At 37.0% G+C, this 144179-nt stretch overlaps 1 protein-coding gene across 8 annotated transcripts; it reads right to left on the reverse strand.

The window, feature by feature from the left end:
* Window positions 1-1365: 1365 nt before the first annotated feature.
* LOC138439237 (platelet glycoprotein 4) lies at window positions 1366-98994 on the reverse strand. Of its 8 annotated transcripts, XM_069587765.1 has the most exons (17): window positions 54009-55366; window positions 48201-48296; window positions 45996-46447; window positions 37358-37447; window positions 35735-35942; window positions 26267-26427; window positions 21433-21580; window positions 20416-20595; window positions 19063-19154; window positions 15721-15767; window positions 11926-11995; window positions 10682-10869; window positions 9534-9652; window positions 7687-7760; window positions 6750-6804; window positions 5736-5900; window positions 1366-2295 (listed from the first exon to the last, which is right to left on the reverse strand). In XM_069587765.1, exons 5-16 carry the CDS (start codon window positions 35852-35854, stop codon window positions 5736-5738), a joined length of 1419 nt encoding a protein of 472 aa, XP_069443866.1. In that variant the 5' UTR covers window positions 35855-35942; window positions 37358-37447; window positions 45996-46447; window positions 48201-48296; window positions 54009-55366; the 3' UTR covers window positions 1366-2295. The 8 variants fall into 8 exon arrangements, with proteins under 8 accessions (XP_069443866.1, XP_069443873.1, XP_069443870.1 ...); XM_069587772.1 differs by lacking the exons at window positions 45996-46447; window positions 48201-48296; window positions 54009-55366 and adding exons at window positions 78134-78220; window positions 98760-98959; XM_069587769.1 differs by lacking the exons at window positions 45996-46447; window positions 48201-48296; window positions 54009-55366 and adding exons at window positions 61853-62024; window positions 63418-63486.
* Window positions 98995-144179: the final 45185 nt, after the last annotated feature.

Below are 144179 nucleotides of genomic sequence, written 5' to 3' on the forward strand. Positions count from 1 at the left end.
TCAACCCTATTTCGTTTAAAACTTAAAGAAGTACCCTTTATATTCTTCCTAAATCAACGTGCCCACAGGTATCCTAATGTCGTGAAAGCAGACTCAGTATTAGAAGACAGATGGCTAGGATCTCACATGTTGTTTTGCCAAAAGTTTTACTTTCCTTTAGATTTGATGAATTCGTTAACAAAAGAAACCACTCCTTGCTCACAAATAAACAGTTTCAATTTTTATGGATAATTATTTGAGTTAATTTCAATGTACAGTCATTAAAAAAAAAGAAATACAAGCAATGAAGTAGTCACAGCTTATACATCACCAGATTGGGCCTATCTATATCCAGACTTGAGCAGCACTGAGAAGTCCCTTCTCAATCTGGAGCCCCAACAGGGAAAGGGTCCTAAAAGTACATCCACCCCATGGGCGAGACTTCAGATTGAAGTTTTGGGGTCTCCCATTTATAATGCCAGGCTGCTGCACACAAACTGATAGCATCATCAGTTTGCTTGCAAAATTGCAGTTTTGGTTTTTAACTTTTACAATGCTGTTTGTTTCACCTTGTGACTCATCAATATTTCTTAGAACCCCTAGGGGGCTCGTAAGGCCTTCAGGGGTTTAGTAGATTCCAAGATCCACTCTCTTTCTCTTATAAAATACTGTCTGACTGGCAGGGCTTACAGGCACGCATGGAATTCATTGTCCATTCAGTGTCCGGGCAGGTCAGGAACCTGCTCTCCTGCTCCTGAAGCATGAACTACATTTTGTTCATTTTAATTTCTCTAACACATCCCCATATTTTAGGAGGATACTTTTTCTATTCCCAGGAAATGAAAGGATATTGCATCAGTATGTTTTGAATATCTTCAAGATTTTTCCAAAGATCCTTCCAAACTGGTGTTATCTCGGTTTGCAGTTTTTGGTATTTATTTACCCTGGCAACTGACATGACAAGATTATTCCCGATTTTAGTGTCTAAACAAACCAGTTACTAATAATTTATCCTATAAAACACAAGGCAGAATGTGGTCCATTGTCCCCTTCTATGGGGAGCCTTTTTAGGAGGACTCGTGGTCTCTACCATAAGTGAACTTCAGCTTAAGATAGCAGGACTACCTAGCAATACATCTTCTGGTAAAAAGGAAAGGTCTTTCATAATCTAGAATTTAAGTTCTGCACCTTTAAAGCATGACCAACTATCTTTTTATTTCCTTATCCCCCAACTGGCTCAAAAATTGGTTAAGGAAAAAGTTGTAAAGATCGAATTTAGAAATAGTATTTCAAAAGGACATATTAGATTCATACAGAAACAAAAATTCAGATAGAAAACTAGAGTAAATGTTTTGTGACACATCAGGAACTAGACAAAGTACAAGATTTTAAGGAACGTCTTTTAATGTTCAAAACCAGTCTTTCTGGTGACAATGAAAGCAAGAAATTTTACAACAAATAACTATGAATGCACGTTCTACAGCTAGTAATCTTCCACACAATAATTTCTGTATTATCATTTACATCTCTCAGTACTAGCACAGAATTCTGGAGGTGCCAAGCATAAGTTGTATGCAACTGAGTAGAAAGATGAAAATTTGCTCAGATTTCCAGAAGAGCTGTAGAACATGGAAGATAGCAATGTTCTCAAACACATCCAAATGCATAACCATTGACAAAAATACAAGCACATATTGTTATAAATACCATGGTTATAATGCCTTGCTGATGCTGTACAAAGGATTCCATAGAGGAAAAAACTTGAGAGATGTATAATAAATGGTTCATAGGCCAGTCATTTAGTTTATGTTTTCAAATATCTTTCAAAATATTTGCTCTTCAGAGGCAATGTCCTGATAGTACTGGGTCTGTGTTTTGCAGGGACACTGATGAGGGTAGTGATGTTTTCCTTTTGATGGGGAAGGCTAGTTCAGGGTCCAGGATTTGTGTAGAATGACCATCTCACTGCTGAATTTAGCATTGGGAATAAATCGGTGAATCAGTACCAAGTGAAAATAAGTGGGTCACGCTCAAGCCACATCTGTAGAAACTGAAGTCCATTCCATTGTGAATATGTTGAATTTTTTTAAGTGCTGGTTTTTTGTTCGAAGTGTGGATTTTAATGATGTCTTAATAATCCTTTTGAAATGTGCTGCTGCTTATGGGTGGCGGGTGGGAGGGAGTGTCACCAGTTCTTGAACTGTAAGATAAGGTGTGTTTTGCAAAAATAAAGCATGAAAATCTTGACTTTTGCAAGGTGATAATAAGAAAGATCCTGACATAGCTGGTGCATAAATGTAGAGACTCTTTTGCTCCCTGGAAAGAAGAAAGGTAAGGTACATATCAGAAATTCATGGAAAAATAGTTAAGACTCAAATTTTATATATTAAAGATGTTATATTTTCTAGAAATCAGCCCAATTTCTCCAGCTCTAGAGAAAATTTCTCTGATGTACTTCACGGATAAGGCAGTTATTTTCCCATTCCCGGGTTCATGGAAGGCTCCTTCCCAGCTCTCAAGAGCTGCACGCAGTCAAATAAGGAGGGTCACTCATTAAATTTGCTCTGCATGAGCATTTCCACTCCTTGCTGTCCCTTCAGACCATCCTCCATTTAGTGGTGTATGTCCTGCTACTTTTGAAAAGACTGTTGGCTCATTCTTTCTGTGATCTATTGAATAAATCCACACCTTCACTCTCCCGTCTTTACTTTATTTCCTCTGCACAGCGTCTCCTTATTTTTCAGTTGTTTATAAATCTTCCCAAAGGCATAATTACAGTATTCGACATGAGGCCTGTTTAAGGAAATCTACATCTGTGATTCTTCTAAATCGAGTAAATCAAGTAATCAACCTAGAAAATTTTTCTTCTCTATTTGTAAAGAAAAAAGACATACTGTTGTATAAAGAGCAGTTACTTTCCTTATAACAGTCAGAAGTTTAAGCCAAACCAATGTACTTGCTGATAAAGACACTCTGGAAAGTTTTCAGTCTTTCACTTACAGCTGCATAGCTCTGCTGAATCGCTCAGCTGTGTCCCACTCATTGTGACCACATAGACTCTAGCCCTCCAGGCTCCTCTATCCATGGGGATTCTCCAGGCAAGAATACTGAAGTGGACTGCCATGTCCTCATCCAGGGGACCTTCCTGACCCAGGAATCAAACCAGGGTCTCCTGCATTGCAGGCGGATTCTTTACCTGCTGAGCTACCAGGGAAGCCCAAGCTACATAGAGACCCAACATGTCGGATATTCAGGGCTCATTAAGCATTGATGAAATAGGTTATATAATTTTAATAGAGAATAATACCCAAAAATTTATAACTACTATAGTTCATTTTGAAAAGCTTATTTTCCCACTAGAAAAAGTTTTTGTTTTAACGTGGCTTTTCAATAGGTGATATTTTGGTCTGTTATATAAATGGTCATATGAATTACTGTGTTTAAACATAACTGGTTACTGGATTGATGACAGGTTTTAAAGGTGATGCCATATTTCCTTTATTATAACATGAATGTATTAGCATTTTGAATATATTGTGTCCAAGTAGACTGTAGGCAGAACTGTTCAGTCTCCTTTTAAGGAAATATATATAGGCAGAAAGCATCAAAACAAAAGATCGAGTTGCCTTCCTCAGTCTGTTTTCAATCTCACGAACACACACACACAAATTGGTCCAAAAAGGCCAATTTGTTTTTTAAATCTTCAATTTAACTGATTCACACTTTGAAAATAGACAGTTTTATACTGTTAAAATTTAGTTTTCTGTAATGTCTTCAAAAAACAGAATGGATGCTGATAGATCCATGGCTACTGGAAAATCATAAATTTTTATTAGGGATTAGCTGTGAAATTCATGTAAAATAGCATGATTTGAGCACATTAAGGTCAATAATTGCCAGTGGCAGCTCCAGAATTTCTATGCAGGACATTTTACTGTCAGCAGTCTGATTGAAAGTGGAATAAGAAGACTTGTTTTAAAATTGTGAATTGTTTTCTTCAGAGCAATTTGCTGCTGTCGTTGTTCACTTGATAAATTATGTCCAACTCTTTGCAATCCTATGAACTGGAGCATGCCAGGCTACCCAGTGTTTCACTATCTCCCTGAGTTTGCTCAAACTCATGTCTATTGAATCAGTGATGCCATCCAGCCATCTCATCCTCTATCACCCTCTTTTCTTCATTCCCTCAGTCTTTTCCAGTGAGTCAGCTCTTCACATCAGGTGGCCCAAAGTATAGGAGCTTCAGCATCAGTCCTTGCTTTAATTTAGATTTCATATATACATATATATATATATATTTTCTTCTTCTTCTTCTTCTTCTTCTTCTTCTTCTTCTTCTTCTTCTTCTGGTTTTCCCTGGTGGCTTAGATGGTAAAGAATCTGCCTGCAATGCAGGAGACCCGGGTTCCATCCCTGGGCCAGGAAGGTCCTTTGGAGTAGGGAATGGCAGCCCATTCCAGTATTCTTGCCTGGAGAATTCCATAGACAGAGGAGCCTGGTGAGCTACAGTTTATGAGGTAGAAAATAGTAGGAAGCTACCAATTGATTTTCACTTCATTTTTTTTCTTTCATATCCCAGGGAAGGAACGGCAGATAGAACCTATGAGTTAGTGGAGAATTCACTCCCCTCAGGCCATACCAATGCCACCTATGATTATTAAAGAAAGGCTTCCATTTAGAGTAAATAGGGTCTGGCATACACTCTTTTATGTACAAGGGGACACGGGTACTAATATTTAAAACACAGAGGCCTGAACCACCTCTTCAGTTTTGCTAAAACTCATCCGTCCATATTTATCTGATTTTTCCTTTACACTCTAATTATTTGGTTTTAGTGAGTTCAACATTATCTTTATTCTATTTTTCTTGTACTCATTTAATTCTAGCTCCTGAATTATAATCATTCATCAGGGCTTTCACATGGAACATCTAGGGTACATGTCATGATTTTGGACAGCATGTCCATATGCAGCAGCTCTGTTTTTATATTAATACACTTAAGTGAGTGAAGTCTCTCAGTCGTGTCTGACTCTTTGTGATCCCGTGGACTGTAGCCTACCAGGCTCCTCCTTCCACGGGATTCTCCAGGCAAGAATACTAGAGTGGGTTGCCATTTCTTTCTCCAGGGGATCTTCCCTACCCAGGGATCGAACCTCGGTCTCCCACATTCCAGGCAGATGCTTTAACCTCTGAGCCACCAGGGAAGCCCATTTAATACACTATTTGCATTTAAAAATAGCATATTTTTATCTGATTTTATCTCTACCATTTATTGACTCTTTAATTCTCATTATTTTATAGCTTATCTAATTTTAGTTTTTATTTTCTTTTCCTTTATAAATTTGTCTCCCCAAATAGCTGCCATTTTCAGTTTCACATGTTTCCTAGTCAGATAAATTATTTGTGATTTTAAAAATAACTATCTAGAAATAATTAAGAAATAAAAATTGAGTACATGTATAGCTTTTGTGCAGCATTCTAACTTTTTGAAGGTGACACCTTCACAGCTTAGCCTATTTCCTCCCAGAATAAAGATGAAATATAGTGATCTGTTTAATACTGATAAGCCTAAGCACCCATTCAGTCTTCATTTTAACTTATATTAAGTGTCTCAAAGTTTCAAGGATGTATTAAAAATGATAGCTGACTAGACATGTTCATTAATATTTGAAGCCTAGTTTATAACTGTTTTGATAAAATGAAAACAGGTAATATTTAATGTTACTGAAGTCACATATGGTTTCTTATATACTTACTTAATTTACTCTCTTTGATCTGCATGCACAATATGAAATCATAAAAGCAATAAACATCACCACACCAACACTGAGCAATACCATTTCCACCAGGCCAAGGAGGTTTATTTTCCCCGTCACTTGCTTTCTGAACATTTCCGCCTTCTCATCACCAATGGTACCAGTCTGTAATCAAGTTAATAAATAGTGTTATTTGAATAGATTTGAGAGCAGAATACTCAAAACTCTCCACTTATGTGTATCACTTTATCAAAACAGCACACAGATGTCAGTCATCTTTATCTGCAAGACAAGCCTGTTGGAATTCTCTTTGCATGTCAAAGAAGACAGTAAATGCCCAGGTAGAATATTTAGAGAGAAAAAGATAATATTCCTCCCTTTAAACATGTTATCTAGTGCTATTGTATATACTGATTTCATTGATCAGTATAGCAGTCTTACTGGAGTCTTTCAGTAAGACTCCAGTTTCCCAAAGGTTGCTTCTTAGTGACAGAGGGAAATGGCAAAGCTCAACTGTTTCTATCCTCTAAAGGCTTATGCACTGCATTTCCTAATTCTGTGGTTTGTCGGTTCCATGATTTATATTAAAAATATCTTGTCAGGCACTAGACAGACTGCCTACATCTACTCTAATTTGCCCATTATAAGCTTGGGTGGTTTTATTAGCACTACAAGGCTCATATTGAGTTATTTGGAATTTAATATTTTCATGACTCTTTCCTAACACATGCACTATGACAAGAAAAATTATCTAATAAATGCACTATGAAGTATTTTTATTTTCATAAAAGTTAGACTTAAGTCTAACATAATCCTGATACTTCTGTATGACTTGCTTTAAAAAATAATTAATTATATAATTAATAATATATAAATTCACCCATAGATACAATGGAAAGACAAGTTCAAATACTGTGTGTGTGTATATATATTTTTAATTTTCAAACATCAAAAACTTTTTCTGTATATTAAGAAGCTTACTGTTTTTAGTGACTAATAGATAAAAATACTAACCTCATTAAGCCAAAGAATAGGGACAATATAGTTGTGCTTCAGATTCTTTAATGCACTGTAATAAACATTGAAAATAAGTATGAAAATATATACTAATATGCTATACACATATGACAGATATTAGTAATTACTAGTGAAAATAAATGTTCAGAAATTAGTTGCTTTTACAACCTGGGTAAGTCACTTGCTTTGTTTTCCCTGTAATGAAGCATTTAAATTTTAATATTGCTGTTTCTCAGATATCTTTTCTACATAGACATCTGTTTAATACAGATTTCTTAAAACATTTATTTATTTTTGGCTGCACTGGGTCTTCGTTGCCGTACATGGGCCTTCTCTAGTTGCGGCAAGCAGCGGCTACTCTAGTTGCTGGGCATGGGCTTCTCATTGGAGAGGCTTCTCTTGTTGTGGAGCAGGGGCTCCAGGAGCGCAGGCTTCAGTAGCTGCTGCACTTGGGCTCAGTAGTTGCGACTCGAGAGCTCCAGAGCACAGGCTCAGTTGTGGTGCCCGGGGTTAGTTTCCCAGAGGCATGTGGGATCTTCCCGTACCAGGTATCAAACCAGTGTCCCGTGCAGTGAAAGGTGGACTCACAGGTTTTTTCATTAGAATTTTTCTATGTATGTATTTTCCCTTTCAACAAATTATACCCAGGAAACTAAAATATGAATGCTGAAACTATTGTCATAAAAATATTTGGACAGTTAGCAAAGAGAGAAATTACCAGAAATACTCATTCCAAAATATGGGTAAGTACCATTTCACTACACATTAGATGTAATTCTAAATTGCAAATGACAGTTATAAGTATTTAATAATTATTTAATGACATTAAGCCAAACAGAAGTTGAAATTTTATTTCCATCTCCTTTGATAGATATACCTGGCATCTTACAAGAAAATTTGAAAAATCGAAATGAAACTTGTTTAAGAAACTCACTCAATTTTTCTTGCTGGCTTGACCAGTATGTTGATCTGCAGCCGTTTTGCAAATCGTAAAGTAAATCCAGTTATCTAAAAAGAGAACAAACTAATAACCAACTTATTTGAAAAACATTCTTTTATAATATCCAGACCTTATTTTTGTTATGTAGAGCCTAAAAGGTGAAAGTGTACTACTTGAACCTGTTAAATTTGTTATTTATTATTTGGACTTAATCAGACATATTAAATATTACACATGTATCTTTCCATAATTATATTTCATCAGTATATGCATGTGTGTATGCAGATATATCGTTGCCCAACCTAATGTCAAGGTTTAGTTAGATTTGTGACATATACTTGAATTGATTTTGGGGAATTAGTAACGACATCAACAGTAGTGAAATCTAAAACTCATTTGACAAAATATATCCTGGAATTTAAATATGTACTCAGTCAGAATCCATGCATCATCAGTATAATTATAATGTTACTTCTGTCATCATTTAAACTAAAATATGACTACTAAAGTCCTGATATTTCATTTATCTGTTGAAAAGGGGAATATTAATATAAATGAAAAATTGAAACTGTTAAACTATAGTGACTTAATAGATTTTTCTTGACACTAAGAAATATATTTGATCTTACCTCAAATGTATGTATACCCATAAAAAATTTTAATCCCTCATAATCTACAGGGTCCCTTCATATAAGCAATATTTGCAGTTAAGTATAAAGTACATTTGAAAGAGTAACATGTAAAATCATTTTAATCCAAATAGAATGATTTTCATTATTCCTGACCTTTGCTGAAAAACTAAAATTGTCTTGACATTTCATAAGCAACAACAGGAAGAAATCACTGTAATTTTCCTCGAAGTAAAAATAAGTAATTTATTACAAATGTAGTACAATAAATGTGACTAAATGTGATTGATAGAAAGGAGATAATTTAATTTTTTCTTCATTTTTAACATCACTCATTATTAGAGAAATGCAAATCAAAACCACAATGAGGTACCACTTCACACCAGTCAGAATGTCTGCGATCCAAAAATCTGCAAGCAATAAATGCTGGAGAGGGTGTGGAGAAAAGGGAACCCTCCTACACTGTTAGTGGGAATGCAAACTAGTACAGCCACTATGGAGAACAGTGTGGAGATTCCTTAAAAAATTGCAAATAGAACTACCTTATGACCCAGCGATCCCACTGCTGGGCATACACACCAAGGAAACCAGAATGGAAAGAGACACATGTACCCCAATGTTCATCGCAGCACTGTTTATAATAGCCAGGACATGGAAACAACCTAGATGTCCATCAGCAGATGAATGGATAAGAAAGCTGTGGTACATATACACAATGGAGTATTACTCAGCCGTTAAAAAGAATTCATTTGAATCAGTTCTGATGAGATGGATGAAACTGGAGCCGATTATACAGAGTGAAGTAAGCCAGAAAGAAAAACACCAATACAGTATACTAACACATATATATGGAATTTAGGAAGATGGCAATGACAACCCTGTACGCAAGACAGGAAAAAAGACACAGATGTGTATAACGGACTTTTGGACTCAGAGGGAGAGGGAGAGGGTGGGATGATTTGGGAGAATGGCATTCTAACATGTATACTATCATGTAAGAATTGAATCGCCAGTCTATGTCTGACGCAGGATACAGCATGCTTGGGGCTGGTGCATGGGGATGACCCAGAGAGATGTTATGGGGAGGGAGGTGGGCGGGGGGGTCATGTTTGGGAACGCATGTAAGAATTAAAGATTTTAAAATTTAAAAAATAAAAAACTAAAACAAAACAAAACAAAAATCTGATCAATAAAGTATAAGTATTTGCTTACAGGTTCAACATCTAGGTACGTGCTATGTTCTTCTTCATTTGGACTTAAGCCTTCAATAGGTTCTGCAAGTTCAGGACTTCCATGTAGAAAATGAGGAAGTGAAATGTAAACAGGTTTTCCTGAAAGCAAGTTTTAAGAGACAGTTAGGGTAAATCATTTTCCTCATTTCATACACCACTTAGGAAAGATTTCCTTGAAAACAAAGCTTTTTAATTTAAAAAAAGAAACACAAATTTGGCTTTGAAATCTTATCAGGGGATGAGAGTGAGGGAAAATTATTGTATCTGATCACTTTTGAACAAAAATAAAATGTAAACTTCTACGTCATCCTACTGACTATTTAGTTAATGTCTGTTGTTCATCCCTTAGGTGTTTATTTTCACCTTAGGTGTTTTCAGTATGTAAAGCTTAGCTACTGGACACAAAGTTACAACCATATGCCTTCATGTTTCAGGCTGTAAAATGTCTTTGGACCGAGAATTCATTTAAAGAGGCTTTTCTTTCTTTGTTCTCACCCACTCTAACATGAAGAAGGTAAGCAAAATAAGATAGACTCCAGATGCCATGTTTGAATCAATTTTTGTTTCAGAGACATCCTAAAATATACTTATTTACAGATTCTAGGGTAGAAGAAGAAAAATGTCAGATGGACAAGTTGGGATGCTCAAAGTAGTCTGCAAACTATTTTCATTTTACCCTACATCTAAAAGGAGCACAGCCATTCTACACAGCAAAAGAAATGGTCAGAAATGAAAATGTTACCTGTGGGTGGGAGAAAATACTTCCAAAACACATATCCCAAAAGTGATTAACATCCAAAATATACAAGAATTTATACAACTCAAAAAAATAATAAACCAATTTGAAAATGAGCAAAAGACCTAAAGAGAAATTTTCCTAGTAGCACAGGAAGTATCAATAAGCATGATTATACCTAATAAAAACTAAGTTTTGCAACATGAAAACAACTGAGACCTTGAGAGCAAGACAAACATCAAAACAAAAATATCCTACCATCACTCTTACTTTCTGCCCTTATTGCTTTCCCACTTTATATTTCTGGTGGAAAGGAATCCTGGGTGAAGTTTACATTTTAAAGGATAATGCAAATTATGCCAAGGATTGTGACACTGAGAACTTGTACTCACCTTCTTTGCATTTGCTAATGTCTAGCACACCATATAAGGTACAATTTTTTGAGATGATTTTTTCTGTGCAGAAACAGTGGTTGTCTGGATTTTGAAGTGGAGATGCAAAAGCCAAGGATGGAAGAACAAATCTGTACACAGGGATTCCTTTCAGATTCATTTCAGCTCCGAACACAGCATAGATAGACCTGAACACAGATAAGAAGGAGCTTCATTCTGGGAACCTGAACTTTGTTGTGGAGATTTGTTTTCTCTTATATTTAAATTTATACTATTGCTGCCTTAAATTAGAAAAATTAGATATAATCTTATTAGAATCCTTACCTTTTAGGAAAAAAAAACTTGCAAAATTTTAAGACACACTAGACCTTAATACTTGAGTATGAGCTATTCTTATCTTTGTTTTCAAACGCTTCTGAGAATAATTTTTGCTTGTGAATTACTGTGGAGTATTTACAATTAAGGCATTCCTCACAGTTAGTTTCCTTTATAGATTAAATATTTTCTAGTCCCCAGATGACTATTTGAAGAAATGCTGTTCTTTTCAATTATACAGATAAGGAAAAAGATTCAGAGATATTATGCTTGCTTTCCCAAACAGTGTTAAGAAACCAGGTGAGCGTTCAAGGATACAGGTGTAGGCGCCAACACTTGTGTGATACCTACTGGGCCCCCGTCAATTTGAAAAGATGCTGTATTGTCAGTGGGGCACATGAACATAGTTTTGTGATTGTGGTATCCTCTTCTTTACAAAGACTGGGCATGCTTTTCTAGACTTGACTGTTATCACTCTTACTGCTAATTTAGTAAAAGAATGAAAAAAGTAGTTCTTTCTTAAAAATAACAAAAAGAAACTGATTTGCATTATACACAACATCCTTCTACATCAAATGTTAAAGACTCATAAATACATTGTGTGTGTGTGTGTGTGTGTGTGTGTGTGTGTGTATTGGTGGCTCAGTTGTGTCCAACTCTTTGCAACCCCATGGACTGTAGCCCACCATGGTCCTCTGTCCATGGTATTCTCTAGGCAAGAATACTGGAGTGGTTTGCCATTACCTTCTCCAGGGCATAAATACATCATGAATTTCACATTGTATTTATTCTTAATCAGGAAAAAGCCCCTAAAAGTATTTTATTTTTCTCAAATAACATGATTAATAAGCATGAGTTTCTTGGTCTGTGTTTTATCACTTAGAGAAAGAATTCTGACTTGGAGAAATACATCATTGTCTTTCTCTTACCTGCAAATATCAGAGGAGAAAAATTGCAATGTCCTTGTCTTCTCAACAAAAGGTGGAAATGAGGCTGCATCTGTTTAAAAACCAAATCAGTGGCAAGGGATTAGATGGAAAGAGTGTGTCTTAGACAAATCTAGAAATCTTGATTCCAGCATGCTTAAGAGAAATGTAATGCAAAATGTATATATAAAATTAAAATTCTCCAGTAACTACATTTTAAAGATGAGAAAAAAAAATGTATCAAGTATATGTTGTTTAACCCCATATATCAAAAATACCATCATTTTAACATATAAAAATTAACAAAAATCTGAAAATACAGTGTTTATAATTACAGTATTTCAGTTTGTACTAGCTGCATTTCAAGCGCTGCTGAATTGTGACATGTGGCTAGCAGCTGTCATATCTAATAAGTCCGTATACTATATGTAGTCATTGGCTTTCTGTTTCATATTAAATTTTCCCACTCCATAAAAGTTTTTTAAAATGTCAAAATCACGTTGTTAAAACTGCGATTTTATGTTTTTAAATCTTCCATCTATCAGTAGAGTAGCAATTTTTTAATCTTGAGATTTCTTTATAACTCATTTTTGTAAATGTTATTCGTACTTTTAATAGTGATCCATTCACCTATCCTTATGGCTGATCAATATTTTTCAAATTGCTAAACAATATCACACAAATGGTTGGAAAGTATACACATCAAACTAAAAAGGGCATTTTTTGAGCTTAGCAAATCTTTACTATGGTTGTGCTCCATAGTACACACTGGATGTAAGAAAAAATAGCTAGATAATTCCTCCATTTGCTCCACAAATGAATATCACCAAACATGAGCCACCACTGAACATGTTTGTTCAAAACAGTAAGACCTATCCTTCAGTTCTGAATACCACACTCTTTTTCTGGTAACTGCTCTGACCTTGTGATTTTATTACATTTCACATACATTCTTGTGATAGGTGAAATATAACAGAGGATCTCCGTGAACCTGATAGAGACATTGAGAGAATGGGATAGTGAAGATTAAATTCCCCAAATAGGTCCCCGAATGGGCCTTGCCGACAACTGGTGTCCCAACACCTTAGCCATCAAAGGAAAAGAGTACATTGACAGTCTTTAAAAACCATCAGAAATATCATCGAAGATTATGTCGGAATGACACCGGTGACTACCAAGGGCCATGACTGTAACATAGCTGGTGCCAGCAGGGCTCCCTTTTTAAAATAAATTCAAATAAATATTTTCATTCTATGTCTTTAAACTTAATGAAGATGGTAGAGGAAGTACTTCTAAATCATGATTTAAAAATCACCTTGGATCCATTTACATTTCATTAGTCTCTTTTTCTCGGAGAAGGCAGTGGCACCCCACTCCAGTACTCTTGCCTGGAAAATCCCATGGACAGAGGAGCCTGGTAGGCTGCAGTCCATGGGGTCGCTAAGAGTCGGACACAACTGAGCGACTTCACTTTCACTTTTCACTTTCATGCATTGGAGAAGGAAATGGCAACCCACTCCAGTGTTCTAGCCTGGAGAATCCCAGGGACGGGGGAGCCTGGTGGGCTGCTGTCTATGGGGTCACACAGAGTTGGACACGACTGAAGCGACTTAGCAGCAGCAGCAGCAGCAGCAATAGCAGTCTCTTTTTTTAGTACTATGACCAAGAGAATCTCCCATCAGAGTCCCTAGTCTATCCAATCAACCTTTGCTCCTAGTTTGTTTTACTGTGATTTTCTTCTTAGATGCTTTGAATTTCATGCCTGATTCTATGTATCTGTTACTGTCATTAATGGATCCTCTTATTACTGTTTTAAAACTGCTCTATTTTTTGTTTTAGACTAAGATTTAAATGTATTTTAAGCCCATAAACAATAGTTTACTATTTAGGAGAAGCACAGTATATTTCTATTTTAAGGACTGAAGCGTATGCTTATGAAATTAAAGTTAGTGGTATTTGGACAGTTGACTATTTGCAGAAATGAACTACTTGGAAAGGATTTCTTCACCCATCACCATGACTCAAAGTGTTGCAAAGCAAATTCAGCGGTGGTTTTACTGTTTGTGTGTGTGTTTTTTTTTAACACAGAGTAAACAAAATTAAACCTGTGAAACTCAGCAATACCTTTGTGAAAATGAACGTTCTCTATGTTTCCTTATTTTCTTTTACGCACTTTATGTATAACATTTTTTTCTTCATTGTGTTACATTCTTCTAAAGTGTTGCCTTATCAACTTTACACACATAATATTCTGCTTCTGCTTCTTAGTAGCTGAAAGATCACCTTTGATTTTAAATATTTTATTCCTATTACTTTTAAAAATTTTAATACTTAAACTAATAGGCATATGTGTACTTTGCTTTTCTTTAAGGAGAATAATAAACTGGATCTATCACTCTCTGAATCTGAAGTCCTAGTACCTTCTTTCTTCCCAGCTCTAATTCACAATGTTATTTTTGCATATACTTCTCATGGTTAGTACAGATGCAACTGTGTTTTATTGTTGTTATTTTCTTTCTCATTTTAATAATTTCATTCAAAATCTGTGCTCAGCCTTGAACTTCTCTGATTCTGCCTCATATTGAAACCTCCACTTGAACACAAGGTTTACTTTTGTATTTATCTTGATTTTTTAATTCTTTTAAGTTTTAAACCATTCAGTTCAGTTTTGTCCGACTCTTTGTGATCCCATGGACTGCAGCATGCCAGACTTCCCTGTCCATCACCAACTCCCAGAGCTTGCTCAAACTTGTGTCCATCGAGTTGGTGATGCCATCCAACCATCTCATCCTCAGCTGTCCGCTTCTCCTCCTCCCTTCAAACTTTCCCAGCATCAGGATTTTTTCTAAGGAGGCAATTCTTTGCATCAGGTGGTCAAAGTATTGGAGTTTCATCTTCAGCATCAGTCCTTCCAATGAATATTCGGGACTGATTTCCTTTAGGATTGACTGGTTTGATCTCCTTGCAGTCCATGGGACCCTCAAAAAGAGTCTACTCTGACACCACAGTTCAAAATTATCAGTTTTGCGCTCAGCTTTCTTTATGGTCCAACTCTCACACTCATACATGACTAATGGAAAAACCATAGGTTTGACTAGATGGACCTTTGTCAGCAAAGTCATGTCTCTGCTTTTTAATATGCTGTCTCGGTTGGTCACAGCTTATATAGTATTCCCAAAACATGCAAACAGTGACCACTACTTATATTCTACCCCCTTACTTCTGTGGCCAGGAAGGGAGTTCACTTGAGTAAAGCTTTTATGAAGCAAACATTCCCCAAGGAATGTAGTAAAGGCTTATCTTCAATGGTTAATCTTCAGAAATACCATCACATTAGACTTATATTTAATAAGCCTATATATAAGTATAGTGGAGAGGGTGGTGGCACTCCACTCCGGTGCTCTTGCCTGGAGAATCCCATGGATGGAGGAGCCTGGTGGGCTGCAGTCCCTGGGGTCTCTAAGAGTTGGACACGACTGAGCGACTTCACTTTCACTTTTCACTTTCATGCATCGGAGAAGGAAATGGCAACCCACTGCAGTGTTCTTGCCTGGAGAATCCCAGGGATGGGGGAGCCTGGTGGGCTGCCATCTATGGGGTCGCACAGAGTCGGACGCGATTGAAGCGACTTAGCAGCAGCAGCAGCATAAGTATAGAGACTCTGAATTATGTTGTAGGGATACAAAGATAAGTAAATGCATATCCTCAGCCTCCAGAACATTGTAGATATGATGGAGGATTTGTGGGAGAAAGAAGGTGGTTTCACTGTGATATTACCGCAAAACAGATTGTCCTTACCTGTACCATTAATCAGGTCACAATAACTTGACCAATAGGAGAGATTCCTTAGGAATTAAAAAAAGAAAAATAAAATGATCAGTCTCATTTCAGGAGCACCTTCTCACATTACATTGTCTATTATGAGTCAGTATTTCTGCAGAAATAATAATTGATTAGAGTAGATGTGACAGGTGCTAAGTATAAGAAATGTTCTAAGTCATTTGGTTTATGTATTGTTTGAAGCTGGCATCTTGTTGAGATAAAGGAAGTGCTTGATAACACTAAGTAGCTGGATTATAAAATAAAAGCTGCCAAAATTTGGTAGTTAGGAACAACTTGGAAAAGATAAAATTCTGCAAAAAGAAAATTGAAAAACACATATCAGACATTTAGGATGTCTACTTCAAGAAAGGTTTTTTTGTTGTTGTTCCAATGGGAGAAGTGGAGTATTTCATATTATGTTGAAGTGTCCAGCTGAGTAGGAGGAAGATACTAAATGGTTAACTGATATAAACTCATTATGAGAGAAAAGAGTAGAATGTGGAAGAGGAAAGAGATGTTTGATTAATAGAGATTTAGAAACATGTAGAAAATCAATATACACTTTTCCTCTCAACTCTTGCATGAGCTGGCATTAAAGTAGGATGAAGTTTATTAATTTATATTCTGGTATCTACATAAAATGTATATGTGTGTGTATATTTATATATGGAAATAATGAAAACAACAGTAGTGATAGTTTCTCTGTATACTCAACCACTTTTTGGTGATGGAAAAATGGGTTTGTTAGTCTAACATACCATCCAGTAAGATGTCAAGGCAAGCTATTACTTCTTTTTTAAACAGAACAAGCTGTCAGTCATGCTCAGACAGTTAAGTTAACCTTATCATAATCTTAAATGAAATTCTTACTCCAATTTGAAACATTTAGTAACTCCTCAAAAACTCTGGTAATATTGAAATGGAAGAAATTATCACTTTTCTCAATATACAGAGATATGATTTCCCTACAATGAACATTTAGAAGTGTTTGTTTTCCTCCATTAGAATTTTCAAAACAATAAAGGACTATGAACTCTGTAGATGAAAAGTCTACGTGAGCGAGTATTTTACTGTTTTAGGCAATTTTTAGGGACAAACTCAGTGTGAAGTAATGGTTACTTAATCATAAAAATATTTCATCTCTTTTGATTTTGATCACTTTATTCTTTGTCAGGAACTACTGATCTTAAAACTCTAATTTCAAGTTTGAGGAGAAAAGTTTCCCCCCACCTGATATTTATTGGGCTTCTTTGTATTTTAGATATATGACAGATTAGGTGTACTGCACATAAACAGGCAGGAACTTCAGAGAAGTAGGAAATCATGGGTATGTGAACATATCTCACTCTACTGCTACTTCATAGAAGGTGTACACTTTATTTTCAGGCTTAATATGTCATTTTTGGAACAGGAAATAATAATTCCATTTTTTGCATTGATAATGGTTTAAAAAGCTGAATTATTAATATGGAAAATTATTTCAGGAAAATTTTTAAGGGACAAGACATGAAAATGTTCACATGGATTCATTGAACATTCATCTTTATAGGTTCATTTAATTGCCGGGAGCCACCCATGGGAGATCCCACCCATGACAAGGTCATGTGGAAGAGAACTGTTAAGCAAGGCTTCAGGACTCAACAGGCTCCCTAAGCTTTCTCGAGCATCTACCCCAAAACTACAATCTGTCTGTTTTAATATTTCATGACTTTCACCAACTCCTCTGACATTAACAGGGGGCTATCCCTGACCACCTTTCTCTAGAGAAAATCAACTTAGGGCTATAGCTAATAAGTCTCTTGGACATGATAGGAATATTTCAAATCAAACCCCCTCTGTTAGCATTCTAGCTTGCTTGACAGGTATATCCAGACTCTTGCAGCTATACATATGATTATTTACAGCCTCCCAACAGTGAGAGGCACAGAAAGCCTAAAACATAGAGCCTTTTAAAGAGTTAAAAGTTACTAGAGTAGTGCTGGTGTAGGATTTCATTATTGGGCCAATACTTGTTGCTAAGTTCCCATATCTCTTATCCATTGTGCACCTGGGGGTGCATTAGTTAACATAGTTGGAAAGTAAGAAAAACAAGTGTAGCCTTGAAATTAACCACATCAGACATTTGAGCTAATTGGTTCTTTCTTGTAACTCACTGCACTTTGCTCCATGAGAAATGTAACTTGTTTAATACTTTCTGAGGCTGACATAGATTAGAAATATAAAGAAAAAACATTTCAAGGGAAAATAAGTTTTCTGGTTGAGCAGCCTTTATCAAAAGAGGGTCATAAAATGTCCACAGGCCTCCAAGGCCAGAAGATAATGTACACAATATTGTTTATGGGAAAGGTTTGCAGAAAAAATCCTGGTTTCGATAAAGACAAAACAGATGTAATGTTTGGGCTGACTCTGTATGACTTTGCATCTTTCATTTCCCTCTATGTATAAGACAAGGTATAAAAGTACCTTTTAAAAATAAAGCTATTGGGCCTCGCTCACTGAAGCAGCTTGGTCTCCCCACGTCAATCATTCTCTCCCTCTCCCTCCCTCTCTTTTTCAGGCTGATCCCTTGGAGCATAGAGGCTCCCTGCATTCATTTATCTGCTCGGGTTTCTAAGACCTGAACGGGAAGACGTTCTGCGTCTTCACTCCCTCAGGAGACCAGGAGGGCACCTGTAGCCTCAGTGAACAGGACAAACTTCTTGTCTGGGAGTTTTATTGGCTTTCTATGTAAACCTAGGAATATCAGCCTCTTTCTCTCCTCTATTTTCTTATCTTCAACATTCTTTCCTTATCTCTCTCTAAATCAATCACTGACGCCATTTTTCCTTCAGGTTCCCCTGGATCCTGCGGGGGGGTGGGGGTGGTGGACCCCAGCATTTAATCATCTCCCTGGAATGAATGATGTTTTTTGACATGCTCAATTAAAAAAGAAACAGTAAGATGTCTGTATTTCTACGTGCTAGATGATGAGTTGATATATTGATTTTCCTCATTTTCATTTGCATTTATGTCATTGTTGTGTGTATGATAATACCAGTTATACAGCAGAGATAGAAGTAGTCCCTTTAGATTTCTTTATGTAAGAGAACTTTTTCATAAAGGTGAACCCTCCAGTGGGGCTGATACTCAGCAAAAATGCACTAGTGTGACCAGTCATCACAACTGAAGGATTAATGCTTGGTAGACCTAGGGAGTTTTTAGGGCTGAGCTATAAACAGCTCTGTCCCACAGGTTGTGCCTGTGCCTTACCCGCCGGTAAATAAGTTTCTTGCCTGCCTTAGAGTATCCTAGTGACACACACTTTGCCTGGATACTTACTTTCTGCCTTTGTATGTGTCAATTATGGCGACTTTGCTTATGTCGTCCTTTCCATTGAAAACTTTGTAAATTCCATCCGCAGTATTATTGTACTGAAGAGATGCAAGAAAAAATTACTTTTACAACAAACCATAATTTCCAAGTTATTAAATATGTAATTATCTCACATTTTCAGTGGTTGTTCATAATTATTTTATATGATTTTAAATATACATGCAATCATTTCAAAATTATTGGTCTTTAATATTTTAAAAAGACAGAATACAAAAGGTTACTAAAAATGAGTGCTAGATGCCAAGACAAAGTAAGGTAACAAATGCCAAAGCTGTCATGATCAAATTCTAGCACTCTTTGTTTTATTCAATCCAGAAAGGCCATTTTGATCACTACTCCTGGTATATTGAAGTGAGGGGAGAGTGAACAAAACCTATGAGAAAAATGACCAATTTCTAGACATTGTCTCAATGTTATGATCTCTAAGTAGTTACTAAGATGAAGTGTACAAAATTAAAAACAGAATTAGCCAAGGAAAGAAATAAGAATATGTGAATGAAATAATAGTAACTGAATTTATCTCTCTTAAGGCTTTCTGTATTCATATTTGATTGATATATGAACTTGCAACCCTAAAAACCACCTAAAGTAAAATAACAAAGAACTGCAAAATAAAATTAATATCTCATATAGTGCCAAATGGAATCACAGCAAAATTTTCCATGCAATAGTCACCTTGTCCTATTTGTAATTCAGAACATTCTGCCATAACTAAGTACATCACCACATTCACTTTTTATCTCCAAACTGCCATTTCATGAGTTTGTAGATAGAAGTTCTTATCAGCTCTGAGCACTGCACTCACTCACAGAAGTTCTTACCAACTAATCTGAGAGAATACAACATGCTGATGTATCAATCTTATGTACAATGTAAGGTGACTTTTAAATTTACACTGAAACAATTTTTTAAGAATGATATGATGAATACAATTAACAAAAATAAAATACAGCTTAAACTTGTTTTTTCAGACAGGAAACAAAACCAAAAACAGTATTCAAACTCTTAGCACCTTATAACCTAATTTTAGACAATTGCATCTTTATCTAGGAGTGGACACTTGATTAAATGGCCACTTCTTAATCTTAAACTTAATTGTTAAATTCAGATAAGTAAATTTTCCCAACTAGGAAAGCTAAATCCATGTGAGGTAGAGATTTTTAAAAACTTAGGGTATGTATTCCGAGATCCAAAATAGGGTTTAACACAATGAATGATAAACTTATGAATTGCCAGTGTGATTGATTATATATATCCAGTTAAAGTCTAACAGTATCAAGATTTATAATTGTTACTCACAGGATAAAACACACCAACTGTAGTGGTAACAGGATATGGAACCAAATTCAAGAATGGATCCGTATAGCCCCACAATAGTTCTTTCAAAGTTCTGTTTTGAAACATGGAAGATTTGGACTTTTTGATAAGTGAATTGAGTATTCCTTGAATAAATGAATTTGGATAGAGATGTGGTACAGCCTGCAAAAAAAAAAAAATCATGCTTTAAGACACCAAGTGCAATATAACAACAAATAAATGTAAATACAAGAATTAAACCGAATAAAACAATTTCCAGCTATTTTTAAAACGACTGCCGAATCTAGCCAGGACTAAAAGTATATTATTTCATCTCTTAATGATTACATTTCTCTGTGGTGTGTGGGCCACAGGAAGAAGAGTTTCAAGTTGAGTCCTACTTTTTGACAAATTTTGCTTATATTTTTCATGAGTGATTTATTTTGGCTGTGCTGAGTCTTCACTGCTGGGCACACTTCTCTCTAGTTGCCTTGAGCAGGGCCAGTCTCTGATTGTGGTGCGTGGGCTTCTCGTGGTGGTGGCTTCTCTTGGTGCAGAGCATGGGCTCTGGGGTGTGCAGACTTCAGTAGCTGAGGCATCTGGGCTCAGTAGTGGCAGCTCCGCAGCTCTAGAACACATACATGCTCAATAGTTGTGGTGCACAGGCTTAGCTGCTCTGAGGCATGTGGGATCTTCCTGGACCAGGGATTGAACTCATGTCTCCTGCATTATCAGGTGGATTCTTTATCAGGCGGATTCTTTATCACTGAGCCACGAGGGAAGCCCCATAAATCCTTTTTAAAATGATACACTCTAAATGGTCTTCTAATCAGTCTTCAGTTGATCATTCTATGATCTTGTCATCTTTCCAAATGATCGTAATTCAAAATAATAGCGTAAGAAAGCATTTTTATAAAAATGAAAAAAAAAGATATCTAATTGTAGTTTTAATTGTGAGGTTATTTACAGTTGGATTTTAGAAGATTTCAAAACCAGTAATTTTGCGGTTTGTCTACTCACTGCTACAGCCAGGTTGAGAATGGTGAACATGTCATCCTCAGTTCCAACTGATAGCGAGGGTTCAAAGATGGCGCCATTGGGCTGCAGGAAAGAGACCGTGTGGGTCTCAGGGTCCTGGGTTATATTTTCCTTGGCTAGATAACGAACTCTGAAAAACAGGAGGAACTAAAACTCAAAACCATTGTTTCAAATGAATGTCATTCATTCATGCAACAAATAATTTTAAGTACATAGACTGTGTCAGATATTATGCTAAACAAGTAGACCAAAAGGATAAGCAAGCTGATGCTGAGTCTGTAGCAAATTAGAGAAGGAAGGTCTTAGATGTACATACCAGAGGAGAAGGAATACATGTTATTAAGGAGGTTATACAGATTCTGTGAGAAGACAGAATAGGTACAAACTCAGGCTTAGAATGGTTATGGTGGGGATAATGGACAGGATACAATTTCATATAAGTGGTTTGAGTGGCAGATAAAAATTTAATTTGGTAAAATATGTTAGAACATATAGGATAAGTAAGATCATGGTATACTCTTAGAAATAACACGTTTCAGTGTGGTTGGTTTACAGTGTCTGAGTAAGGGGAGTGCTAGAAAACAAAGCCACTGAAATGAGCAAGATTTCAAAGACTAAAGGGTTGCATTCTACATTCAGATGTTCACCTTTCGTCTTGAGGGTGAGGGGGAAATACAGAAGCTGAAGCAGGGGAATATTATGAGCCCATTTTCTTATATTAGAAGGACTGTTCAAAGTAGATAGCCTTTCCATCACTGGCTTGGCTATAATTTTCATTATTTTAATGAAAGTTAAAGATAACTAACAATATATTTCCACATAACAGATCAATTCCTCTCCAACCCTACCCCATGTATGGAATAGTTACTAGTTCTGAGCTCCTGGCTCTAATCTGTAGGCAGAGTACCAACTACTTTTTAGGAATGTAGTGAAGGGTAATATCATGGGAAAAAAATATTTTATACATACAAGATATTTACTGAGATGGAAAAAGGTGTACATTATTCACTGCTGTATCATATATCCGGATGTCTCTATCATATGAGCTTCTAATAGTTATGTGTTGTTATCTAAGATAAAGATTGAAACAACATGGGACTGAAATGGAAAAAACAAAACCAACCAGAAAAACCTGACCTGATTTCAATCAAGTATAATAAAAATGTAGGTTCCTATGCCATAGGTATTATGAGTATTTTGAATCCCCAAGCAGTGTCTGGTACATGGGTAAGTTCTTGGTAAATAGTTTTGAATGAAGAAGTTATTTTTTATATTCTTTAAAAAGAGAATTCACAAAAATATGGAAATATATATTATTTCTAATACAATTTCATTAAGCTTTTTATTGTTTATTCTCCTTGGAATGCTGTAGACATACAAAGAATATAAATATCTGAGACATCATCCTGGAGAATCTATTACTAGTCAGTTACTCTTTTATATCAGATAATTATATGTTAAAATTATATTACATATTCATATTTAAATTAAAATACTTTAATTTTCAGGAACATTTATATTTATATACTTGAAATAATAGCAATATAAATAAGTGAAAGTAACTGACAGTCACTCATTGGTGTCTGACTCTCGCGCATTGCAGGTGGCTTCTTACCAGCTGAGCCATAATTGTGACTCAAATTGTAGTTTACTTAGTTGTACTTACATTATACCAGCAGATGGCACTCACTAACAGAAAAAAAATCCTTCAAACTGAGGTCTGTGTTTAGAATATACTTTTAAGGTCTGTGTTTAGAATATACTTTTAAAAAGATTATAAGTACTCAAGTTTTTGTTTAAAAATTAGAATGTATACATGTTTTACAGAGTATTGGTTAATAAGGTCAAAGGGAGGTAATTGCTTCATATTTTGTTTTCCATGTACTCTTGCCAAAGCGAAGTAATTAAAAAATTTGGTAGCTCAGAGGTTAAAGCGTCTGCCTGCAATGAGGGAGACCTGGGTTCGATCCCTGGGTTGGGAAGATTCCCCTGGAGAAGGAAATGGCAACCCACTCCAGTATTCTTGCCTGGAGAATCCCACGGAGGAGCCTGGTGGGCTACAGTCCACGGGGTTGCAGAGAGTCGGACACGACTGAGCGACTTGACTTTCATGTTCGATCTGAGGATATTCTGAAGGAGTTACCAGGTCTTCATAGAGATGGAATACATAATTAACATCTCAATCCAGGAAGTTTCATGTTTTGACTCATGTCACACCCTGTCAAAGTTTCATCAAGCTCACTTCAGCAGCTAAAAGGCAAATAAACCTGTGTGGTTCTGTTGAGGAGGGACCTCCTCTTCCACTTCCAATTTCAACTGAATTCAGGGTGTAATTGATAGGAAGTAAATTCACCTCAACACATGGAAGACTCTCAAACTATTAACTTTTTCTGAAAGGTAACCATTGTTTTTCCCATTATTTAAGATATCTAGGTAGACAGTAAGGATTCCTTTGTCAACATCATAAAACATCATGAGATTCCTTTAGAATTGTTATATAAATTCGAGTTTGTTTACATACTTTAGCTGAAAATCCAACTTCTCCAACCCTCACCTCATTACTTCTCCAAGTAAACAAATTATATCTAATCCACTCCATTTTTATCCCTTAGAGAATGAAGGTTTTAGCCTCCAAGAATAAGATATATATCTTATCACCTATCAGAGCAGGACTGGGACAGGATTCTATATTGTTTGTTTTTTACATTCCACAATGAACAGCCTTAAAAGTAAAAATATACCCACCCCCCCAAGCAAGCAAGCAAAAAAATTAAGCAAAACCTGTGATGAGACAGATCTTAAATACCACCTCTTTTCTCTTATCACATGCATTCAGTTCTCTCAGGGTATGATTTTTAATCAGTTATGGTTTGGTGTCTTAGTCACGAAGTCATGTCTGGCTCTTGAGACCTCATGGACTGTAGCCCACCAGGCTCCTCTGTCCATGGGGTTTCCCAGGCAAGAATACTAGATTGGGTTGCCATTAGGGGATCTTCCCAACTCAGGAATCGAACCCAGGTCTCCTGCACTGCAGGCGGACTCTGGCACTGCAGGCGGATTCTTTAACAATTGAGCTATGACAGAAGTTTAGTCAGTTATACTTAGATTATATTAGGTCATACGTGAGTTCTAGATTTTCAGAGTACACGTTTTTTGGAATAAGATATTCAGATATCTTATTATATCTGGCTTTTGATAGTGATATAAGAAGTATAAGACTCTGAAAAAAAATTTTTTTTAATATTTCTGAAAGTAAGATTATTTTCTGTAACAATGAAAACCAAGACTTCTATGACCGAGTTGTGAATAGTCATAGACATATGTCTGAAGACAGGAAATGGGGATAATTACTAGGATGGAATAGTACCATGGTGTTCTACAGCTTATATATTATGTTACAGCAGCAGGCATCACCCTCCCAGCTACTGTTACTTCATTATCTTTGAGCATGAGGTGCTGACATAGAAATAAATTAATGCATGGAGAGGAAAGAAATTACATGATTATAGACTACACAAAACAAGTACGAAAGTAAAACTATGAATTAGAAATCTTTACAAACATGAAGTTTTGTGATAATACTTGATTATTGTCTATAACTAGTTGTAATTATCCTTGAAAAATCATATTTATATAACAAATGATACAACAGGACTTAATTCTGTTCCCATATGGGGTCTATAAATGTCCTAATACCTAGCTAAGGTTAGTGTTTTTAGCACTTCAATCTATAAATTTGACAGGGGGAAAATGTACACCAATAACTAGGAGTTATCAGTTTCCAGGATTTTGTCATCGTGGACAAACTATTTCACCTGGTGTCAGTCTGATTTTTAAATTTACAAAATGAAAAGTTCTGGCTAATTATTTCTCCCTACATCTGATGGATCTTAGATTCCATACAAAATGTTTTAAACTGTTACGGCATGTAGATAAAGGTATTTTTTATTCAGTCTTTGTACTGGAGAAAATATAAGAATGAAGCTACTGCATAAATACACTCTTAAGACCTGGAAAACAGTTTGAATAGAAATCCTAAGCAGGTATTTTACTTACATAGAAGTTAATGCTGTGGTTAGCAAAACTGACTATGTATTGCAATCACCCAGAGTATTTGTAAAACTCATTAGAGTGAGTGAAAGTCGCTCAGTCGTGTCCGACTCTCTGCGACCCTGTAGACTATACAGTCCATGGAATTCTCCAGGCCAGAATACTGGAGTGGGTAGCCTTTCCCTTCTCCAGGGGATCTTCCCAACCCAGGGATCGAACCCAGGTCTTGCGCATTGCAGGCGGAGTCTTTACCAGCTGAGCTATAAAACTCATTACCAGGCTCAAACCAAGGGTCTCTGATTCACTTGGTCTAGGGGTGGGGCCTGAGAATTTGCATTTCTGCCTTAGTTCCCAGGTGATGCTGATGTTGCTGGTCCAGGAGCCATACTTTGAGAACTACTCATGTACCTACACTTTTCAACTTTAAGATTTTAAAATACTCATTTTTAAAAATTTTGATATATTTTTTCTATTTAGATGTGTATTTCAGAGCTTTTGAAACATATATGCCACAAGTGTAAAACACATGTGACTTGTTAAATGTAGGGTAGTTAACTGATGCTGGCAAATTCATAATAAACCTGTTCTTTAATAATAATTAAATCCTTAGATTAGGATTTTATGTAGGCAGAAACAAAATATTTCCATATATATTTATGGTAAGAAAATAATAAGTACATTTCAATACAGTGACATTTGTCAAGTGGAAGCTTTTTCAGAAATACCTGTGTTCAAGGAAAGAGTGCCACGTATTTTGGGGACTCACCTGTAAGTGTAAGGACCTCTTTGCTTAACTTTAATTTTGCTGCTATTAACTGCCACTTCGTCTGGATTCTGCACATCAAATATCCAAAACTGTCTGTAAACATCTGTGCCTGTTTTAACCCAATTTTTAAAAGCAATTGTGCCATCTTCAAGGACAACTTCCTATGAAAAAGAAAATGTTTGGGTTATATTTTGTAGCCAATACGGGCAGCTGTTGGGAGTTGAAACTTTTTCGTTAGTCAGTGAAAGATCAAGCTCAAGTATCCTGCTCATGAAAACCTTTGCAACCTGCCACATGCTTGCAACAGAAATGTTTTCAACACATTATGGTAGCAATCTCTTTCAGTCAGCCTTTTACAAGGAAAATCAGTGTATAATATTGCAAACATGTCTGGTGATTGTAAGGACAACCATTGGCAAGCTTTAGAGTGACCCTGTTTCAATATTGCAACAATTTGTAACAATTTATTAAGCAAGATTAATTAAAGCATTTCAAAAAGTTCTTATCAGGTTGAATATTAATTTCTAATGTACCCTCAATGAGTCAGACTGAAGAGGCAAAACGGAAAAATAGAAAAATCTAGTGGAATTAGAAGTTTTCTCATTTTCTTCAGAATTTGGATACTTCAGGTGAAAATCGGTTAACATTTGTTAAGAAAAACACAGCTTTGATTTCTCCCATTCAAAACCCTGATCAATGAGGCTTTCCTCTCAGTACATTTGCAGAAACCTATTAGTACCTGTTTCCAAGATTACAGTAGTCTAATTCATTATTATTAGGTTAATACTTTAAAAATAAAAGAAGAAATACAGAAGTTTTTTTTTTTCTTTTTTTGTGAAATCAGAAAATCCAACATTAGAAGTATCTACTAGTTTAGGTATTATTAGTATGGATACATAAGTATCTATTAATAGTTTAGGAGCTGAGACAGAATAGAGAGTCACCAAACCCTTTGAGGTCAATTTTATTATCTGTAAAGTGAGGGAGTTATCATAGATGCTCTCCCAGGTTCCTTCCAAGGCTTTTACTCTCTGAACAAGAAGACTATGGAGGTAATGGAGACAAAGGTGACTTTGTGGCAGGCAATGTTTCCAATTAACTACCTTGGAAGGAATACATACTCAGGTGGAAAGCTCCAGTTTACCCTTTTACTGCTAGAGGAAGAGGAAGGAAAGCATTTCACAGAAAATAAGCCTGAAAAAAACCCACAAGAACAATCTCACCTGTTTGTTTAGTTCAACAGGAAGCATCAATTCATAGAATGATGGATCAGAAAAGGACAGTGAACATTTACTAGGAGAGCATGCTGACACTCTGAGAAACCAGGTATCTGGCCCAAGGGTCACTGAGCCAAATGCCTAGTGGCAGAATCACAATGAAGATCCTAATCTCTGACCCTTATGCTAGTCCTCTTTCACACCGTGTTACTATTTTTTGTTCCTGTCACCTCTGCACTTAGTTGGTAGAAGTCAAAGTGAATCAGCAGTCTTCAGGATACTTGACTTATTGCTTAATGGAAAGAAAAAGAATTCCTTAGAGGAGAACAGGGCATCAGCTAAAATGCCATTACAAAATCCTGTGCTGTCACAATCCTTTTACACTGGGTACATCGCAACTGTTAACGCAGTGTGAGACGTTAGTACTTTTAACAAGCAATTGTCCTTGAAGATTGTTTTATTACTCCTAAAAAGTCTTAATTCCATAGCAAACCCAAATCAAGACAAAATTATGTATAGATAAGTATTATGGCTATTCTAAATGTAAAGGTGTTTACTGTAAATGATGAGGGTTTTGAAGCTGAAGTCTACACGGAAGCTGCAAACTATTTTCATTTACCCATTTCAAGAGACATGAGAGGAGAACACACATGAACATATACACATGAACATTATTACTTTTACACGATAGACTCTTAAGGACTAGTATAATATCAATTGTTTATCATTACCTCTCCAGACACAGATTTCAATAATGTACTTGGTGGGACGGAAATCTCCCTGAGTCTAACACTTGTGCATTTTATATTAAAAAACATTGTAACTATATTGTGTCTTTCTTCTAAGGACCATGAGTTACTTTGTTTTACTTGTCAATCTGGAGATAACTTTTTTAAAATCAGGAAGTTGAAACACAAAGAATGGAAATGAGTGCACTGAACTTCTAGCTTTAGAGTTAGGGTCATCTAACACCATCCATTTTTTTTTTTTTTTTTTTTAGTAGTAGAAGTGGGTCCTAGAAAAACAGATGTCTGATTCAATGTGGCACAATAATTTGGTAGTAGATAATGGTGAATCCGGCATTTCACACCAATCTTGTTTGGTTTTTATAAAACCACAATTTGTACAGAGACAGAGAAAAATATTGAATCAGTCAGAATAGGAATGAATTTCTTCTGATCCTAAGACTACCTAGGTACTAGAAATTTGTATAGACCTCTTTGACTATCAAGACTAAATATATCATAAGGTCCTCTTAAAAAGGAGCTTAAGTTCTTTGTGACTTTAAAAGGCCATGAATTTTAAATTGACTTTGGACTGTCTGACCTATTTTGTGGACCTTTCAGTAAATTTGAAATACAAAGATGAAATTATATGTACAAAAAAAAAAAGTAATATAATTGAAGATCTCTCCCTTGGCTGATACATACATCAGTATCTATCCCTGACTTTAAGCATTCAGACTGTTTAGCCCTGGATTTCAGCTTGATGACTCTAGTGTGGCATGGTCTTCAGCTGAGTTGAAAGCCATTTACTTTGAAAGTTCTGTTTTGCTACATTAATTTGAAGGCAGATATCTGGGACTGTAATACCCTCTATCTAGTCCTGTGGTCACTTGATTATTGCTGTTATGGGAAAGTAATATTCATCCACATGATGGGCAACTTTAGTCTAAATATGTTCCTGTGAATGAACTATAAAGAATACATTCGCAGAAAATAATATTGTCCCATTTCTCAAGGTTCTTACAGAGTACTGAAAGATGGAATCATATAAAGCAGATTTTAATCTATGAGTAGATTTCCTTACCCTACTACCAACCCAAGTATATTGGCTTCTTTACTCAAAGCCTAGAGTGAAAAGTGAAAGTGTTAATCGCTCAGTCATGTCTGACTCTTTGTGACTGGATGGATTGTAGCCCATCAGGATCTTTTGTCTATGGAATTCTCCAGGGAAGAATATAAGAGTGGGTTGCCATTCCCTTCTCCAGGGGATCTTCCTGATCTAGGGGTCAGGATCCTGATCAGGGTCTGATCAGGGGGTCTTCCTGATCCTGGGTCTCATGTATTACAGGCAGATTCTTTACTGTTTGAACCTCCTGGGAAGCCTAGAGTGAAGTGGTTAACAATGAAATAGATGCTATGAGTTTGATTCCCAGTTTGATCATATGCTAACCATTTAAACTTGGGCAGGCTATTTGATTTCCTGTACCTCAGCTTCCTTATTTGTAAAATAGGGATAATAATAATATTGGAAATAATATGAGGTCGAATGATATGAAATTCATATTTCTGAAAGTCAATATAGGTGGAATATGGTATAATTATATTAATTATTTCATTCATAGCATTCCTGTCTGAACCAGTCATGTGGCAATAGCTCATGTAAAATCCTGTGACACTTCTGCTGTTTAATCATTTCTATATTTATTCTCCATCCAGTGAAATCAAAACTTTCCTAAACAGCAGAAACATACTGAAAGAGTCTTTTTCTTCTTCACTCACTACCACAATTTGTTCTGTTTAGAACCAGTTACAAGCAGTCTTCCTATGATCAAAACATTTTCTCCTATGTGTATACATGCTGAGAGAAAGAGAAAGAGAGGATTAGAATATCAGTGCCAGTTGTGCTAACAGTCAAAAAGTGATTTTTGTCTCAGGTTATTAACAAGTCATCACTTAAACATCAGAATAACAGGTGGTGAAATTGATTAGATGTAATATGTTTCTGAAACTCAGGAAATCAGCCTCCAAGTGTTTACATAAGAACCTAAAATGGGAGAGTTTTTCTTTGGCATGAAAAGTATACTATGTTGATATTAAATTGGGCTGGAGGAAGAAAATTACGCTGACCTGCTGTTTCTTAAAACATTTTAAAGTGATTTTATTATTGGAGTTAATATGCAAATACATGTTTAATCCATGTTTTACTACTATTTAAATTTAGAGTTTATTTTAGATTATTTCATGTTCTCATAATTATTATTAAATTAAAGCAAGTTCTACTATCTTTAATAACCTATATACCTCTGGCACTTTTTTGAGCTTTTAGATACTATAATAAGGTAAAAATTATTTTGTCATATCTAGAAATAGTCTAAGCATATACCATGAAATTAATATATATGTGTATAAAATTTACTATCAAATATTGAAATTATAGTCATTTTAATAAGTCAAAATAATCATCATTTATGTTTATTTTATCTGAAAGCATTTTTTGGCTACGAGAAGATCATTCTTTTCAAGGATAGGGAAAGGAAATGGTGTAATTGAATGATGGTATGATTGAACATTAGTCTTTTAATTGAAAAAGATATCTTGATTTTCTGTCTTGATGTTCCATGGTTAATATCATAGGTGAATTCAAATTATTTAAAATTGCTTATTATATAATATTCAGCAATATTAATCAAGTGATATTTTATAGTGTCAGGTGATAAATTATCCTTTGTGAGTGGTGCCAGAACTTTGACCTTTTTCTGAAGTCCTTTAATAATTTCTGCTTTCCACATTCATGGCAGCTCATGCCATTGACTTTTAGTCTATCTAGCAAAATTGCACAAATCTGCAGGTCCCACTCAATTCTACTAGGAATCATGATCTGAAACACTGGTATAAAAGCATTCAGCTATAATGCATAAAACCCTACATAATGCATAATTATCTATAATGCATAAAAACCCTACAAAATTTCCTTTGGAAATAGTGAATAAAGAAATATAATGGTAAAATGTATTGACTGTTTTACGCCATTTCAGATATTGGTATCAGGTGTCATCTTTGAGAACCAGAAAATATCAGAGTCCCAACTCTAGAGAACATGATGAGATGGTTTTCTTATCTTTTTTAAATTAAGCACTTTATTTTTTAATGGTGCTTATATATAGGTAATAACTTTGCCAATTTGCTGTTAGTCCATTAAATAATGCAAGTTACATGCAATGAGTTTTAATTGTAGAGAAAAACTGTCTGGTAGTACAACATATATATATATATATATATATATATATATATATGTTTGTAAAATAGCAGTATTAACCTAAGTGCCCTTGAGGCAGGGGCGAGACACTTAGCTCTCTGTGCTTACACATAGTTCAAAGATTTGACATCTACACGTATGCCAAACAGATACATATGCTAATCTTATATTTAAAATAATTTTGTAAACTAAATTTAAAAGAAACAGTTTTATTTGAATGAAGAAAAAGTCACAACAGCTTTACATAATTAAAACAAGCAAGGTCAACACCGCTATATGAAAATCTGAGCGCAAAAGCAAGCTGTCTTAACTATACAACACAGCTCCTGACCATTGAAGGGCTTCTGATGATGTCTTGAAAAGTGAAAGTGAAGTTGTTTAGTTGTGTCCAACTCTTTGTGACCCATGGACTGTAACTTATCAAGTTCCTCTGACCATGGGATTTTCCAGGCAAGAGTACTGGAGTGGGTTGCCATTTCCTTCTCCAGGGGATCTTCCTGACCCAGGGATTGAACCCAGGTCTCCTGCATTGCAGGCAGATGCTTTACCATCTAAGCCACGTAATCTTAGCCAAAAGGCTGAGAAGTGATGTCTTAGAGATGATGTCTTAGTCTGTGAATATTGAGCTGGGTTACAGTATGACCCAAAGATTGCAGGTAACCCTCATTTCAAAAATAAGAAGGGAAAACACTCTATTTCTTTATTTTATCCCACTTTATTACTTGGCACTACTGAAAATATAATTTTAAAGTTATTAGTGACTGTGTTCTAACTACTATTTCCTTAATTTTCATCTGCCTGAGATAATTTTACTTTTTCCTTAAAAACTGACTTCATAATAACTTCTAAAAAAAATTACAGTCTATTGTTTTCATTGCTTCATATAAAATATTTTTTCTGTTGTCTTCCTACTTACCTCTGAATGCATAAATCCCGTAGTAATTTCTCTGCTCTTTCGTCTCTATATTCAAACTCTCCTTAAACATATCTATTGTTTAGTTTTATCTGTATTTTCTATACTAATGAACAAATCTCTGAACCTTCCCTTTGAAATATACACGGATGTTCTTTTCAAATCACTTATAAAACCTCTGTGCTTTATTCTTCTAAGGTATGCATATTTCTATCAAGAACACAACTGGACATCTTGTAGTTTGAAACTTTTACTCCTCTCTCCCCCTATTTATTTAGTTCCTCTGTCCATTGCATTCCATCACCCATCGGTCCTACATACTCCATCACACTAGACCAGAGAACCTTTTGTTATATGCAAACTGTGCAAAAATCTGTTTAAAAGTGAGTGTTAAATTCTCCTTGAAAGTGGTCATGTCCTACATAACATTTCCTGTTTTTGGTCTCCTCACTTTCCAACACTTTCTATTGTAGAATTAGAGAGTGCAAAATGTATAAATCATCTCATCTCTGCCTTAAGATTGCCTAGGTTTAGAAACTAACTCATATTCCTTTTGGCTGGGTAAGTTGTCAGGTTGATTTAAGGTCTTGTGATGGTAGTATCTTCTCATTGATATTTGTGAAGATTAAATGAATTAGTATATATGAAGCTCTTAGTAGGACTAAAAAATGCTTTATTTATTTAGTATATAGTTAGTATGTGTGGCATATAACTTACTAGTATATAGTATTGCCATTTCTTTTTTCAGTATATTTGATACCAGTCTCTAAATGCAGATTTTGTTATATCTAACAACTACAGGTAAATATATACTACTATTGCCTGTCATGTCACTACTTAAATAGTCTTCTGCCTGATGCTCAAAAGTTTCCTAAATTTTACCCCATGTTATTATCTTTCCAATAATCTTTGCTGTTATTTCTTTGTTTTGACACATTAAAAAAATATTTTTCCTTCTATCGTCACAATATTTAGTTGCATTTCCACAACTCTTTTCTATGGCATTAAGCAGTCCCTTGACACTTTTATTGGAACTCTCTTTGGGCGATCAAAATTTTATACTTCAAAATCCAACTCAAGTCTCACCTTCTTCCTGAAGTTATTGAATACTCTATGAAAGTTCTCTTTCTAAATAGTGTATGCTTTAGAATTCAATTACAGAGTTTCACAAGTCTCTAGCTTTTTTTACAATATGCTTTTTCCCAGTTAAAATTTATATTTCTTGAGATAAATATTGATTATCTCTTAGCCTCTATACAAATTTTTGATGTCTCAAAACTCTTATTTCCTCAAAATTAGCCATATGAACTTAGAGATACATATTAAAAATTAAAATAGATGTTAGTGCCTCTCATGACACAGAGACTCTGTATGTATAATATTGTTGAATAATAAGAAACAATAGATGATCACTGTTTGCTACTGATTATCAAGTATGAATAAAAAAATTATTAGTATAAGAATCTTAGTCTAAGATGCTGTACATTGGAAGATTATTGTGGCTTTTCTCAAGATTAAAAAAAAAAGTTATAGTCTGTGTGTCAAAATTTATCCTGTTCTCACTCCACAGATACAGAAGGGAAGTGAGTTTCTAGAGCAGAAAGAATACAGGACAATAGCAGTTCTCTCTAACACGTTAGACACTCCATACCTCACCATCTCCTGTCTGTCTCTATTGAGCTATATTAAAATAATATCAAGAAAACCGGGAATTCCAAGGAAGGAGATGGTATTTAATGTATAATATTTCCAGTTAAATTCATGAAGTTAAAATTTTTGCTGTCAGTTAGCAAGAGAAAAGATAGAAATGCCTGTGTGGTTATTAAGCAAATATAGCATACAAGTGTAAAAACTGTACCAAAAATGTCCTATTTCTTAATCTGTTGTGCTAAGACAATAGCTATAATAGTACAGTCAGAAAAATTCTTAAATTTACAGCCTAAGCATTTAGCTGAACAAAAACGAACCGAAAAAGCTTTGGAAAATAGTAACTTCTTGTCCTGGGTAACTAGATTTGAAATTAAATCTTCATATTAAGTCAGGCAATGCTTTAGTGAAAAATAATTGTAATTATTTAAACTCCTAGTAAGAGCAGGATGTCAAACATGGGTGAATGGATGAGACAGATAAAGGTCTTGACAGGAACAGAAACCCCAGTATGAGTTGGTAGTCTAGCCCATTGTATGATTCAGTTCTTGTTGATCTCCTCCGTACATTGTGCTTACTGACATCTAGACCACTGGCATCTGAACCAGGATGACAGCTGAGGCCAGCACTCAGATAAGTTTATTTGGCCAGCATTATATTTTAAAAATAAACATACATGCCTCTCAGTAGGCCACACACTTTTAACTTCACAGTAGTCATTGTCTTGTTTATATATTGTTCTTGGTAGCTTTTTTTAAGGCTTGTCTCCAAACCCTGAAGTTATTTGAATTTGCTATCCCTGGTTTAGGGCTCCAGTAGACCTACATCTCCTTACCCTAGTCTTCCTTTTCTTTATCAATTAAAGTTGGTGCGTATAAAGCTGAATTAGAAGGAACTAGGATGAGAGACAGATTCTAGTTTGTTGTACAAAGCCTATGTATTAAGTCACTTTATTTTTAGTTAATCTACAGTGAACTTGTTTGTATACATATATATATATACACATGCACACACACATATATATATACACACATATACATACATATATATACTGGGATATGTTCTGCATAACATTTCTGAAAGTATTTTGTAAAAATCCCTTATCTACCTTCATCAGTAGGAAATGTTTATAAGAATCATATTATTAACATTACACACATATAGAACAGTTTACCAAACAAAAATAAATTTTACCAGTTTTACCAAATATTCCTAAATCAATATTAAACACAGTATTAAGTTATATATAATTTTACTTTAATCAACTGTAACCAAAGTGCAACTACTTTTATAAATAGTACTCATTTATAGTACTATTTATAGTACTATTTATAGTATTTATAGTATTTATAGTATTTATAGTATAAATAGTACTCACAAAATAACACTCATTTCTCATTCAAAAGCATATGAAAAGCACATCAGCATACTCTTTGGACATAATTAAAGGGAATTATTTCTACTTATGTGCATACCTATAATAGTTTTTATCAGAAATTAAAATATTTAGACTTAAGATGACAGTACATTCATATGGAGTATACATCATACTTTGATTGTTTCTCTATCATGTAGAGTTTCAGTTGTTCAAAATCACCTTTGTGTTAAATTGCTGGTTATAATGAAATATAAAACAGAAACCCTAAGCCAAACACAAATCAAGGTAGACTGAATCAGGATGAAAAGAAATATTCTTGATACAACTTGTACCTTTTTAATTGTCTTCTCAATGAGCATGTCTCCAACTGGCATTAGAATCCCTCCAAACACAGCCAGGACTGCACCAATGACAGCACCAGCGATGAGCCCACAGTTTCTATTGCAACCCATTTTTCTTGTTCAAGGAAAAACTGAGGTTCAGCACCTGCTTCTTTCAAACTCCCAGGTCTGATGAAGGTGGTTGCCAAGAGGTCTGGTTCTTTCGTTAGAAGGAGATCATAAAACAGAAGCATAAATATCAGTACAAAAAGATCAAAGTACAAGGAAAACACGCAACTGAAACAAATCATTTTGCCAGGTATAAACAGATGTTTTTTGTTTTTTTTTTTTAAGAAAACTTTCTAGGTCTTGTATTTTCTTTTTAATTTGACTACCTACCAGTGGTAGAAACAATAAATATCATCACATAGAGCAATTCCTCAAAATCCTCCTCTTTTTTTTTTTCTGTGGATAATTAACATACTGAAATCTTATCTATGGAGAATATGCATATGTACTCTTGCCCTCTGCCTACCTGTCAGCCTGGGACACTTATGGACATTTTTGCCCTCTATCTGGCTTTTCCACCTGAACACAGCCATTTATACAGTACTACCTGGGGAACAACAGACTGGTTCCAAATAGGAAAAGGAGTACATCAAGGCTGTATATTGTCACCCTGCTTATTTAACTTATATGCAGAGTACATCGTGAGAAACACTGGGCTGAAAGAAGTACAAGCTAGAATCAAGATTGCCAGGAGAAACATCAGTAACCTCAGATATGCAGATAACACCACCCTTATGGCAGAAAGTGAAGAACTAAAAAGCCTCTTGATGAAAGTGAAAGAGGAGAGTGAAAAAGTTGGCTTAAAGCTCAATATTCGGAAAACTAAGATCATGGCATTTGGTCCCATCACTTCATGGCAAATAGATTGAGAAACAGTGGAAACAGTGACTGACTTTATATTTTGGACTTCAAAACCACTGCAGATGGTGATTGCAGTCATGAAATTAAAAGACACTTACTCCTTGGAAGGAAAGTTATGACCAACCTAGATAGCATATTCAAAAGCAGAGACATTACTTTGTTAACAAAGGTCCATCTAGTCAAGGCTATGGTTTTTCCAGTGGTTATGTATGGATGTGAGAGTTGGACTATAGAGAAAGCTGAGCACTGAAGAATTGATGCTTTTGAACTATGGTGTTGGAGAAGACTCTTTAGAGTCCCTTGGACTGCCGGGAGATCCAACCAGTCTATCCGAAAGGAGATCAGTCCTAGGTGTTCATTGGAAGGACTAATTCTGAAGCTGAAACTCCAATACTTTGGCCACCTGATGTGGAAGAGCTGGCTCATTTGAAAAGACCCTAATGCTGGGAAAGATTGAGGGCAGGAGAAGGGGACGACAGAGGATGAGATGGTTGGATGGCATCACTGATTCAATGGATGCGAGTTTGGGTAGACTCCGGGAGTTGATGATGGACAGGGAGGCCTGGCGTACTGTGGTTCATGGAGTCACAGAGTCGGATGCGACTGAACTGAACTGAACCTGGTGTTATGCAAACTGAATGTGGGTTGACTGGAGTCTATTCCATCTAAATTCTAAACAAGAACGATAACAAATGTCTTCTTTACCTTTTTCACAATTAGAAAGATACAGTTTTTACAGGAAATGATCTGATGAGTCTTAGAAGGAGTCAGTTCTTCTAATCACTGGTAGCCTATCTGTTAAAACAAAAAACATGAGTAAATTAGGGAAATACATTGTCAGAAAATTAACACTACACTACTCTCTAATATCACCAAAATTATAATCACTGCTAAAAGAAATTTCCATTCTCATGGATATTGAGTTCATGCTTGAATTCTTTCTTATCAACTGTGTTGAAATATTTTACATAATATTTTCACTTCTTTTTAATAACTGATTTTTATATCATCTAAAGGTAAACAGAACTTGAAGAAAATATGTAAGGTAGAGTATATCTAGATTCTGTAATAGGTATTGCTTTCTTACTAGCCTCAAATACATAAATTTTAACATATTCAAGAGCAATAGTGTTCCTTTCGTTGTAGGGAGCTGATTCATAGGGCTTCCCTGGTGACTCAGTGGTAAAGAATCTGGCTGCCAATACAGGAGATGTGGGTTGAATCCCTGGGTTGGGACGATCCCCTGGAGAAGCAAGTGGAAATCCACTCCGGTATTTTTGCCTGGGAAATCCCATGGACAGAGGAGCCTGGTGGGCTACAGTTCATGAGGTTGCAAAAGAATCAGACACACTTAGAGACTAAACAACAACAATAAACTGATTCTTAAAAATTCTGTTAAAATCAACTCGATTGTGTCAATATGTATTTCACTTAGTCTTATCTTTGGAAAAAAATTCCTAGCATAATAAGCAGATCCTATGGTAACAAGACTTTATTATTCAAATACCTAAAACATACTATTTAAGCAGTTTTGATTGCAGTAGGAAATCTGTACTAGAGTTGACCTGACATTGATAAACAGAATGTGCTTTGTAGCTTGTAAACAAATACTCCCTAATTCAGAATACCCTTGCCAAGGAAGACAAAAATTGCAACAGATTGGAGGGACACACAATATTTTTGTCAGTCTTGTAAGGATAATAGTAAAAATCATACTTCGTTATGGTTTCAGATTTTTCCCTCCATAGCTTGGTTGTGGTTACAGTACCATTCTGATGGTTTTATTAGTATTTCTTTCCACTTGAGTAAGCATTTAATTTTTTAAAATTATTAATTGCATAGCTAAGAAAATGTTAAGAATAATGTTATTAAAAGAAAGGAATAAGACTTTCCCTCAAAATGGAAAAAGGCAAATCTTACAAACTTTTTTCATTCTTCAGGATTTCCATTCTCTTATACCAAATACCTAGGATGATCCACTGTAAATCAGGATGAACAAACTGATTCACACTGAGGTCCTGGTGGCTAAGAAGTTTGAATAGTCATTAATGTCACATGTTTTTTTCCCAATGTAAACAAAACACACAAGCCTAAACAAGTGGTTTATTTTTCCCGTGGAATTTTATGTCTCTGAGCAAGTTGAGTTGTTGTTGTTTAGTTGCTAAGTCATTAGCAACTCTTAGCAACCCATGGGCTGCAGCACGCCAGGCTCCACTGTCCTCCACTATCTCCTGGAGTTTGCTCAAATTCATATCCATTGAGTCCATGATGCTATCGAACTATCTCATCCTCTGCTACCCCTTTCTCCTGTTGCCTTCAGTCTTTCCCAGCATCAGGGTCTTTTCTAATTAGTCGGCTCTTCACATCAGGTGGCCAAAGTACTGGAGCTTCAACCGGTCCTTCCAATGAATATTCAGGGTTGATTTCCTTTGGGATTGACTGGTTTGATCTCCTTGTAGTCCAAGAGACTCTCAAAAGTCTTCTCCAGCCCCCTAGTTTGAAAGCATCAATTTGTTGGCATTCGGCCTTCTTTATGGTTCAACTGTCACATCTGTACATGACTGCTATAAAAACCATAGCTTTGGCTATACAGACCTTTGTAGGAAAGTGATGTCTTTGCTTTTCAGTACACTAAGTTTGGCATAGCTTTCCTTCCTTTATTAATTGCTTGGGGGTAGAACTCACCTGCCAGTGCAGGAGATGTAAGAGACACAGGTTAGTTTCCTGGGTCAGGAAGATCCCCTAGAAAAGGGAATGGCCACCCACTCCATTCTAGACTGGAGAATTCCATGGACAGAGGAGCCTGGCGGGCTACAGTCCATAGGGTCACATTGGTCATGACTGAAATGATTTAACACAGAGGATGAGGAATAACATGCTCCCTCCTATGGCTTTGGCTAGGATTGTCATAATACAGTGGAATAAATTATTTAAACTTGATAATAATGACTAGATATTCTCAAGTAGAATCTCTCTTCTACTTGTGAATAGCATTCGAGTGTGCTGTACTGTATGTAAGTGACCATATTCAGGGGAGCTTATTAAGTACTATTTTACTGGATGCCCATCTTATAGACCATTCCCCAGTTCTCATCTGTAAGTTATATTTGAGGTAGACATCAAAATGCAGGGTTCCAAACTGCTGTAATTAAGGGTGGGAGACTTGAGATGAAACCAAAGTGCGATTGGCCACTTTCTTGCCAGATGACCATGGGCAAGCTATTTAATTGCTCTGTTCCTCAATTTCTTCATGTATAAAGTAAGATTATAAGATGAGACCCCCATTTTTTTCATTTAAGCAGCTAGACTGATTCTTCACTCAAATCCTTACATGGAAGACCAAGCCAAGTAACTTAGATTACAGCATTTGTGGGACCACCAAGACCCTGATTCCTAACTAGGTCTCCTGTGTCCCACCTAGCACTATCTTGTCCCATATTTAGGATGCTTGAGGAGCATCTCTGTAGAACCTGTGGATTGCAATTTATTAAAAAATTGGATAGGAAACCCCAAGGGTCAGATTCTAGTTTTGTTTATATAACATCGGCAATACAACTCAAATCATCTCTTTTGGAAAGATATGGTCTACATAAATGCCACAAAATTATTCAATATTAATGTCCTTTGCAGTTCTGTCAGATGGAATATAAAATGATGTTAAAATTATAAATCTTTTATTTCTGAAATGGATATAGGTGTGTATTATTTGTCTGTTCCCAGATTCTGTGCCTTCACCTAGTTGAGAATCTGTCTGACCTTTCCCAGAATCATTATCCTTTATTTAAGCAGTCCCATGGACTATAGTGAAGAGTCCCAAGGGGCAAAAAGTCCCCAAAAATCTGCTGGATGAACCACTGTGTTCTTTAGCACCTTCCTCTCTAAACATGAAAGTGCATTATTATACCATCCAAGGACCCTGCGCCCAGAGATGTCAAGTTATTGGCAGACCTGGGTACTGCCTAGACTCTGTCTGTTTTGAACTTAAAACTGAAGTGAGATAGTGCACACAGCCCAGTGCTGTTGAGTCAAGTTCATCAGAAAACATAAGTGTCAATGATTTATTCTGCTAAATTGCATGCTTAGACAGTTACTAATATAACACTGGTCTGGATGATGTCTAAGCAAAATAGTAGTGTGACTCGCATTCTTGCATACATAAACTGATATTTTTGACAGAAAGAGATCGACTTTATGAACTTTTTGCCCAGCTTATTTTGTTATCTTGATGCAAGTTTTTTTTTTTTCTCTAAAAATAGGCAAGATATTTTATATAAATGTAATCCTTCTTTATCAATGGCTTTGCTTTCCATGGTTTCACTTATCCACAGTCAAAAGTGGTCAACTGAAGCTAACTGAATCTGTAGAAAGTAAAATCTTGGATGAAGGGGAATTACTTGGGGTTTGGTGCTATCTCTAGGCTCAGGCACCCACTGAGGGTCTTGGGTTTATCATGCTTCTGTGCCTTGTTACCATAAGTGTTGTTATTATAATCATACTTCAAGCTTATGCTTCATACTACAAAATTACAAATACAGGCTGACCCTTGAACACAGAGGGGTTATGGACAATGCAGGCAGTGGAAAATCCACATATAACTACACCATCAGCTTACCTGTGGTATCCAACCAACTGCATATATGGGATCAGGTTGTACTGTAGTATTTATTGAAAAGATACTCCATAGTGCACTGACAAAGTTCAAACCTGTTGTGTCCAAGGGTCAGCTGTAATTTGTGCTTCCCCAGGGGGCGCAGTAGTAAAGAATCTGCCTGCCAATGCAGGAGGTATGGATTTAATCCCAGGGTCATGAAGATTCCATGGAGAAGGAAATGGCAACCTACTCCAATATTCTTGCCTGGAAAAATCCCATTGGACAGAGGAGCCTAGCGGGCTACAGTAAGTACATGGGGTTGTTGCAAAGAGTCAGACAGGACTTAGCGACCGAACATACATGCCACCGTAGTTTTATTCACCTGAAGCAAAGGAGGAACCAACAAATTAAATAGGACATGCACTGAATACATGAGAAAAGTTCAGGTTACTCAGCATGCTGTACTCAACAACAGCTGTATAAAGTGTAGTTTGTCTCCACTATTCTCTCAAATGTAGCTATTTAGAGCAGATAAGATTTGCATTTTGCACACTTGGTTTTCTTAGTCATACAGATTCTTTCCTAATAAATTTTTTTTTTGCTAATTTTAGGTTAAATTTTATTCTTTACCCTTATTTCTTTATTAGAAATAATTTACTGCTTGCTTCAGTCCAATTCAGTTCAGTTACTCAGTCATGTCCGACTCTTTGTGACCCCATGAACCGCAGCATGCCAGGCCTCCCTGCCCATCACCAACTCCTGGAGTTCACCCAAACCCATGTCCATCAAGTCAGTGATGCCATCCAGCCATCTCATCCTCTGTCATCCCCTTCTCCTCCTGCCCCCATTCCCTCCCAGCATCAGAGTCTTTTCCAATGAGTCAACTCTTCGCATGAGATGGCCAAAGTATTAGAGTTTCAGCTTTAGCATCAGACTTTCCAATGAACACCCAGGACTGATCTCCTTTAGAATGGACTGGTTGGATCTCCTTGCAGTCCAAGGGACTCTCAAGAGTCTTCTCCAACACCACAGTCCAAAAGCATCAATTCTTTGGTGCTCAGCTTTCTTCACAGTCCAACTCTCACATCCATACATGACCACTGGAAAAACCATAGCCTTGACTAGGTGGACCTTTATTGGCAAAGTAATGTCTCTGCTTTTGAATATGCTATCTAGGTTGGTCATAACTTTCCTTCCAAGGAGTAAGCTGCTTGCTTAAAGTACTTCAATTTAGAAAACAAAAAATTCACATATAATCAGGAAAGAAAACCTATTTTTGAGACTTAAAAGAAAAAAGACAAGAAAATAAAGACATTGTAAGATCCCACTATTCCCATACCTTTCTTGACTGTGTCCTGTCAGTTCACAGATTGTAAATCCTACTCTTTTTGTGGAGTTTGTGAATGTAACTACATGTGGGCTGTTTATTTTCTTGCTGTCAAGTCAACAGTGTGTTTCTAGATGAACTTATGAGTGTTATGCCTTTCCATTTGTGTTGGAAACCTGGTGGTCGGAACTGAGACCGAGCTTTAAGAAGTGTGCCCATAAGTAGGTCAGAATAATAGAGACACTTCCCAGAGAATTTGTGATTATCTTCATGTGTGTATAGAGCTGTGTTTCCTTGGAAACTCCACCCAGAAAAAGGCATGGCCAAGAGGTATGGTTTCCTGGGATATGAACTATGAAACTTTAAAACAGTTTCATATTACATCCTTGGGCTATGAATGAATGCAGGACCTGGATGACATTTTCTGACTCATGAGTGAATATCCCAAATTTCCTATTCTATCCAGAAGCCTTCCTTCTGCTTGTCTTCAGAATAGGAAACCAGATCACATCTCTGTTTTCTACTGGACACACAAGTAATTCTTTTAATACACGGCTTTTCCTCACTAAATACAGTATTTGCCCACAAAACCCAGGTTTGGAGTTTGGGGGCGATTAATTCAACGACAGGTTGAATATGAAAATTAGCTTTCCAAACTAACTTCCTTTTCACACTCTTACCTTACATGATATCTAGGTGGGTTTTCAAAGCCATGATTCCCTAGACATGAGTAAGATGCAGATTCATATCAAGCTGGTTAAATCAGTTATTTAAATCTGGTTGTGTTACATCAAGTGAATACATAAGGTCACTAGATTAGTACTTATTTTACATGCAACCCCAACATTTGAAGGTAGTTAAAAGAATATCTATTCTGATCAAAGTGGGCAGCAACTGTGGCCCTTTCCCCTTCTAGTCACATCTCATTTGGGCTCTGAGTCATCCCCGCAGAACCCTAGGGCTCTGCGGTAAATGTTTAAATTAGATTCAGAAATCCTCATCATCTTCTCTTATTGAAGTTACCATAATCTTTTTTAATGTATATGGGCATTTCCATCCTATCAGAATATATGGAGGTAAATATATATAATAGAAAATGTATAGATATCATAATATAACACACTTCACTAAATTATGCCTTTCAAATATAACAACTTTTATTTTTGTGGTAATCTTAAAATAATTAAAACAATAATTACATTGACTTCATTATCACATTAAATGTTCTTCTAGAAACACACCAATCTTTTGGAGTAGGTTTTAGAGTACTTGATTATAGCGATTACTATAGATTTGAAATGATTCTCTCAGAGTCTTATCAGTTTAAATAGAATTATCTAGAACCATTCTTGATTTTTGAATCCTGATAGAAACACTATTGTTTCTTTTTCCCCAACCCAACTCTTCCTATGAATGGGAAGATACTATAAGATTTTCAATAGTTATTATTCTGGGCTTTGAATTCAAGTAATTTAGGTTTGCTTTGCAGGCTAACATAGTTTCTCTGTGGCTCAGTTTTCTCTCAAATGGGTATATATACATCATTCAGTTCAGTTCAGTTGCTCAGTCATGTCTGACTCTTTGCGACCCCATGAATCACAGCATGCCAGGCCTCCCTGTCCATCACCAGCTCCCAGAGTTCACTCAGACTCACGTGCATCGAGTCCGTGATGCCATCCAGCCGTCTCATCCTCTGTTGTCCCCTTCTCCTCCTGCCCCCAATCCCTCCCAGCATCAGAGTCTTATATATGGTTATAAATGTCAAGTAAAATTCAGTGAGAAGGAATAAAATTTCCTATCATAGCACCTGTTATTTTATTTGCAATATTATGAAATATATTGAACTGTAACAACAGTAAAATATTATTGTGAATTGGCCAAGTATTTTCTAAAATTCTAGTAAATGTGTCTTTTTCATAAATAATAAATGATCATTTCTAAAACTCTTAGATTACAATAAAATCTGATGAGATGGCTTATTCTTAGGTATACAGGGGTTTAGAATATTATGCAAATGAAAAATCAACTCCTAGGTTAGAATAATTTCTCAAAACTTTCAACCATGATTTTGGCCACTGAATTTAAAAAATGCCTTGTAATTAAATCAGAAAATAGTTACAGAATCAGTTCTTTCAGGAAGAAAGAATCCACAAGATTTTTTGCCTATAGGGTAGCAACTGTAACTCCCAAGATAAATTCCAAAATTTTCAGTGCATTCTGTCCAGTACCTCTCTAAGTATAGTTTTATTCCTCTCAGTTTAACTTCTATCTGATGTTTGTGTATTAAATTTATTGTTCTGTTCTTGTAATGATTCTGGTAAATGAAACAAATTTCTGTGTATTTTTTTTCTCTCATGAAATCCAGTGGACCACTGGACTCTTCTATATAACAAAATTTTTGAAAAATATTATTTTGGTTATTTTTTGATTGAATATTAAGAGCACTTTGTTTTTAACTAATTTAAAACTACACACTAAAGAACTGAAGTACATGCAAAGATTTTAGAAACATTTTTCAATATGTTACTTGACAATTCTAGAAACTGTTTGAAATTTACTGTAGTGAATTTATGCCATTTACAGTTATGTATGAGTTCACTTACTATAATTAATTTATAGCTTTTAATTTCTCCAGAAGGATTTGTCATTTATTAGTATTGTCATTCAAGAAAATAATTTGCTATTTGTATTGTTTCCTAAAATCACAAAAACTTCAATTTTTAAAAAATTCTATTACCAAGTTTTATATAATTTATACAGTTATATAAATCAAAATGATTTGGAATTAATTTACCATTCCCAGCAGCAAGTAAAATTCAATGAGAATGAATTTTTTTTAAATGCTGAAGAGGAATATATCCAAAATATACACTGCTGTTCATGTAGACAAAGTCAGGTTCACCAAAAAATTGTGACATTAAAAAATAGAAGATTAAATAAACCAAAGACTCTCTAAAATAATAAGCACTGAAGAATTGCATATTAGAAAGCATGTTGGCATAAGAGTGTCAAGTGACTTTTAAGAACTAATCCTACTAAACTGATTTTTATTTATGTTGATTTTCATTCATAATTTAAAACCATGCACAAATACCCTAAGTAGACAATAAAAGTTCTGAAGTAACAAAATTGGATAGTACATCATTTTAACAAAAACTGTTTATGCATAAACATAAGGTTTTAAACACCAAGAAGCAACATGACACTGATTATTAGACAAAGTTTTAATATTTCTTAAACATAATAGGTAAGGTTGATAACTTTGGAAACAGCACAAACCTAGCTTTTAGGAAAAGCCTAATGATTTCAAAAAACAGTTCCTGCTTACTGCTGCTGTTCTTTAACTTTAAGGGTGTGTATATAATAGTGTCATCTCCTGTCATTTTCGAGACAGAAATTTTAAAAAAAAAATCAGTATGACTTACCTTTAAAAAGACTAAGAAGTATTTTCCGATCAAATGTTCCAACATTTGAACAGTCAGTTCTTAGTAGGACCAAATGGTATCCTGCAGAAAACCCTACACTGAAATCCTCATTATAAAAAGTGTGTGAGTTTAAATATACTTTAAAAAAAAGAGAAAGGCAACGTCAGTCAGATCCCAATGAGTGTTTGTTCCAAAAGGAGTTTGAAAAAAAAAAAGGAAACCCCACACTTCCCACTTAGAGTGTGTGGGAGGGGTGTGATAGGTCTTGAGGGTCTGTTTTTACATTGTAGTGCAGACCTATTACCTATATCTGAGATCCTCTGCTGTCTTTTTTTTTTTCCTTCTGTTGGCCATTTTCCCATCCAAGTAAGTCAGAGGCCAGAGAGACAAAAGGAGCTAGCTTGCTGAGCGACCTTTCATATACAGTCATTATTCCAGATGATAAACCGGGCCTGGGGGTGGAAAATGTAAATTAGGAAGAATTACCTGCTTCTTTCACTTTCCTGCTTGAAAAACCTACTTCACGAAGTTTAAATAAAATGTACTTTCTATGCTTCATTTATTCAAAGTGTGTCAAGTCTAATGATTTTTAAAACAGTTGGACTTCGTCAATCAACAGGGATGACAAAAAGACTTTAAAAAAGGAAATAGCCTACTGTTCTAACTGGAAGCTCTTCACTATTTATTATTTTCTGTTAGTCTTACAGAAATTTCATGAGCAGAGCAAAATCCTTCTATGAAAACCAAGAAATTGTATTTCTCTTAGATCTCTTTAGATAAAAAGACAATTTTAAATAATATTTAAATAAAATTTCATATTAAAAGCCATCCTAAATAGTAAAAGTATATAATGAAGTTACTTTTAAAAGAAAGGCATTATTTTAAAATTTCATCAGAAAAGAAGACCTTAAGCTTTGGGGGAGAAAAGACCCACATGTTAAAATCCCATTCTTAAACAAATAAATAAATAAAAATTAAAAAATAAAAAGAAAATCCCATTCTTAGAAAGAAATTCTCAGAATCCTACAGGGAAAAAAAAATCTTCAGGTTAAACTGTTATCTGTCAGACCAGATGAATAAATGCCTCTAACTCAGCCTTGAAAGACAACAGCATAACAATAACAGGCAGAAATACATTTACTTCATTAGATCATATTTAAACCAGTCCTCACTGGGCTGTTTGTGCTATTGCTTCTAGGCATGTGTTATATTCTCTCATTTGCTAGCTGTGCAATACAACTGGAAAGGAACCCAAAGCAATATTTTACCTTGAGCATTGCTTTCTTTTTCCAGGATATTTTTATAGACAAATTTATTTAAAAATCAATGTTATAGAAGTCTTTAGTTATATTGGGATTGTTTTTCCAAATATCACTTAATTAGGATAAAGTAGAAATGGCCTTGTATAATCTCATTATGATTTATGCTTTTGAGAAAGAATAATTTAAAAATTTTAGATTTTAGATAATTTAAAAAGATGATTCCCTTATCACTATCACTGTGACATTTTTTTATCTTTGTTATACTAATAAAAAGGTAATATAAAGGCTAGTTTAATAATTATTTTGATATTGAAAATCTATTTTATTGTATTTAAGCTGCTTTGATAACATTTCCTTCTCAGCCTTAATTCTCACAAATATACACGAGTACACATGTACACAAATATCCTCCAGTGTGGCAATTCAGAAATAGCCCACCAACACAGAAGTTCAGATGCTATTTTAAACAGCCTATCTTAAATGCACTGAAAGGATAATTAAATTATATAAAAAATGAACATTGTTAGAGTAAGATATTTCAGAAAAAATACCTGTAAAATTGATACTTAAGCTGACACTGAATTTACTTGGATTACTATTTAATCAGTAGTCTAATGACATCTAAATTCTTTGTGTTTGGAGAGGAAAATGTCACACTTTCCCATGAGCAGCCCAAAGAATCAAATTTGCATTCCCAGAGGCAGCTGTTAACTGTTTTAATACTGTGCACAACAGTTCCTGATACAGGAAAACACAGGAAACCCAGAGCCAAGTAAAAGCTGCAATCATATGTCTGTATTTTGAGCAAAATGTTCACCTTGAACAACAAGGCAGGAAACTGCTGCACCCATTTCTCAGTAATGCATGTTGGGGTTTTCATTTTTAAAAGATTATGTATGTGCAGTATTTTTAAGGGATATTTTTATATGAGCGTATACATTACCTTCTGTAAGTCCACTAGAACAGATGTAGCAGAATGAAAGCTCAAACTGTCAGTATGCTAAGTAAGCTTAGGCACAGTGCTTTGCAAACTTTTTACCTGGAAGATCAGTTAGAATTTGGAATCAGACAGACTACAGCGACTTGCAATGTACTACCACTAGCTATATTGACTGGGGATTAGGAGTTAACTAACAATTTGTTCTTACTTTCTTAATCAAAAAATGGAGAAAACTAAGAGATCATAATAAGGACTAACTGAGGTGGATTGTGTGCAGCACTTGACAGGGGCCTGACTGTGAGGCAATGAAGCACTTCCCTTCCCCTCAAGTCATTGTCCCTTTCTCCCTTCTGCTCTGATTACTGGAGATCACACAGCACCATCAGACAAGCATTTGGCTTTTTTTTTTTTTTTTGGTCCTTTCTCTGCATTTGCTAGAATGTTGACTGCATGGAATGAGAGACTCTTGTCTGTTTATTGCACTGCTGAAGCCCCAGGAGCACAGAGCAGGGTCATAGCTGGTAATCAGTTGAATGACTGGATGCACATGATTGTCATAACCACAATAATATTTTTGAAAGAAATGAGAATGGCCAGAAATAAGAGGTTATTATACTGTTTGTTCATACCACAGATATACAGTGCTTTGAGATGAAGGGCATATGCTATGGAAGTAAATGGACCTAACTCAGAATTTGGAGTTCATCCCTTCCTAGAGTGTGTGACTTGTTGCTACTACCTTACCTCTGTAAGTCATAGTGGAAATAGCTCCCTCTCAGAACTGTTGCAAAGGTGAGAGTAGTAATGTGATGAACTCAGTGCAGTTCTTGACATATATAGTATTTGTTTAATAAATAATTGGTATGGTGATCATTTTCTATTAAGCAAATTTTTATTTTAGGGAATTCATTAAGGTAATATGGACAAGTAAAAAATATTGAATATTATAAAAAGGTGTAAAATGAGAAGTCTCATTCAAGCATCAATTTTATTCCTCAGAAGTGACCAATATTAGGTATGTCACTACCACCTAGGAATTTTATTAATTTTAAACTTACATATATATATATATATATATATATATAAACTTATATGTATATACTTCTGTATGTTATAAACTTATAAACACACAGCATACAGTCATCATTTTACTGATTTCCTAAGTATAAACTTAAAAGTTTATAACATATACACACACACACATACACATATGGACTAAACCATATGCTGAATCACACTTTCTACAACTTGTCTCTTTAATATCAAGGGACTTGGAGATATTTTCATATCATTGATAGTGTTAACTCTCTTTTTTCTTTCTCAATTATTAGAAAAAATAGTCCTAAAAATGTACCATTTTCTTTTAAATGACCAATATCATATGTAATAGAACTTTTGATTTTTCTTTTTCCATTCTGTTACACCTTTCTTCCCTGGTGGCTCAGAGTAAAGAATCTGCCTGCCACTATAGGAGACATCGGAGACACAGATTCAATCCCTGTGTCAGAAAGGTCCCCTGGAGGAGGAAATAGCAATCCAATCCAGTGTTCTTGCATGGAGAATCCCATGGACAGAGGAGCCTGGCAGGCTACAGTCCATGGGGTTGCAAAGAGTTGGACATGACTGAACATACACACATAACGGAAAAACCTGAACAGACTTTTTGGCTAACCAAATTGTTCTTTGATCTTACAAAAGCAATGCTAAAAATTTATGTACATATATAATTTTGTTTACTGTGCTAAGACACTAGTAAATGGCAGAAAGTGAAATTTCTGGGTGAGAAGTATGTACTTGTTTTGGCAAGGGGAATTTTACCCAATTTCTGTTCATGCATGTATACAGCAATGTGTGAAAAGGCCCATCTTCATACATTGGTCACACTGGCTCATACTAAACTCCGTTTATAAGTACTTATTTTATTGTTAAATATTTGAGTGAAGTTTCACCAATTGTCTAAAGCATATTAGCATTTGTATTTTTAAACATTTGTGATATCTTTTCCTTATTAGCTAATAAGGAAATAACGAGTCTTCTGACATTTGACAATTTTTTTAAAAAGTTTTTTAACTAAACTTTATTGAATTTTTAAATTACTGAAAATTTCCATTTTTATGCCATTAACTTTCACAGTAATTCCCTTTTAAGTATTATGTCATGCTTTGAAATGCTTTCTCCAAACATTGGAAAAATAATAAACTTTATTCTAGCATTTCTATGGTTTCAAAAATCCTTTAGAATATATTTCTAGATTAGCTAATTCATGGCATATAACACTTGTGAAGTAAAAGAGGAAGAGTGAAGTACATTGAGTAATTATAAATATTGCAACATATCTGAGAAGCATACAATGGAAGCATAGTAGAAGAGGAATTGCATGGCATGGCCCAAGTTCTGACCACAGCCCTATTAATAACAATAACAATCATAGGTTTTGTGAATAAGCAGCCCACAGTCATATTTCTCATTTCCTGTCTTGTCAAAGAGAGTAACTACAGAACCTACCTACAGCCTCAAGCTGACAAGTCACACGACAGATTTGTAAAGCTTTATAGAGATTCTATGTAGTAGATAAAAACTTTTAATTGACCCTCTTTTTTTTAACACTTCAGCAAATGAAAAGAATTTTAGTATCATGTGCATTAAAATTCTAGATTGTATGGTTAAGCAAAGACCTATAAATTATGATGATGATGCAATAACAGAGTTAACATGTGTTGAGGGCTTATCTGCCAGTTGTTGAAATAAGTGTCTCACATAAGTTATCTTATTGACCTATCATACAACCTTGCTATGTTTTTAGACAACTAGTTGAGGTCACACAGCTACTATGTGCCATAATAATAAAAACCCATATAGACTGACTAAGAGTCTATAGTCTTTCTGAAAGAAAAATGTGTATGTGTATATATATATATATGAGTTCTTGATCAATACCTAATTTGCATATTCTTTTTAGCACATTTGTTCAATCTGAATAACAATTTTAAATAGCCTAATATAAAAAATGATATCTAAGTACAATAAACAAGGAATGAACAGTGAAAGTATTCTGTAATTAACAGTTAACAGAATTATTTTGAAATTAACTCAAAAAATAAAATTCATTCTGAAGACCTATAACATGTAATACTGCACAGATACACTGTAAAGTATCTTAAAACTTTAGTTAACCAGTGTAAAACCATAAGGCAAAATTTGATTTATCACTTTAATCCTTGGGATAACTAACCATGGAGATTTACACACACACATATTTATGTACATATGATGTACATGATTATGTGTGCTACAAAAATAGATATCTATTTTTCCAAATGCTGCCCTGGTCATTATGGAAGTATTAAACTAATGACAGGTTCTATCTGTTTCATATGATGAGGTGGGGCTTCACATACCGGAATGAAATACATACGTACATAATTTAAAGAGACTAGTACATGCATTAAGACATAGACATGATAATGTCAGTGAAAGCTTAAGAGATTAAAATGGAAGTTTTTAATACCGCTTTTAAAGGAAAATTTCAAAGGACAACATTAAGGATAATGCAGAATATCTGGGTCATTAAAGTTTAGCCTTAAGCTACATCATCTAATGAATCAAAGCACATGATCAAAGTATTGACAAACCTACTGCATTCATGATGCAAACTTTCCCCTGTGTTTCCTAGAAGCCATGGTAGGAGCCGTGTATAAAGAGAGAACCTCTCTATATCTGGATAGATCTTATATGGGCAGAGCCATATAAATATGTAAATTCAACAGGCCTAAAAATGTTGGCAGATCTAATCTTTATTTGAACTGTTTGCAAAGCTGACTTAACTCTCTGAGGAGGTGGAGAAATGTCAACATTTAAACAATACTAAGAAACTTAAGAAAGTGTTAAGATTTGCACAGTTGTCAGTACAATTTGTGTTCATACAGTGGAAGGGAAATAATTAGGAGGGAACAACAGAAATCTTCAAGTAAGAGGATAGCTTGGCTTCAAAGGTTGGTGTTATGAAACAGTAGGGGGAAAATCAATAATCAATAACAAAATATAGATTTAGTTAGTTAAACAATGTCAAAAAAGATTGAAAAAATTATGTGAGCAATTAATTTGTAATTTCAAGGGGCAGAAATACTAAATTCTTTGAATTGAGGGTACAACAAAGTTTTCTTTTGAGGCATGCCATCTACGTTATAAATAGTCCCTGTAGGGTCTTAAAAAGGAAATAAAATAATTTTAAGAAGAGTTAGAGAATCAATTTACACATTCACATTGGTTGATGGCTTGATCAAAATGATATGCTTTAAAATGCTAAAGGATGTTTTTCACTCTTTTTAACTACCAGCAGAAAAAAAAAAAAAAAAAAACTTGAAGAGCATGATGAATGTTTAAAACCAGGAAAGAAATCAGATGGATAATGAGAACAGTAATTCTGTTCCATTTCCTAAAAACGAGACAACCATACTCTAGTCCGTCTTTTTAACAATTTTGTTGTCTGTGCCAACTGATAATCTGTTAAATTTGGAGATATACAACACTTGGGTGACAGATTCCTCAAAGAGTTAAACTCATACACATGCATACACACATGGCGCACACGCACACACACAGTTTCCAGGGACAGGGAAGCATAATCAAATTCCTTTTTAAAGCTGAGAAAATACTTTCTAAGAAGCATGTCATGTAATAATAATTTTAGAAATCACCACATAGAAAATAATACATTCCTAATGCCTTTCTTTTTCTGTTTCCTTGAAATGGAAAAGTTTGATCCTTCTCCCCTGACACTTTTAAAAAACATTTGGTACAAACCTTGCATTCGAGTGGCACAGCAGTATGAAACAGTCTATCAAACCCTAAAGTGAAAATGTTAGTCGCTCAGTCATGTCTAACTCTTTGTGACCCCTAGACTGTAGCCTGCCAGACTCCTCCACCATGGGATTCTCCAGGCAAGAATTCTGAAGTGGGTGGCCATTCCCTTCTCCAGGGGATCTCCCCAACCCAGGTCTCCAGAATTGCAGGCAGATTCTTTACCATCTGAGCCACCAGGGAAGGCCATCAGAGTCAAATCAAATCATCATTTCCCCAGATTTGTTCTCATAGACTTAAGGAGCAGATCTGCTTGTGGTCAAGCCTGAGTTTTCTATCTTTCAAGAGGCCAAAGAGTTTGGATTAGAGTGCTACTTCTCAAATAAACTTCTTCGGAGAACTTGAAATGTATTAAGATTTCGAAGAATCCATAAGTATTCATAGTTGGAACATCTTACTCTAATTGTATTTTTCATTTTGAACAAAGCCTCATATAATAGCTTGTAAAAACAAACCAATTCTTGTAACATATATGCACACCCAAATATAGAGTGTATATCTATCTATGTAATAAAACTTCTGGAAGCAAATATTTTCCTGGAAATGTTATAAATCTTTAAAATTCTTTCTATATATCTTATTTTCATGACTGTATTCTGTAAATCATAAACATGAAAACCTAAACAGAATAAAAATGGAAGACTAGTACTGTTTAATGCATAAGGTAGATTTCATAAAAATTCAAAATTCTAAATTAGCAGAACCCTGCAATTGTCCTGCATGTTTCTCCGTGACACATTTGGTTAGCTGCTTAAATGAAGCAAATGACAACTACTCAGGAGTATAGTAACACTTTCTCTTTAGTATCTGCACAAAATTTAGTAAATTTTAAGGAAAAGAGAAGTTCAACTTACCTATTAAACTTCATTTTAGCACTCACGTGTTAGTAACCACATTAAAGTTTGCTTCACATTAGGGGGCGTTGACAATGGCTTGGATAAAGCAATTTACCTTAGGTTAAGTAGAAAGAAATCTTCCAATTCTTAAGTTGGTTTAGGTAACATCAGCCTTGTCTTTATGAAAGTGTCTGTCATCCTCAGTGTTCTCCAAAAGGCAACCAAGGACTCAAATCGTGCATCCTCTTAACAGATCCCCGAACTTCACTTTGTTAGGAGGTTGTGATTTAAGTAAACAGCAAGTTACGGAATCTGAATTGCTGTGGAATGTCACCCTCACATGACTCTACTGGCCCTGCTAGTTCTGCACTGCTTGATACATGTAGCCTCAGAGATTGTTCTAACAACTGTTTTCCTGGCTTTCAGGACATTCAGTTGTGGTATTTAGTAAGCAAACTCTGCTACTCCACAATACCTCCTGTTCATGGATAAAGGTAAAAATGTTAATCAAGATCCTATGGTATCCCAGTGTGTTTCAGTGTATTCTGTAATATTCCTTTTGTTAATGACACACAGAAAATTCCTATTCAGAGTGAATACACTGGGATTATCATTGTTTTCCAATCTGTGTATACAAGGTTTGGAGCACAGTCCTTCAAGTAGTCCAAGGACTAAAAACATTTTCTGGACAGGTTCCAAGACTGCTGCAGGCCTGTTTTTCCTCTCATTTTCTGCAACCCCTCAGGGAAAACTGGATAATCACAGTAGGTTGTAGAAAAGAGGACTACGTTAAAGTAATATTTGGAGGTGAAATAAGCCCATGGAAACCATACCATTTCATGCAACTCAAAATTAAAAGCCACTAAATATTTCCCATGTTATAAAGAAGCCTGTCCCCCAATACTATTTTTATGTTTCAGGATAGATTTCTCTCCTCCACAAGCTTCTCAGTTTTCATTGTTTTCTTTTTTTTCTTCCTTGGTTACCTTGCGTTTATCTATCCTAGTTGATTTTTATTTGACATCTCATTTTTTATCTAATAGTTTTTCAAAATTCAGTGTGGTTTTAGGTATGTAAATTTGGAACTGCATGCAAATTAACTTACTACAATTATAAAATCACAGCTATTCCTAAATTACCAGAAACTATAAATTCATTTGTCCCTTCACACCTTTTATTGATATGTTCACATTACCCACTTAACTGGTAGTTTTGCTGTGAAAAACATCCACCCTCCAGTGGTAGTTCAGTACACAATCACAGATTTCCATATATTACCAAAAATATTTTGGTTATGACTGAACCATATTCTGCCATTTATTCTTTTAATCTCATATTACCATCCTGTTGGAGTAGGAAATGGCAACCCACTCCAGTTTTCCTGCCTGGGAAATTCCATGGACAGAGGAGCCTGGCAGGCTACAGTCCATGGGGTCGCAAAGAGTCAGACACGATTGTGCATACACACCTTACCATCCTGTATAGTAGAAAACATTTAAATTCTTTAAGCTCTGAAACAAAATAAAGATTAAAACAAAATAAAAGATTAAACTAAATTTGTGCTATTTACTGAAATTTCTCTGGCTCATTTGCCATGTCACGTAGGTTAGGGAAAAAAATACTGTAGTGATTTTCTTTGTAAGTTTTGGTGCAAACTAATTACAGGGAAACCTTTTCTTTTTGTGATAAACTATTCCACCATTGAAAATATCATCCTTTCAGATAATCTTCATCCAATATCAAGTGATTAAACTTAAAATTGAAAATAGACAACATAGTTTTTTAAAAATTCCAATGCATATGTGTTGAGATATGTTTTAGGGAACTGGCTTCAGTTTTAAAGATGAAACATAATGATTAAATATTACTAAATTCAGCCTTTTGATTAAATCTAAACTTTAAGGGATATTTCCACATGCTTAAGAATTTCCCAGAGGAAAGGAAGATCATAATGTTTCTTCAAGAACTTATCCTAGCCTAACAGATCATTCAGTTCAGTTCAGTCGCTCAGTCGTGTCCGACTCTTTGCGACCCCATGAATCGCAACATGCCAGGCCTCCCTGTCCGTCACCATCTCCCAGAGTTCACTCAGACTCGCATCCATCGAGTCAGTGATGCCATCCAGCCATCTCATCCTCGGTCGTCCCCTTCTCCTCCTGCCCCAGTCCCTCCCAAAATCAAAGTCTTTTCCAGTGAGTCAACTCTTCACATGAGGTGGCCAAAGTACTGGAGTTTCAGGTTTAACATCATTTCTTCCAAAGAAATCCCAGGGTTGATCTCCTTCAGATTGGACTGGTTGGATCTCCTTGTAGTCCAAGGGACTCTCAAGAGTCTTCTCCAACACCACAGTTCAAAAGCATCAATTCTTCTGCGCTCAGCCTTCCTCACAGTCCAACTCCCACATCCATACATGACTACTGGAAAAACTATAGCCTTGACTAGACGGACCTTAGTCGGCAAAGTAATGTCTCTGCTTTTGAATATGCTATCTAGGTTGGTCTTAACTTTTCTTCCAAGGAGTAAGCGTCTTTTAATTTCATGGCTGCAGTCACCATCTGCAGTGATTTTGGAGCCCCAAAAAATAAAGTCTGACACTGTTTCCACTGTTTCTCCATCTATTTCCCATGGAGTGATGGGACCAGATGACATGATCTTCGTTTTTTGAATGTTGAGCTTTAAGCCAACTTTTTCACTCTCTTCTTTTACTTTCATCAAGAGGCTTTTTAGTTCCTCTTCACTTTCTGCCATAAGGGTGGTGTCTATCTGAGGTGATTGATATTTCTCCCAGCAATCTTGATTCCAGCTTGTGTTTCTTCCAGACCAGCATTTCTCATGATGTACTCTGCATATCATTAGTATATCCTATGTAGTTAGATGTAACTGATGTTCTAGAAACCACGAGCAACTGACTTTGTTTTCGGAGATGACTCACAACACTGAATACAGAAGAAAAGATTCAAAAGTTTCCTCCATATTTTGTTTTATAAAACATGTATTGTCATGGTACTAACATGATATTTCCATGGGGTCACAAAGAGTTGGACATGACTGAGTGACTGAACTGAATATGATATTGCCTCTAAAAATGTCAATGTTCCATTTAATTTTTTTTATTAAATCCCTATTTAATTGTTATAAGTTAAAGCATTATACTCTGATGCTGGGAGGGATTGGGGACAGGAGGAGAAGGGGACAACAGCGGATGAGATGGCTGGATGGCATCACGGACTCGATGGACGCGAGTCTGAGTGAACTCCGGGAGATGGTGATGGACAGGGAGGCCTGGCATGCTGTGATTCATGGGGTCGCAGAGTCGGACACGACTGAGCGACTGAACTGAACTGAACTGAAAGCGTTATAAGCACTTCAGTGTTATAAAAACATACATCTCAGGACTCACAAAAGCTTTACTCTTTTGTTCAGTATGGGTGGGAATGATCTTTTCACTATTATCTCTCCCCATCTTCCTATTTATTTGTAATAAGGAAACATGTACGAATGCTGCCAGGAACCATCTTAGAACTTCAAGGAAACTCGTGTGAAAGCCAACACTCAAATAACAGGCAAGAGCAAATAAGTTCAAAAGAACCAACAGTTTGATCTAATTATGCCTACAGAGTGCTAATTCTGAAGTTTTTTAGTTAAGCTATACCCTAAATCCCTGAATTGATACAATGGTTTGAATTGAAAACACTCAAACTCATATCCTGAGATTCTATGTAAATTGTGAATTGTAGATGACAAACATTTTAAATAACTAAACATCTAACCAAATTTCTCCTCGTTAACTATCATCAAGAAATGTGGTTTAATCAATAGGTCCCTAAAAAAAAGGAAATAAACAGTCCCTACAACATGGTTTTGTATACCATGTGCAACAAGCAGAGATCTTAATATTAAGCACATACAAAAAGCCACGTGACTATATTTATTCATCTTTATATCTCCAGAATGCTTTAGTATCCTACTCATACAAAGTATAACAAAAAAGCTCAGTTCATTATATACTCATTTATGACTTCCAAGGGAGAGGTCACAGTGGAACTCTCTATAATATATTCACTGAGAACTGTGTTGGGAACATTTACTTTTATATGCCAGATTTTAAAATAGTTCCTTACACATAATAGGTATTCAGATACTCATCAAATAAATACTGAAAAACCTATACTACAAGTATCACAACATACATTAAAGAGACATGGGTATGTTAAATACTTTGGCAGAATATATTTACTTTTCCAAGATATCCAACACAGAATTTAAAAGGACTGGTTATCTGAATTATTAAACAGTCAGGTTCTTCCACACTGAAAAATATTTATTCTCAAGGAGGGCTTACTTCTATTGTCCCACAGATATGTATTGAGTAACTGCAGTACAAGGACAAACAACATACCACTACACAATAAGCTTTTCTCAAATATTTTAAATGGTCAAATGTGCCAATTATGTTTATATCTTCACTGCCAGCAACAGACATATTGATTAAAGTGAAGATTTCAAAAATTTATGAAAATAATTCAATCATAGGCCAAAAATAATGATTAAATATAGATCATTCCTTGTATTGGGTTTTTTGCCAATCAAAAATTCTAAGTCTCCTGAGTATTATACTCTACCATCTAATTTTACATGCCAATCTACTATCTATTTATAAGCTAACGTGTGATCCCTTGCTAATAGTTTGATCCCTTTGGGTTATTTAGTCCATTTGTACTGGACTGTTCACTTATTTTGTTAAAAAATATCCGATTGCACAAATGCACCTCTGTTGAGGGTGCCAGGGTAGCCCAATCATTGGACCCTTAAACAAGGACCTCTGAGAACTGTCTTTTCTGTTCTGATGACAATTAATTTAACTAAAATAGCCCAATTTTTGTCTTCCTACTTGTTTCCATCTGTGAGATGAGATATATCATCATTAACATCGGCACTACCCAGTTAAACTGATATACTAGAGGGGTCAAGAATTTTATCAATTGCACAATTCTGTAGAAATAAAGTGTAAAGAAAAATTGAAAACAGCAGCAAATGCATCCTTATCCCATAAAAACCTAAGTCACACTGACTCTTTTATTCTCAAGAGAATTTTTAATATGACAAACTCTTATTAAATATCAACAAAATGCATAAATGCCAAAACCCAGGAGAAAAGGACAGTAACTAAAACCTTATAGGACTCTAGTCTCAGGAGAGGCTGCTGGGTCTACCTGTGCTATTGGCTGTGATAAACATGAGAGTCGAAATCAACAGGAGATAAGAAAAATACAGTTCCTACATATGAAGAGGTACAGAGATCGCTATTGTTGAACAACAATGTAAAAAACTGATAAACTGAAGATACTATTAAAATCGCAACACATGCCTTAAATCAAAGGGGGCAAATAGTTAAAAATATACTACAAAGAGCAAATACTTAGACTGACGATGAGATTACATTCCCATCTTTTCCATTATTGGAAAAATGTGCTTTTCAAATAAATTAATTTTCTAATACATTTGTGTATACAGATTACACAGCATATTACTGAAGGCTTAAGATTTTAAAGAGAATGTGGTAAATAATTTTAAAGAAATATATTTATATGTGAAAAGGGGGTTTATAATGTAAAATAAGAATATCATTAAAATGCACCTCATATAAATGTATGGATAAATTTACGGATTTATAAATATTAAAGAAGTCATTTATAGAGCCTTTTTATTATCACATAGACTATACACTGTACTAGCCTAACTTTCCCATGCTTCTAATTTAGTGCAAATCTTCCATATATATAATCAGATGTAGGCAATGGGATAACGACTAGGTGACATAACAAATTTCAAGTAACTAAAATTACATAGTGAGCTTAAGCTTAATTTTCTTATATTTGCTAGCTACTGTAAGTTATTCTTTTCAAAATTTGGTAAACTGTAGTAGTATTTAGCTTGTGTGAATAATAAACAGTCATGTGATCGGAATATTCATACTAGAAAAATATGGAGATTTGGCAAAATGCCAGGTAAGTTAGTTTTGCATTCACTGATAAGTTGGGTTGCTATAGCAAGCCCATAGTCACCGGGTTTCTAAGCAACCTAAGACTCCACAGACTTGAGATACTTAGGAGTCCACTGATCTTTCATCATCCTTAAGGGAAAAATCTGAGAAACTGTGGTACCAATCTCAGTGGAAGTTTCCCCAATTATCCAGTAGAGCAGTGACCTTTATACAACGTCCCCTGTATTGATAGATTTAATTTATTAAATAATGATGTTCATACTAGAGAATTAATTGATTACCCAAAGTGTTAAGTAGATGAAATTAGGAACTGGAAATGATCAATACCTAGTTTGTTGTGGGCAAACAAATGTGTGTTGAGTGAATAAACAAGATTCAACACATAATCCAACCCTCCAAAGTGATTTACATAATGCTGGCATTCATAAAGTCCTTAACTTTATATATATATTAAATATATCTGTTTAGTAGCATTACTATAAAGCATGCATCTCAGTTTTTTTAAATTTTGTAATCATTTACATTTAGGTAACATACATAATTGTAAGTCTGCAGTTATTTGTGAGTTTAATTCAAAATATTTAATTATGGATTGTCTGGAATACTTATGTAACAATATTAACTACCAAAATGTCAATTAGAATTGTATCCATCTAAGATGCAAGCCAAGTTGTGAATTGTCCCTTGAATAATCTTTTAACATTTCCTGTCCTTTTCTATGTTAAACACTTCCTTGAGTCTGCTGTCTTGACACAGTACTCACTGAGGCAAACAGTTGCATCCAATTTTAATTTACAGTTTCCAGCTATTTAAGATAATCACAATGAAATAAAATTAGGCCAATGCTGTCTGTCCTTACAAAACACTGTATCATAATATAGGCTGAAATAAAATGTCATTAATAGAAATGATTACATGTGACCAATAAAATGATTAAGTCTGGAATCTAGAAAATTTTACCTAATTCTTATACCTGGTTTTCTCTGCCTCCCGTTGTCATTTTATGTAGTTTGTTCTTGCCATGAAAAACCTCGTGACAATGATTTGCAAAGAGAAAATTGGCTTTAATTTAATGGCAAATTTTATAATGTTACTGCTTATATCCTGTTAGCTATTGCATTAAAGATTCAGTAGCCCAAGTCAGGTATACAGTATGATGACTAAGTTTCCCTAACTTGAGTATAAAATAAAATTCCAAAGTCACCTGTCTAGCAAGTCACAGTAACCCTTAATGGACTAGATCCATTCCAGGAATGTCCCAGTACAAAGTGCCTGTGACCTCTGCTAGTTGGTGGTGTTCAGTGTCCAAGTCATGTCCGACTCCTTGCTACCCCATGGACTGCAGCACACCAGGCTTCCCTGTCCATGGGGGAGGATAGATTCTTCTTTCTCCAAGACTGAAAAGAACAACTGCTCTGCCTTACAATCTTAATATGAGAGTCCCAAACCTATACAATAATATTCATTATAATTGCCTCTTCAGGTAAAAGTGGCCATCTATAATTTAAGTCTTCCTGGGCATGTATTTTCTTTAGAATAAAAGATAGCTTTTGATCTTTTAATATATTGCTCTACTAGCAATATTGCAGCATGTATACAAGCATAGATGTGTTGGAAGGTTTAGACAATTTCACATATTTTTGAATGTCCTCTTATCTAATATTTAGTTATTACTGATAACATCATAGCAAAATTACAAAACCTGACCAACTCCTTCTGTTTTCTTTTAGACACAATTTCTTATCTAAAAGCTTGGGACAGGCTTCCTTAATATCTATACTATCTCGAATACTCTATGAATTAGGACAAGAGGAAAAATGCACATACAACTTAAACTGGACAAGAACAATGCAAAAATCAGATCAAAGTAAGAGACTTTAGTATTACAGGCACTGGTTTTGAGTCCTACTTTGTTAGGTTAGATAACTTCACAGTGATAATATAGGTGTAATTACCAGTTGGAAGTCCGATGAAAAAGTGCAAGGCCACCAGTGTCAACGCACTTTCAGAACGCTGGTTGGAGGACAACGAAATTAACACTGATGACTCTTGTTGTGTCTGCCTCAAGTGCTGGGTCAAATCACTGCTGTACATCACTCAGCCCCACCTCCAAGTATCCAAGAATGGCTGTGGAATTTTGATTGACACTCCAGTGAGGCAGTGGGATTCCTAAACCAAAGTAAACCCTGCAGCTTGTGTTTGCCAAGCTCTCTAGCTTGAAAATGAGCTTCTCTTCTCCTGGTTCTTTCCTTAAAAAAGAAACAATTACTCTGTGATGCTTAAAGGAACACAGAAGCAACTCCCTCTCCAGAGATATCCCTACTTATTTTCTTATAGCAATTCCCTTGACTGTTTTCATCCTTTGTCTCTGTGTAGGACTTTATAGTCTTCACAGGAACCACATAACAACATTGCACACTGGCCTTCAGGATAAGAAACAAGGCATCAGTGAATATTCTAGTTTGTGGAAAGCTGGAGATGATAGCAGCCTTGGGCAGGGCTTTGCAAAATGGACAAGCTCAAGTTTATGCTAGTTATGACATTCTTTTGCCATGTAAGATTAGCAATGTTTGGTGACTATGCTATTATATATGCAATGCATAAGAATGAAGAAACTAAGATAAATATATTCTAAAAGCAAATCAAGCCATTACAGTATATGCTAAATTAGATTAAAAAAATATATGATTTTCTTGATAGTACTTAAGGCATTAATTCTCTAAGGATTAAAGTTGATGACATGTATCCTCATACACACACCCACACGCATACTTAATGAAAATCTGTTATGTGTCCACTGTGTTCTTAGAATCCTGTCATCAGGAAGAAGAAAGCCTGATCCTTCCAGTGAGATTTTTTGTAATGTACTTTAAAACTTTGCAAATAAAATGCAATGATGAAGTATTGAATACTTTTAATCTAAATGGACAGCTAACCTAGTTGAAAATATTCATTCTAGAACTGTTTACTTAGCATATAATCAAAATATGTATTTTAGTTGTCTTTTCTCCTAAACTCTGGAAATTTTCACAATAAATATAACAGAGAGGTTTTCACTGGTGAAATTAATGGCTTCAAAGATTTATGAACTGACCAGAAAAATTACTGGCTAACTATCCTTATATCACAGGCTATAAAAACCCACCAAGTTCATTGTCTAGCTCTTGATTTCAGGGCATTCCTGGCGGCCTGACTGGGATTGGATAGTTAGCTGAATTCTATAGTTAGCATGTTGTGTGTGCCCCTGATGAAACTTCCAGGCAAGAACTACTGGGACACTTAAAAGGACAGAGAGTGGGTACTTCACAAATCCCATGGAACAGGTTGGGGAACCTTGCTACTTAACTGCTACTTCCCTGCTTCTGTTAGAAGCCAGTACTGCGAGGGCTTTCTTTGTACCTGTTTTGAGAAAGATCTGTAGCTCTCCCCACTGTTATTTATTGAAAACTACCAACATTTACCAAGATAACCCAGTAACAGTGTGTGCCCAAATTGGCTTGGATAGTTTAGCAGCACTTACCTTAAGGAGCTCATCTTCTAGAGATGTAGCTTAGACACAGGGGACAGTTACACACAAAGATTCTAGAGTAGACAACCACAAGGCTCTGGGCTCACGAGACATCCACATTTACTCAGTTATAAATAGCTGTGACTCTTAGTTCAAAGACCTTTCACCCACATCCATGTATGACACATTTTTTCTCTCTTGCTCGTGACTTTATATTACAAAATGTGAAAAAAATTTAAGAATCATCAATCTTGATCATTTGACAGATAAAGTTTCAGGGATCTGAGGAAATGCTCATCTTACATTGCCCTAAGAGTAGTTAAAAAAACAAAGCCTCTCAGCTAAAATATAGCTCTCTTTTTCTCCTGATGTTTCTTTTTGTTTATTTTTATTTTGTATATTTCACCTCTTTTCACATATCTTCTCCCAGGATCTGGCCTGATATTTGCTAGTGTATTACTTTAATATTGTTTGTATGTCATTATACTTTCAGAAGTGCTAGTCAATTTAATATTAATTTCCTGGGTAATTGGAAAAGTTTATACCTCTTTGATTCCCATATACTGTACCCTGTTACTAGAATGAGGTTAGTTTTCTCTAAATTATTCTGGTTCCAGTGCTCTTGCCTTTTTACATTTTATTTTAAATATGCTTTTAAAATTATCTAAATAAAATTATTAAATATAAAAACAATACTATTTATTCCTCCTTATAAAGACAACTTGAAAAGTTCTAGGGAAGGATAAGGAGGAGGACAAGTATTTGTTGACATATTATTATGGATCAGTTGTCAGGCTAAATACTTCCATGTTATTATTTAAATCTATGGAAAATTCTGTAATTAGGTATGGTTAGCCTACATTCCTATAGAGGAGACAACTGACAGAGAAAATTAGAAAAATTAGATAAATGCTAAGATTTCCAGCATTTGCATGAAATGTATCACCTTAGGTTTATGCATCCAGGTGACAAGTAATATCAGAGATTAGTCAGAAGACATAAGGATGCATGATCATGAAAGGCAGTTTTTGCCCTTATCTAAATCCTTACCTTGTGTCAGTATAAATCTCTCAGCAGATGCATTGTGCTATGCTACTCTGATGTTTCAGAATTATTTATTTTCATATACAAATTATAGTTAAAAACTCATTGGTTCACAGAATTACTGAAGAAACTATTCCTCCTTGCCACCAGATATTCCTGGGTCCAGAAATTATGAAAATAAAACTCTAGCTTCATGGAATGGCAGACACATAGAAAAATTATTATGAAATCATACAATAGATGGTCTAATGGAAGGTTTATGGTACCGTGGGAAACCTACAGACAGGGTAGCTTTTAGAAGGGGAAGCTTCAAGGAGAACCTAACCTTGTACCTTCTTCTTCAAGCATGAGTCCAGAGGCCAGTTACCAAGTACTGACTAACACAAAGAACACGTTGTCTAACATAAAGGCAGAGAATATTTCTCCATCTTTCATAAGATATGGCAGTTTCTGCCAGAAGATAGTGGCTCCAATGAAGAAAATATGAAAAGCTGCTGTGGCAAAAAACATATGAGATTAAAGAAATTAATTTCAAATTAATTGAGTGTCTACTTTTCCTAGGCACTGTTAGGGAACAATATGTAGTTTCACCTTAGAATTTAAAATAAATTTTTATTTAAACTGCCAAAAGTTACAACTTCTATTGCACAAGAACTAAAAATTCTGCTTCAAAGCACAAAAATTTTTACTTAATATTGAGAAAAGAAAACCATACTGGATGCCTTTTACAAGTGTTTTGTTATGTTACTATTTGGTGCCTGTATAGATTTTAGAAAGCTCATTTAAATTTATTTAAGTTTATAAGATATATATGTGTATATATATATATCTTTGGAAGGATTTCAGTGATTTTCAAAATGAATATTAGACTAAGTATCAAGGGGCAAGTGTTTAAGATACAGATTTCCTGTTGCATAAGGAATATAAATTTTAAAAATATATTAGTATATTTCTGTGTCTCTTACCAGATCCAAGGGAACATTTCATGAACAGATGGGCACAAAGGATAGAAACAGCAAGGACCTAACAGAAGCAGAAGAGATTAAGAAGAGGTGGAAAGAATATACAGAAGAACTGTACGAAAACGTTTCTAATGACCCAGGTAATTACAATGGTGTGGTCACTCACCTAGAGCCATACATCCTAGAGTGTGAAGTTGAGTGGGCCTTAAGAAGAATCACTACAAACAAAGCTAGAGAAGGTGATAGCATTCCAGCTGAACTATTTCAAATCCTAAAGGATGATGCTATTAAAGTGCTGCACTCAATATGCCAGCAAATCTGCAGAACTCAGCAGTGACCACAGGACTGGAAAAGTTCAGTTTTTATTCCAGTTCCAAAGAAAGGCAATGCCAAAGAATGTTCAAATTACTGTATAATTGCATCTTTTCACATGCTAGCAAGATTATGCTCAAAATCCTTCAAGCTCGGCTTCAGCAGTATGAAAAAAGAACTTCCAGATGTACAAGCTGGGTTTAGAAGAGGCAGAGGAACCAGAGATCAAATTGCAAACATCTGATGAATCACAGAAAAAGTAAGGGAATTTAAAAAAAAAAAAACACATCAGCTTCATTATGACTAAAGTCTTTGACTGTGTGGATGACAACAAAGTGTGGAAAATTCTTAAAAGGATGGGAAGACCTGACCACCCTACCTGCCTCCTGAGAAACCTGTATGCAGGACAAGAAACAACAGTTAGTACTGGACATGGAACAATGAACTGGTTCAAAATTGGGAAAGGAGTACGTCAAGGCTGTATATTGTCACCCTGCTTATTTAACATATATGCACAGTACATCATGAGAAATGCTGGGCTGGATAAATCACAAGCTTGAATCAAGACTGCCAGGAGAATATCAACAACCTCAGATATGCAGATGATACCACTTTAATGGCAGAAAGTGAAGAGGAACTAAAGAGCCTCTTGATGAATGTGGAAAAGGTGAGTGAAAAAGCTGGCTTAAAACTCAACTTTTTATAAACTAAGATCATGGCATTTGGTCACATCACATCAAATTGATGAGGAAAAAGTGGAAACAGTGATAGATTTTATTTTATTGGACTCCAAAATCATTCCAGACGGTGACTGCAGCCATGAAATTAAAAGATGCTTGCTCCTTGGATTAAAAACCTGTGACAAACTTAGACAGTGTATTAAAATGCAGGAATATTGCTTTACCAACATAGGTCCCTGTAGTCAAAGTTATGGTTTTTTCAGTAGTCAGGTATGGATGTGAGAGTTGGACCATAAAGAAGGCTGAGTGCCAGTGAACTGATGCTTTCAAACTGTGGTGTTAGAGAAGACTCTTGAGAGTCCCTTGGACAGCAAAGAGATCAACCTAGTCAATCGTAAAGGGTATCAACCCTGAATATTAATTGGAAGGACTGATGCTAAAGCTGAAGCTCCAGTACTTTGGCCACCTGATACAAAGAGCCAATTCACTGGAAAAACCCCTGATTCTGGGAAAGATTGAGGGCAGGAGGAGAAGGGGATGACAGAGGATGAGATGGTTGGATGGCATCACTGATTCAATAGACGGGTTTGGGCAAACTCAGGTAGATAGTGAAGGACAGGAAGGCCTGGCATGCTGCAGTTCATGGGGTTGCAGAGTCAGACACGACTTAGCAACTGAACAACAACAAATGTCTCTTACTACAGGTAAAGCATATCATCTTACCGGGAATGTTAGGGGTTAGAGAAAGCAAACACTTATATTCAAGGCTAAGGAAATAAGAACCCTGAGGTTGTATAAATGCTAACTCATAATAAGACAGAAACAATAATGCAGTTGTATTTTTAAAAAGTAATAAACATGGGGAGAATTTATTTCCATTTGAAAGCACAGAGGAAAAATATTTTGAAATAAAACTTTCTTGGTTCAATTATTTTTTCCATAAAGCATTCTTAAAATATGAATAGTCTATATTATAGCACTATGTCATAGAAGTTGACTTTTTAGAAATATGGATTTTCCTCTCATCTCTTTTGTTCCTCTCACTTTAAAAGATTTTTCATACTCCAAAACAAAAACAAAAACAAAACTGAGCCTAGTACATAAGAGGACCCAGAATATTTAAATTAAAAGTCATATTTAACAGTTTCCTCACTTCATGATTTCTCAGTCTTACTATTCTCATAACACAGCTCCAATAAAAGGTCCTGGTATGCCTTATTTCCCAAACTTATTTGGCCATGTGTCACCCTAGGATATCTTTATTAACATCTACTGAAACAGTGTTTCATAAAGACAGTTGGGGAAGTGCTGAATTAAATTAGAAGGACAAGTAAAATTTTCTAAGAAAAGGCAAAAGGGAGTATATAGGTGGTATATCTGACTTGAAAGGTTAAGCCTACAACTTAAATTATCTTACAATCTTTGGTAGGGCTTCCCAAGTGGCACTCGTGGTAAAGAACCTGCCTGTCAATGCAGGAGACATAAGAGACAGGGGTTCAATTCCTGGGTTGGAAAGATTCCCTGGAGTAGAAAATGGCAACCCACTCCAGTACTCTTGCCCAGAGAATCCCACGGACAGAGGAGCCTGGCAGGCTACAGTTCATGGGGCTGCACAGAGTCAGACACTAGTGAAGCCACTTAGCACACACACATAACCTTTTGTGACCTATATTTTTTATCTTTGTAAACAGGAAAAATGAAGGATAGAGTACAGGAAAGAAAGAGAGAGAGACTGGAGATGGGGAAAGGGGTAGTCCTTTGGGCTGCAGGAACAAAGGGAATTCTGACTGCTCTGGGTCTGGCAAGCAAATAACTTGATAACTATTGACTTCTTGTGAAGCCCAAATTTAGCAATTGTCCACAAAGGCGGTTTCTCTTGTAAAAGCTTGCTTGGCTTGATGTCTGTTGATCAATTGGCTCTGGCCAGACAGGACAGGATCCTTGAGGGTTGGTTGGGTCTTTTCTTTTTTCATGTGCTCTGGGACACACATTGATAGTCTGGGTTCTGCAGAGGAACTTTGGGACAGAGAGTGAGTGGGTAAGATTGCAGATTGTGGAGACAAGTGGTTGGGTTGATAGTGAGTATCCTGAATAGTCTTGGACCTGTTGCTTGACTTCTCTGTTTTTCAGTTTCCTCCTCTAAAAGATGAGGATGATAACAATATTTATCTTGTAATGCCATGGTGATCAAATAAGATTAAACATATGCACTCATTAAAATAACTAGTTGTAATTACTGGTATCATTGATAATGGTAATAAAGATGCTATCTCTGTGAAAAAAGTTTTTCTTCTTCACAATCTCAGGTCTTTCATTTTAAAATCTATGCTACTGGTGCCAGCCAGTTATAATGCTTTCTTATCATATTCAATTCTAAGCTGTACTAACCTTACCAGACCCAGAGGCAGTATAAGGGCAGCACGTTCTTTCTCTGTGTAACCCTCCCTCTGGCCTCTGTCTGGCAGTGTGTCCTGGACTCCTTCCCTCTTCCCTGTTGCTCAACTGAATTTAGGTAATAAGCAGCAGATTCTTCACAGACTTAGAAAATGAATTTGCAGTTGCTGGGGGGAAGGGATAGCTAAGGACTTTGGGAAGGTCATGTACACACTGCTGTGTTTAAAATGGATAACCAACAAAAACCTATTGTATAGCGCATGAAGCTTGTGTTCAATGTTATGTGCTAGCCTGGATGGGAGTGGGGTTTGGCGAAGAATGGATGTGCTCAGTCATTCAGTCGTGTTTGACTCTTTGTGACCCCATGGACTGTAGCCTGTCAGGCTCCTCTATCCATGGGATTCTCCAGGTAAAAACACTGGAATGGGTTGCCATTTCCTTCTCCAGGGAGAGTGGATACATGTATATATATGGCCGAGTCCCTTCACTGCTCACCTGAAATTTCACAACATTGTTAATTGGCTATACCCCATTACAAAATGTTTTTGGTGTCGAAAAAATAAAATTAAAAAGCAGAGTCTTGCTCTCCTCTATCCAATAGGTAACTCCCAAAGTCCTTGGAGACAGGGATTGGACTCTTCTTGCCCTGAAATTCACAGAGCTTCCATGTTTAAAATCATGAATAAACATTCAGGTATATGGGAAACCTTGTAAAATGAGATTACAGGCCAAATAATTATTTAGGTCTAATTGAAAATACCACCTAAATGGTGTCTAATGTCCTGTCCTCCTTTAGACTCTCTGTGACCAAAGCTATTTTTGATGAGTACTTTTATATTTTTTAAATATTGAGCTTATTTGAGCAAAAGCATTTTGAATCTGGCAGCATCCAATCTAGCAGATAGAAAGGAGCTCCAAATATCATGTATAAAATAGATAAGTAATGAGGCCCTACTGTACAGCACAGGGAACTCTATACTCAGTTTTCTGTGGTGACCTAAATGGGAAGGATATCAAAAACAAGAGGGGATATATGTATACATACGGTGAGTGCTTTTAAAAGTCATTGAACTTGGCGTGCTGCTATTCATGGGGTCGCAAAGAGTCGGACACGACTGAGCAACTGAACTGAACTGAACTTAACTGATCTCTAGAATCTTATGGAGGGCAGTGGACAAATTCCTGTTGTGTGTTGACTAACTTTTAAAATAATCACATCACCATGTTTTATTCCTTGGAAAACCACTTGGTGTTTAATATGTGAAATGATAAAATGTTGGGAGCCAGCGTGAGGAACTCTGCCCATGGCAAAGGTCATGAGGAAGGAAGCTTGGCATAAGCAAAGGCGTGATCAAGCCTCAGGATACACCCTGTTCCCCAGCATCTACCCCCAAAACCAGAGTACTTTACGGGGAGCTCTCCCCCATAAACATTTCTCTCAGAGAAGGAGTTAACTTGCAGCTCCAAGTTAATAAAAATTCCTGGGCGTGACAAGAGTGTTTCAACTTAGGAACTCTGAAGGTTCTCTGGCCTGCCTGATCAGGCTCGTCCGGCCACATGTGATTGTTTACAGCCTCCCAACTGTGAGAGGCACGGGATGTTTTAAAACTTTCTAAATACAGACTCTTTTGAGAAATTAGAAGATCATTAGTATAGTATTAGTGGGTTGACTAGGAATTATATTGGTGAAGGGTTTTTTCTTCATTTGTCGTGCCAATAATTACTGCTAATTCCCTGCCCTGAGTGTGACAAGGATGTCTCAGGTCAAACCTCTCTGCTGACAGACTAGCTTGTGTGACAACCTCTCAACCATAAACAGCACAGAGAGTTTGGAGTATTAGCATAGGGCTTTTTTCATTGATGAGTCAATGATTGCCATCAGGCTTCCATATCCTTAGGCACCTGGGAATATATTAATCAATGTATTTGGAATATAGAAAAGGAAATATAGTAGTTTTTTGATGTTAGCAATACTAGACTTTTTGAGTTAATGAATTTTCTCTTTTGTAATAGACCACTGTACTTTGTTATAAATCACTGTGTCCTTGCTATGCAAAAATGTAACTTTATCTTAAGACAAAATAGATCTTAAGGGGAGCATTAGTGAAGGGTTTACATTTGTTGAGCCAATATTTGCTGCTAAATCTCCATATTCCTGCCCTTATAATGAATATAACTAGCATATAGGAGAAATAAGTATTAACCTTTAAGATTAATCATGTTAAACCTTAGGTTAAGTAAATTCCTTTCTTGATTGTAACTCACTACACCCTCACCCTATAGGAATGCAACTTTATTTGGAGGGTGGCGCCTGATTTAAGAAAAAATCACCCCTGGAAAAATAAGTTTTCTGGTTAAGTGACTGGTATCAGAAAGGGCCATAAAATGTCAGCAGACCTCATGGCCAGAAGATGATGAAACTCATAAGACCTTTGTATAATTTTATATGAAGCACCTGATTGTGACAAGGGTCAGGTTTGCTGACCCCCACGTGACTCTGTATTCATCCCTATGTATAACAAAAAGGTATGTAAACAAACCTGAAAAATAAAGAAATTGGATCAAATTCTGGAAAGACTGATTCCCCCATGTTGTTTCTTTCTTGCTCCCTGCTTTCCTGGCTGAATTCCCATCTGAAATGTGGGTACTCACCAAGCCTGCTAATTCTGCCTGAGCTTCTGAGATTGGACCGGGGAGGCCTCAGTGCCTCCTGTCCTTCGGGAGAATGGAAGGACGCCTGTGGCCTACGTAGGTGGTGATTGGTATTCCATGTAAACCAGTTATTCAGCCTCTTTTCTCCACTAATTCTCCTAGTACACTATCTGTTTCCAATCTCTCTCTATATCTGTAATTAAATAAGTTTTTTCCAGGACGCCGATTCCGTCCCCACCTTTGAATTACCCTGGATCCACCGGGGCTGGACCCCGGCAATAAAACTTATCAGAAGCACATTTTTTTGAAAAGCCCAAAGTGTGTCATGTAATACAAACGGCTAACATCGAGGGCACTTACTACAGGCAAACACCTTTCTAAGGACTATATGTATTATCTAAATTAATCTTCATAACCATAATTTGAAATAAGAATTGTTGGTTTCCTGACATTACAAGTACCATGCAGTCCATGGGGTCTCAAAGAGCCGGACACGACTGAGTGACTGAACTGAACTGAAAAGTACCAAAGGACTGAGAGGCAAAAGGACTGAGAGGTCAAGAAAACTGCTCAAGGTCAAAGAATGCCAAGCTATGGTTGTGTAACTTAGGACACTTTTGTCTGCAAGTAAGAGAATGCTCCAAGAAAAGTAGATCAGAATATGGGGGGAACTTTACTTGTCAAATCATAAATATTAGGAAATAACCATCAGCTTCCCAAATTCTAGCTCTTCTCTAAAGCAGTCATTTTTAAGTATTGGGCTGTCATACCATCTTGATAATACAATTATTTGCTTAAATTGCATATACATGTGTATGTATATACAATCAACTCAAAATCCAGACCATCTCCTGTCCCCTAGATGGGTATAATTCTTTAAAGGGAGAAAATATTACATGTTAAGCTTTCAAAATCAAAGTTCAAAATAAAAATTAAGTCCAAGTTTCTATCACTCTGGGAAACAAAACTGTTTAACCTGACAAAGGGAATGTGAAATATAAAATTAATCTAAAACAAAAGAAAAATAATCATGGTTACCTGGAAAAGGTTTTCTTTTTCGTTTGTTTTTTGTGAGAAAGAAACTTTGGGAATGGCTGTATACTGTATATTACTGAAATGGACATGAGTTTTACAATCACAGACTCAGGTGTGCAAAAACAAAATTTTGCTGCACTAAATTTCATTTTATCTCAAACCTCCATTCTGTCTGATACAGCATATTTAGTCACTTTTTAAGAAACGTCATTTTTGCTGTCCCTCTGTCATTTCAACTTTAAAACTCTTGTTACATTTTCCTCAGTACAGGCTATTTTCAGAGAAGGAGATGAGAACACAGAGCATGCCCTCTAAATTTGTGGCTATCACTTTCCCTTGTTCTGGCCTTGAGCACTTTGCAGGTGGTACCTTTCTTTTTCTCAACTAACTTGCATAACCTTCAGGGGCCTTGAGCTCAGTGTCAGGGTCCAAGGGGCTCCATGAATCTGCTTCTAAACAGCAGCCTATGTACCACGCACAGCCCCGGATACTCCACTGCCGTAGTCTCTGAGTCAGTGTTTTCTGAGGCTCTTTCTCTCTGATAACACTTGTGTTCTGAGGTCCTCCATCTTGAGAGTTGAAAAGGAGAAGAAAACTTGCCTTTAGGAGTGCGTCTGCTGCAGAACGGATCACAGCAGCTCTCTGGGATTCGGTCATGTCTAAAGTCTGTGTTTCCCTTTTATCCATGCTTGCTGCTGCTAAGTCACTTCAGTCGTGTCCGACTCTGTGCCACCCCAGAGACAGCAGCCCACCAGGCTCTGCCATCCCTGGGATTCTCCAGGCAAGAACACTGGAGTGGGTTGCCATTTCCTTCTCCAGTGCATGAAAGTGAAAAGTGAAAGTGAAGTCTCTCAGTCATGTCCGAACCTCAGTGACCCCATGGACTGCAGCCTATCAGGCTCCTCCGTCCATGGGATTTTCCAGGCAAGAGTACTGGAGTGGGGTGCCATTGCCTTCTCCGTTATCCATGCTTAGGGCACAACTATTTTCCTAGTCTTTAGTAAGACTGAATAGTAACCAAATGTCAGTTCCTTGTATCCACTAAAAATTCTCCCTCAATTTGCAGCTTCATATCTTGCAGTTAGAAAAGAGAATGAAGTGGGCAGAATAAAACCATGTGGATTAATACCTCACAGTATAATTTATCATAGTATAAAAAACTAAAAATTGTGGGAAACACACACATGATAGAAGTTTAGCTAAGAAAGAGATCAGTGGGGACTGAATTTCTAAGAATATGTTCATAGAACTCTGACATCCTTAATCTTCCCTAGAAGATGAGTTAAATGTAAAAAAGTAGAAGGAAATGGGATTCGTGGAAAATAAAGTTAGATAAATCACGTAAATCATTTAGAAATGTAATTGGTATGGTTGGAAAAAGGCATGTGCACAAGCTAAACCTGGCTTGCCATAAAGGTTCCTATCTACAGAGAGATGGACATATTAGAGCAGGTTATAGGAGACTTAAGTACCTGAATATAATCTGACAAAAAATATAGAAGGGAATAACAAGATATTAAGATTTAAAATTATGACCTCAGGTTAAACATAGCAGGTGGAATACATTTTCACTTACATCTGAAATCTCATTAAAATGAAAGTTGTAGGTAGAATTTATAAAAATAGGAACACACATGTTCAGCTCAAAGATTTAGATGAGTGAAGACAAGAAACCAGTCAACATATAGAAAGCATAATGGACTAATGGTAATTGTTCAAACATCCTGCATGTCAGATTCTAGACATGTACACCTAGAGCAGAAGCAAAAAGAATCTACTGTATAAGTCCACATAGGACAATGGGGTGCATGGAAAGCAGAGTCTTAACTTGATTGAATATCTCAGGAAGTCCTAAACCTACATCTTCTCTCCATATACTTTACACAGCCTGCTCACTCTCCTTCCTCCTCATCTGTCAGAAGATCGGGTGTTTCCTCTTTTGAGACATGGAGTAAGAGATTTCTGGACCTAAGACAAGGAAGCCCAGCTTGGGGTATGAGGGAGATCCATGTCTAAATAAGTTTAAGCCCACACAATGATTTCTCTTCCCCTACCAATTCCAGAACTCTATCAAGCAAAATATTATAGGATTCCTTTCTAAGGAAACTGGCACAAGAGAAAACACTTGACACTACTTATTAGCTGAAGTGGGGAGGAGGTCAGGGAGCACAGTGAAATGGTCAGGACCTTCTGCTCAATCAGAGTAGTACTGTCTGGTGCAAATATGACAGAAGCCTCATGCTAAATATCCCTTTAAAATATCCAGTAGCCACACTGAAAATGTAAGTAAATAGGCAATATTACTTTTAATATTATATATTACTTACTACAACATCATATTCCTTGGAAGAAAAGTTATGAGCAACCTAGATAGCATATTGAAAAGCAGAGACATTACTTTGCCAACTAAGGTCCGTCTAGTCAAGGCTATGGTTTTTCCAGTAGTCATGTATGGATGTGAGAGTTGGACTGTAAAGAAGGCTGAGCACAGAATTGATGCTTTTGAACTGTGGTGTTGGAGAAGACTCTTGAGAGTCCCTTGGACTGCAAGGAGATCCAACCAGTCCGTTCTGAAGGAGATCAACCCTGGGATTTCTTTGGAAGGAATGATGCTAAAGCTGAAACTCCAGTACTTTGGCCACCTCATGCGAAGAGTTGACTCATTGGGAAAGACTTTGATTTTGGGAGGGATTGGGGGCAGAAGAACAAGGGGACAACAGAGGATGAGATGGCTGGATGGCATCACTGACTCGATGGATGCGAGTCTGAGTGAACTCTGGGAGTTGGTGATGGACAGGGAGGCCTGGCGTGCTGCGATTCATGGGGTCACAAAGAGTTGGACACGACTGAGCGACTGAACTGAACTGAAAACATCATAAATACTGTCATTTAAACCAACATAAATTATTGATGAGATTTTTTTGCAGGGGCACAAAGTGTTAAAAGTCTGGTTTCTACTTTACTCTTAGAACACAATCTGGATTAACTATGTTTCAAGTTCTCAATAGCCACTTGGGGCTAGTGGCTACCATATTGGACAGTGCAACTCTAGAATGAAATCTGTATTCATTTTGCCTCAATCTTAAATATAAATGGATAATCACTAGACATTTGAGGAATACTTCTGACTTGCATGAAAAAAGTTAAATAACAGTAAACAATAAGGTTGAATACAAGGAAAGGGAATAAAAAACACAAAATATTTTTGTGATTACTATCATTAGACAACTAAGAGACAATTTTGTGTCATGAAACTAGTAAAACAAAAAACCATGGGGCTTTCCTGGTGGCTAAGTGGTAAAGAATCCACCAGCCAACGCAGAAGACATGATTCAATCCCTGGTCCAGGAAGATAACCACATGCCGTGGAGCAACTATGCCTGCAGATCACAACTACCAAGCCTGTGCTCTAGAGCCTGGGAGCCCTAACTACTGAACCCCACACACCTAGAGCCTATGCGCCCCTGCAACAAAAGAACCGGCCACAAAGAGAGAGTAGTCTGCACTCACCACAACTGGAGAAAAGCCTGCGCAGAAATGAAGACCCAGCACAGCCAAAGAGTTAAAAATTAATCTAAAAATTACATGTAAAAATTCTAATCATAATTTTAAAAAATAAATAGGAAAGAATCACTTTTAAAAGAAAACCATGAAATCCTAAAATCCACATAAATAGAAGGCAGCAATCTGAAAAAAGAAAACCGTGATAGTAGAAGTAACACAGTGGAGCAGGCGTTTGGGATATCTGAGTACAGAGGAGCCACGGGAGCAGCATTAGAGCAGCTAGCTATAGGATAGAGCCAACAACCACACAGTGGGGTTTCCAGGGAAAACACAACCAGACAAAGCGGAAATAGGATAGAATGATGAATATTTTCCAGAATCAAAGGACATTAAACCCCCAGAGTGCAGAGAGTCACCCATCTACAGCGGAGTGGATATAAAGGGCCACAGGCTATGACCTAGCTGCCTGTTTTCCCATCACAGGTACCAAGAATAAAGAGAAATTCTTAAAAACCTCTCGGGGGCTTGAGAGTAATGTCACATACAAATCAAAGAGACAACAGACAGCAGCACTGGGGATTCACAAGTCAAATAACAATCTCTTCAAAAATGTCCAAAAATTAGAAAGAGGATATAGACATTTTAATATACACACAGTCCTAAATTTTACTTCTCTTTTACTGTTTTTTAAGGAGCCCAAGAAATCTCAGAATATAAATTTTACTGAAACAAGGAAGTAAAAGAAGACAGGGAATTAAGGAAATAGCTAATACAACAAATGAGAGGCATAGGGAATTTCCAGGAACAGCGGAAGGGAAGTTTCGCAGTAAGAATTATGTCACAAGTCAAGGGGGAAAAAACAAAAACCAGTTAATATTGGACCAGGAGGACAGAGGATTTAAGGATGCAATTATCACCAGGAAAACATAAATTCCACCAGAAAGAAAGCACTCATTGTTTATTTCTTGGCTCTGCTGCTTAGAAAATTTATGATAATGATTTACACAGTCAATAATATTAGAAAAATAACTACATTATTAGGTAGAAGATGAGAAATATGTATATAGATGTGATGGATCAAGCTGTATTGTATTTAATACATAAAAGTTAGATCCTTCTCTTCTATAGGAAGAAATTGTATTTAAAAAACAGATTTTTGTGTTTTTCTTTAAAAAAAAAAAATCAAGAACATTTTAAGTATGTCATCTAAAAATAGTTCATTATTCTAAAATTTAACATGGGGAATGGGACAGGGTGGAGAAAATAAGGCAATTGTCTATTTTCTTTAAGTTTTAAAATACCATGTGGTCTTTTAAAAAACTAACAAACATTCATTTGATATCTACATACATTTTAAAAACAAGATTGTAATTGAATTGAGCTGTGTTAAGCAGTCCTTTACTTTTTTCCTATCTTGTGACTCTTGCCTTCGCTCTCTTGGTTTTTTTGCTGTGGCATCTTCATTTTCCTAAGTATTTCCCTGGAAACCTATCTTCTCAGGATAAAGTTTTATTTCCTGCTTTAAAAAGTTTGAGGCTATCCATTGTGTATCTTTTAAAATCTCTTCAAAATATAGTACTTCCTTGACCCAGGTACTATCACATGGAATCCTGAGCTTCTTGTGAAGGTATTTGTGGGCATGAATAGTTGTTAAGTTCATTTTTCTAGTAGGAGATTTGTGTAGAAATTTCAGCAACCATTCTACTTGTATCATTTCTGTCTAGCCTGAAAATTTTATTGAAATCTTTACAAACATTTGCTATATAATTCTACAATCAGAAAATCAACACAGAAATTGTAATTCTTTGTTTAGAATTTGACCAAGATATTATAGCCGGTTGCTTACTAGCTTGCAGTCACCTACTCTGTAAATCTAGAATAATTTCTCCTGTTGCAATTATGGTCATTTGTCAATACTTAAAAAAATATTTGGGAAACTTCAGTGCAATAGTATATACTAAAAAAGAAGGTAACAGAAGCATAGATTCACACAATAGATGATCAAATAAACCTAGTATTTGAACATCCCTTATAGATCATCTGGAACAACTTCCTCATTTTAGCTAAGCAGCAGAAATGTGATGTTAGAAATTACTTTTTAAGTCAACAGAACTGGATATAAAGCCAAGATATAAACCCACACACCTGTGGTTGCCTTTGACAAAGGAGGCAAGAAGGTAGAATGGAGAATAGACAGCCTCTTCAATATGTCATGCTGAGAAAACTGGATAGCTACATGAAAAAATAATGAAATTAGAACACTTCCTAAAAATAAACTACATAAATAATAATGATACAATAAATAAATAAATACAGTGATAAAAATAAACATACATAAAAATAAAGTCAAAATGGATTAAAGACCTGAAGATAAGGCCAGACTATACAACTCTTAGAGAAAATCATAGGCAGACTACTCTTTGCCACAAATTGCAGCAAGATCCTTTTTGATCCACCTCCTAGAGAAATGAAAATAAAAACAAAAATAAGCAGATGGGACCTAATTTTTTTTAATTTTACTTTACAATACTGCATTGGTTTTGCCATACATCAACATGAATCCGCCATGGGTGTACATGTGTTCCCATTAAAGCAGCTCATACAACTCAATATAAAAAATACAAACAACCTTAAAAAAAAAGCAGCTGGAGGCAGAAGTCCTAAGCAGACAGATATTTATCCAAAGAAGATATACATATGCTCAGGAGGCACATGAAAAGATGCTCAACATCACTAAATATTAGAGAAATACAAATCAAAACTACCACGAGGTACGACCTCATACCAATCAGATTGGCCGTCATTGCAAAATTTGTAAATGATAAATGTCATAGAGGGTGTGGAGAAAGGGGACCCCTCTTGCATTGTTGATGAGATTGTAGATTGATAGAGCCACTATGGAGAACAGTAGAGAAATTTCTCAAAATACTAGGAATAAATCTACCATATGACCCAGCAATCCCACTTCTGGACATATACCCAAACAAAACCATAATTCCAAAAGACACATGTACCACAATATTCATTGCAACACTATTTACAACAGCCAGGGCATGGAAGCAACTTAAATGCCCATCAACAGAGAAATGGATAAAGAAGATGTGGTACAGATATACAATGGAATATTACTCAGCCATAAAAAAGAATGGAATTGGGTCATTTATAGATGTGGATGGACCTAGAGACTGTAATACAGAGTGAAGTAAGTCAGAAAGGGAAAAACAAATATCATATATTAATGCATATATGTGGAATTAGTGCATATATACGGTCAGTTTTCATTCCAATCCCAAAGAAAGGCATTGCCAAAGAATGTACAAACTACCGCACATTGCACTCATCTCACATATTAGTAAAGTAATGCTCAAAATTCTCCAAGCCAGGCTTTAGCAATATGTGAACCGTGAACTTCCAGATGTTCAAGCTGGTTTTAGAAAAGGCAGAGGAACCAGAGATCAAACTGCCAACATCCACTGGATCATGGAAAAAGCAAGAGAGTTCCAGAAAAACATCTATTTCTGCTTTATTGACTATGCCAAAGCCTTCGACTGTGTGGATCACAATAAACTGTGGAAAATTCTGAGAGAGATGGGAATACCAGACCACCTGACCTGCCTCTTGAGAAACCGACATGCAGGTCAGGAAACAACAGTTAAAACTGGACATGGAACAACAGACTGGTTCCAAATAGGAAAAGGAGTGCATAAAGCCTGTATATTGTCACCCAGCTATTTAACTTATATGCAGAGTACATCATGAGAAATGCTGGGCTGGAGGAATCACAAGCTGAAATCAAGATTGCTGGGAGAAATATCAATCACCTCAGATATGCAGATGACACCACCTTTATGGCAGAAAGTGAAGAGGAACTAAAGCCTCTTAATGAAAGTGAAAGAGGAGAGTGAAAAAGTTGGCTTAAAGCTCAACATTCAGAAAACGAAGATCATGGCATCTGGTCCCATCACTTCATGGGAAATAGGTGGGGAAACAGTGGAAACAGTATCAGACTTTATTTTGGGGGGCTCCAAAATCACTGCAGATGGTGACTGCAGCCATGAAATTAAAAGACACTTACTCCTTGGAAGAAAAGTTATAACCAACCTAGATAGCATATTCAAAAGCAGAGACATTACTTTGCCAACAAAGGTCCATCTAGTCAAGGCTGTGGTTCTTCCTGTGGTCATGTACAGATGTGAGAGTTGGACTGTGAAGAAAGCTGAGCACTGAAGAATTGATGCTTTTGAACTGTGGTGTTGGAGAAGACTCTTGAGTGTCCCTTGGACTGCAAGGAGATCCAACCAGTCCATTCTAAAGGAGATCAGTCCTCGGTGTTCCTTTGGAAAGAATTCCTTTGGAAGGAATGATGCTAAAGCTGAAACTCCAGTACTTTGGCCACGTCATGTGAAGAGTTGACTCATTGGAAAAGACCCTGATGCTGGGAGGGATTGCAGGAGGAAAAGGGGACGACAGAGGATGAGATGGCTGGATGGCATCACCGACTCGATGGACATGAGTCTGAGTGAACTCCAGGAGTTGGTGATGGACAGGGAGGCCTGGCCTTTTGCAATTCATGGGGTCGCAAAGAATCGGACACAACTGAGCAACTGAACTGAACAATATTAAAGGAATTTATGATTAACTATGAGTCATTTTGTCTCAACAGGTCAATAAAACAGTTCTTAGTGTCTGTTTGCTGCTAAGTCACTTCAGTAGTGTCCGACTCTGTGAAACTCCATAGACGTCAGCCCACCTGGCTCCCCCATCCCTGACATTCTCCAGGCACAACACTGGAGTGGGCTGTCCTTTCCTTCTCCAATGCATGAAAATGAAAAGTGAAAGTGATATCACTCAGTTGTCCGACTCTTAGCGACCCCATGGACCACAGCCTACCAGACTCTTCTATCCATGGGATTTTCCAGGCAAGAGTACTGGAATGGGGTGCCACTGCCTTCTCCATAGTGTCTGTTTAGATGCCTTAAATAATAGGAAAATGACTGGTTACGTTTCAGGAAAAGCTAATAGCTTTTTCCATCAATTAAATCCTGAGTTCAGTTGAAACTGGAAGTGGAGGAAAAGTATTGTTTAGTCACTCAGTTATTTCCAACTCTTTGCGACCCCATGAACTGCAGCAAGCCAGGCTTCCCTGTCCTTCACTATCTCCCAGAATTTGCTCAAACTCAAGTCCATTGAGTCAATGATGCCATCTCACCATCTCATCCTCTGTCGCCCCCTTCTCCTCCTGTCCTCAATCTTTCTCAGCTCAGGGGCTTTTCCAATGAGTCAGCTGTTCACGTCAGGTGGCCAAAGCATTGGAGCTTCAGCATCAGGCCTTCCATTGAGTATTCAGGGTTGATTTACTTTAGGATTGACTGGTTTGATCTCCTTGCTGTCCAAGGGACTCTCAAGAGTCTTCCAGCACCACTGTTCAAAAGCATCAATTCCTCGGCACTTGGCCTTCTTTATGGGTCCAGCTCTTACATCCGAACATGACTACTGGTAAAACCATAGCCTTGACTAGACGGACCTTAGTTGGCAAAGTAACGTCTCTGCTTTTGAATATGCTATCTAGGTTGGTCATAACATTCCTTCCAAGGAGTAAGAGTCTTTTAATTTCATGGCTGCAGTCACCATCTGCAGTGATTTTGAAGCCCGAAAAAATAAAGTCTGACACTGTTTCCCCATCTATTTCCCATGAAGTGATTGGACCGGATGCCATGATCTTTGTTTTCTGAATGTTGAGCTTTATTAGGAAGTATTTAATCTCCTAACTTCTCACTTTCCCCACTTCACATTCCAGGCTGAGTTTGCTGGACTTAGGGCCATGCTCAGTCTCATGAGAGTTGGGGAAGAGATGTGGGGATGAGGGTGAGGAACAAAGATCAAGAGATGGAGAGGTCCACTGCAAACTGCCATGGAAGAGTAAGCAGGAAACGTCGATCCTTTGGTTTACTCAGTCTAGAGTCAATAACTGGACCTTGTTGGAAAGAAACAATGGAAAAAAATGACTATATGAGCCTGCTTTTTGTTGAACATGTAATCTTTCTCGTTTGGCCAGTAGATGTATAAAATGTAAATGCATTATGACCGTTCAAAAAGGATAGGATGGAAAAGAGGAGAATCTAAGCCTAATGACAGTGGGGAAAAGGGAGACTCTGGAAGAAATCATCTGGATAGGTTTTGCAGTTGAAAACCATTGCCACTGTTTGCCTCCAAGCCTGATATGCTCCAAGAAGAAAGGAATATATGTAAACAAGAATAAGAAAGCTACCTTTTTATTCTGGCATCAGTCGCAACAACAGTTTCGAGACCATCTGTGATGTGTTAAGAGTTTGCAGAAGCACACCTTGTGCAGGGATATTTCAGGAAGGAAAATTGAGTGGCTTGAATCCTTTTCATTTCAGATAGGTACCTACTGCTTCAATGGGCACTCAAAATACTTCTTTTGACAAAAAGCAGTTAGATAAGTTCATCTGTAGTAAACTTCTAGACAGTAATATTAAAGAACACACATATCCAAAAGCACATTATACTAATTTGGCCCCGCATAAAATAGACTCCAAGAATAGGCCAAGTTCCCAAGTAGCCAAGGATATTTATTGTATTCTCACTTATTACTGTTAACAAAGAATTAAATCAGTTATCAGGAATCTTCTGTAGTTTAATTATTGAACCATTCAGATTTAAGGATCCAAAGTGCTGCCTTCGATTGTACTGAGTGAACAGACCCACCTCTATGCCCATGACAAGTATCTATAGTCTTTAAAATGATTTAAGCCTTATTGTCTAATTAAAAGTTAAATATTTAACTTGAATTTTAACTTTTTAACTTCCATTTCCTGTCGTAAATTATTATTTCTGGTTCACATAAAACATAGCTACACATTTTACTTGAAAACAGGAAAGATGAAATAGAATCATACAAAAGAGTAAACCGTAAAGAGACAATGAAAAATGAGCATCTTTCTTGGTTTAGATCATATCTTCAAGGGTAAATAAAGGCCAAATTTTATGAAGTTCAATCAAAACATCTTATCCTTACTAATAAGACCGTATGATAAGTAAAGCAGAGTTGGAAAATAAGTAACTATTTCTTCTTTATTGCTTTTATTCTATTCTAAAACCAATCAAAAAACTCAAAGATGAAGAAACTTAATCTTACATATGAAATTGGTAATCTTGAGCCTATTAAATAACTCATGTTTAAAGATCATATAAGTCAAAAAAATTCTTATATTTAGCAATATTACATATACATTAAATATTACATTGTGGAAGATATTTTTTCATGTGTGACTTATAGAATAGGCCTGATTTATATAACCTTATCTCCTTCTCTCTTCAGAGCCTTCCACCCAAAACACTTCCTCTACACATCTGTAACAAGTTACAAAGCAAATTATTATCATGGGACATTTGCCAGTTTCTACTCATTTAAAACCATACATTACTTAAAGATTATTCAATCATGAACTTAAATCACTTAATTAGGTGTTCTTTAAGTAAAACTTAGGATAATGACAGTCCATTATGTAAAAGAAACAGATTATCTCACTTTTTTTAGTAGGCATCTAGAATGTCTAAGTAGTAAAGTTTTAACCACATTTATATGTTTAGCCAAGTATATATCTCCAGAGATATTTTGATTCATCATAATTCCCAACTCCAAAATTCCAGTCTCTGATTATTAAACTCTTTTCTGTATAGTAAGTGGAAAGACCCTTTAAAGTCCTCACAAGTAACTTCCACTAAATAAAATTAAAATTTTATTCCATTTATTTCCTATATGCCAATGGTTTATATTTACACAAAAAATTAGTGTTTATGGTATAAATACAAAAAATAATCAGTTCCCTAAACAATCTGTGCCCTTTGTAGTTATTATACATAGATCTAGCTACTTTTGTGGTCCTTATTGATCATCATCATATTGCTAGCTTAAGAGAAATGAAATTTTGTATTAAAATACACCATGGGTTGAGCATACCATAGGGCTTAGGGAGGAAATTACAAAGAACTGTTAGAATCTTATCACCAAAGTAGAGGGAAGTGGATTTCATGGAAATAAGTTTAATTACTGAAGTAGTAAAGAATTTTTTCATGAGAGAGAAAACAGCCCCTGACATCCAGGACCTGGGCCGGTGCTATCACAGTGTTTCTGGACACTGCCCTGGCTCTCACACCTGGCTGTGGTATCCTCATGTTGAACAGAAGCAATTTCACAGAACATCAGCTTTAGGCAAGGACACTATATGATCATGAAGAATCAAGACAAAACAAAACGCTCTGTAATTATGTCTGAATACAGACCTCTTATAAACCCTGTCTAAGCCACAGGCATCAAATGTCCCCCTTTCCCAGCTAATCTGGGTCACTGCTGCTGCATTACCAAGGCAGGCTTATCTTCCCTCTTCCTAAATAAGACCTTTTAAAGCACCAGATTGTGAAATTACCCTGCTTCCTGACAACATTCAATTCAGAGTAATGCTCTACTTCCTTAAACTCTCTCCCCAGATCATTCAACCGAAGTTCAGATTTTATAAGAGGTTCTTTTTAAGGCCTTCTGACCCCATGGTACACTTTTTCCTCTTTGCAATAGGTAATGAACTCAACTTTTTCAACTACAGGTGTCTTCTTGGTAGTCTCTGGCTTAAGGGCAAGGACAGTAATAAGGCAGCTAAAAAGTTTGACTCCTCATGCCTGTGTTATCAGGTGGTTCTGATGCATTTGGTTATATAATTTCCCAGAATTTAGGAGAAGAGTAAATAGAACATCAGGCTTCCCTGGTGGCTCAACAGTAAAGAATCCACCTGCCAATGCAGAAGATGTGGTTTCAGCCCCTGAGCAGGGAAGATCCCGTGGAAAAGGAAACGGCAACCCACTCCAATACGCTTGCCTGGGAAATACAATGGACAGAGGAGCCTGGCAGGCATACAGTCCATGGGATTGCAAAGAGCTGGACACAACTTAGCAACTAAAACAACAACAACAAATAGAACTTCACAGAAGGAACATTAGTAGATGACACAGTGATGAGGAACAGGAGGGATTATTATGGGGTATGCAAAATGATACTAGACAAAGATTCTGAGGCTAAAGCTACTGTTTCAAGTATGGAGCGAAATATCCCACTGAGATGAAGAACATGATTCAGGGCACAGGAGAGGCAGATCATGAGCTGAAGAACCCTGAAACACCAAAGAGTCTTATAACCCTGTTTCACAGCTAGAAAGAAGAAAGGGTTATAAGAAGAAAATTTTAAGTCTGAATACCAAGTCTTAGCCACTATGTTGAAAATATACTCTTCTTATACATGTATTATATCTGTAAAAACCATGGCTTCCCTGGTAGCTCAGCTGTGAAGAACCTGCCTGCCAAGCAGGAGATGTGAGTTTGATCCCTGGGCTGGGAAGACCCCCTGGAGAAGGAAATGGCAACCCTAGTCCAGTGTTCTTGCCTGGGAAATCCCATGGAAAGAGGAGCACGAAAGAAAAGCTAAATATCACTAGGAAACTAATAACCCTCCCAGTAAAGGGTTATCAAGATAGTTGTAGGTGAATTTTCATAATTTAGAAGAGATTAAGAAGACAAAGTGTGTATTTAGAAGGGATTAAAATGTCAGATAATCAGCAAGATGGGAAGATCAGGGTACAAATGTAAAAAATAAGAGTAACTGACAATGATGATGAAGATAGTTATAAAATTATAACAACAATATGACATATAACAATGAATTGCTTAGAAGCAGGCATTACGGCTACACTTGGACTGCACCCTCTGTGCTTGCCCAGCCATAAGACTGAATAAAGAGCTCAAAGTCAGTGGCAGACACATCAGTGGTGTAATGAATGGGGGATCTTACATGTCAGAAGCAAGTTCCTGAATTGACACTCCACCATGTGGGGCAGACAATGGGCAAGACATGGTAGCAGTCTGCTGGCAGGGGACCAGAGGATGTGGAGAGGGAAGTTAGCAGTTGACATCAGGTCGAGTCATCAGTTACCAGAGAAACCAATAGAGGAGTGCATCCCTCATTCCCCTTTGATAAGCTATCTTGGTGGAGATGTTCTGATCAGAAGATTAGGACAGCAGTGCCCACTAGCTATCTATTTTATTCAGCTCCTGGACTGTGATGACCTAGATGGGTGGGATGGGGGTGGGGCAGAGGACAGTCCAAAAGGGAGGGGATATATGTATACATATAACTGATTCAGTTCCTTGTACAGCAGAAACTAATACAATGTGGTAAAGCCAAAAAATAAAAATAAAAAAGAAGCAAAGGAAAGGAAGAGAAAGATTGGAAGAATCCCTAGTTGGGGCCAGGGACAAGTTTGTAGGCATTTATTGATTAGATTCAGTGATTAACCAGGAAGGTAGGTAGGATGTGAGTAGGGCATAGGTGGGCAGGGAGTGGTTGAGCAAGGGATGTTCAGAGAGCAAGAGAATAGCCTAAGCATGGCCTAAGCATCAAGCATTCTTAGTCACTCTCATGCATGTCAATATTTTGAGATCTAGTGTGTTAAATCTTGTTTGATTTAAACAACTATTAAAATTGAGCCTAGTGCTATGAGATAATACTTCATACTCTGTAGTTTCCAGCACTCACTTAGTAGTCCTTATTTTCCAAAAGAAGGAAGAATTTAAAACTACGTAAGCCTTTGAACTTGGCTTACCCATGATAGTATATGTCCTCACCTAATCTTATCTTGTCCTCAACCTCTTGCCTACATGGCAAGCACTTGCCAAGCAGTCACGCCTGCAACCTGAACCAACTTCTCCTAGTCTGGCTCCTTCACCACTGGATCACAACCCAGAAGATACACAAATCCTAGCTCCATTCTTTTTGCAATGATTTTTACTGGTTTTCATATTGGATCATTTCCCCTATCAAGCTTTTTGCATTTTTAAAAAATATTAGATTACTTTTGAAGCTACTTTTCTATAATAGTTTGAATCATGAACTTTGCTTCTCATTTGTTTATGCTTTTATTCTTCCATTTACACTGCTAAATGTTTCATTAACCTGTAGCCACTGAAACTGTAAAATAAAATAAATTCCTTAAGCATGCTTAGCCTGGACTAATAATTGGGATGAAATGAGGGAATCAACAGAACAAAAACCTGGTATTTTCATGCAAGTAGCCCACAGCATCCCTAGGAAGACAGTTTTGTAAACAGACAATTATAACATTGATTTACTGTGACTCCTACACCTGGATGGGAAGAAAAACGGTGGGTCATGTAAGAAAGTGAAAGGACTGCTGGTGGAAGAAGTGATAGCTTACTGCATATAGTACACAGGGTCCAGGAAAGGAAGGGGGAAACAGCAAAGGGATTAGAGGCATGCCCCTAAACTACAGATGCCTAAGAAATTTACAACAGGGGAATACAGTTTGGTAAGGCTTTGGAACAATGTACGAGTTTTGGAAAAGAAAGGACACTGGAGAGGTGGGCACAAATGACATCATGAAGCCCTAATGTAATGCATAATATACCAGGCTGAGGGTTTTGCCTGAATACCTAGGAATTCATTCTCTCAGAAACTTCTCTTGAATGCAATAGAGTCACTCAGGGATTTTAGAAGGTAGTGTAAACAGCCAAGACTTGGTTAGTAGAGCTAAGTAGAGGGGTTTAAACACAAAATGAATTCTAGGTTTTAGACTCAGAGCAACAATATAAAAAGAAAGAATGGAGAAGCAAAAAGCAAAGGAGAAAAGGAAAGATATAAGCATCTGAATGCAGAGTTCCAAAGAATAACAAGAGGAGATAAGAAAGCCTTCCTCAGTGATCAATGCAAAGAAATAGAGTAAAGGAATAGAATGGGAAAGACTAGAGATCTCTTCAAGAAAATTAGAGATACCAAGGGAACATTTCATGCAAAGATAGGCTCAATAAAGGACAGAAATGGTCTGGACCTAACAGAAGCAGAAGGTATTAAGAAGAGGTGGCAAGAATACACAGAAGAACTGTACAAAAAAGATCTTCACGACCAAGATAATCATGATGGTGTGATCACTCACCTAGAGCCAGACATCCTGGTATGTGAAGTCAAGTGGGCCTTAGAAAGCCTCACTACAAACAAAGCTAGTGGAGGTGATGGAATTCCAGTGGAGCTATTTCAAATCCTGAAAGATGATGCTATGAAACTGCTGCAATCAATATGCCAGCAAATTTGGAAAACTCAGCAGTGGACACAGGACTGGAAAAGGTCAGTTTTCATTCCAATGCCAAAGAAAGGCAATGCCAAAGAATGCTCAAACTACTGCACAATTGCACTCATCTCACATGCTAGTAAATTAATGCTTAAAATTCTCCAAGCCAGACTACAGCAGTACGTGAACTGTGAACTTCCAGATGTCCAAGCTGGTTTTAGAAAAGGCAGAGGAACCAGAGATCAAATTGCCAACACCCACTGGATCATGGAAAAAGCAAGAGAGTTCCAGAGAAACATCTATTTCTGCTTTATTGACTATGCCAAAGCCTTTGACTGTGTGGATCACAATAAACTGTGGAAATTCTGAAAGAGATGGGAATACGAGACCACTTGACCTGCTTCTTGAGAAACCTATATGCAGGTCAGGAAGCAACAGTTAGAACTGGACATGGAACAACAGATTGGTTTCAAATAGGAAAAGGAGTACGTCAAGGCTGTATATTGTCACCCTGCTTATTTAACTTATATGCAGAGTACATCATAAGAAACGCTGGGCTGGAAGAAGCACAAGCTGGAATTAAGATTGCCAGGAGAAACATCAATCACCTCAGATATGCAGATGATACCACCCTTATGGCAGAAAGTGAAGAGGAACTAAAGAGTCTCTTGATGAAAGTGAAAGAGGAGAGTGAAAAAGTTGGCTTAAAGCTCAACATTCAGAAAACAAAGATCATGGCATCCGGTCCCATCACTTCATGGGAAATAGATGGAGAAACAGTGTCAGACTTTATTTTGGGGGGCTCCAAACTCACTGCAGATGGTGACTGCAGCCATGAAATTAAAAGACGCTTACTCTTTGTAAGGAAAGTTATGACCAACCTAGATAGCATATTGAAAAGCAGAGACATTACTTTGCCAACAAAGGTCCATCTAGTCAAGGCTATGGTTTTTCCAGTAGTCTTGCATGGATGTGAGAGTTGGACTGTGAAGAACGCTGAGCACCAAAAAATTGATGCTTTTGAACTGTGGTGTTGGAGAAGACTCTTGAGAGTCCCTTGGACTGCAAGGAGATCCAACCAGTCCATTCTGAAGGAGATCAGTCCTGGGTGTTCTTTGGAAGGACTGACGCTAAAGCTGAAACTCCAATACTTTGGCCACCTCATGCAAAGAGTTGACTCATTGGAAAAGACTCTGATGCAGGGAGGGGTTGGGGCAGGAGGAGAAGAGAACGACAGAGGATGGGATGGCTGGATGGACTAACTTGATGGACGTGAGTTTGAGTGAACTCCAGGAGTTGGTGATAGACAGGGAGGCTTGGCGTGCTGCAATTCATGGGGTCGCAAACAGTCGGACATGACTGAGTGACTGAACTGACTGGGGTGGGACAGGATAGCTCTATCTAGCATTCTCACTAACTGCAGGACCCGGGGAAATATCTTTATCTCTATGAGCATGTTTACTCGTACCTATATGAAGGTAACACTGCCTATTTAAAACTATTGTGAGAATTAAATAATGGTAGTTAACCCTTCTTCAGAACTTATGTGCAAGGCACTTGCATATTTTACATAGTCACTTGCTTATTTTGAGCAACTGGTCCATAAAGGCAGTACTTACATTAATCTTATTTAACAGAAAAAGCAGAGATACAAAGAGGTTTAATATGTTCCCCAAGCTCACAGAGCTGGAAAGTGGCAGATTCCAGGTTTCAAATCTTTTCAATCCAGCTACAGAGAGTATCTCAACCAGTGATTCCCAGTACCTCTCATTAAATACTAGGCATTTTTCATAATTATTATGAGTGCCCTGAACATACCAGTAGGTTATAATTAGCTATTATAATTTAATCCAGCCTGTTAGTTTAAAAGTGTTTGCAAAGTACATATATATGCATGTTTTACTGAACTTTAGAAGATACTCAAGCAGAGTAGGAAACAAAACTCAATCGTATTTGTTTACAATTTTGAGCATAAAATGCACCTCATGAATCAAAGCACAGTAACAAGATAATGTGTTGAAAGAGGTTAGACACTTTCAACTCACGAGTAATGCATCCATGTCTAGAACCTGAGCAGTAGGCACATAAATGGATGAGTCTAATAATCAGGGAAGAGATTGGGGTGGTGAAAAGATTTGGGTCTCTTCAACAGCTAGGTTATAGTTTGAAACCATAAGAAAATAGATGTTGGTGTTGAATGGAAGGAGGAGCCTAGAAAAACTGCAGAAAGGGCAATCCAAAGGCTAGGCCCAGACGTGAAAGCTCACTTCACTTCTTTGGGCCTCAGAGTCCTCACTTGTTAAAAAAAAAAAAAAAAAAATTAGTGAATCATGGTTTAAGACTGTGCCAAGAACTATTCTCACTTCCAATGTCTGCAGCTTCTGTTGTGAACAAATGTGAACATTGGAAGACCTGCTGAAAGGTGACTTTTAGCCTTAAACCAGAGGGAGAAAGCTAAGCTTCATAGCTGCTGCTCTGCCATGGTAAATTATTATTAAACAAGTTTTCTTCTCACAAAAGCCCATTCAGATGGTTTCAATTGCTTTTATTTATTCTACAGGATTTCGGCTTCACAAATGCTCCTGCTGTTACTATGTACAGAGTTCTGCGTGGGAGACGTGAGGAAGAAAACAAAATGGCATCCTTCATACACAGGAGGAATATTAATGAGGCAGAGAAGAGGGAGGAGATCATTATGGTAAGCTTCCTTTCTGTTTGCCCCCTGATATTAGCATTTGCTTTTTTTCCTTGCCTAATCCTGGTTTTCCTGACTTCTTCCGGTAAAACATAGCATTTTGCTGAACTGCTATAACTAAACTATAGTATGTGAAACAAAGAAGTTTGGATAACAGGAGACAAACTCTCAATGAGGTCAGGACGCAACTCTGACCAATGAATTGAGAAAGAAAACAGAGAGTGATGTCTGTATCTCTCCACTTGCTGTGGCCATTACATCCACCTCAAGGGAGGGTTTTGGCGGTATGTGTGATTAGGCTAACAAAGAACATCTACTATGCTACGGTTTCCCGTGAAGTTAGAAGTGGAGAAATCAAAACCTGTACTTTCCCTGTTAGCAAATCTTAAAAATGCCCATTGGACCCAGAGTGGAACGACTGAATTTTTCTCTGGCTTTATCTAAACACTTGGTAGATATACTGTAGACACCTAGGAGACGGAACGCAGAAGCAAACATATCTAAGCTCTGCACGTAGAATGGGAAAAACGATAAGGTCTTCATGGCATTAGGTGAGATGAATGAGCGTCACGGATTTGGCTCATTGAGAAATTATCAGTGTCTATGAATTTGCATACTTAGCGTAGCATGAAACAGAATATTTCTGTTAAATTTTATAATTTTAATAGATGATCCACCCTACACAGAGAGAGAGAGTTAAAAAAATAAAATAAAACAGACGTGCTGAGAAAGGTGAGGGTGGTACTGGTGATGGTAATATTCCATGAAACTGCTTTCCTGAGAATTCTCACTCACAAAACTGCACACATCTATGTATTACTTTATGGTGGAGATTTATGTCAAGTTGGATATTTTTTTTTAAGTGCTAAGCATAAGAAATGGAGATAAAAGATTTTAAATTGTTTTACATGACTAAAAATTCTTAAGATCCTAATGTAGACCTCATTGGAAGGTGAACCTTTTGGGTTATAAAAGATTTACACCTATTTTTGAATAAATAGGTACTATCTGTTTATTAAGTGCTTACTATGTATCCAGCACTGGATATTGCTGATACTAAGTTGCAAACGAAACCCAGCCTTCATGGAGTTCACAACCCAGCAAGAAGTGCAGACTCCACATAATAGCAAAGGTCTGTAAACAGACGCCTTTTATCAAAGAACAGAGCTGGTATCTCTGAGCACTGGCCTTATCACAGCTCAAGGTAATACATTGGAATTCCCTGTCTATGTGTCTGCTTGGATGTAACTTTTGACCAAGCAGCTCTTAAAGACTGGGCTCATAAAAACTAGATGTTTCCAACTAGAGTCTTTCCACCAAGAGACCCAACTACAATTTAGATTACATTTGTCCCCCACTGCAGACAAAAACACTTCCATCAGAAGTAAATTTAGGAAGCTAAGCTAAAATGAATGGGAATGGGCAAAATTAATTCAGGTGACCATTATATCTACTGTGGGCAAGAATTCCTTAGAAGAAATGGAGTAGATATCAGAGTCAACAACAGAGTCTGAAATGCAGTAATTAGGTGCAGACTCAAAAGTGACAGAATGATCTTCATTTGTTTCCAAGGCAAACCATTCAGTATCACAGTAATCCAAGTCTACGCCCCAATCACTTATGCCAAAGAAGCTATAAAGACCTACAAGGCCTTCTAGAACTAACACGAACAAAAGATGTCCTTTTCATCATGGAGGACTGGAATGCAAAAGTAGAAAGTCAAGAGATACCTGGAGTAACAGGCAAGTCTGGCCTTGGAGTACAAAAAAGCAGCAGGACAAAGGCTAACAGAGTTTTGCCAAGACAATGCACTGATCATAGCAAACACCTCTTCCAGCAACACAAGAGATGAATCTACATGTGGACATCACCAGATGGTCAATACCAAAATCAGATTGATTATATCATTTGTAGCTGAAGATGGAAAAGTTGTATATAGTTAGTGAAAACAAGACCTGGAGCTGACTGTGACTCAGGACATCAGTTTCTCATCACAAAATTCAGGCTTAAATTGAATAAAGTAACAAAAAACACTAGGCCATTTGGGTATGACCTAAATCAAATCCCTTATGATTTTACAGTGGAGATGATGAATAGATTCAAGGAATTAGATCTGATAGATGGAGTGCCTAAAGAACTATGGACAGAGATTCATAACACTATACATAGGCAGTGACCAAAACTATCCCCCCAGAAAAAGAAATGCAAGAAGGCAAAAGGTTGTCTGAAATAAGATAGCTGAGATAAATAGCTGAGACGAGAAGAGGAGTGAGAGGTAAAGGAGAAAGGGAAAAATATACACAGTTGATGGAGAATTCCAAAGAATAGCTTTGGAACTCCAGATGTTTCAAAGCTTCTCTCTCCAAAGGGGATATAAGAAAGCCTTCTTAAGTGAACAATGAAAATAAATAGAGAAAAACAATAGACTAGGAAAGACTAGAGATCTCTTCCAGAAAATTAGAGATGTCAAGGGAATATTTCATGCAAAGATGGGCATAATAAAGGAGAGAAACAGGAAGGGCCTAACAGAAGCAAAAGAGATTAAGAAGAAGTGGTAAGAATACACAGAAGAACTATACAAAAAAGGTCTTAATGACCCAGAAAACCATGACGGTATGGTCACTCACCTAGAGCCAGACATCCTGCAGTGTGAAGTCAAGTGGGCCTTAGAAAGCATCACTATGAACAAAACTAGCGGAGGTGATGCAATTCTAGTTGAACTATTTAAAATCCTAAAAGACGATGCTGTTAAAGTGCTGCACTCAATATGCCAGCAAATTTGGAAAACTCAGCAGTGGTCACAGGACTGGAAAAGGTCAGTTTTCATTCCAACCCCAAAGAAAGGCAATGCCAAAGAATGTTCAAACTACCACACAGTTGTACTCATTTCACATGCTAGCGAGGTAATGCTCAAAATCCTTCAAGCTAGACTTCAACAGTATGTGAACCGAGAACTTCCAAATGTACAAGTTGTATTTAGACAATGCAGAGGAACCAGAGATCAAATTGCCAACATCTATTGAATCATAGAAAAAGCAAAGGAATTCCAGAAAATCATTTACATTTGCTTCATTGATTACACTAAATCCCTGACTATGTGGGTTACAACAAACTGGAAAATTCTGAAAGAGATGGGAATACTAGACCATCTTACTTGCCTCCTGAGAAACCTGTAGGTCAGTCAAGAAGCAACAGTTAGAACCAGACATGGAACAATGGACTGGTCCCAAATTGGGAAATGAGTACATCAAGACTGTATATTGTCACCCTACTTATTTAACTTATATTCAGAGTAGATGAAGCACAAGCTGGAATCAAGATTGTCAGGAGAAATATCAATAACCTCAGATATGCAGAGGACACCACCCTAATGGCAGGAACTGAGGAGAAATTAAAGTGCCTCTTGATGAAGGCAAAATAGGAGAGAGAAAAACCTGGCTTAAAACTCAACATTCAAAAGCTAAGATCATAGCATCCAGTCCCATCACTTCATGGCAAATAGATGGGGAAAAATGGAAACATTGACAGACTTTATTTTCTTGGGCTCCAAAAACACTGTGGACTGCAACCATGAAATTAAAAGGTGCTTGCTTCTTGGAAGAAAAGCTATGACAAATCTAGCCAGGGTACTAAAAAGCAGAGACATCACTTTTCTGACAAAGGTCCATCTAGTCAAAACTATGGTTTTTCCAGTAGTCATGTATGGATGTGAGAGTTGGACCATAAAGAAGGCTGAGCACCAAAGAATTGATGCTTTTCAACTGCAGTGCTGGAGAAGATTCTTGAGAGTTTCTTGAATAGCAAGGAGATCAAACCAGTCAATCCTAAAGGTTATCAACCCTGAATACTCACTGGAAGGACTGATGCTGATGCTGAAGCTCCAATACTTGGGCCACCTGATACAAAGAGCTGACTCATTGCAAAAAAAAAAAAACCCTGATGCTTAGAAAGATTGAGGACAGGAGGATAAGGAGGCGACAAAGGATGGCATGGTTGAATGGTATCATCGTCTCAAACTCATGGACATGAGTTTGAGCAAATTCAGGAGATAGTGAAGGACAGGGAAGCCTGGCATGCTACAGTTCATGGGATCACAAAGACTCAGACACAACTGAGCAACTGAGCAATAACAACAACAAGCCTTAGAGCACACAGTACAGTTATTATGTTTTGGAGGTATTTCCATGTGTTATATATGTTAGTTACTAGAATTTTAAGAGTCAATTATGCATTTATAACGGCAACAGCAAGATGCTCACTCTGGTATCTTCCTTCTATTCCTCCTGTAAATATCGTATTATTTTTAAGTCACTTGTTTGGCCTGTTTTCTTCAGGAGATTGATAGGCCCTTACAGGGTCTGTTTGTGTGCAGTGGTGGCAAAGTATCCACAGAATTCAACTTGTGTCTTCATCATTTACTAACTTAAGGTTTTCTTTTTTCACTTTCATCAAAAGGTTTCATTCCATAGAAACAAAATTTAGAACCACCACCTGAAAATAAAAAGATCCTGGATCCTTGTCAGTGTTCAGCACAATAAGGTATCTAATAATGTTTTCTGTAGCTTACAACAATGTCTGACATAGAGTAAGTACTCAAATATTTTTCAACAAATGCATCGAGAAATAAGTTTATCTGAAAGAGGATGACTCTATTATGTATTCAACCAAAGTAGGTTTCTGTTGTTTTAGGGTCCCATCAAAGTAAGAATCAGAGAAGGCAATGGCACCCCACTCCAGTACTCTTGCCTGGAAAATCACATGGATGGAGGAGCCTAGTAGGCTGCAGTCCATGGTGTCATGAAGAGTCGGACACAACTGAGTGACTTCACTTTCACTTTTCACTTTCATGCATTGGAGAAGGAAATAGCAACCCACTCCAGTGTTGTTGCCTGGAGAATCCCAGGGACAGGGGAGCCTGGTGGGCTGCCATCTATGAGGTCACACAGAGTTGAACATGATTGAAATGACTTAGCAGCAAAGTAAGAATACTTGTAGGAAAGATGCCACTTACTAAAGTGTATGCCTACTCTGAGAAGATACTGTATTTAGGGTCCATGAGATGGGACCACTGTACTGAATAACCTTTTATTTCTTTATTTCCAAAGCTTCTTAGAGTGAGATACAAGACAGACCCCTTATAACAGCATCTGTTACATTTCAAATAGAGTAATAATGAAGTTCTACATAGAATGAAGTGAACCTTCAAATGAATTTCAATTAGACTGTGTTCTCATGCGTACTAATATCCCTCCCTTTTGATTTAGGTGAAATGAAATGGGAGAAATTTGGGAAAATTAAGATGGGAGGAATGTAAGATTGAAGTTTGGAAGATTTAATAAGAGCAAACAACACTGAGATCAAACTCATCACTTTTGAAACTGTCCTCACTCCACTGTTAAAGTTCACAAGCACTGACGGATGCACAATGCTCTTCTATTTGTGCTCACTGCGGAGTCGTCGATGAAGGCAGCCAAGCTGTCTGCTATGTCACCTCCAGAACGTTTGCCAATTTTCTCTCATTTCCTCCTTGAGATGGCCGTGTGTGACAAAGGTCTCTGGATATATTTCAAAACATCTGAAACTATTTAACAATGTAATACCAAGCCCCAATTTAATAGTGTTATTTATTCTCCAGAAGACAAAATTTGTCAGAAGACACAAAACTCAATTCACCTTGCCCTGATCCACAATGACTAGAAAGTGCATCGTGGAACCAATGGCATACTTATTACCTGCCAGAGAGAAATGTAATGGGTTAATTTTAATTAATTTTCCCAAATTTCTCCCATTTCATTTCACCTAAATCAAAAGGGAGGGATATTAGTACGCACGAGAACACAGTAATGGAGAGAAAGTTTCCAGAGGCTTAGTCAATATGTAGACTTCAACATGCAGCACACAAAACAGTAAAACTATTTACTAAACTGTATGTCTTTTTATATTCCCGGCACACTTACCCTAGTTTAGACTATTTCCTTTTCCTGACAAACAATTCATTGTTTGTGATTGAAAGAATCATTTTGGATTAGGCATGATTTCAGATTCTGGGAACCTGGTGTGGAAACAGCATCACTCCTCCACCAGCACCTCCCTGCTCACCACTCCAGATCTCTGCTTTTAGGTGGTACTAGAGTGACGGCACGCTTTTCAATTTTCATCCAAAGAGCAATCAACAATGTATAAACAAATGACCAATTAAAAACAATTCTCATCCAAAAGCATTTCTTTTTCATTTTAAAATTTTGTGAATTTTTCCTTAAAAAATTCGACTGTGAAGTTTAGTTTGTAAATACTAAGAATAGTAAATTCCTTAGCTAGTGATCTCAACGAACAATCTATGCTAAAAGCAAAATTAGTCCTAATCACTTCAAGGGCAGTACATTATTATGTATTTCTTCATTCCAAGAAAAACATATTCTTTCATTTGATTGATCCACTCTGCCATCTTATACGGTCTTTGCCACCCGTTTGTTAGCATTTTAAAGCCTTTTTTCCTTCTTTGTTTTTCCTTTTTTGCCTAACAATGATTCTTCTGAGTTTGGGAGCTTACCATTTTTCCCCAGGTGAAAATCTTTTTATTATTCTCAAGTGTTTGCTTTCTTTCTGTAATTCTCAGAATAATTCATTGCAAAGTCGTCATTGTCCTTTACAAAAGGATCAAATTCCAAATAATTACAGTTCGTATTGTACATCCTCTGAAAGTATTTCTCCTTTCCCCTTGCCAGGATTGCAGGAGTCTCATATATTGTCCCACAAACCCTCCTTCTTTACTTAGTCAGGTATACCTGAGAACAGGACAGATTGCTTGTTTCTCTTCATCTGATCCAGATCTTACCTGAGTTCTTGCATAGGAAGTGAACAGAAGTTAATACTTTAAAACGTATTAGTCCAGAGTGCTTTCCCCTGAATTCAGCACGGCTCCAAGAGACCATTCTCCAAAGAATTATGGAAGGTGACTTTTTTTAAAGGTAAAGAAGCCTGTTCATTTCATACTCAGACTTTGTAACATAGCATAGTCAGATGGAACTGCTTTTTTGGTATCAGCAGTTGTCTTTAAAGAAGTATATCATTATATACTTATTTGTCTCTAAGCATACCCTTAGTTTCCTGTCTGAATAAGTCATCCTCTATCATTCTTTGTTGTTTCCTGGTCTTATATAGCCATAGTATGAAACACACCATAGAACAAAAACTTTGCCATGAAACAAAATTCCCTTCCATCAAATATCTGGTGCCAACAGTCAGTATAATTTCTGTGATCACTAGTGATCAGTAATTTTATTTATGGAAATATTTTTTTCTTCTAAGAGTTTGTTAAGAGGATTGAGTCTTTTAGATTATTTCTTAAATATACTTGTCAGTCTTGACAAAACACCAAAAAACATTTTTAGGTCCCATGAACAAAGGTCATTCAACTTCTAATCTCATTAAAAACATGTTTTTTCAACTTGTAAGCAGAAAATTGAACTGCTCGGAATTTGAGAGCATCCTTTTCAAAAGAGTGACATTTTTAAAACAAGACATACGAAAATTAATAAAATAAGAAATCAGTTTAAGAACAGGACATGACAGATCAACTTCAGAATCTTAAGGAAGAAAAAGTTCCACCAAAATTGTACTTTTAAAAATACTTGGGTTAAGTTTTCTGATACTTTGAAAATAAAAGATATGAGAATGTATAAATGGAAATTTCATAGGATCAGTTGAGAGACTAGTGGAAATGAAAACTTTGTCTTAAAAAGTCTGTCCATTTAGTTAAAAGCTTATAACTCTGTTTAAACAATATCATAAACTAAATTATTACACCAGTTAGTATTTAGCTTCTTAAGGAGTTTGAAATAACAAGTATTAATGTTTACTTGATGATAGTCCATCAATTACAAAGACATTTATAGCCACACCCCTAAACAAAAATAACTGTGCTCACCAACTTCCAGAGAAGCTTGCTTGCCCAGATGTAGGATCTTAAAACTGGCTTCAGAGTGACTGTTGTAGGAGGAGATGCAGAAAATAAACACATGATTTCCACAGCTGAGAACTCAGAAATGAGGCTCAGGGTCTTAACCATTCGTCTGTCGTTAAGGTTATCCTGACATGTGAAGCCATTGACATCCTGAGACTTCCAGCACTTCAGATGCCTAAACCGGGATAAATATAGATCCCTGACACCTGAGCCAGATGAAGTGAATGTTAACTTGAAAAATCTTGCTCATTTCGCCCCTCCATTGAGGAAAATAAAACCCTTAATCCTTTTCCTGTTAAAACCTGTTACGCCTTAACAGATAATTCCTTTGCTTATGAAGCACAGGAATTCAGATCAATCATATACAATCAATTTGCTTCTGTCTATGTTTAGCATTTGTTGTCATAGTATAGATACAGGTTTGAATTTCTCTTAAGTTGAAAGAAAACAGTAATGAATATTAAATATTTATTTACAAACTTTTGTCAGGAAGTTTTCCAAGTGAGTCATTGAAATGTAAATATGTATTTGGTAAACTTTCTAGTATGTTTTTCTCCAAATTAAGTAGTAATTTGGTCCTTTTTGGTTTGCCTCATTTAATGATGTGGAAAATGTCATACTGCCAAGGTACTTTGGCTTAAGTTAATCTTTTGGTATAGTTGTATCACGTGATAGATTTAAATCGAATTGTGCTTAGTACTGTTGTTAAGCATAAGAATAAGGATCTACCCTCAATCTGATTAAAGATATGACTCTGAAGCTATAATTGCAAGATTTCTAACAATAAGTCCCTTCCTGGGATTCATATTATTTATTAAGAATCTATAATACTATATCAAAACAAAGTGGATAAAGAAACTAGAAAAGTCATGCTGCTTTCCTGAGATTTTGCGGTATTATTTTCAGTTAGTACAGTCTTCACAGAATGGCACTAGAGAAAAACAATGGCTTTTGGAGTTACCGCTTTCTAAATGAAGCTGAACTATAACCTGTATTACCAGTCATTCCAGGCAGGAGAATGACTTTTTTCAAATGGCCAAAACTAGTATTTTAAAGTCTAGTATTTTATTTAATAGATGCTGTGCACTGAGCACTGTCTACACGCTTGGCACTTTGCTAAGTACATATCGTATAATATCATTCTCTTCTGTTAACCCTGAAACATCCTTTCAAATCAAGTTAATATTTTTAGGTCCAAATATTTACAGGAAAGAAACCAGACTCAAAAGGATAAATACCGACAATGGACACGTGCCTAATAAGTGGTTCATATGAGAGTCTAACACCCAATTTTGACTGAAAGCATGTTTCTTTCCCACCCTAAAATATAGTTACAGGTTAAAAATGTTTCATCCACACATTCTCTGTGTCAAAGTAATCAACCTATAAGTAATTCCAAAACTGTTTTAATTTATTGCAAACAAAGTTAGGGAAAGTACAGAAGTGGTCCCTCTGGAGTATTGCTCTGACACTAGAAAGTCTCCCCAGAAGCATTGTCCTTAATACAAGGAAAAGATAGACGATCTGTAAGTACAGCACAACCCTAGCCAGAGATCTCTCTCATCTCTTGCATTAACTTTTCTTTGAATTGTCCTTGTCAGTTTGCGTAAGCAAAATTTGACCTACCAGAGCCTGGAGGGCCAGTCCGATGGCCACTTCTCAGCCATTAATATCATGCTTGGCCGTCTGAGATGGATACCTACCACAAAGACGTGACATCCAGGTGACACAGAGTCACCTGGCAAGGTCAGGTAGTCAATACCAGAGAGATTCTGGCATGAGAAGGTCAGATTCTCATCTGTCATAGAAGGTGACACATTTCTTTACAGAAAAAAAGGTTCTATGTGTATAAAACGTTTTTCTTTTACTTGAACTAGGAATCTGTCAAACAAAATGTTTTATCAAAGAAGTCAGAAGACAAACTACAAATTCAGTGAACTCAGTCTCACATATGTCTTCTATGAATCACAATGAGTATCAGAGAATGCCCACACCCTAAGCACCCATTATCTCTGAATATGGATTAGGCCTTATAAATAAGAATAGGGAATGTGGAATATCCTTGCTATGAATTATATATGCATTATCATTGAACTTTTCACTCCCTGGTGACACTGACTTCTGAAGGGCGAGTGTTGAGGGAGAGGGAAAATAGTGATGGACTGAGGTACAAAATGATTAGGCTCTGGGGTAACTCAGACAAGCCCTCTGACCCTCTTCAACCAGAGAATTTTCATTCTTAAGCAGTTATCTTCAGAATTAAATATTTCATCACAGGATATTACTTACACCTAGGTCTTTTGCACCCCAAACTGTTTCCTTTTAAGTATTAAACTAGGCAAAATCAAAACCTCTCCTGGATTTTGTCACACAAGTGCCATAAACTGTAAGGAATTAAAGTTGAACCAACAACCCAGCCACTAACAGCAGCTGTTGCCAGCTGTTAGTAGTGTGTTCTTCATAAGACATCATTGTGAAATGTCCAGTTTCTACGTGAAAATGTTTTTCTCAGAACAGCAGTCAATTGAATCTGTCCGTATGCATTAGCGTCATGGATACAGTGGCAGCAGTAGTCACACTCATATTTCTGTCCTTCCCAGTTTCTATCCCACCCCTCAAATTCTGGTTTCCTGCTGCCCTCAGAGGGTCATCTTTTCCGATCCCTCTTCTCTATCTGACCAGCGCCATCCAAGGTGCTTCAGCAAGTATTATTAGCAGCATTGACTAAGTATTCACCCTTCTTAGTACTTCACCCTTAAGTACTATGTCCTGCTGAATAGGTTTAGGCCTTTTCAATTAATAATATGATGCATTTTCAAAAATCCCCTTCAGAAAAATTCAAATTTTAAATCAAAGATTCACCCCTTTGTTTATATTGCTATTCACTGTATAAGTGTTAACAGTAATCTGTTCTTGCATCCTTGACTCTGTAACATAACAGGGAAGGAATAGTTTGTGGCCTTATCAGGAAATGTTGGCTTAAACCCCTGTACACACTTAAAAACAATGAGAATATTCACCAAGATACTTAAACATGTGAACCTTACTAAATTTTTAGGGAAAGCACATTTGAAAAACATCCTTGAATTATTATCAGCTTGCTTAACGTGTATACTTAGTATTTGAAAGACATTTTGGGGACTAATTTGTCATCGATTCCAGTAACACACCCTTCTTTCCAGGCTTTTTTGTCTGTTTTCTCATGTTAGTGTGGAATAAATAATTTCACTCAGACATTCTTCATAAGGAGCATTTTCCTATAGGAAAGCTGAGGACAAGTCAATATTAATCTTCTCTGCTTAACTTGCTCTCCTCAAATCTATACATGTGTGAAATGTCTTTATTGCAAACATCAGCTTGAAGTAAAGATTTTACCACCATTTCCTCACAAAGTTCATGTCAGAGGTGAGTGCTGGCTATGTGTTTGTCAATCAAAAGTAATGAGGATTGGTGGAAATCTCTACTACTAAAAATGATCTAATGGAGCACTGCTCTTAAGTCTTGGAAGCCTAAAATTATTGCTCGACTGTGTATTTATTTTGCTTTCTGCCTTCCAGAGTCATCCTCATTAGTTGTAAAAGCCTTATCGATAATTTGCAACCAAATATTATAGCTCCAAAGCAATATTCTTTCCTTTTAAGGTTGATGGGTTTTTGTTTAATCACTTACCCATCCAATAGCAAAACACACTGAAATGTGTTTTGGTATTGTGTATGGTATCCTCTTACTCCTGTGGGAAAAATGGTGAATAAAAGGCCAAAGCTGTGCTCTTAATGTCTTATTTTGTGAAGGGAGATAAGCACTATTTAATAAATCATATTATAATGAAGTAGGATAAATAATGAAGGAAAGTTTTATTGTGATATAAGCTAGGCTGAAAGGTCAGAGACGTTTCCCTAATATACATATACATTTAAATGTATAGACAGTGTGCATATATACACAAACACACACACATTGTATGTATTTGTTTATATTAACATATTTATGTATATATATAAATGCATATGGGTATACATCTATATATTGTATGCATTTCTTTATCTATGTATGTAGGTATAAATGGATATATGCAGATGTTGTTTATGTATATAAGTGTTGGTCGCTCAGTCATATCTGACTCTTAGCAACCCCAAAGACTGAGCCCTCTGTCCATGGAATTCAGTCCATGCAAGGCCTGTCTGTCCTTGAAATTCTCCAGGCAAGAATACTGGAGTGGGTAGCCACTGCCTTTTCCTAGGGATCTTCCCAACCCAGGGATTGAAACTGGGTCTCCTGCACTGCAGGCAGATTCTTTACCATCTGAAGCAACACGAAAGCCCCACTTATGTATTGTCATAAACTGCAATCAATGAGGATAAATTTTGAAGGAATTTACACTGTGATAAGGTAAGAGGTCCCATCACTTCATGGGAAATAGATGGGGAAACAGTGGAAAACAGTGTCAGACTTTTATCTTTTGGGGCTCCAAAATCACTGCAGATGGTGACTGCAGCCATGAAATTAAAAGACGCCTACTCCTTGGAAGGAAAGTTATGACCAACCTAGATAGTATATTCAAAAGCAGAGACATTACTTTGCCAACTAAGGTCCGTCTAGTCAAGGCTATGGTTTTTCCAGTAGTCATGTATGGATGTGAGAGTTGGACTGGGAAGAGAGCTGAGCACCGAAGAACTGTGGTGCTGGAGAAGACTCTTGAGAGTCCCTTGGACTGCAAGAAGATCCAACCGGTCCATTCTGAAGGAGATCAGTCCTGGGTGTTCTTTGGAAGGACTGATGCTGAGGCTGAAACTCCAGTACTTTGGCCACCTCATGCAAAGAGTTGACTCATTGGAAAAGACTCTGATGCTGGGAGGGATTGGGGGCAGGAGGAGAAGGGGACAACAGAGGATGAGATGGCTGGATGGCATCAACGGCTTGATGGACATGGGTTTGGGTGAACTCCAGGAGTTGGTGATAGACAGGGAGGCCTGGCATGCTGCAGTTCATGGGGCTGCAAAGAGTCAGACACAACTGAGCAACTGAACTGAACTGAAGGTGCGAGGTCAGAGAGTTTTCCCTAAAATTTTTGTATGTACTCTTCCCTATATAATATGTATATTATCGAGATGTCTTAAATAGTACCTGTCTGCCTTCACTAAACAATAAGATTCTTGAGAGTGCTTTATTTACCATTTAGTTCTACTACACCTAAATATATGATATATATGTACATATATGTATGTATATATATATACATATAATATAGAGCACACACACAAATATCTAAAAATGAATTGCTTTTAAATGGCAAAAAATTAAGAAAGCATTCAAAGGGAAGGCTCCACCACTATAAGGAAGTGGCACAGACAGGAAGGAGCACAGTGGAAGACCACTGTGACTGGCTGAGAGAGGTTAAGTAAGAGTAATATGAGACAAGACAGAAGGGTTGGGGGAGAGTGGAATGTTACAAGGATTTGTAGTGATTTATTCTAAGAACAATGAGAAGCCTTTGAAAAATTTTAATCAAGAGAGACACATGGGTGAATCTGAATTACATTTAAGAACAAGCTCTCTGATAGTTTCATTATTAATGGATTAAAGAGAGGTAAGGATAGATGTGGGGAAACCAGCAAAGCAATTATTACTGACTTTAATGATAAGATCCTAAAATGGATGATAAATGGGGGAAAAAACATGGATTTGTAAAATGCGTAGGTAAAATCAACAGATTTGGTGGTGGTGGTATATGAGGAAAAGGGAAGAAGAAGAATTGAGAAACTATTTAAACTGAAGCTATCTAGGAATTATTCTACCCCCTAACATGAACATTTATTCCTCAGATAACATATGAGAAAACATCTAGCTCAATGATTGACATATTTCAGCTGGTTCTGGAAATTTTCTTGAATAAAAGATTATATAAATGGATGAGTGACTGTGCAATTGGGTAGAATGGTAATAGGAGCGAATGCTTATTGCAATGTATCTTCTTTTGTTTGGGTCATCATACAAAGTTTCTGCAAGGCTGTGGCAAGGAGAGTCACAACACACTAAGTGATACCTTAAGAGACTAGAAAGTACAGGGAAATGACAAATTCTCATGGAGACAGGTCCAAAGGAAAATGAATGAACCTTAAAAGGAAAGTATTAAAAGGAAAAATTTTTCAGTGGCTTAGAAATTGTTCAAGTGTCTTGCGCACATCTGGCTCTGTGTATAGAAGCTTGTAATCTAATGGAAACTTGAGTCCCCCTGGACCAAGAGCAAATAATATCCACAGGACATAAAGTCCTTCTAGCACAACAAAACAACAGGCTAGTAGCCAATTATTGTAGCAGCCAAGCAGATGTCTCACTGGTTTTTAAATCAGACACAGCTTTGTTATAATTATTACCTAACATGTTGTAGCATTATCTGTTTATAAATTTTTGTTTTGATGTTATCACATAATTAGCTAATAATCAGACAATTCGTATGTACTTTCTTGATGAGTGATTGTACAAAACAGTATTTAGTGTCTTGTAGCTCTGTTTTCTTTAGGATAGGGGAAGATTAAGCAGGATGATACTAAGGCTAATCAAAATGTTCTAACAAAGCTCTAGAGCCAAAATGTCCAGACTTTAGATCATACTTCAAATAGGATTCCTCTATGCATACATTTTTCATGTAAAGATCAAATATCCATGTTCTTGACTGTCCTTTCCCTGCCCATGTTTGTGTTTCCCTTGCTCTATCTGCATTCTAAATATAGGAGTCTTCTATATTCCTGTCCTATCCATTCTTTTTTCTTCCTATGTCTTCTCTTTCTTGGCAATATATGCTACTGTCTGGGCTCAATTTATCACTTCTGCATAGTTAATCCCCAAATCTATTTTTTGCCCTAAATTCTACACTAATGATAAATTTACTTGGCATTTTTTAGAATTCTCTATACACTAGTAACATATATTAACTCATTTATTTGTTTTAAAACTCTGGATATAAGACTAACGTTTACCATTTTACAAGTTTAAATGAATGTTTAGTAAAATTAAGTAACTTAACTCACAGTGACAATGCTCTAAGTAGCCAGATTTGGGCTCAGATGACTCCAGGCCTTAAGCCCTTAAACACTGTGCTGTGACTGAGTCACTGTGATATAACTGTTCATCAACCTTCCGTGGCATCTCTTACCCTGCTGCCTTAACACAGCCCCCCTTCCCTATCTCTACATCTCTACCTCCTGCCATCCAGCCTGAAACTGGTCCCCTTACACTGAATCATCTTCCAATTCCTGACAGCTCTAACTTCATCATGGATTTTCCATTTGTTTCCCATGTTTTCTTTTCACTGCCTCTACTTAAGTCAGATTTCCATCACCACCTACCTTTAACCATTGCTATGGTCCCCTAATTGGTTTTCCTGCATGCAGAATTACTTCCCTCTCATTTATGCTTCCCACTAATTTTAGGGTAATCTTTCTAAAACACAAATTTGATTTTATGGTTTATTTATTTAAAATAAAACATTAATAGTACCCATTTCCATTAACAGTACTGCTACTGCTAAGTCACTTCAGTTGTGTCCGACTCTGTGTGACCCCATAGATGGCAGCCCACCAGGCTCCCCCGTCCCTGGGATTCTCCAGACAAGAACACTGGAGTGGGTTGCCATTTCCTTCTCCAATACATGAAAGTGAAAAGTGAAAGGGAAGTTGCTCAGTCGTGTCTGACTCTTCGTGACCCCATGGACCGCAGCCCACCAGGCTCCTCTGTCCATAGGATTTTCCAGGCAAGAGTACTGGAGTGGGGTGCCATCGCCTTCTCTGATTAACAGTACAGAATGGACTTTAAACTCCTTAGACCAGCACTGAAGATTTTTAACTATTATTTCTGTTCCTGCATGAAGTCTATTCTTCAATGAAATGGTCTCTGCATTTTTATCTTGCATTTCACACTGCTTCAAATATTTCCTCTATCTAGAATTTTCAATTATCTATATAAATGCCACTCTCCAAATGATCCTTAGCATGGTGTGTACATTGAAAACTCTAAAAAAATATAACATATTTGTGCTTCATCCTAGACTATTTAATTGAAATTAATGAGTACTTTCATGTTTAAAAATTACTGTTAGTGCTACTATTGGTCTATGTGGTTAATTTGTACAAATGAAAGGAACCGCTTGTTCAAAATACTTTGATGTACATTACCAGAAAATTGTCATTATATATCTACATATATTTTATATTACATTATATATAATATTACCACATATACAATGTGAATGATAACATTTATTGTCATTGTTTATTGTATAAATATTACCATATTGTTTAGTGGACAAGTATCACCATATTCAGCAGTGGTCTTCCTTTAAGATTCAATGAACAAATCTTCTCTCTTCTCTCTGTGGTTTATTCAATTCTCCTTTAGCCAACAAAACCTATTCCTGAACTGACCTCCCCTATTATTATATATGATTTACTTCCCTGTAAATTTAAATCTTGTTTTATCAAACTTAGTATATGTATTTAATCTCTGATTGAATTCAGGGCTTATTCATTTAATCTAGTCCACTTTTTCTATATACTAACCAATCATTTAATAAATGGATTTCATATGAATCATAGTTTTAGAAAGATCTCTGATATACAGATTTGGTAGTTTTATTGATTTATTTCATTGTATCTATTTCTAGAAGCAACATTACACAACAGAAAATGAGTGAAGATGTGAAACAAACAAAGAGAAAAAATAAAGGAGGGGAGATGAATTTGGCCTAAAACCTTAGCTGAGGAACATTGGTTCACTCAAGCCAAGCCCAAGCTTGGTGTCTCCTGGCAGCCCCAACCACAAGGAAACTGTGATGTGTTTTAAAACACTCATCATAAATGAAAACTTAGCAGTCCTTCAGCAGGCATCAGATTTCTTCATGAACCAAATCTTAAGATAACTTTATTACTGGATCTTTAAAAGAGATAGACATTAAAATGGACAGTGTCTTCAAAGAGTTCTAACAACTGGTTCAGAAGTAGAAAATAGTCTTCAAATATTGGGAATCTAAAAAACCTCATCTGGCTAGCAGTTAATTTCTCCTCTATCTTTAAATCTTACTATATTGTAGTTCATTCACTCTGTTCCTACCATACTGGCCCGCCTAGAACACACCAAACTACATCCTACCTCTGGACCTTCCCTTGACCTAAAACCCTCTTCTCCCAGGTATTTTTGTGCAGGCTCTCCTCCCCTCTTTATTCAGCTTCTCTACTCAAATATTTGCTCTAGGGCCCAATGTATTTAAGAAACAATCTCTCTTCATATTCTATCTTGTAACTCCACACTACTGCATTTATTATGCTACCTTATTTTATCATATATTTGTTTGGTATTTTTAAAATCTTTAACATACACCATATGAAGATGTAAAATCCTTGGGGCCAGGGAATTTTCACTGTCCTGTTCACTTTTGTATTCCACATTGCTTAGAAGAGTACCCAACACGCAGAAAGCATGCCAGAAATATTTGCAGGCTAGCTGAATACACTATTTTTATATATTTATTTATGACATTAACCCGCAACTAAAATGTTTAAGGTAGCTTCCCTGGTGGCTCAGTGGTAGAGAATCCACCTGCCAAGCAGGAGATGCAGATTTGATCCATGGTGAGGAAGAGCCCCTGGAGAAAGAAATGGCAACCTGTTCCAGTATTCTTGCCTGGGAAATCCTATGAACAGAGGAGCCTGGCTGGCTACAGTCCATAGATGGGGGTTGCAAGAGTTGGACACAGCTTAGCGACTGAAACAACAACAAAATGTTTTAAGAGTTAACATTCAACCCTTAGTTCCATGAAAGAATTTCTGTGGAGAATGAAAAGTCTTTAAGAAATAGCTTTCTGGTTATTTGCTTTGATATAGGAAACAATGTGAATTAATGGAACAAAAAAATATACCAAAAGAATCCAAAAACCCTACCATATTGACATCCCATTTCACAAACTCAGTGTGAAAGATGCAACTGAATTTGGATATATGAGGATTACACAGAGGAAAGCTGGGAAGAAATACTAACTTCTAAGATTTGCATCTTTCTCCTGAACATTTCAACACAGGTTGAAACCACATGTATACTACATGCAGGCTGAAACTACACTCAAGCAGAGCAAGTAGAGAATGGTGTGAACATAAGGACTGCTGCATAGGTAGGTATGTTAGTGACACTGTCACACCTATTATTTTTATAATTAACTTGTGCTCAAAGACTTTTGGTGGAACATCTTTCCTAAGGGCCTGTACCTAATAAGTGGCAGTTTTAAAAATTCAAACCAGGTCTGTCTGGTTTTACAATTAGTTTCTTTTCTAACAAATTTTGCTCTCCCCTCCTCCTTTCAATTCATGTATTTATTCATCTACTGATTTATTTATACAACACATTTCTGAGTGAATGTAAATATTAATTTATTATATTCAGTGTAAAATTGTTTTTCATCAACTAACATTTCCGAACCTTTTGAAACCTGTGACCCATTTTAATAATTATATACCTACAGCCTGTCATGTTAAAATTGTATTCATTTTTAATAATATGAGGTAGAGTCAGATTTCTTACTATATTAGTAAATTATTAAGGATTGTGTATTCTTTAATATAGCCATATAGAAAAATAGATTTGATTTTTTTTCTACTAACAAGGAAATTTTACTTTCGGATAATTAATAAGAAGCTTAATTTGTTAATGAATAAATTAAAATTTTAATGTGTTGTGTTTCATTACCAAATACATGGTGAACAGTGTTTTGAAATTTAATGACTTTTCTATCAGCAAACATGGACAAAAAATCCTTTCCTGCACTGTTACTTGAATTTTGCATTTCACAGTTTTAGACTGTGCATTTTAAAAATATTTATAATGTTTAATTTCTTAATGATGGGAGAAGAAAGAAGGTTAGAGGCCACTTTTAAAAAACACTTCTCCATCGATAACACTATTTGCATGTGACTTGCTTTTGTACCTAACAAACAAAAGATTAAATTTAATATATGTGACACTATATATTCTTTTTGGATACTGACCTTGAATTTCTAGACACAACTCTCTCTTCTTTATTGAAATGTGAAATACCTGAATGCAGTTTTCAAATCTGATAAAGATGGTGTTGGTACAAATTTATATATATACAAGTTTCTTTACTTCTACTTTCACCTATGGTTTTTAATACCCTTAATTCTCTCAATATCTTTAGTCAATGCTTTATAAAATAGTTTTAAAAATAAGAATAATGGTAGTATACAATTGAATAAAGTAAACCTTTTCCTATAACTGGCAGTGTTCATCTTTGATAAATTGAATGCATATCATTTGACAGCCTTTAAGACTTCAAATTCTTTTTTCCTCTTTTAAGCAGTTTTATTTCAAACTGATTTTTAAAGTTGAAATTAAAACACATATTTACTATTTTTATTGTTGTTAATCCTTGAATATTTTAACAGTGGTTGGAAAAACTGTTTTATAGAAATAATGGCTAGTTATAAAATAATAAAATATGCATAAACAATTTCCTTTGAGATCTCAGAGAGAGATGAGGAAATGCAGAGGTAGCAGGTACTAAGCTTTGAAAAATGAGTAGGATTTGAAAAAGTGGGAAAGAGAAAAAAAGGGCTTCTAGGTAGAGCACACAATGTTAATAAAAATTCTGAGGCCCTTAAAGAGGTGGGATATGTACAGAAATAGAAAGGCAATCAATGTGCCTGAAGTTCTGCCAACTCAGCAAATAGGAAATAATTTTTAAATGGGGAAGAAAGAAAAGAAAGCCTGTATGTTTGCTGATCACAGAAATATCAATAGTTGAATGCTTGATTAAAATATGCATTCAGTAGGGACTGTGGTGATATGGAAGATTTATGAAATAGGCCAGCAGAATTTAATCTCTGCCTTATCTTGTCTCACAATTTCCCTTTGCTTTGCCATTTTTTGTTTGTTTGTTTTGCTCTGCTATTTTTAACACCCCTTACTTGCTTTGAAAATTTTAAGTATCTCAGGATAGTAATAACATAGAATGATATTCAAGACATCTGTACTACATGCCCTGATATTACTATTATTATTATCCTAAATTTTACATTCCATTACTCTCCATGACAGAATGCGGTCCACTGGAGAAGGGAATGGCAAACCACTTCCGTATTCTTGCCTTGAGAACCCCATGAACAGTATGAAAAGGCAAAATGATAGGATACTGAAAGAGGAACTCTGCAGGTCAGAAGGTGCCCAATATGCTACTGGAGATCAGCAGAGAAATAACTCCAGAAAGAATGAAGGGATGGAGCCAAAGCAAAAATAATACCCAGCTGTGGATGTGACTGGTGATAGAAGCAAGGTCCGATGCTGTAAAGAGCAATATTGCATAGGAACCTGGAATGTCAGGCCCATGAATCAAGGCAAATTGGAAGTGGTCAAACAGGAGATGGCAAGAGTGAATGTCGACATACTAGGAATCAGTGAACTAAAATGGACTGGAATGGGTGAATTTAACTCAGATGACCATTATATCTACTACTCTGGGCAGGAATCCCTCAGAAGAAATGGAGTAGCCATCATGGTCAACAAGAGAGTCCGAAATGCAGTACTTGGATGCCATCTCAAAAATGACTAAATGATCTCTGTTCATCTCCAAGGCAAACCATTCAGTATCACAGTTATCCAAGTCTATGCCCCAATCAGTAATGCTGAAGAAGCTGAACTTGAACGGTTCTATGAAGACCTACAAGACCTTATAGAACTAACACCCCAAAAGATGTCTTTTTCATTATAGGGGATTGGAATGCAAAAGTATGAAGTCAAGAAACACCTGGAGTACTAGGCAAATTTGGCCTTGGAATGCAGGATGAAGCAGGGCAAAGACTAATAAGAGTTTTGCCAAGAAAATGCACTGGTCATAGCAAACACCCTCTTCAACAACACAAGAGATGACTCTACACATGGACATCACCAGATGGTCAACACTGAAATCAGATTGATTATATTCTTTGCAGCCAAAGATGGAGAAGCTCTATACAATCAACAGAAGCAAGACAACGAGCTGACTGTGGCTCAGATCATCAACTCCTTGTTAGCAAATTCAGACTCAAATTGAAGAAAGGAGGGAAAACTTCTGACCATTCAGGTATGACCTAAATCAAATCCCTATGATTATACAGTGGAAGTGAGAAATAGATTTAAGGGACTAGATCTGATAGATAGAGTGCCTGATGAACTATGGAATGAGGTTCGTGACATTGTATAGGAGACAGGGATCAAGACCATCCCCATGGAAAAGAAATACAAAAAAGCAAAATGGCTGTCTGGGGAGGCCTTACAAATAGCTGTGACAAGAAGAGAGGCAAAAAGCAAAGGAGAAAAGGAAAGATATAAGCATCTGAATGCAGAGTTCCAGAGAACAGCAAGAAGAGATAAGAAAGCCTTCTTCAGCAATCAATGCAAAGAAATAGAGGAAAAGAACAGACTGGGAAAGACTAGAGATCTCTTCAAGAAAATTAGAGATACCAAGGGAACATTTCATGCAAAGATGGGCTTGATAAAGGACAGAAAAAGTCTGGACCTAACAGAAGCAGAAGATATTAAGAGGTGGTAGAATACACAGAGAAACTGTACAGAAAAGATCTTCATGACCCAGATAATCATGATGGTGTGATCACTAATCTAGAGCCAGACATCCTGGAATGTGAAGTCAAGTGGACCTTGAAAAGCATCGCTATGAACAAAGCTAGTGGAGGTGATGGAATTCCAATTGAGCTCTTTCAAATCCTGAAAGATGATGCTGTGAAAGTGCTGCACTCAGTATGCCGGCAAATTTGGAAAACTCAGCAGTGGCCACAGAACTGGAAAAGGTCAGTTTTCATTCTAATCCCAAAGAAAGGCAATGCCAAAGAATGCTCAAACTACCGCACAATTGTACTCATCTCACATGCTAGTAAAATAATGCTCAAAATTGTCTAAGCCAGGCATCAGCAATACGTGAACCGTGAACTTCCAGATGTTCAAGCTGGTTTTAGAAAAGGCAGAGGAACCAGAGATCAAATTGCCAACATCCGCTGGATCATGGAAAAAGCAAGAGAGTTCCAGAAAAACATCTATTTCTGCCTTATTGACTATGCCAAAGCCTTTGATTGTGTGGATCATAATAAACTGTGGAAAATTCTGAAAGATGGGAATACCAGACCAACTGACCTGCCTCTTGAGAAATCTGTATGCAGTTCAGGAAACAGCAGTTAGAACTGGACATGGAACAACAGACTGGTTCCAAATAGGAAAAGGAGTACGTCAAGGCTGTATATTGTCACCCTGCTTATTTAACTTCTATGCAGAGTACATCATGAGAAACGCTGGGCTGGATGAAGCACAAGCTGGAATCAAGATTGCTGGGAGAAATATCAATCACCTCAGATAAGCAGATGACACCACCCTTATGGCAGAAAGTGAAGAGGAACTAAAAAGCCTCTTGATGAAAGTGAAAGAGGAGAGTGAAAACGTTGGCTTAAAGCTCAACATTCAGAAAATGAAGATCATGGCATCTAGTCCCATCACTTCATGGGAAATAGATGAGAAAACAGTGGAAACAGTGTCAGACTTTATTTTGAGGGCTCCAAAATCACTGCAGATGGTGACTGCAGCCATGAAATTAAAAGACGCTTACTCCTTGGAAGAAAAGTTATGACCAACCTAGATAGCATATTCAAAAGCATAGACATTATTTTGCCAACTAAGTTCTGTCTAGTCAAGACTATGGTTTTTCCAGTAGTCATGTATGGATGTAAGAGTTGGACTGTGAAGCCTGAGCGCCGAAGAATTGATGCTTTTGAACTGTGGTGTTGGAGAAGACTCTTGAGAGTCCCTTGGACTGCAAGGAGATCCAACCAGTCCATTCTGAAGATTTGCCCTGGGATTTCTTTGGAAGGAATGATGCTAAAGCTGAAACTCCAGTGCTTTGGCTATCTCATGGGAAGAGTTGACTCACTGGAAAAGACTCTGATGCAGCGAGGGATTGGGGGCAGGAGGAGAAGGGGACCACAGAGGATGAGGTGGCTGGATGGCATCACTGACTCGATGGACATGAGTCTGAGTGAACTCTGGGAGGTGGTGATGGACAGGGAAGCCTGGTGTTGCAATTCATGGGGTCGCAGAGTCGGACACGACTGAGCAACTGAACTGAACTGAACTCTCCATGATCTTTTATTTTCTTATTCATATATTGGTCTTCAATTGCCAAATTTCTGTTTGTTTGTTTGTTTTACCTTAGAACTTGTCAACTACAAACTGGCACTTGCCCATCAACTACATTGGACACTTGCCCATAGCATTTGACAGCAGCTGAACAACAAGGACATTTGCTATTCCCTGTGCTGCAGCTGCTCTGACACTCCCAAAAGGAAATTCAGGTTTGAGAGTGAGACACTCTGTGCTCCAGGGAAACTGGTGGAATAGGTCTTTAGATAGTTTTATCTTTTCAGGAACTGATTTCATGATCCCAATCCTTGCATCTCCTTTTATCTAGAAAAGCACTAAATCCCTTCCTGGTGACATCAGCTTCTTGTAACTAGCAGAAGACCTTTTGTAAAATGAGTGCTTGATTGCATTGAACTCCCCCTTCACCAATATCTTATATATTGACCTTTCCCCACTGCTTCTTTGGAGGAGTGTATCAGAGCTATCTGAGGTGCTGTCTTCTGGGTTGCAGTCCTCATTTTGCCCCAAATAAAACTTAACTTGCAACTTTCATGTTGTGTATATTTTTAGCCAACAAACTCTAAGCATATCACCTGATTATTCTTTGCCACCTCATTTTCTGGTATCACCTAGGTACATGTAAACAGCATTTTTATTTTAGTCAATAGCTTATAACAATTTACTACTAGAGGAAGATAAGAGATAGCCATATCAAGTCCATGCATCTTATTACTGAGTTCAGATTATATCACTGATTCTGTCCGTGATTCAGCTGGTGACTCAGCATGTAGCCAGAAATCAGTCATAATTGCAAGTGTATGAGAAGGAGAAACAGTTTTGTCATAAAGCCTAAAGATTTAATAACAATATTATATAAAAGGATGTTTTTATATTTTTGTGTGAGGTAAAGTTCAAATTCAGTTCAATTCAGTTCAGTCACTCAATCGTGTCTGACTCTTTTCCAAATTAACTGTTTAGTAATTGCATATCACAATAGTCTCTTTTATTAAAACAATAATGAAAACCTGTTTGCTTTCATTTATCATCTCATATATTATAAAAGTATGTTTTCTGATCATAATTAAAATCAAATTTTGGTGCTTTAGTAATAAATTCCTGAAAGATGTGAGCTAACTTCAGTTTTAACTTTTGCCTTTTCATTTGTATGTGTTACCTAGATGACACCGGTAACAGCTTTCTGTTCTTTATTTCAATAATTTCTGATGATTTTTTATTTTACTTTTTACCTAGGAATTATGCTCTTTATTATTGCTTTTTCAAGCACAATGGGTAGATTGACTAAATTACACACAGTAATCAAAGCACACCACTCTCCACACTTGTTTATGCTGTTAAAATGGCATAATGCAGCAGTAATCATTCTGCCTGAATGGAGGCCAGGTCAAATTATATTTGAAAGTACACAGAATCAAATGGGAAATTTTAAGGAACAGCTGTAGATTTACTACATGGCTGTTAGTTCAAAGAGATAAAACATAAAACCAAAGCATAGAAGACTAACTGGGTCACTGTTTGAGTAATGGAAACTAAAAGGAACCACCCACAGGTGCCATGGGACTGGGGAAGCTTTTGTTTTGTGATCCTACCAATTTTGTTAATGTATCCTTTCCACACTAGCTCATTCAGCTGTGCATCTGATGTAAATCAATAGTATGTTTTTAAACCCCAGATCCCCTGCAACCTATCCTTGGGTGGCTTTTTGTTCTGAGACTCATCATGACTCTGGAACTTGAGAATAGTTTTTCTTTAATGTTCTCCTCAGTGTTATGCCCAAAGTCCGAGTCCCCAAAACTGAGAGAATAAGACGTCCACAGCAATGCAAAAGCATAAAGGGGTTTTATTGCTAGCTCGAGCTAGGGCTCCCGTCTCATCCAGCACAGTGGAGTCTTGATGAGAGCCCCGAGCTCTGAATCACAGCTGCTTTTATACAGGCGGTTCTTAGTACAGCTGGCGGGTAATGATTGGCTGAGCCCTACGTGTGCATGCGTGCGAGCGATTTTCAAATCCCGCATCCCTATCCGGATTGGCTCAGGTTTGGGCCAGCGGGGACTTTCCCAGGGTGTGGATTCCCAGAATCATGACTCAGGTTTTACAAGAATCTGAATCTTAGGCCTAGCATAGCTTGTTGAGCCTGTCATGGCTCAGGTCTGGTCCCTTAACACTCAGTATTTCAACAGCTAGCACAGAGAGTGGCAACACACCCAGTGGGGACCTATCCTGGATTTTTCAGTGACTGAAGACACCAGAAATTAAAAACTTTATGTGGTTTGCCAGGTGTAAGTGTCACAAACCTGCCAGCAAGCAGCTGCTGAGAAAATGCTGAACATGCAATAATGTAATTTCTTTCCTTTTAAGTACCTTGTTCAGTCATGTCTGACTCTTTGTGACCTGTGGACTGTAGTCTGCCAGGCTCCTCTGTCCATAGGATTTCCCAGGTGAGAATACTGGAGTGGGTTGCCATTTCCTACTCCAGGGGATCTTCGCGACCCAGGGATCAAATCCATGTCTTTGCATCTCCTGCACTGACAGTTTAAAATAATCTGATTTGTGTGTGGGTGGAGGTTGAGGGTTGTTAGAGGGTCTGAGGCCTTCATTGAAGACATAGGTTATTATTCCAATGAAATTAAAAAAAAAAAAAAGTCCAGTAGAAAGCAAAAAGAATTTTGCTAAGTCACTGTATCTAATTACTAGCATAGATTTAAATTTAGAATATGTGAGAAATTAGTCTACATTGCTGGCATCTGAACTCTGCTGCTCAGCTATACAGTCTGTGAAACTCAGTCCTATTTGCTCATTTCCAATCTGTGTTCATGACATTCTCTCATCCCACTCTGAAAACTTCTTTGATTTTAGCCTCAAGCTTCATCACCCAATGCAGTGTACATATAGGTGTTTTGCCTGGAATATTGAGCTCATCTTATTTGTAGGATTTTTGCTTAGGCTCATGCCATCAGAAAATAGGGCTTTCTAGATTTTTGAGTGGGAAACTTTCAGTGAGCTCTTTAAGTGAAAGTCGCTCAGTCGTGTACAATTCTTTATGACCCCATGGACTACATAGCCCAAGGAATGCTCTGTGCCAGAATTCTAGAGTGGATAGCCTTTCCCTTCTCTTGCTCTTCTCCCTTAACAATCAGATGTTACTTCAAATGATCAGCCTGTGTACAGTTTGGTTTTAAAAATAAAGTCTAGATAGATCCCTGAATTCATTTATCACCTATTAAAATGCATTTCAAAAGAGATATAAGTATTTTAAAATATTTTAAGAATTTGTTTACAACTTGTGTTCAGTACAGTAGCTCAGTCGTTTCTGACTCTGCGACCCCATGAATCGCAGTATGCCAGGCCTCCCTGTCCATCACCAACTCCCAGAGTTCACTCAGACTCACGTCCATCGAGTCCGTGATGCCATCCAGCCATCTCATCCTCTGTCGTCCCCTTCTCCTCCTGCCTCCAATCCCTCCCTGCATCAGAGTCTTTTCCAATGAGTCAACTCTTCGCATGGGGTGGCTGAAGCACTGGAGTTTCAGCTTTAGCATCATTCCTTCCAAAGAAATCCCAGGGCTGATCTCCTTCAGAATGGATTGGTTGGATCTCCTTGCAGTCCAAGGGACTCTCAAGAGTCTTCTCCAACACCACATTTCAAAAACATCAGTTCTTCAGCGCTCAGGTTTCTTCACAGTCCAACTCTCACATCCATACATAACAAGGAAAAACCATAGCCTTGACTAGACAGACCTTAGTCGGCAAAGTAATGTCTCTGCTTTTGAATATACTATCTAGGCTGGTCATAACTTTTCCTCCAAGGAGTAAGCGTCTTTTAATTTCATGGCTGCAGTCACCATCTGCAGTGATTTGGGATCCCAAAAAAATAAAGTCTGACACTGTTTCCCCACCTATTTCCCATGAAGTGATGGGACCAGATGCTATGATCTTCATTTTCTGAATGTTGAGCTTTTAGCCAACTTTTTCACTCTCCTCTTTCACTTTCATCAAGAGGCTTTTTAGTTCCTCTTCACTTTCTGCCATAAGGGTGGTGTCATCTGCATATCTGAGGTGATTGATATTTCTCCCAGCAATCTTGATTCCAGCTTGTGCTTCATCCAGCCCAGCGTTTCTCATGATGTACTCTGCATAGAAGTTAAATAAGCAGGGTGACAATATACAGCCTTGACGTACTCCTTTTCCCATTTGGAACCACTCTGTTGTTCCATGTCCAGTTCTAACTGCTGTTTCCTGAACTGCATACAGATTTCTCAAGAGGCAGGTCAGGTGGTCTGGTATTCCCATCTCTTTCAGAATTTTCCACAGTTTATTATGATCCACACAGTCAAAGGCTTTGGCATAGTCAATAAGGCAGAAATAGATGTTTTTCTGGAACTCTCTTGCTTTTTCCATGATCCAGCGGATGTTGGCAATTTGATCTCTGGTTCCTATGCCTTTTCTAAAACCAGCTTGAACATCAGGAAGTTCACAGTTCACGTATTGCTGAAGCCTGGCTTGGAGAATTTTGAGCATTACTTTACTAGCATGTGAGATGAGTGCAATTGTGCGGTAGTTTGATCATTCTTTGGCATTGCCTTTCTTTGGCATTGGAATGAAAACGGACCTTTTCCAGTCCTGTGGCCACTGCTGAGTTTTCCAAATTTTCTGGCATATTGAGTGCAGCACTTTCACAGCATCATCTTTCAGGATTTGAAAGAGCTCAATTGGAATTCCGTCACCTCCACTAGCTTTGTTTCTAGTGAGGCTTTCTAAGACCCACTTGACTTCACATTCCAGGATGTCTGGCTCTAGATGAGTGATCACACCATCATGATTATCTGGGTCATGAAGATCTTTTTTGTAGATTTCTTCTGTGTATTCTTGCCACCTCTTCTTAATATCTTCTGCTTCTCTTAGGTCCAGACCATTTCTGTCCTTTATCAAGCCCATCTTTGCATGAAATGTTCCCTTGGTATCTCTAATTTTCTTGAAGAGATCTCTAGTCTTTCCCAGTCTGTTCTTTTCCTCTATTTCTTTGCATTGATTGCTGAAGAAGGCTTTCTTATCTCTTCTTGCTGTTCTCTGGAACTCTGCATTCAGATGCTTATATCTTTCCTTTTCTCCTTTGCTTTTTGCCTCTCTTCTTGTCACAGCTATTTGTAAGGCCTCCCCAGACAGCCATTTTGCTTTTTTGCATTTCTTTTCCATGGGGATGGTCTTGATCCTTGTCTCCTGTACAATGTCACGAACCTCATTCCATAGTTCTTCACGCACTCTTAACTATCAGATCTAGGCCCTTAAATCTATTTCTCACTTCCACTGTATAATCATAAGGGATTTGATTTAGGTCATACCTGAATGGTCTAGTGGTTTTCCCTACTTTCTTCAATTTGAGTCTGAATTTGCTAATAAGGAGTTCATGATCTGAGCCACAGTCAGCTCCTGGTCTTGCTTTTGTTGACTGTATAGAGCTTCTCCATCTTTGGCTGCAAAGAATATAATCAATCTGATTTCAGTGTTGACCATCTGGTGATGTCCATGTGTAGAGTCATCTCTTGTGTTGTTGAAGAGGGTGTTTGCTATGACCAGTGCATTTTCTTGGCAAAACTCTATTAGTCTTTGCCCTGCTTCATTCTGCATTCCAAGGCCAAATTTGCCTGGTACTCCAGGTGTTTCTTGACTTCGTACTTTTGCATTCCAATCCCCTATAATGAAAAGGACATCTTTTTTGGGTGTTAGTTCTAAAAGGTCTTATAGGTCTTCATAGAACCATTCAACTTCAGGTTCTTCAGCGTTACTGGTTTAGGCATAGACATACAACTTATGTGTATGTCTATAACGTTACTTGATGGCAAATAAATCAGTTTCCTCTGAGTTGTGAATTGGCATTTATGCATAATAAACAACATTTAATGACTGTTTCCTAGTTACATGATTCCTTAACATAGTTTCAGTTAGACTTCAAAGAAGTTAGCCTTCATCCCTAAAATACAGCATCTACTTAAAAAAAAAAAAAAAAGATTTTTTTTTTTTTTTTGGAAATGTCCTGGTTCTAAGTCTAGAGAGTTCTTAAGAAATAATGTAGTTTTTTAGACAAAAACATTGTGTAACCACTTGCAATGAGATTTAGATAAAATATAAGACTCAAGCATTCCACACTTTTGAAAAATTAAATGCCAACTCTGTTGAGATTTATTGACATCTTCTGTAGGAGACTTTTGAAAAGCTGGTGGGGGAGGGTGCGGGTGGGAACAGAATATATACTCTTAAATGTTATTGTATTGTCAAAAGAACCAAAAATGCTTTCCATGTAATGGGAGCCGTTGACAATGAAACAGTTCTGAATCAGGAGGTTTGGGCATATTTATAATGGGAATGTGACTCTCCCACTTGAAGATGTCTGAGTATAGGCCACTTACCCTCTCTAATCGTTAATTTCATCAATTGTAAAACAGCAGAAAGATGATAACTTATAGGACCTGAGGAATTTGGCTTTTATAGCAGCTAATATAATCCTGACTGCATTTTGATGGTGCATATATTTGATCACATCTATCAAAATTTACATCAAAGAAGCATAGTGAATGACACTGTCCATAGTTTTTTTCCCATTAAATGATATTTTTAGTATATATCATTTAAATATAAAGGATATATTTAATATATTCATTAAATATTAAGCTGTGGAAATAGTCATATCCTAAAAAAAAGTATTAAAAGTTATTAAAAGTTGTATTCACCTAAGAATACAAACTGGAATATTTCCCTATTTTTTTTTCCTTCTACATTAAGATTATAATTAAACAAGTTGTAAGACTGTTGTCTATTTTTTTCTTAGCCTCATCTGTTATAGCCATACACTCTGCTTGTTTTTTTTTTTTTTTCTTTTCCCTTCCTTTCCTACCACACTTTTCTCTTAGAGCTTCCTTCCTTGTCCCTGGGACACTATTTCGAGCTTCTAGCTCAAGGACTCTATACTGCAATGTCTCTAAAACAACCTCGTGGAAGGAAACAGTTCAGTTCAGTCACTCATTCATGTCTGACTCTTTGTGACCCCATGGACTGCAGCATGCCAGGCATCCCTGTCCATCACCAACAAAAATAACTAATACCAAATAACAGAAACAAGGGAAGCAGATAAGCCCTACCCAGATCTAGAGGAAACACCTGGCACCTAATGTTAGAGATATGTTAAAAAAAGATACCCAGACCTGTGGGATTTTAAATTTAAGTTAACAGTAATGATCACAGCCTAGGAATTGGTGAATTTAGCAGTAAGATTTCAAGGTCTGTTGATCAAGACTTACATGGTATCACCCCCTCAAGGAAACAGAAATCACTAGAGATTGATAGTCTTCCATATAAAAACTTAATTGCACACAAACTTCTTAAAGCAGAGAACCTTTGTTTTGTTTTTTCCTTCTGATGTACAGTTAGGCCTGTGAGTCTTTCTCTAAACTTCTCTCTTCCTGTAAAATTAAACAATTTCATACCCATCTGATTCCCATGCACAAATTAGGAAAGTGGCTTTGTCTTTTGACCTTCTCTTGAACTTTTCAGAAGTGGAAAATAAAGGTATAATGACCCTGTATGACCATCCCCCAGCTTCAGTGTTTATCAGATTTTGCTACTTGAACAGCAATGACTTTTAGATCTTCAGTCCAAAAGGCCTTCATGAAAAGAAAGGGAAACATGGAGGAAACATATAAAATAAACAGATATGTAAATACTGGGAACTGGAAGCTAGGTCAGAGATTATATTAAAATCACAAAGATCAGGTCTGGAGTCATCAGGAAAAAATAGTTATGAATTGTATGTTGGTTGTGTATTCACGCCAGTCCACGAGTCAGAAGAAATTGATCAGACTTATTTCATGACAATATGGTAGTTACAGTGTTAATAAATCTGCAGGATCAAAGAGATAATATAACCTTGATATCAAATAGGGGTTTGTCACTTTCTAATATAAATATTTAAATTTCTAATTTAAATTCCCAAACCAGGAGGTTTGGCTCAGTTTTTTTTGCCAGCATTAATGAGTTTACCCTCATTTAGCACAGAGGCTTTCACTCTTGAAAGCTTCCTATGAAAATTTACTGGACAAATTAATTCAATGAGCCATGTAAGAAAACATGTTCCTGGGTACCAAATAGGCCATTGAGAGATTAGTGTGCTATCAAGGTGACAAGAGCCATTAAAAGGAGGGCTGGGCATACTCCAAGGACAAAAATCACCCAATAACATTTTTGAGCCATGGCTCTGTGAGTGAACTAGCTGCCCTTACCAGATGGCATTAGAAATCCTCCCAAACACCAATGAGCACCAAACAAGCCTTAAGAACAAAAAGTGTATGTGACCAGTGACTCTCCATCTTCTTTTCAGTTCGTTCAGTCACTCAGTTGTTCCCCTTGCCCATCTTTGAAAATCTTTCCAGACCATACAACTAAATCAGATTTCCCGATCCCCTTCCTCCTTTTACCACGCTGAGTATTTCATTCCTAAATTCATAGGAAAAAGCTAGAGAAAATAAGTAACTTGTTCAGAAGCCTAATCTGCAAGGAGCTTGAAAATATCCTGAGGAAAGTCTCAACACTAGTGTCATTTTTCTCGAATTACTAAGCAATACTTAGATATTCTTTAGAATTGCTAAGCAGCATTATTTAGATAGGGTACATAAAAATTAGAAAAGATACTTACAACTCTACATTATGTGAGGTAGCTCAGTGTATGCCTTTGAATAATTTCATGGAGTTAATGAAAATTGTCATGATCATCTAACTTCCCATTGATCATTCTATGAATTCACAAACTTTCTTTTGCAGTTCTTTCATAGCTGCTTTACAAACAGCATGATATGTGCTTTTCTATTATGGTTTCCCTTAGGAAGGACAATTAGGTGGACTGTTTTGGTGGCTTAATAAAACTTTTAAAGGTGTTTGTACAACTGCAATGTAAGAGAATGATCAAGATATATTATCAAAGCAATTACTTTTTTCTATCACCAAAAACCTATGTCCTAGATACACTTTCACTTGTTTTAGTTTATCAATAGGATTGATGTTGTTCTATATTTCTTAGGAGATGTCAGAGTTTCCTTTTTAAGAAAATTTTTCACATTTACACAGAGGAGTAATAGAAACTTCCACCTTCATGGATTGCAGCCTTGTTGTGCTGCAGGGGCTTGTCTAACTCAATGAAGCTATGAGCCATGCAGGCCCACCCAAGACAGACAGGTCATAGTGAAGAGTTCAGACAAAACGTGGCCCACTGGAGGAGGGAATGGCAACCCACTCCTGTATTGCCTGGAGAAGCTCATAGACAGTATGAAAAGGCAAACAAATATGATGCTGCAAGATGAGTACCCCAGGTTAGAAGGTGTCCAATATGCTACTGTGAAAGAGCAGAGGGCAATTACTAGTAGCTCCAGTAAAGAATGAAGTGGCTGGGCCACAGTGTAATCCACACTCGGTTGTGGAGGTGTCTGGTAGTGAAAGGTAAGTCTGATACTGTAAGAACAATATTGCCAAGGAACCTGAAATATAAAGTCCATGAATCAAGATAAATTGGACATGATTAAGCTGGAGATGGCAAGAGTGTATATCAACATCTTAGGAAATCAAAGAACTAAAGTGAATGAGAATAGGTGAATTTAATTCAGATGACCATTATGTCACTACTGTGGGGGCAAAAAATCACTTAGAAGAATTGGAATACCTCTCACAGTCAGCAAGAGTCTGAAATGCAGTACTTGAGTGCAACCTCAAAAATGACCGAATGATCTAAGTTTGTTTCCAAGGCAAACCATTCAACATCACAGTAATCCAAGTCTATGCCCAAACCACTGATGCCAAAGAAACTGAAGTAAACTGGTTCTGTGAAGACCTACAACACCTTCTAGAATTAACACCAAAAAAGATGTCCTTTTCATCACTGGGGATTAAAATGAAGTAGTAGGAAGTCCAGAGATACCTGGAGTAACAGGCAAGTTTGGCCTTGGAGTACAAATGAAGCAGGGCAGAGGCTAACAGTTTTGTGAAAAGAACATGCTGGTCATAGCAAACACCCTCTCCCCACAACCCAAGAGACAACTCTATACATGGACAGAACCAAATGCTCAATACTGAAATCAGACTAAGTTCTTTGTAGCTAAAGAGAGAAGTTCTACATAGTCAGTAAAAACAAGACCTGGAGCTGACTTGGCTCAAATCATGACCTCTTTATTACAAAAATCAGACTTAAATTGAATAAAGAAAGGAAAACCACTAGGCCATTAAAGTATGACCTAAATCAAATCCTTTATGATTATGCAGTGGAAGTGACAAACAGATTCAAGGGATCAGATCTGATAGACAGAGTGCCTGAAGAACTATGGATGGAGGTTTGTAACTTTGTACAGGAGTCAGTGACCAAAACCATCCCAAAGGAAAAGAAATGCAAGAAGGTAAAGTATTTATCTGAGGAGGCTCTCAGACAAAGAGCTGAAGAAAGAAGAGAAGTGAAAGGCAAAGGAGAAAGGGAAAGATACACCCCACTGAATGTAGAGATCCAGAGTATAGCAAGGAGATAAGAAGACCTTCTTAAATGAACAATGCAAAGAAATATAGGAAAACAGAAGAATGGGTAAGACTAGAGATCTCTTCAAGTAACTTGGAGATATCAAAGAAACACATCATGCATGGATGGGAATGATAAAGGACAAAGAGATTAAGAAGAGATGGCAAAAAATACACAGAAGAACTGTATAATAAAGGTCTTCAGGATCTAGATAACCACGATGGTGTCATCACTTACCTAGAGCTAGAGATCCTGGGACATGAAGTCAAGTGGGACTTAGAACCATTACTACAAACAGAGCTAGTGGAAGTGACAGAATTCCAGCTGAGCTATTTAAAATCCTAAAAGATGAAGCTGTTAAATTGCTGCACTATACATGCTACAAACTTGGAAAACTCAGCAGTGGCCACAGCACTGGAAAAGTTCAGTTTTCATTCCAGTCCCAAAGAAGAGCAATGCCAAAGGATGTTCAAACTTTGTACATTTGGTATGAAAAATTGTGCTTATTTCACAGTCTACCAAGGTTATGCTTAAAATTCTTCAAGTATGGTTTCAGCAGTACATGAACCGGGAACTTCCAGATATACAAGCTGGATTTAGAAAAAAGGCAGAGGAATCAGAGATCAAATTGACATTTGTTGGGTCATGCCAAAAGTAAGGAGTTCAAGAAAAACATCTATTTCTGTTTCTTTGACTACACTAAAGCCTTTAATTGTGTGGATCACAACAAACTGTGGAAAAATCTTAGATAAGGGAATACCAGACCACCTTACCTGCCTCCTGAAAAACCTGTATGTGGGTCAAGAAGCAACACTTAGAGCCAGACATGGAACCAGACTGATTAAAAATTGGGAAAGGAGTACAACAAGGCTATATATTGTCACCTTGCTTATTTAACTTCCGTACAGAGTACATCATGCAAAATGCCAGGCTAGATGAATCACAAGCTCAAATCAAGACTCCTAGGAGAAATATCAACAACCTCAGATATGCAGATGATACTACTCTAATGACAGAAAGTGAAGAGGAACTGAAAAGCCTCTTTATGAGGGTGAAAGAGGAGCGTTTTAGGCTGGCTTAAAACTCAACATTCAAAAAACTAGGATCACAGCATCCAGTCCCATCACTTCAGGGCAACTGGAAAAAATTCCAAGTAGTGACAGATTTTATTTTCTTGGTCTCCAAAAATATTTATAGATGGTGACTTCAGCCATAAAATTAAAAAATACTTGCTTCTTGGAAGGAAAGCTATGACAAAACAAGACAGTGTATTAAAAAGCAGTGACATCACTTTGCTGACAAAGGCCCATATAGTCAAAGCTATGTTTTTTCCAGTAGTCATGTGTGGATGTGAGAGTTGGACCATAACGTAAGCATCCAAAGCAGGCTGAAAGCCAATGCTTTCATACTGTGGTACTGGAGAAGACTCTTGAGAGTCCCTTGGACTTCAAAGAGATCAACCCAGTCAACCTTAAAGGAAATCAACTCTGAATGTTCACTGAAGGACTGATGCTCAAGCTGCAATACTTTGGCCATCTGATGCAAAGAGCTGATTCATTGGTAAAGACCCTGATGCTGGGAAAGATTGAAAGCAAAAGGAGAAGGGGGCAGCAGAGGATGAGATGGTTAAATAGTATCTTTGACTCAACGGACATGAATTTGAGCAAACTCAGGGGGATAGTAAAGGACAGAAGAGCCTGGCATGCCACAGTCCATGGGGGTCACAAAGAGTGGGACATGACTTCATGACTGAGCAGCAACGATAGAAACTTCTAGTAATTTTGCATTGTGGCTTAAAAGGTATGTTTTTTAAAGATGTAAATGAAATATGCTCAGAGAATATTACTAATGTCTTCATTTGTTTGTTGCTGCTACCAGCCATGTTACAGATCAAAAATAACCAGTTGCTAATGGTAATAGTAAAGCCAAAAGAAATTCTATATAAACAGCTGCTGCTTCTCCTTGGGGAAGAATTACATTAAGTTGAACGTTCATTTTCCCATGAAGCTGGACAAAATACCACCAGGAAGCAGAGAGAATTTATGAGTCTCTCTATTCAGAGATTGTTTCTTCTGATGAATTCCTAGAGAATTTCCTGTCAAGTGACACTCATTTGAAAATTAATAAATGCTGTGTTGTGTTATTAATTATAATTTTCCACTAAATTATAAGCCTCTGGAACAATGTGATCGTGGCCTTATTCTGATCACTGTTCTATAATATTTGTTGTGTTTTAGTTGCTCAGTTGTGTCCAACTCTTAGCAGCTGCATGGACTGCAGCATGCCAGGCTTCCCTGTCCTTCACCATCTCCTGGAGTTTGCTCAAGCTCATGTCCATTGAGTCAGTGATACCATCTAACCATCTCATCCTCTGTCATCCCCTTCTCCTGCCTTCACTTTCTCCCAGCAACAGAGTCTTTTCCAACAAGTTGCCTCTTGACATATAGAACATAGTGGGTGCACAATAATATCTTTGAATGCAGAGATTCATCAATACTTTAAGGGAATAAACAATTATAAATCAATAGTTTGATTGTATCCTGTTCCTCTGTTCTATCAGAAGCATGAACAATGAGTCTCCTTCATATATAAGAATTTCCTATTTCCCAATTAAGCAATCTTAAAGTTTAGTTTTAAGATCAAACTAAACTCTTTCCCCTTGGATCTCAGAATTCTCTCCAATGTCAAGCAATTCTTTAAAAAAAAAAAAAAACCTATTTATTTATTTATTTTATTTTTCTTTGTGCTGAGTCTTCATTGCTGCCTGTGGTTGTGGTGACTGGGGCTTACTCTTAGTTATGGTGTATGGGGTTCTCATTGTGGTGACTTCTCTTGTGAAGCAAGTAGTAAGTATAAGTTTATCTTGCAAAAGAAGATTCCTTAAGGACTTTTACAGGCAATAGCATGCCTAATTATTGCCTTCTTAGCCTGTGTAGCCTTTTATCTTGTACCCTTTTCTCCAGAATCATTTACATCTTCCATATGTACATACATTTCCCTTGAGGGAGAAATCAGTTTTAAGTCCAAGAACTTTGATTGAAAGAGAAGGCGGAAGGACTTAAGAACAACCATCTTCACTTGGGAGATCTTGTAAGTAAAAAGGGAAGACATTTCCTCCCAAGAGAAATCAAGCCATTAACAAACAGAATGAGCTCAGATCCTAAATTTTCTGACATCCAGACATTTCTAATATACCTGATCCACAATGTTTCTTTTTGTAATGTTAAAGCTATTTAGAAAATCTGGGGTACAGATAAATGGTGACATTAGATTTTCTGACAGGAAGGGTTAAACAAGATGATTTGAGAAAATACCATCTTAAGGCTCCTGCATAGGGACAAGTAGAGACATTAGTGGCTTCCCCAGGCATCCCTTACCACAATCATTTTCTCATCTTTGCTGTATATAGAGTGTACTGGTTATCTATTTTTTAGCCAAATATGCAAAAGCACTAGAAAACAATCATTTGAGGGTAAGCAGAAAATGATAGTGCCTCAAATAGGGAAATGCACTATGAAGTGAATTCCCTTTCCTTTCAAAATTTGAAAACAAATGACATTTCACAGATTGCCTGAAAATATATTCTAAAACTTTTCCTTTCTCTTATAATCCCTCAGAACAAGACGTGTAACAAATTTCAGAGAAAAATGAAATAAAAACATGTATTAGTGAGCAAACCAGGCCTCCACCACAGCTTTACTAGGGAGACCACAAGCTCTCTGGTGCAAAGAAAATGTCTACTTCTTGCATTTGATCATCAATCAAGTGGCCCAATAACTCTTTTCGTACTTAGACTCCGGATTTTATTTAAACTTCTCTTTATCAGTAAACTCTCTGACACCATGGCTGCAGAAGGATACGACAGCCTCCCCTGCTTCTAGTGCACCGCGGCAGCAGCTCTGTGGTTTTCTCCTTTCCCCTTGACTTTGTCTTACTTCTTTGGCTCCCCTGCTCACTTTGTCCCATGTCACAGTATCTGCTTACATGATCCAGGCACTTATGCAATGTGCTGGCCCGCCTCCTGACACCCTGGCACCTTAGCCCACATACTTATGGCAGAGATGATTGTGAGAAACTCTGACTGGGTCTGTTGAAAACATGATGAAACATACTCAATATCAAGGCCAAGGGAGAAAAGGTGCTTAGGAAACAGAGGACAGGACAGAGAAAGATGGAAAACATGACTGCAAGTGAAGTGAAAAAGAAATGGGCACATTTATTTTAGACAGATTTATTAAGTGCATTCTATATTCCAGATATGGAAGATGTAATACATGTATCCCAGGCTCTTAAGAAGTTCAAAGTCTGGTAAGGAAGATAAGAATTGAGATAGGGCAGCATTACTATTGGATGGTATGAGAAGTAGAGAGTTAGATATGTGCACAGGGTGCTCTAAGGATCAGGATAAACTGTTTGGGGACGCGAAGAAGGCTTCTTTTAGGAAGTAACATTGAGTTGAGTCTAACAGGGTGAATAGGATTATATCTAGGAAACTAAAAAACCTTTACAGATTAAAGTATTATTGGTAGAAAACAGTAAATCAGCAACCATCTTTGCATTCTTTTTAAAAAATATTTTTAATGTTATTGATTTCAAGTTTCTTCATACAACAAACATTCATTGCTGGTCATTATATTCAATAAACTATAATAGATGATGATTTAAGTCTTCCAAATTAGAACTGTTAAGACATAAATTATTTTTTGAAAAACAGAGGGCCTCTGGAATTCAATTCTATGAACTTAGTCATAATTATATACAATACCCAATACAATTATAGAAAAATTGACATTAAAAGAAACATAGAAGGATCAATAAAGTGCATTCAGAGTAACTTAAATCTACCTTATGGATTTTAAGTTCTTTGTTTAATAAATCTCATCTTAGCCCTTTCTTTCATCTTACCATGTTTTTAGCCTTTAAATATATCACATATTTCAAATATGTGATACCATACATCATGTATTTCACATATCAAGTAAAGGACAGAAATGGTTTGGACCTAATGGAAGCAGAAGATATTAAGAAGAAGTGGCAAGAATAAACAGAAGAACTATATAAAAAAGATCTTCATGACCCAGGTAACCACGATGGTGTGATCACTGGCCTAGAGCCAGACATCCTGGAATGCCAAATCAAGTGAGCCTTAAGAAGCATCACTATGAGCAAAGCTAGTGGAGGTGATGGAATTGCAGTTTAGATATTTCAAATCCTAAAAGATAATGCTATAAAAGTGTTGCACTCAATATTCCAGCTAATCTGAAAAACTCAGTAGTGGCCACAGGACTGGAAAATGTCAGATTTCATTCCAATCCCAAATAAGGCAATGACAAAGAATGCTCAAACTACCACACATTTGCACTCATCTCACATGCTAGCAAATTAATGCTCAAAATTCTCCAAGCCAGGTTTCAACAGTACATGAGCATGAACTTCCAGATGTGCAAGCTGGATTTAGAAAAGGCAGAGGAACCAGAGAATTAAATTGCAAACATCCATTAGATCATTGAAAACGAGAGTTCCAGAAAAACATATACTTGTACTTTATTGTTTATACCAAAGTCTTTGACTGTGTGGATCACAACAAACTGTGGAAATTCTTAAAGAGATGAGAATACCAGACCAACTTATCTGCCTCCTGAGAAATCTGTGTGCAAGTCAAGGAGCAACAATTATAACTGAACATGGAACAACAGACTGGTTCTAAATTGGGAAAGGAGTACATCAAGGCTGTGTATTGTCACCCTAGTTATTTAACTTATACGCACAGTACATCATGTGAAATGCTGGGCTGGATGAAGCACAAGCTGGAATCAAGATTGCCAGGAGAAATATCAATAACCTCAGATAAGCAGATGCTACCACCTTTATGGAAGAAAGTGAAGAAGAACTAAAGAGCCCCTGATGAAAGTGAAAGAGGAGAGTAAAAAGTTGGCTTAAAATTCAACATCCAAAAAACTAAGATCATGCCATCTGATCCCATCACTTCCTGGGAAATAGATGGGGAAACATGGAAACAGTGACAGACTTTATTTGGGGGGGGGGGCTCCAAAATCACTGCAGATGGTGACTACAGCCATGAAATTAAAAGATATCTGATCCTTGGAAGAAAAGTTATGACCAACCTAGATAGCATATTAAAAAGTAGACATTACTTTGCCAACAAAGGTACATCTAGTCAAAGCTATTGTTTGTCCAGTAGTCATCTATGAATGTGAGCGTTGGACTATAAAAAAGATCTGAGTGCTGAAGAATTGATGCTTTTGAACTGTGGTGTTGGAGAAGGCTTTTGAGAGTCTCTTGGACTGCAAGGAGATCCAACCAGTCAATCCTAAAGGAAATCAGTTCTGAATATTCATTGGAAGGACTGATGCTGAAGCTGAAGATCCAGCACTTTGGCCACCTCATGCGAAGAACTGACTCATTGGAAAAGACCTTGATGCTGGGAGGGATTGGGGGCAGGAAGAGAAGGGGATGACAGAGGATGAGACAGTTGGATGGCATCACTGACTCGATGGACATGAGTTTGAGCAAGATCCACGATTTGGTGATTGACATGGAGGCCTGGTGTGCTGCAGTCCATGAGGTTGCAAAGGGTTGTACACCACTGAGAAACTGAGCTGACCTGCTGACACATCACTATATGGACCTCTTCTTGGCTTCAGGGTTAGTTTTTTGTGGTTTTTTCCTATATTCTGAAAAATCTTAAATCTCCTATTTGCTAGTTTATATATCTCATTGTCCAAAATTCTCACCATAATTCATATTTTATAGAAAGCTATTCTGAATAGTGGATCAATCCTCCCTTTAATAAAAGCAAATCATAACTCTTCATAAAAATTCCCAATGAAAATTACATTCAATAACAGTCATATAAACACCATGAATTCAGAAATAACAAATTTTATAAAAATCTGACCTGAATGAAGTGATGCAAAAGAGACCACACTTGAGATTACAGTGAGCCTGTATTTATAAATTCCAAATCCTAATTACTACAAAAAGAAAGATATAGGAAGCTTTGCTTGTTAATTCTTTGAATATGTGGGTTGCAGCAAGATGGTTCTGTTTTTATAGAGTAATGTTATCACCTTCCTATTTCAGTTCAGTTCAGTCACTCAGTCGTGTTCAACTCTTTGCAACCCCATGAATCTCAGCACACCAGGCCTCCTTGTCCATCACCAACTCCTGGAGTTCACTCAAACTCACATACATCGAGTCAGTGATGCCATCCAGCCATCTCAGCCTCTGTCGTCCCCTTCTCCTCCTGCCCCCAATCCCTCCCTGCATCAGGGTCTTTTCCCATGAGTCAACTCTTCGCATGAGGTGGCCAAAGTACTGGAGTTTCAGCTTTAGCATCATTCCTTCCAATGAACACCTAGGACTGATCTCCTTTAGTGTGGACTGGTTGGATCTCCTTGCAGTCCAAGGGACTCTCAAGAGTCTTCTCCAACACCACAGTTCAAAAGCATCAGTTCTTTGGCGCTCAGCTTTCTTCACAGTCCAACTCTCATGTCCATACATGACCACTGGAAAAACCATAGCCTTGACTAGACAGACCTTTGTTGGCAAAGTAATGTCTCTGCTTTTCAATAAGCTATCTAGGTTGGTCATAGCTTTCCTTCCAAGGAGTAAGCGTCTTTTAATTTCATGGCTGCAATCACCATCTGCAGTGATTTTGGAGCCCCACAAAATAGTCTGACACTGTTTCCCCATCTATTTCCCATGAAGTGATGGGACCAGAAGCCATGATCTTCATTTTCTGAATGTTGAAAGTTTTAAACCAACTTTTTCACTCTCCTGTTAGATAGGGACAAAAAACCTTATAAGGAATTGTTATCAGAAGGAGACCTGCCACAGTTTTGTGTGTGTGTGTGTGGGGGGGGGGGGGTGTTTGTGTGTGTATGTTTCTGTTGGTGTCAAGTTGTTCTGATTAGTAATGAAAATTACAATCCTTTTTAGATTCCACTGGATCATCAAAAAAGAAAGAGAGTTTCAGAAAAACATCTATTTATGCTTTATTGACTATGCCAAAGCCTTTGACTGTGTGGATCACAATAAACTGTGGAAAATTCTGAAAGAGATGGGAATACCAGACTACCTGACCTGCCTCTTGAGAATCCTATATGCAGGTCAGGAAGCAATAGTTAGAACTGGACATGGAACAAGAGACTGATTCCAAATAGGAAAAGGAGTACGTCAAGGCTGTATATTGTCACCCTGCTTATTTAACTTATATGCAGAGTACATCATGAGAAGCGCTGGGCTGGAAGAAGCACAAGTTGGAATCAAGATTGCCGGGAGAAATATCAATCACCTCAGATATGCAGATGACACCACCTTTATGGCAGAAAGTGAAGAGAAGCTAAAAAGCCTCTTGATGAAAGTGAAAGAGGAGAGTGAAAACGTTGGCTTAAAGCTCAACATTCAGAAAACGAAGATCATGGCATCTGGTCCCATCAGTTCAGTTCAGTTGCTCAGTCGTGTCTGACTCTTTGCGACCCCATGAATTGCAGCACGCCAGGCCTCCCTGTCCATCACTATCTTCAGGAGTTCACTCAGACTCACGTCCATCGAGTCCGTGATGCCATCCAGCCATCTCATCCTCTGTCATCCCCTTCTCCTCCTGCCCTCAATCTCTCCCAGCATCAGAGTTTTTTCCAATGAGTCAACTCTTCTCATGAGGTGGCCAGAGTACTGGAGTTTCAGCTTTAGCATCATTCCTTCCAAAGAAATCCCAGGGTTGATCTCCTTCAGAATGGACTCGTTGGATCTCCTTGCAGTAGTGAGAAATAGATTTAAGGGTCTAGATCTGATAGATAGAGTGCCTGATGAACTATGGAATGAGGTTCGTGACATTGTACAGGAGACAGGGATCAAGACCATCCCCATGGAAAAGAAATGCAAAAAAGCAGAATGGCTGTCTGGGGAGGCCTTACAAATAGCTGTGAAAAGAAGAGAGGTGAAAAGCCAAGGAGAAAAGGAAAGATATAAGCATCTGAATGCAGAGTTCCAGAGAATAGCAAGAAGAGATAAGAAAGCCTTCTTCAGCGATCAATGCAAAGAAATAGAGGAAAACAACAGAATGGGAAAGACTAGAGATCTCTTCAAGAAATTAGAGATACCAAGGGAACATTTCATGCAAAGATGGGCTTGATAAAGGACAGAAATGGTCTGGTCCCATCACTTCATGGGAAATAGATGGGGAAACAGTGGAAACAGTGTCAGACTTTATTTTGGGGGGCTCCAAAATTACTGTAGATGGTGATTGCAGCCATGAAATTAAAAGACGCTTACTCCTTGGAAGGAAAGTTATGACCAACCTAGATACCATAATCAAAAGCAGAGACATTACTTTGCCAACAAAGGTCTGTCTAGTCAAGGCTATGGTTTTTCCAGTGGTCATGTATGGACGTGAGAGTTGGACTGTGAAGAAAGCTGAGCACTGAAGAACTGATGCTTTTGAACTGTGGTGTTGGAGAAGACTCTTGAGAGTCCCTTGGACTGCAAGGAGATCCAACCAGTCCATTTTAAAGGAGATCAGTCCTGGGTGTTCATTGGAAGGACTGATGCTGAAGCTGAAACTCCAATATTTTGGCCACTTCATGCGAAGAGTTGGCTCATGGCAAAAGACCCTGATGCCTGGATGGATTGGGGGTAGGAGGAGAAGGGGATGACTGAGGATGAGATGGTTCGATGGCATCACTGACTCAATGGACATGAGTTTGGGTAAACTCCAGGAGTTGGTGATGGACAGGGAGGCCTGGCGTGCTGAGATTCATGGGTTCGCAGAGTCGGAGATGACTGAGTGACTGAACTGAACTGATCTTGGTATAAGACAAATCTGTTTTTAAATTGGCATCTTAGCACTTTGAGGTTCTAGTGATGGTCTCTATCCTCTTTGTCTATGTTAGTTCCCTTGGCTCTCAGACCCCATGTTCCTCCAACACTTGTTCTTGGAGCCACTCAGCTCACCACTCACCTTGCCCCTTTCAAGGCACAGGACTGGGCTCCTGAATCTCTGACACCGAAGCTTCCTCAGTTTTATATCACTTATCACACTGGCTTTGTAGTAGGCCTTGTTGCCCTTATACTGAGGGTGGGGAGGGGCTGCTCCCTGCTTCTTTAATAATTGAAGCCGCAATTTTGTCTTCCAGGGATTAGATTTTTAACCAGAAAAGTCACTTTGAATGAACTAAAGTCCCCAGACTTATTGTGTCCTAACTGGGTCTTAGGCAGCTGCTATGGATATCCTCTAATATATTCCTGTACCTAAGATAAGTATATTGATTGTCTATTTGTGCCAGACATGAAAGTGCTTACATAGTGCTTTCCACTTTAAAAAACTTGGTATCATCCACAAATACCATTCTAAGCCCAAAGGAGCACTTCTTGTAGCCTTTTGTGGTGGGGTAGGGTCAGTGTTACACCCACACAGGAGCCAGCAAGCCTGAAAGTGAAAGAGTAGTCACTCAGTTATGTCTGACTCTTTGCAACCCCATGAGCTATAGCCCATCAGGCTCCTCTGTCCATGGAGTTCTCCAGGCAAGTATACTGGAATGGATTGCCATTCCTTTCTCCAGAGGATCTTCCCAACCCAGGGACTGAACCTGGATCTCCCACATTACAGGCAGACTCTTTACCCTCTGAGTCACCAGGGAAACCCACAAAGGAGCAGGAAGCCTAGAGACTGATATTTACCAGTCAGATCTCCTTTCCTTTTTGACTTGGCCCATCTAGGGACTTAGAGCTTCATTAGCATCTGAATGGTATATACTCTCTATTTCAACTCCAAATTATCTCATCAGCACTAAGTATATCTAGAATATTCTTATTCTTGGGCTTCTTTTGTATGATAAAAAAAAGAGTGAGGATTGGTATCTTCATCAGGATTGTTGTGGTGAATCAGAAAGTTTTTAAGTATCTAGACTTGACCATTAACTGACATCTTTGGAATTATTCTGATCCACGCAGCCACCCTATTTGTCCATATTTTAACCTCATTTGACTTTGTTCCTCAACTCCAATTTATTTATTTATTTTTCTTACAAGCACTAGGTTTAATCTTTAAGAGTCAGACACACCTAATACCTTGGCTTTGTAAAACACCTTGACTGATTTTCTGATATTTGTCCTCTGGCACCAAGCACAGTGGTGTGAAAGATACTCTTAAAACTCTCTGCACTATCCTTCAGACCTGAGAAGTGGTGTTGCTGCATGATTGGACTTCCCACTAGTTAGGAAACAAAGCATTTTGTTCTTTCCTGCCCCTCTCAAAGAGGAAACACCCCCAAGAGCAACTGCAAGGAGCTTTTGCAAGCATAACACAGCTCTTTGTTGGAAAAGAGAACATTTTGGGGTGAACCACACCCACCCAACAAAGCAACACTCAGCAGCTATTGATGGCATAAAGTCATATTGTTTGGAGCAGCTAACATTTTCTGGTAAGCTAGAGTGAGAGCATTGTAGTCCTAAGCAATTATGCTCCCCAAATTCTCATTCTTCTCTCATCCCGGAAAGCCTGGAGCTCAAATGGGTGAGATCAAGAGGCCAAGCTTGTTTAATCCAGGAAAACATCAGGAGATCATGATACAGGTATGGTGGAAGAAAGGGGACAACTAGGAAGATGACAAGGTATTGCTGTAGAGTAAGATTCAATGCTATAATTGCCAATAATAAATGTAAATTTTATATAACTGCATTTAGGTCAGATGTGCTTATATTTAGAACAAATACCACTGAGAATAAGTTCGGCCCTAGAACCCTTCTGAGACTGAGACTCTGGATGGGATGGAGTTGCTGGTGGGAGAAAAGAGTAAGCTCCTGTAAGGGATCATCAAACATTGTCTTCCAATCCAGGCTCACCTCCCTAGTTCTTGAGATGTCAGCAGGCACTGTTTTGGGTATATGTCACACTATGTGGGGGTGACATCTCCATATGGGGTAACAGGTAACATAAATGTTTCTGCTTTCTGGAGGCAGTAGAGATGGTGACCATGATAATGGTATGCAGTCACACAGGAATAGGAAACAAGTGTTCTTTGAGAGGACATAAGTTTGCTACTGGGGGAAAATGGCTCGACAAATAATTGAGTTACGTATATGTGACTGACCTCCACTTTTCCTTCCCTTATTTCCAAGCATATTGTGCCAGTTGAATGTTCTTACCATAAAGATTTTTTTAAGCTGTAGTAAATAGAAGGCATGTGAAGTTAACTCCATGTTACACTTTTTTAAAATGTTCAAACACATGTGAAGAGATTATGCTTGATATCATGGAGAAGTGACTTTGGGAGACGATGGAAAAAGTCAGGAGCACCTAGTCAAGGCTATGGTTTTTCCTGTGTGGATGTGAGAGTTGGACTGTGAAGAAGGCTGAGTGCTGAAGAACTGATGCTTTTGAACTGTGGTGTTGGAGAAGACTCTTGAGAGTCCCTTGGACTGCAAGGAGATCCAACCAGTCCATTCTGAAGGAGATCAACCCTGGGATTTCTTTGGAAGGAATGATGCTAAAGCTGAAGCTCCAGTACTTTGGCCACCTCATGCGAAGAGTTGACTCATTGGAAAAGACTCTGATGCTGGGAGGGATTGGGGGCAGGAGGAGAAGGGGACGACAGAGGATGAGATGGCTGGATGGCATCACGGACCTGATGGAGGTGAGTCTGAGTGAACTCCGGGAGATGGTGATGGACAGGGAGGCCTGGCGTGCTGCGATTCAAGGGGTCGCAAAGAGTCGGATACGACTGAGCGACTAAACTGAACTGAACTGAACCGAACCTCCTTGTATCTCCAGGACTCCCACTTTCCATAAAGGTTTTTTGTGTCCAAAACAAAACAGAAGCAACAGAGTCCCAGAAACCCAGGGTACCCTGAAGACTTAGTCATTGGACATTTTAGTAATAACCAGTGAGAACAAACGACATGAGCTCTCTGGGGCTCTCATGCAGATTAATCCTCTAGGATTTATCCATGACTTAGACAGGAAGAAAGAGAACCCCAACAAAATTCTCTCAACTGATTGGGTTCTCAGACTCTACTTTAAATACAAGAATAAGGGTATATGACATATTTCCCACTCTTCAGTTTGTGGCTAACAAAGCAATATCCAGTATAAAGCATACTTACAAATATTGAAGGTAACTACCCAGAGCCCTATTTCTTATAGCCCTAATTCCTACCTGGTGGATAGGTGATAATTCAAAAAGTGAACTTGCCAGGGAGTGATGAAACATTCACCAGTCACTCATAACTTAAATACTTCTGTGCTCTTACCCACTGAACTCAGCTCCTTTCCTTAGTGAAATAAAGGCTCCCCCTCACATTGGTCTCTGGCCCTACCTCTTGTGATGGGGTCCTGGCTCCTAAACTTCATGTGTCTAAGATCACCCCTCTTCTTCATCCTTTCCTGAATTTTACTGTTTTCTTCCATCTCTGCCTTGTTCTGGTCTTTCTAAAATTTCTGACTGCCTAATCCAATCAGCTGCCAGGATTTTTATATCTTGATTTAGACCTCCAAAGGTCACTAATTCTATACTTTCTCTGGTGTTTTCTACTGCTTTGCTCTTGACTCAGGCTGATTTCCTTAATACTGACCTACAGTGTACACGATCTTCTTTTCTAAACTTTGGAACTACAACTCTTCTTGACATTGTGGTACTTACTGCCTATTACTCAGTGTGACATGAGGAAGTTTTCAACTTAATAGGTGCCTCTATAAAATCAAAACACTTGAAAGGTATAAACATAATGGTGGCATGGGTTTTGTTTTTGTTGCTTTGCCCCCTATCTTGTTTTTTGTTTGCTCATTTTGTTTTAAAGCAAACTACATGCCCCTAATTATTATATGCAGCCAATCCCACATCCATTTCTGCCTGCTAATAAACTCCTGGTAGAGGTCACATTGATTTACACCACCAATGTTTTGTTATTTCTAAAAAAAATTTTAGATGGTATTAAAATGCATGTGAGCAGAATATTAATATATTGTCAAGGAACTCCTTTACGGCCTCTACTAACGATATTCGTTGTCCTGCCTTTGCAATTTGGGTCTACATTAAGTAAAACTTGAAGAACATAAAGTAGTTTAAGAAAAAGACCTAAAAATGACTAGAAGAATAGTAACACAGAAAGATGTAAGAAAAAAAGGTTGGAATGCAGAACCGATATAGTTCCCTGCTGGCTTAGCAGGTAAAGAACTGCCTGCAATTCAGCAGACACAGGAGACACGTTTGACAGGAGACACGTTTGATCCCTAGATTGGGAAGAGTCCCTGGAGAAGGAGATGGTAACCCACCAGTATTCTTGCCTGAAAAATCCTATGGACAGATGAGCCTTGTGGGCTACAGTCTAAAGAATGACAAAGAGTCAGACATGACTGAGCATACATGCGTGAAGATAGTTCATAAGAGGATATAACTGAGTGGAAACCGTCACTGAACATATGATTTTTAATCTAAAAACAGATTTGTTTACCTTTAAACATTGGTAAGTAATACTGTAAGCACTGAACATGGTTTTTATAATTTTTTAGAGTATTTTTTTTAATTCAAAGAAAACCATCTGCCTTAAGTCATCATAATCTAATAGGCAAATAAACCCAAGGTCAGAAACTTGCCTAATTGAAGAGGCTCAATTTTTATTTTCATACAAACAGCACAACAGAATTAAACCCATCTTGCAATAATACTAAAGTTTGACTGTATGGTTAATTACTCATCTACTTTTTTATGGAAAGCCAGTATTATTGATATGACATAAAACATACGGTTGGACTAGAACAACAGCTTTTTGGAGATCATGTACATAATTCTTTTCGGCTTACAGACAAAGAAAATGGAATACCCTGGGGTTCGGTGACTTGCATAAATACACAGTTATTTAATAGAGTTGGAGATGTCCTCATTTCTAATAGAGTATGTCCAATTGCTGTCACATAGCTGGACACTGATAGATTCAAGGAACCTTTGTGGAACAGATTAAAAAACCACAAATACTTGCAAAGTGACCATCATAAATAAAATCTGAATACATTTACATTTATTATCATTTTAAAAATTATTCAAAGAACCCATCTGCCTAGAAATGCCATAAAGCCAATACTTTATTATGATTTTTAGAACGGCTCATATAAATGTCATAGGGAGTAGTTTCCAAATAAGATTCACCACTGAATTCAGAAAATATTATTTTTTCTCTCACCATTATGTTTTGCCAAGTACTCTCGTCAGTGCACGTGTGCTATGTCACTTCAACTGTGTCCAATTCTTTGCAACACTGTGGACCACAACCCGCCAGGCTCCTCTGTCCATGGGATTCTCCAGGCATTAATAGGTTGCCCCACCATCCTGCATGAGGTCTTCTGGATTCAGAGATCAAACCCACATACCTCATATCTCTTGCATTGTCAGGCGGGTTCTTTACCACTAGTGCCACCTAGAAAGCCCACTCAAGTCAGTACTGGGGATAAAATGGTCATGTTTCCTCTCTGCAATTTCTTAAAGACTAGTGAGGATTTGAAGCAATTAAACAAGCAGTTAGAATTCAATGTAAAATCTTTTTGTTTGAAGTACAGTTAACTTACAATATTAATTTCAGGTGTATGACATAGTGATTCAGTATTTCTGTAGAGAGTACTCCATATAAAGTATAAAATGTTGACTATACTCCCTGTGCTGTATATTACATGCTTATATTTTATTTATTTTATACCCATCATTTGTAACCCTTCATCCTTTTCACCTATCTTGCCCTCCCCTGTCTTCCTCCCCAGTGATAACTAGTTTATTCTCTGTATCTGTGAGTTGTTTTATTTTTTTGTTTGCTTTATATTTTAGATTGCACAAATAAGTTTAAAAAATTCAGTATTTGTCTTTCTCTGTCTGACTTACTTCACTGAACATAACATCCTCCAGGTCCATCCATATCGTTGCAAATGGTAAAATTTCATTCCTTTTATGGCTGAGTAATATTAATTAAACATAGAACAACCATATGATTCATAGACTATCTTTTTCTATTGCCTCTGTTTCAATCTATGTCTTTAGCTGAGTCTCTTGTGAGCAACATTTAGCTCTGTCTTTTTTTCTTATTGAATCACCCACCCTAAGTCTTTTGTTTGGGGCATTTGGTTCATTGACATTTAAAGTGATTATTGATCATTATGTACTCACTGACATTTTGTTACTTGTTTTGTGGGTATTTTTGTAGTCTTTTTTCTTTTTGTCTTGTTACGGTCAGATGCTTTTCTTTAGTTTTATGTTTGGGTTCCTTTCTTTCCAATTTTTGTGTATCTCTTGTAGATTTTGGATTTGTAGTACCATGAAGTTCATATTTGTTTACCTAAAATTATATCTATGTGTTTTAAACTGATAGTCATTTAAGTTCAAACACATTCTAAAAGATTTACATTTTTAACTCATCTCTCCCCCATGTTTTTTTATATTTGATGCCATACTTTACATCTTCATGTCTGTCCCTTAACTGTTAACTGTAGTTACAGTTGACTTTACAATTTTTAACATTTATCCTCCATGCTAGCTTATTTGAGTGATTGAGCCACTGCCTTTACTATATATTTTCTCTATACATTACCATATGTCTTCTCACCTCCTACTAGACTCCATTTGATTCTTTCTTTACAGTCTTATTTATAGAAGAGTGCTTCTGCTAGTTCAGGTTATTCTTAGGGAGAGTTTCTCAGTAGTTAGTTGTAGGTTTGATATGTTCAAAGGAGAATGTGAGCCCAGAGTCTTCCTAGTCAACTGTCTTGACTCTGCTGCCTCTCAAAAGAATAACATTTTTTAAGCTCATTATTTTTTCAGCACTATTGCATGTATTAGAAAAAGGTATACGTCAGAGCAGGAAGCAGGCAAAACCTTTGCCTTACCCTTCTATGGAAGAGAAGGAGAGGAAGAGAGAGATGGAGAGAGATGGATGGAGATAAAGAGAAGTAAAATATAAATGAATATATACTCATAAATAATTCATGTGCTACCACAAAATGCTAAATGCATGAAAAGAATAAATTAGGACAAAAGGAACAGAGTGCCTAGATCTGAACAACAAGCTTGGCTCTTTGGGAAGTCCTGTCTGAGGTGATGCATTGGAACAAAGAAGTTAATGGAAAAGAGATAAGCCATAGAAAGATCTGAGAGACCATTCTAGTCAGAGGATACCACAACTGCCGTGACCGCAAGATGCAAACGGTTTGACAATAAGATAAACTCCAGACCCAGTATCATGGGAATGGAGCAAAAGAGGGGGAGAGAAATGAATAGAAGATGAGGTGCAAAGAAACCAGGCCAGATTAGGAAAGTATTATAGGTCACGGTAGCAGTTTTTATTTCTTTCTAAGTATGTTGGGAAACCATTTCAGAATAGTATAATGTAGGTCAAAAGAGTGGAAACAGCAGAACCAGTTAGAAGACTGGGGCAGGAGGCTAGAGGTAGAGAAGTAACAGAGGGTAGTATTGATGTCAAGAAAAGACTGGATAAATATACATTAGTAGTAAAGCATATTTGCCAATGAATTGACCGGATGTTGAATATGGAGGAACAGGAAAAATCATGGTGAATCCTGGATGTTTGCTTTTGAAGGAATATCAAACTCAGCTGTGGATAATAAGTAAACATTTCTGAAGAAAGTAATATTCTGCCAGTTTTATTAGGTCAAATTATGCATGTATTCCCCAAATACATTAACTAAAAAGATCATTGCTGAACCTAATCTTCAATAAAAATTAAGATAAAAGGATTAGAAGTTCTTTCCTTTTATTAATAATTGCTAACCTTGGGGGAAAGGTGATCATTTTTGAAGACTGATAAATGTTTCTGTGAGATCTTTTAAATTTCATGTGCCATCATGAACATAGTGGGCATACAAAGAGAAAGCAGTATGTGTGGATTATGTTTTGAAACAGATTAATCCAGTATAGTTCAGTAGAAAGGAAGGTAGAGATTTGTAGGGAAAATAAGATCAATATAAGGATAAAATATTCAAGTTGAAAAGAACTTAGAAGTCATCTTATTTATCCATATTATTGGATAAATTAAGTATCCAATGGGAAATTAAGTATCAGAAATATTAGGTAACTCAAAATAATTTTGCAAAAATCCCTGTCTTTCCTGTTTCCATGAAAGTATGTATCATTTAGCATTCTTCTAGCTTCCTCTTGATTTCTTCATATGTATGATTTTAAATTGAACAAGCTGTCTATTCTTACATATGATAAACTAAGCTCATATTGTTTACTTCCTTCCCTCCAAAACTCCACTCAAATAATAGTAAACACATAATAAACGTATAAACCTGATAAAATTACTGGGAGGAGAAACTTCAGAGAACAGGAGGTTCCAACACATTTCTGGAAAAGGCTAAAGGGATTAAAAAAAAATACTGAAAGGTGTAATAAAAACAAGGAAGTTGTGGCCTAAAATACACACAGAAATGACTTTAGAGGAGTGTCCAGATGATCTTCATCTCATCAATAGAAAATATTTCAAATTAATGATTCACAAAACAGTGATCTAACTATAGTGTTTAGAAACTGGGAGGTATTAAGAAGATATATTACATGGCAAATACAATTCTAAAATATTTTAATGTATTACAATCTATAAAGTTGATACTTCCATCTCTATTTTACAGAGTTACAAAAGGTTAATAAGCCAAAGGTCATTAAGCTAATAAGCAGTGAAGCCAGGAGTGCACATACATTTGTGGAAGAACTATAAGAACTAAAACTAGAAATAGTTAAAAGAAATGGGACAGAGATGGTACTTTTTCTTTTTGGAGGTTCTGTATTTTTAAAATTTTGTAAATATTACTAATAAGTAAACAAACAAAATTGTTAAAAAAATAAGCAAAACCAGTTGTGCTAAAAGCATGAAATGATATTGAGTACTGTGAATATATTCAGATTGGCCCAACACAGAGTACATAACAGAGCTTTCTTTGTTTTTGTTTCCATGCTAGGATCCTAAGATTAACAACAACTTTGTACGTTAAGAGACTCACATTTTCAAACTTCAAACAGTTCTATGACCATCCTGTAATATTTAAAAGTGTACAAGGAAGGAAAATCTTAAGCCTAAAGAACCATATCTTTAAAATCACAGACTTGATACAATCCAAATCCTCTGTAAGATTTATTTCTTTTCCCGTATGAACTTAGATTCTAAGAATAAAATTGAGAAAGAAGTTCATTACACAAATAACCAGCACCAGAAACTGATGATCTTACTGTTTGAAGGCCATAGAGTTCTAGAAAAAGAGACTATAGTTATATAATAAGAAGAATTAGTTAATTGAGATTTATATTATTTTCTTAGGCCCTAGGCTATCATCTTAACATATATCTCATGAGTATGAGTGAAGCAAGAAAATATTATCAAAATAGAACTTTGAAAGTGATGGTTTAAGACAAAGAGAAACAATTAACTCTTAACAGTTTTCAACCTAATAGAACAAGAATCAGCTAAGGAGTTTTTTGGAAGTTCAGATGACTAGACTAATGCTTGGAAATTCTGTTTACTTGGGTAAATGGACAGCAGAGATACTTAAAAAAAAAAGTGTCCAAAGTCAGATTTTAAAAGCCCTGAGCTACATAATAGAATACCTATGTTTAGGACAGATTATTTCCTTCTGA

The sequence above is a fragment of the Ovis canadensis genome, chromosome 4, assembly GCF_042477335.2.
Source record: "Ovis canadensis isolate MfBH-ARS-UI-01 breed Bighorn chromosome 4, ARS-UI_OviCan_v2, whole genome shotgun sequence".
Classification (NCBI taxonomy): Eukaryota; Metazoa; Chordata; class Mammalia; order Artiodactyla; family Bovidae; genus Ovis; species Ovis canadensis.

Excerpts from the sequence above, each read along its gene's own strand:
- LOC138439237 (XM_069587768.1), bottom strand. The coding sequence starts at position 35,854 with ATGGGTTGCAATAGAAACTGTGGGCTCATCGCTGGTGCTGTCATTGGT. Across the intron at positions 15,768-19,062 it reads GACACATACAAAGGCAGAAA|GAATCTCTCCTATTGGTCAA; the intron begins GTAAGTATCCAG and ends TTAATTCCTAAG. Across the intron at positions 9,653-10,681 it reads CATTAGCAAATGCAAAGAAG|GAAAACCTGTTTACATTTCA; the intron begins GTGAGTACAAGT and ends ACTTGCTTTCAG.